At 41.5% G+C, this 144,179-nt stretch overlaps 3 protein-coding genes and 1 non-coding gene across 19 annotated transcripts in view; 2 read left to right on the top strand and 2 right to left on the bottom strand.

Annotated features, from left to right (window-relative positions):
- Positions 1 to 13,170: 13,170 nt before the first annotated feature.
- kpna2 (karyopherin alpha 2 (RAG cohort 1, importin alpha 1)) lies at positions 13,171 to 28,604 on the bottom strand. Of its 3 annotated transcripts, XM_073026367.1 has the most exons (11): positions 28,491 to 28,604; positions 28,016 to 28,116; positions 27,683 to 27,820; positions 27,512 to 27,594; positions 22,606 to 22,874; positions 21,675 to 21,769; positions 20,264 to 20,527; positions 17,735 to 17,968; positions 15,591 to 15,773; positions 13,953 to 14,102; positions 13,171 to 13,502 (listed from the first exon to the last, which is right to left on the bottom strand). In XM_073026367.1, exons 2-11 carry the CDS (start codon positions 28,085 to 28,087, stop codon positions 13,413 to 13,415), a joined length of 1,578 nt encoding a protein of 525 aa, XP_072882468.1. In that variant the 5' UTR covers positions 28,088 to 28,116; positions 28,491 to 28,604; the 3' UTR covers positions 13,171 to 13,412. The 3 variants fall into 3 exon arrangements, with proteins under 3 accessions (XP_072882468.1, XP_072882469.1, XP_072882470.1); XM_073026368.1 differs by lacking the exon at positions 15,591 to 15,773; XM_073026369.1 differs by lacking the exon at positions 13,171 to 13,502 and having other exon boundaries at positions 13,953 to 14,133.
- An 11,368-nt stretch (positions 28,605 to 39,972) lies between these two features.
- On the top strand, positions 39,973 to 40,045 carry trnar-ccg (transfer RNA arginine (anticodon CCG)). The gene has a single exon. It is a non-coding gene; the product is annotated as a tRNA-Arg (tRNA).
- Positions 40,046 to 40,872: 827 nt separating this feature from the next.
- On the top strand, positions 40,873 to 57,715 carry LOC140714898 (UPF0450 protein C17orf58 homolog). 2 transcript variants are annotated; one of them, XM_073026568.1, is made up of 5 exons: positions 40,873 to 40,944; positions 43,251 to 43,910; positions 52,406 to 52,483; positions 55,192 to 55,383; positions 57,375 to 57,715. In XM_073026568.1, the coding sequence occupies exons 2-5, from the start codon at positions 43,277 to 43,279 to the stop codon at positions 57,587 to 57,589; spliced, it is 1,119 nt and encodes a 372-aa protein (XP_072882669.1). In that variant the 5' UTR covers positions 40,873 to 40,944; positions 43,251 to 43,276; the 3' UTR covers positions 57,590 to 57,715. The 2 variants fall into 2 exon arrangements, with proteins under 2 accessions (XP_072882669.1, XP_072882668.1); XM_073026567.1 differs by lacking the exon at positions 40,873 to 40,944 and adding an exon at positions 41,309 to 41,395.
- Positions 57,716 to 72,699: 14,984 nt separating this feature from the next.
- bptf (bromodomain PHD finger transcription factor) overlaps positions 72,700 to 144,179 on the bottom strand; it is a 174,142-nt gene continuing 102,662 nt past the window's right edge. For 3 of the 13 annotated variants that reach the window (XM_073026381.1, XM_073026379.1, XM_073026370.1), the window contains 20 exons: positions 141,660 to 143,943; positions 132,793 to 132,917; positions 129,504 to 129,632; positions 127,040 to 127,190; positions 123,959 to 124,082; positions 120,570 to 120,822; positions 115,366 to 115,530; positions 107,842 to 107,993; positions 106,665 to 106,800; positions 104,692 to 104,927; positions 102,309 to 102,534; positions 101,351 to 101,931; positions 99,588 to 99,673; positions 97,161 to 97,386; positions 93,202 to 93,449; positions 90,527 to 90,700; positions 87,374 to 87,566; positions 83,962 to 84,046; positions 76,419 to 76,605; positions 72,700 to 74,208 (listed from right to left, as the gene is read on the bottom strand). In XM_073026381.1, the coding sequence (XP_072882482.1) occupies positions 74,196 to 74,208; positions 76,419 to 76,605; positions 83,962 to 84,046; positions 87,374 to 87,566; positions 90,527 to 90,700; positions 93,202 to 93,449; positions 97,161 to 97,386; positions 99,588 to 99,673; positions 101,351 to 101,931; positions 102,309 to 102,534; positions 104,692 to 104,927; positions 106,665 to 106,800; positions 107,842 to 107,993; positions 115,366 to 115,530; positions 120,570 to 120,822; positions 123,959 to 124,082; positions 127,040 to 127,190; positions 129,504 to 129,632; positions 132,793 to 132,917; positions 141,660 to 143,943 (5,774 nt within the window). In that variant the 3' untranslated portion in view covers positions 72,700 to 74,195. The remainder of the gene's footprint in view (positions 74,209 to 76,418; positions 76,606 to 83,961; positions 84,047 to 87,373; positions 87,567 to 90,526; positions 90,701 to 93,201; positions 93,450 to 97,160; positions 97,387 to 99,587; positions 99,674 to 101,350; positions 101,932 to 102,308; positions 102,535 to 104,691; positions 104,928 to 106,664; positions 106,801 to 107,841; positions 107,994 to 115,365; positions 115,531 to 120,569; positions 120,823 to 123,958; positions 124,083 to 127,039; positions 127,191 to 129,503; positions 129,633 to 132,792; positions 132,918 to 141,659; positions 143,944 to 144,179) is intronic. The other 10 variants (XM_073026382.1, XM_073026376.1, XM_073026375.1 and 7 more) reach the window with 10 other exon arrangements.

The following is a 144,179-nucleotide window of genomic DNA, read 5'->3' on the forward strand; positions in this document are numbered from 1 at the left end:
TCTTTGCAACAAATTAGCATCAACACCTGTCTAATTTGGCATATTTCCCCATCAGTCAGTGTTTTTTGGGTGATGTATTTCTGCAATGCAAATCCCTCAACACTACCAATATCAGAAAAAAACTCTGTTGCTACATTACTAATGCACTAAAATATTTTAATGTTCCTCTTATGTAATAAAAATTGCATGCTTTGTGGAATGTTGATAGACCAGGAATTGGATGAGCTGTCTCACTTCGCAATTTTATCCTCCTTTATTATATGTCCTCGTTCCAAACCACTGGTTCAAGAGAGCAGACAAGGCCTTAGTTCAATGTCTCATCCAAAAGACAGCACTCTTGCTGATGAAGCCCTCCCACAGAATTGGACTAGTGTCAGCCTCAGTTTTTATGCTCACATCTGGAGAACCTACAGTAATTCAACTCAGAGGCAAGAATGTGGCCAACTAAACCACAGCTGACTATCTAAGGAGGAGTATATTGGAAGACGTAATTTAAAGCCTTACTGAAAAGCATAATTAGTTGCACATAATATACGATGCCAATTATGTCAAAAGGAATCATAATGATTTCTTTGCTTTTGTAAAGAAAATATTCTTTATGATGAGGGACTTCTTTTCTCTTCTCACATTCGGGGAAGTTTCATTAGTTCTGAGATTCTACAGTTACATTATATACTTAAACTACTGATATATTTTCTCCTTCAAATATTGCATCAGTTGAGAATCTTCTCTCCTTACTTAGGTGTTTTCCCTTAAGTCTTATTTATCACATTTACATCGAAGCATATAGTGATATGCGTTGTTTGAGTCAAATCAAATTAAAGCAGTGAGAATTGTGCTGGGAGAAGCGCACAAGTGTTGCCAAGCTTCCAGTGACAAAATAGAATGGCCACACAACTCATTACGCTAATTGTACATCTGTGGAATGTGGGAGGAAAGTAGAGCACCCAGAGGAAACCCACACTGTCACAGGGAGAACGTACAAACTCTTTACAGACAGTGGCAGGAATTGGATGCTGATTGGTTATTGCTGGCGCAGTAAAGGAATTTAACTAATTGTTACACTATCATGCTACCCCCAAACAGTAGATAAAACTGAATAGAAAAATAATTCTGATTTCTGTTAATGCTGTTATCAAAGGCAGCAGTTAACTAAGTACAAGGGTGGCACGTGGCCAAATGGTTAAGGCGTTGGACTAGTGATCTGAAGGTCGTGAGTTTGAGCCCCATCTGAGGCAGCGTGTTATGTCTTTGAGCAAGACACTTAACCACACATTGCTCCAGTCCACCCAGCTGAAAATGGATACCAGCAAAATGCCGGGGGTTAACCTCGCGATAGACTGGCATCCTATCCGGGGGGAGTCTCGTACTCTCAGTCGCCTCACGCCATGGAAACCGGCATAAGCACCGACCGGCCTGATGAGCCTTGGGACAGACTCTAACTAAATGCAAAGAAGGTCTGAACTTCAGTCCATGGTCATAGTTGAGCCTTCTTCAGTAGTAGATTGGGTATTAGAATTGATGTAGCTTGAGCCTTCTTCAGTAGTAGATTGGGTATTAGAATTGATGTAGCCTCAAAACTGTTGCAATCATTAAAAAAAGATGAAATGGGGATGGTTTTGCGATCCAAAGTCAAGAATGAGTTATAAAATTTGTTACTTACAGCCATTTTATTAAGTGTTACAAGAGCAAATGAGAAGTGTTGAGAGAAACAAAGAGTAAACCAATAGGTGGTTGTGGTATTCTCATTCCAGACTAAAGATAACAGAAATTCCATTGATAACAGTTAACCAATAAAATAGCCAGATTCAAGTAATGTGAAGAACTTCTAGAAAAATATAGAGACAACTGTATTGTACTTCCTGGAAAATTCGCTAAACAATTATACATATATACTGTAGGTGATTATATAAACATACAAGCAATCATGAGGAAGTTGGCTGGTTGGCATCCATCTGTCTCAAAGGAGAATGGGTGATCATCATCATCATAACAAGCCTGGGCAGAAGATATGGAGATCCTGAGATGCCCAGTCAAGATACACCTATCGGCATCACCATGTAGTCCAAAAGCTTATGAAGCAATATATTTGGTACCAACTTGGCTATAGGAGCTGCCAGAAGGATGTTCAATGACATCCAGCCACCTTAGGGGCTCCACTCCAAATTTGCTCCGTCTCTCCTGAGGCTGCCCACAAGGCAGTGTGACTATTTACCCTCAGCTGAGGATCTGGTTCATGAGCATCAGGGCATGTCCACACACCGGTGGGCCTGCGTGCTGTGTGTGCAGGGGCCAGACCTCCTCCCCCGTCCTCTGTAGTTCAGCCTGAGTCTGAAAGGAGTTTAGTTTCTGTGTGTTACCAGCAAGGCGGATCTATGTGAAGCTTGCTGTCAGATAGGCTATGTACTGGCAAGGCGAGACTTAAATATTCAGCTGTCCTTTTCGCGAGACTGCTAGCCAGTGGTGGAAGCTGAAAGTGAGAGCGACAAGCACTACCCACAACAATACCACACTAGATGCATCACAAAAACTATTTTGACACCATAGTTAAGCTACAAGAAAAATAACAATTCTGCAACCTAATCCAACACCTCCACTCCCTGCATTATCACTTTAACCCTCAATTCCCTTAATATTCAGAGATGTATCAACCTCTATATTGAATGAACTGAATAGAGGAGCCACCATTGCTCTCTAGGGTGAAGAATTCACCGACTGAAGAAATCTCTCTTGATTTCTTGAAACCTCAGTTACCTCAGGTTCCAGACTCCTGATTCAGAATGACGCTATTACAGCATCAGAGACGCAGTTTCAATTCCGCCGCTGTCTGTAAAAACCCTATATGTTCTCCCCATGACTTCATGGGTCCCCTCCGGATGCTCTGGTTTCCTCCCACATTCCTAAGATGCACAAGTTTACTAAGTTAATTGGTTCCATAGGTTAATTGGGCAGCAAAGGCACGTTAGACTGGAAGGGCCAATTACCGTACTGATTCTCCAAATAATAAAAATATAACCACACTGTCAAGCCTCATAATATTTTTTAAAAATTTCAATGTGATCTCCTCTCATTCTTCTAAACCCTCGAGAGTACAGGTTGAGTCTACTAAATATCTCTTCATATTGGCAAAAAAAAGGAACATAATCCCAGAGAAATAAATTAGGAATCTAGGTCCTAATCACTTAATTCTTAGTGGAATGTGCACATGTATGGACAACTAGAAAAGAATCGACTGGTTTAACTGTTAAGCCGTCACATTTACAATTGTCTGCCTTTAATCATATCCAGTAAAACACATTAAGTACATTCATATAGGACAACTGACAAAGGTGTTTCCAACGACATAATTAGGCAGAATACTCCTTCAGGAAAGGAGAAGTTCAAAAATGAAAAAAAAATCTTATTTCCTGTTCAAAACATCTGAAATATTAATTGCTCCTTTTTCAGATTTATTTGTAGGAGGTACATGTGTGCCCTCTGCTGGTCGTTAGAAATAACAATTTGGAAACTCATTCCTTCTGTAAGATTCCAATATATTGCAGAGGGGTGATCTGGGAATACAGATCCATAATTCCTTGGAAGTGATGTTACAGGTAGATAGGGTTTTAAAGAGAACTTTTCGCACAATGGCCCTCATAAATTAGAGTACTGAGTACAGGAGTTGGAATTTTAGAGGTTGGTGATGCCGAATTTGGAGTATTGTGTGCAGTTTTGGTCACCTACTTATAGGAAAAACATGAATAAGATTGGAAGGCCACAGAGAAAATTTGCAATGATGTTGTCAGGACTTGACCTGGGTTACAGGGAAAGGTTGACTAGGTTAGGATTTTATTCCCTGGACCGTGGGAGAATGAGGGGAGATTTGACAGATCTATACAATATTGAGAAGTATAGGTAGGGTTAATGCGTGTAGGCTTTTGCACAGAGTTCATAGGTTAATAGACAATAGACAATAGGTGCAGAAGTAGACCATTTGGCCCTTTGAGCCTGCACCACCATTTTGAGATCATGGCTGATCAACTACTATCAATACCCAGTTCCTGCCTTGTCCCTATATCCCTTGATTCCCCTATCCATAAGATACCTATCTAGCTCCTTCTTGAAAGCATCCAGAGAATTGGCCTCCACTACCTTCCGAGGCAGTGCATTCCAGACCCCCACAACTCTCTGGGAGAAGAAGTTTTTCCTTAACTCTGTCCTAAATGACCTACCCCTTATTCTCAAACCATGCCCTCTGGTACTGGACTCTCCCAGCATCTGGAACATATTTCCTGCCTCTATCTTGTCCAATCCCTTAATAATCTTATATGTTTCAATCAGATCCCCTCTCAATCTCCTTAATTCCAGCGTGTACAAGCCCAGTCTCTCTAACCTCTCTGCGTAAGACAGTCCAGACATCCCAGGAATTAACCTCGTGAATCTACGCTGCACTTCCTCTACAGCCAGGATGTCCTTCCTTAACCCTGGAGACCAAAACTGTACACAATACTCCAGGTGTGGTGAAATATTTCAGCAGAACCGGAGGGGGAACTTTTTCATTCAGAAGGTGGTGTGAGTATGGAACGTGCTGCCAGTGGAAGTGGTGTATGTGGGTTCGGATTTGGATAAATATATGGATGGGAGTGATATGGAAGGATATGTTCCAGGTGCAGGTCAATGTGATTAGGCAGAATAGCAGTTTGGCACAGACTAGATGGGCTGAATGGCCTTCTGTTAATAGTTCAGTTTTAGGGATATGCAGGTCGCTATTGTAGTGAGTAGTTATTGTCTATCTCTAAGAATGCCAGTTGTGTAGGCAGTGGTGAAAGGCTGTCTTGAACTGCTGCAATGTTTTAGTGGTACTTTTGTACTTGTTAAGGAAGCTCCAGAGTCTAGACCCAGTAATGATAAAGGAGCCACAGCATATTCCAGAGTTCGAATAGTGTGTCTTTGAGACAAACTTGCAAGTAGCAGTGCTTCCTTGTTCAAGTCAAAGTAAATTTATTATCAAAGTACCTACATATATGTCACTATCTTAAGATTAATTTTCTTGCGGGTATTTACAGGAAAATTGAGAAATTTAGAATTTATGAAAAACTATACATAGACAAAGACTGATAAACAACAAATAAGAAGAAATAATACTGAGTTCATGAGTTGTTGAGTCCTTGAAACTGAGACTGTAGGTTGTCAAATCAGTTCAGAGTTGAGTGAAGTTATCCATGCCGGTTCAGGAGCCTGATGGTTATTGGCTGGGACCTAAGGCATCTGTACCTGCTTGCCAATTGTAGCAGTGAGAAGAGAGCATGGCTTGGATGATGAGGGTCCTTGATGGTGGATGCTGCATTCTTGTGGCAGCACTCCTTGTGCTGTAAATTGTGCTCAATGAAGGGGAAGACTTTGCCTGTGATGGACTAGACGGTATCCACCACTTTTTTTTAGCCTCTTCTGTTCCTGGGCATTACCAGGCCAGACCAGTTAGGATATGGTCCACTCAGCATCTATAGAAGTTTGTCAAAGTTTTAAGTGACATGCCAAATCTATGCAAACTTCTAAGAAAATGGAAGAGCTGCTGTGCCTTCTTTGTGATGGCATTTCTGTGTTAGTCCCAGGACAGATTGTCTGATATGGGAATTTAAAGTTACCTACCCTCTTCACCTCCAAAGAAGACTGGCTCATGGATGTCCAGCTTCTTCCTGTGGCTCTCTAGCTTTGCTGACATTGAGTGTTGTTCCTGCTCCCCTTGTCTTTCTCGGCAGTAAGGGCCACATGTTTTGGGAGGTGCTGGCAGATCTCTGAACTGTATTTTATCAGTATTCCATAGTACAGTTACTGGGTAGTGTAGGTGGAGGCAGTGAACCGAGTTCCAGTCAAGCAACTGCCTTGCCCTGAATAATGAGTAATGCGTGCAGCTATACTAATCCAGGCAAGTGAAGAGTATTCCATGACACTCTTGGCTAGACCATTAGAGATGATGGAGAGGCTGTACAGAGCTACACAGAGCGCTGGTATTTGAAAAGCAAAAAAAAAACCTGGAAAAGTGAATTAAAAACAGAAAATGCAGCCAGCAACTGCAGAGGAAAATGAGAGACAGCCTTTCTACCTGATGACTTTTCTTCAAAGTTAAGGGGAAGTAGAATTTGCTATCATTTGCTATCATTAATTTGCAGAGAACTTCTGGGGGATGGGCAGTGTAGATGCAGGTGTGGTGAACTACATATACCTGTCTGGACACCCCCCCCCCCCCCCCGCTGACTGCTCCTGTGGCTCCTCCCACAGACACCTGTATAAAGGCGATTGGAGGCACTGCTCCTCCCTCAGTCTCCAGGATGCAGTGTGGTGGTCTTGTTCTTTCTTCCAGCCAATAAAAGCCTATATCTCGCCTCACGTCTCCAAGAGTTATTGATGATGCATCAGCAGGGTAGGTTCTATTGGTGGAAAAAATGGTAAGAAAGTCTCTGATAAGGTAGAGACTAATTCAGATGGAAAGGTGGTGGTACCACCTGAGAAAAGTTGGCGAGAGTTGTTAATCATGAATGATCATGCTGGAGGAGATAAATAAGAGGGTGTAAAAAAGAGGTGTATCAGCAATGTTGGAACCTCCTGATACACCGAGGAAAGAAAAACACCACAGATGCTGGAAATCTAAATAAAACACCGAATGGCATAAACACTGAGATGGCCAAGCAGCAGCTAAGGAATTAATGTTTTATTAATGTTAATAAGCTATGAAACAGATTACACTGCTGGCATTTAGGGCAGCAATGAAAGTCCTCCATCTACTGTGGTATTCAGGGCTTCCTTCATCATGTCAGTAGCTTCCTCTCAATTCTTACTGCTGGCTGGTACACAAGTACCGAGCTGAAACCCAGAAATACCATTGCACTAAGAAATAAAAGGTATATTGCTGTTTCTGTAGCAATTTTGTTTTACCAGTCAGGGTTGTTAGTCCTGAGCTAAATTTCCAAACCTGGAGGACTGGTGGACCACTCTTAGTCTAGCCTCTACCCTTTGACCTGTTTGGCTCGGGTGACCCTACCAAGAGCCAGAGCATAAAGTCCGGACTCCTCTCAGCATAGTTCTCCAGGTCATTGAGACACGCAATCCTCCAAACCATGACAAGGTTGTGCTCCTCTTGGAGGAAACAGAATTACATCAACTCAGAACTTACAATTTAGAAAGGCTGGTTATTGGATATTTTTGGACTCAGTGTTCTGTCAGGAGGTGGCATATGCTGAGAAGGAAGATGCGATTCAAGCTCACTCTGTTGACAGTCTTGGCAGTGTAAAATGAGAATGGCAGAGTGTATTAAGATGACAGTCAACTGGAAATACAGGGTCACATTTGCAAAGTGAATTCAAAATGTATCATCCAACATCATGTCTAGCTGGGACCTGGCCAGTTGTGAGATGCTTCGTGTGAAAAGATCTCACTACTCTTGGGTTATAACAAACTCATTTTGTAGTAAAGATAATCATTATGTATCTTTTTATGATGGGTGGGGTTTAATTAATTGAAGGCTGGCACTGCATGTCATGTGCCTAACCAAATTTTTTGTTTGTGTCATAGTTTCACCATCCCTGCCCGACACTAGTGCATTAAGACTACTTTACGATGGTATCATCACAGGGGAGGGGCCATCCAAATCACCTTGTACATGTGGATCTTCAGTGGTTTGTGTACTTGCAGACTCTGGCACATTTAAACATCAGCACCCCATACACTAAGCATTAATACAGTATATACAAGTAGTGTGATCACTCAAGTCACGTATGATGTAAGGGGTTGTCTACTGGTGAGGCCGCCTTCATTGCCACGGGACTTAATCGAAGATGTTAGAGTAGATTCCTTTAAAGGAAAGTTCAAGGTTCAATGTAAATTTATTACCTTGTGATTAATCAACTTACAGGCAGCCACAAAACAAAGAAACAACTGAACCCACAAAATCCTCCACGCAACCAAGACAGACATATATCCAATGTGCAAATAAAAAAAGTAAACAAATAATACACAGAATACGAACCACAGACCTCTAAGAGGACCACAACCTCGTCATGATTTGCAGGCTTGCGTGCCTCAATGACCCAGAGAGCTGTGCAGGCTGGAATCAGGGTTTATGCTTTGGCTCTTGGTGGGGTCACCCATGCTCATCAGGTCAAAGGGTAAAGGTCAGACTAAAAATCATTCACTAGTACTCCAGGTTCAGGGGTTTAGCTCAGGGCTAACAACCCGGACTGGTAAAACAAAACTGCTATGGTAACAGCAATGAGGGATCTATTGGAGTCTATTATTAAGGATGAAGTTTCAGGGTACTTGGAGACCAATGATAAATTAAGTCGAAGTCATCATGGTTTCTGTAAAGAGAAATCTCGCCTGACAAATCTATTAGAGTTCTTCGAAGTAGCAGCAAGCGGAGTGGAGAAAGGAGAGGCAGTGGATGTCATTTACTTGGATTTTCAGAAGGCGTTTGATGAGGTGCCACACGAGGTTGCTTAAGATAAAATCCAATGGGCAATACAAGAAAGATGCTGGCATGGGTAGAGGAATGGCTGACAGGCAGGAGGCAGCTAGTGGGAATAAAGGGGGCCTTTTCTGGTTGGTTGCTAGTGACTACTGGTGTTCCTCAGGGGTCAGTGTTGGAACCACTACTTTTCACATTGTTTGGCATTGATTTAGATAATGGAATTGATGGCTTTGTGGCAAAGTTTGTGGATGATACGAAGATAGATGGAGGGGTAGGTGGTGCTGAGGAAGCAATGCGATTGCAGCAGGACTTGGACAAAATGGAAGCATGGGCAAGTGTCAGATGGAATAGTGTTGGGAAATGTATGATAATACATTTAGGTTAAAAGGAACAATAGTGCAGACTATTATCTGAATGGGGAGAAGGTTCAAACATCAGAGGTGCAGAGGGAATTAAGAGTCCTCATGCAAGACTCCCAGAAGGTTAACTTACAAGTCGAGTCTGTAGTAAAGAAGTCGAATGCAATATAGACATTTAGTTCAAGGGAAATAGAATATGAAAGCAAGGAGATAATGCTGAGCCTTTATAAGACACTAGTCAGACTGCACTTGAGTATTGTCAACAGTTTTAGGCCCCATATCTCAGAAAGGATGTGTTGTCATTGGAGAGAGTCCAGAGGAGGTTCACAAGGATGATTCCAGGAATAAAGGGGTTAACATGAGGAGCATTTGGTAGCTTTGGGCCTGTACTCACTGGAATTTAGAAGAATGCAGGAGGTCCCATTGAAACCTACCGAATGTTAAAAAGACTAGATAGGGTGGATGTGGAGAGGATGTTTCCTATGGTGGGTGTATCCAGAACTAAAGGACACAGCCTCAAAACTGAGGGGTGACCCTTTAGAACAGAAGGAAGGAGGAATTTTTTTTGGCCAGAAAGTAACAAATCTGTGGAATGCTTTGCCACAGACTGCAATGGAGGCCAAGTCTGTGGGTATATTTAAGGTGGAAGTTGATCGTTTCCTGATCGGTCAGGGCATCAAAGGATGTGGCGAGAAGGCAGGTGTATGGGGTTGAGTTGGATCCAGGATCAGCCATGATGGAATGGCGGAGCAGACTTGATGGGTTGAATGGCCTAATTCTGCTCCTATGTCTTATGGAATCCTTCTACATCCCAGTGTCCAAGGACAAATTGAGACATTGGACCTCTATTGCTGCCCTAAATGCCAGTGGCGTAACAGGCAGTAAGGGAACCGCAGAGTCCCTGAAAGCAAGTCCACGGTCACAGAGCCAAATGAAGCCAGTCCAGGAGTCCAATGGCTGTAGGCACATCAACTTACGTTCTCAATATTATTTATTATTATTTTGTTTTTCTTTTTTTATTTGCAGAATTTGTCATCTATTTCACCTTGGCTATTTGTCTGTCTTTGTACGTAGCTTTTCATTGATTCTGTTGTATTTCTCTGTTCCACCGTGAGCACCCACAAGAAAATGAATCTTCAGGGTAGCATAAGGTGACATATATGTACTTAAATAAATTTATTTGGAGCTATACTATGTTCCAGACACTGGACTCACATTTTTCAACATTACATCTCCCATGTTCTCTCCCACTCAACTTGCCATATTCATGAGGCCCCTTTACATGCTCCACCCATTGGTTGCCCTTGTCCATCCTTCTAGTTTAGAGGAGTTGTCCATCTGAAGAAAAGTCAAACATTGAGTACCCATCTTTGCTTCCATTGCCTTTTGAGGAAAAGTTGCAAAAGACTAAATTTAGTCTAAATTACACTAGCCATTTACACTAAAGGAGGTGGCCCTGGAAATTGCAGATACATTGGTAATCATTTTCCAGTGTTCCTTAGATTCAGGATCAGTTCCTGAGGATTGGAGAATGGCTAATGTTATCCCACTTTTTAAGAAAGGAGGGAGGGAGAAAACAGAGAACTATTGACCTGTCAGCCTGACATCGGTGGTGGGAAAGATGCTAGAGTCCATTATTAAGGATGAAATAGTGGCATATCTAGATAGCAGTGATAGGATTGGGCCGAGCCAGCATAGATTTACCAAGGGTAAATCATGCTTGACTAATCTGTTGGAGTTTTTCGAGGATGTAACCAGGAAGTTAGACGGGGGGAGATCCAGTGGATGTAGTGTACCTCAATTTTTCAGAAGGCATTTGATAAGGTCCCACATAGAAGATTGGTGGGTAAAATCAAAGCTCAGGGCATCAGGGGAAGGCATTGACATGGATAGAAAACTGGTTGGCGGATAGAAAGCAAAGGGTAGCGGTGAATGGGTGTTTCTCGGAATGGCAGGTGGTGACTTGTGGGGTGCCACAGGGCTCGGTATTGGGACCACAGCTGTTTACCATTTACATTAACGATTTGGATGAAGGCATAGAAAATAACATCAGCAAATTTGCTGATGATACTAAGCTGGGTGGCAGTGTGACATGTGATGAGGATGTTAGGAGAATTCAGGGTGACTTGGATAGGCTGGGTGAGTGGGCAGATACTTGGCAGATGGCGTTTAATGTGATTAAGTGTGAGGTTATCCACTTTGGGAGTAAGAACAGGAAGGCAGATTATCTGAACGGTGTAGAGTTGGGTAAGGAAGAAATACAAAGAGATCTCAGAGTCCTTGTTCATCAGTCACTGAAGGTGAATGAGCAAGTGCAGCAGGCAGCGAAGAAGGCTAATGGAATGTTGGCCTTTATTACAAAGGGAATTGAGTACAAGAGCAAGGAAATCCTCTTGCATTTGTACAGAGCCCTGGTGAGACCACACCTGGAGTATTGTGTACAGTTTTGGTCTCCAGGGTTAAGGAAGGACATCCTGGCTGTAGAGGAAGTGCAGCGTAGATTCACGAGGTTAATTCCTGGGATGTCTGGACTGTCTTACGTAGAGAGGTTAGAGAGACTGGGCTTGTACACGCTGGAATTAAGGAGATTGAGAGGGGATCTGATTGAAACATATAAGATTATTAAGGGATTGGACAAGATAGAGGCAGGAAATATGTTCCAGATGCTGGGAGAGTCCAGTATCAGAGGGCATGGTTTGAGAATAAGGGGTAGGTCATTTAGGACAGAGTTAAGGAAAAACCTCGTCTCCCAGAGAGTTGTGGGGGTCTGGAATGCACTGCCTCGGAAGGTAGTGGAGGCCAATTCTCTGGATGCTTTCAAGAAGGAGCTAGATAGGTATCTTATGGATAGGGGAATCAAGGGATATGGGGACAAGGCAGGAACTGGGTATTGATAGTAGTTGATCAGCCATGATCTCAAAATGGCGGTGCAGGCTCGAAGGGCCAAATGGTCTACTTCTGCACCTATTGTCTATAAATGAGTAAAATATGCAATATCAAGTGGATGAATCAATTATGCTAATAATTGACTTAAGGAGCAGAGGGGCACTTCTCAACTCAAATAACCAACATCAAATCTAAACCTCACTGACAAATAGGCTACCAGGGTGAATGAAAATTACTCAGTAAACTCAGGTTAAATCACAGAATGGTTTGTCCATTGATCAAGTCATAGCATAGTATCAAAATATTCAGATTCATAAAATTTGATATTAGCACAAAGATCATCCAAGTGCTGTTAAAATTACAAACATTAGCAAAAGTCTAGACTAAAAACATTCTCTGTGGTTGTTCCTTCATCACTTCTTGAGCTGAGTGTTACAATCAGCTCAAAACTTATCCCAATTCAATTTTTCCCAGAAAGTGTATAGTTATTGAAAATATGATCACTCTGCAAACACTTTGCTTCCCAGAGGTGGTGCATGTCATTTGCTGATCCAGTTAACCACATCATCCAAATAGATGATAAACAGACCCAGCATCAATCCCTGTTACACTCCACTGGTCACAGAGGCAACTCCCTCACTCTCTAGCTTCTCCCACAAAGCCAATGTCTAATCCAAGTTATCTCGCGAGTGCCAAGCAACTGAACTTTCTTGACCAACCTCCCATGTGGGATCTTGTCAAATGCCCAAGGTCCACTGCCTTGCCTTTATCAACTTTCCTGATAACTTCCTCAAAAAAAACTCTATATAGTTGGTTAGACACAACCTTCCTACAACAAAGCTATGCTGACTATTCCTAATCAGTCCCTGTGTGGTACCTTGGAATATCTTCAATAACTTTCCCATTCTTGATGCCTCAATCAGAATCTCTGGTCAAAGATTTTGATTGAACATACCGTGGGTTTGCATCCTTCAAAAACTAAATGAATGTTTTCTATTCCTCCACCCACAAGGAAAAAGCAACTGGATTGAACACAAGAAAATGGTCAAATAACAAGTAAACAAATTAGAAATGCAAGCAGTGCAGGCTAGTGCTACCAAGCTGCAGGGAACACAGGACTTGGGTGGAGTTTACTTATTTCTCCCATGTCCTGAAGGTAGCAATTTGTTATAAGTTTGGCAGCAAACCATCAACGAACAGCAAGAATACAGTGGAAGGATTGGGACCTAATGGGAATGCTCTTGCCAAGCCCCAAGAAAGTAATTTAATGCAGAGGGAAATCTCTCCTATTGCATATACTGTTACTGTAAGGTATCCATTCAAACCAAACAAGGCTTTTTAAACAGTAGAGGAACCAAGACTGATCAGAATGGACAGCTTTGATAAACATAGCAAGGCTGTAATGTTGTAATTTTAAACAAAGTTTAATCTACATGCACTTGGAATAAATAAATCAATTTAAGAACACTGGTTACTCTTGAAGTAAACAAAACACAAATTGAGAATTTCCCAAATACTTTATTTCAAGTTACAGAATCTCAATGCACTCATGCCACCTGAAATGGCAAAATAAAATAGTGACAGTTCAGAGAAATATTTACATTCTAATTACAAGTTCAGAACAGGTAAACATTTACACAAATGTACATGAAAGTACTCAAGTATAGGTTCTAGATAGTGAGGCAGTCAGAAGAACAAACAATGTAGAGGTAGAAACCTAGAATTTAAAAGTCAAATTTGATGCTCGGGTTCTCAGTCTGAAAGGTAAAAGCCTCTTGAGTGGCTTCTGGTACAACACTCTGGTCTTCCTCTACCTATAAAGACAAAATGAAAGATTTCTAGTTCAGCAGAGTCCAGAAAAGGCATATGGAAGATGTCAATAAAACACATTTTGTATCTAACATTTACCCTGCTGAAACAAAGTGAACAGTTAATGTAACACAAACAGCCTCAAAAGTAGTATTTGATCATTATATACACAAGCTCTTAATTTCAGTACCAACAAAATGCTGGAGGACCTCAGTAAGTCAGACAGCATTTATGGAAATGAATAAACAGGATCTTGATGAAGAGTCATCAACACTGACTGTTCATTCATCTTCACAGATAGTGCCTGACCTGCTAAGTTCCTTCAGCATTTTGAGTTGCTTTATCATTGTTACTGTGAAATGAGAGCTCATTTAATGGCGAGTTTAATGCTTCAACTTCAGTCATTTGAAAATGTATCAATATTGGATTGAAACGACCATTTCTGAAATGCTTACCTCTTCTGAGAAGTATTTCTCTATCAGATTCAGTGATGCTTTGTATACTGCTTCATTCTCATGAGACTGAAGAGCTTCAATTTTATCCAGACCTCCACATTCTTCAACAATTAGACAAAGCTTATCCGTTTCACCAACTTTTTCTGCAGTCTGGAATAATTAAAAATATCTGAAAACCAAGCTCAAAGTACAGTTAAGATTCTTTATGTCTTGGGGATCCATTTCCAACCACAGTTCATCCCAGCCCTCAGTAATTGAGCTTCACTACTCATTTCTAGCCACACAAGTGAACAGCACAAACAGGCCATCTAGTTTGTGCCAAACTGTTTTTCTGCCTAGTCCCAATCTGCACATGGACCATGGCTCTCCATACTCCTACCCATGTACTTACCCAAACTTCTCAAAGTGTTGCAATTGAACCCACTTCCACCAGCATCTCTCACCAACCCTGAGTGAAGTTCCCCCTCAGGCTCCCCTTACTTATTTCACTCTTAACCCAATGTCTTTAGTTCTAATCTCATCCAACTTCAATGGAACAAGGCTGCTTGCATTTACCCCAATCTGTACTTCCGTTGTACACCTTTATCAAATCTCCCTCATTCTATGCTCTGGGGTGGGGGTGGGGAGTCCTTGGGATGCAGAAGGAAAATGGAGCATTCAGAGAAAAATTACAGGCAGCATTGAGGTCAGGAGCAATCAGGCAGCAGCTTCATCTTCTGCATTGCTGCAGATGATGTTTCAAGATCCTGGCTGATCTGATTGCAACTCTACATTCCTTTTACCCAGTAATTTCTCCCTACAAATCAGAAAGAAATTACAATGGTAAAGCTTCATTGCAACCACTTCCAAAAACAAAGCAAAATCATTTCTTTTAGTTCGTGCTCAACCCAATTTTGCAATTCAACTAGATGAGCAGCACTTGTGCAAGGGGGCTCAAGTTTTAGAAACATCACTAGCCTGTTATCCAAAACTTGCTATTTTTTGACAATGTTTCATGCAGTCTCAAGATCCAGCTTACTCAGGCGGGAAAGGATCCCAGATGCTGGAATCTGGAGCACAAAGCAAACTGCAGGAGGAACTCTGCCACAACTGAGCAGGCGGAGGGAGGAATGGTCAACATTTCAGGCTGAGCCACTACAATTAGGACTTAATGCACAGTCTTAATCTAAAAAGAAATGTTGACCTTCCCTTTGCCTCTGCAGATGCTGCTTGACACATAAGATGTCTCTTGTAAGTTTCACGTTTTGCACTGGGTCATTAGAGATGTTAATAGCAGGTAGTTTTGAACTAGGAAACAACCATTTAGCATGGTTTTAACAAATGAGAGTTCAGTTAAGTATAGTGTTCAGGGTAGTCTTCAAGACTTTTACACTGTATAGTGAAAGCACCAAATATTAAAGCAGTATTTATTGTAGCTACAGAATTTTCACCAGTAGAAGAGGCATTTGTACAAGTACATGGACAAGGCTTAGAAGGGATATGGACCAAATGGGATGAATTTAGCTGGATGTCTTGGTTGGCACAAACTGATTGGACTGTTTGTGTTATATGACTAATAACTAGGTGAAAATCGAATAAATAATAAATAGAACATTTAGTACAAGATGGCAGCCAATTACTAACATGCCATGCACTTACCAGGAAGACATTAGTAATGGCATCTAAAATGACTTGGATGGTCTTGCAATCCTTGACCGATAGCAAGGCCATTAATGGATCAATAACTCCAGCTTGAACGAGGTAGATGATTTGCTCAACTGTACCACCACTGGTGTAATTAGTGACAGCCCAGACAGCTTCTTTCTGAGTTTTAAAGTCACCCTGAAAAATAAGTGAACGTTAATGTAAGCGGCACAAAGCAAAGGCAACATTCCTTCAGTATATCTGATTACATGCAGCAAGGCTCACATAGAATGTTACAGCACAGTACAGGCCCTTCAGCCCACAATGTTGTGCTGAACTTTTAACCTGCGCCAAGATGCAGCCAACCCTTCCCTCCCACATAGCCCTCCATTTGTCTATCATCCAAGTGCCCCCGATACATCTGCCTCTTTTCCCAGCCCTGGCAGGGCATTCTGTGCACCCACTGAGTGAAGAACTTACCTCTGACATCCTCCTTTACTTTCCTCCAATTCCCTTAATTATGCCCTCTCCCCCCAATCCTTGTATTTGCCCTGGGAAAAAGTCTCTGGCTAGCCAAATCTATGCCTTTATCATCTTTTACACCTCTCAAATCTCCTCAGCGCAATGCTGGTGGAGAAGTTACTGCTATACTTCTACCAGTGGGCACGAAACTGATTTTTCTGTTCAAGTCAATACCAGTGAATCTGCTTTGACTAAATGCATTGCATGTGTGCCCGGGGGGCACCCATAAAGGAAAGGCTTTTACCTGTTATTTAAATAAATCAGGCCGACCAGTTATAATTACACAAAACTAAACAGTCCTTTTGCATCAACCTTTACAATCTGGTATTGTGGGTCTGGTTACAAAAGTTTACTGTTCCTCAGTAACCAAATATTCAAACAAGCTTACATTAAATATATAAGCAGATTCCACTTAATATGCACAAATCTTTGCCAGGAACGAGCATGTTTGTGTACAATCTATACCCACAGGTCAACCCTGATACTTTTGCAGTAGCACACACAAAATGCTGACTGACAAAGGGTCTCGGCCCAAAACGTTGACAGTCCTATAGATGCTGCCTGGCCTGCTGTGTTCCACCAGCATTTTGTGTGTGTTGTTGTTTGAATTTCCAGCATCTGCAGATTTCCTCATGTTTACTTTTGCAGTAGGTTGGTTTTGGGAAGTCAGGAATGAGCAGCTCATGGCTGCTTTAAAGAAAAGAACAAAGGAAAAAGCTGGCATGTTTGTCTCATTCAGGCTAGAGAACAAAAATTCCAGTGATAAGCAATTAATCTATAAAACAGCTAGGTTCAAGTAGCAAGGCACACCTACGACTCCAACCTTTTCAGAAGCTTGGAGACTGTGGAACTTTGTTTTCAATTGTTCCAAGATTATCAAACTACAATTGTGGCAATCACTGAAGGAAAGTTCCATCCTATACACATTGGTGGATCCTGTGAAACGAGTTTCACTTAAAAGGAAACCAATGATTTTATGGCTTCCGTTTGCCACAAAACAACTTGCAGCCGATGGGTTGAACGTGGGAGACATTCTGCAGAGAAACTTCCTAAAAGATCTCTTGGTCAACCCCAAGTGGTTATCAATGATTAAAGATCAACTTCATGTCATACTTGCATCAAAACAGTGAAGTATGTCATTTGTGTCCACGCCTGCAAGTGCCACCACCCTTCCAGCGCCACTAGAGCATGACCACAACATGTAGATCTTTAGAATGTGGGAGGAAACTGGAGCACCTATGGGAAACCCACAAGGTCAAGGGGAGAACATAAACTCTTTAGACAGCAGCGAGGGATGATTCTAGGTCACTGCCACTACTCTACAGACTAGAAGTGCAAGTTAGCCATTGATCCTTCTGCCATTCAGTAGACTTCTGATCTCCCAACCTCAGATCCTTGTAGTTGAAAACTTTAACCATTGACTCAATATAATCTCTCTGGTTTAGAAAACTAAAGACCAAGAAATTCTTCAACCTCAAGTGTACTGTAGGAGTGAGAACTCCCAAACTGGTTTAAAAGTACAGACATAGGATCAGGTCCACTCAAGTGCAAGCAGATGGTCAGTGCTTAATGCAATGTAGTTGGAGAATTCTCTATCTGTAATGGCCATTCCAAAACACAAGGTTTTTATTACTCACCTTTCTGAGTAACTGGATGAGCAAAGGAACGAGCCCATTGTCAATAACTGACTGGATTTGTTCCGGTTTCCCTGCAGTGATGTTTGAGATGGTCCATGCAGCCTCTTTCTGGATGTTGCTCTTTGGGTGAGTAAGCAGAGCAGTGAACAAACTCAGTGCACCCGAGTCGATCACTATCTGCGTCTGATCGTCCGTCCCAGTCACTATATTGCCCACTGCCCTGAGACCAGGAGTCTGGGAAGAAAAGGAGGGCATCAATTTAGAGAGCTGCAGAAACCATACAGAACTCAATTAGCCTCCTTAAACCTACACGGCCAAAGTTGGCTGAAATTCATTCAATTATATTTAAACCAAATCCTTGTCGTAAATACAAGACTAGCTTTACTTGTTACATTCATACTGAAACAGTTGCTTGTGTCAAATAAGAGGATTGTGCTGGGAGCAGCCCACAAATGTCACCAAGATCCAATGTCCACAACTTTCTAACCTTGACCCACACATCTCTGGAATGTAGGAGGAAACTAGAGCACCTGGAGGAAATCCATTGTCACAGGGATACACTTTACCAGGATTCAAACCCCAAATTGTGATTGCTGGCACTGTAAAATCTGATTGCACTAACCATTATGCTACTGAGATGCCATCAACACTGGCGTATTAACGTGCACAGCAGGGAGATGCCAGCTGAACATGTGGTATGTTGCAACTAAAATTGAAATGGCTGTGGGGGTGGTTTGTAATGTCTTTGTGATCAAACTAGGAGTTCACCTGATTCCACCACCCTGAGGCAGTGCCCCAAATTTCATCAACCCTGTGGAAATTACTCAAATTGTCTCTAATCTCTTTGCCCTTTAAAAGAGATGCCCTCTAATTATAAACACCAATTGGGAAAGCTTTTCCAAGCAGAGGGAAGTCCAAAAAGGCAGCAGAGAAGAGAATTTGAAAAGGGATCTGAAGGGCAACTTTTTCTAGAGGATGGTGAATCTATGGACCAAGCTGCTAGAGGAAACAGTACATTTACAACAGTTAGAAACGGTTAAAGACTGCGGGCTAGGCTAAATGCAGGGTGTGGGATTAGTTCACTCAGGCAACATGATTGGCCAGCAGTTTTCAATGTTGTATTACTTCATGATTGCAAACCCCCCCCCCCCCCCAACCGCTGTGTCCCTTAAGCAACTTCTTAGCCCTGTATACTCTAGGAAAACAACTCCCACTCTCCTCAACTGAGTGAGGAGCCCCAGAAATATCCTGCGAATCTCCTCTGTACTTTCACTACAACTGCATCCTTTGACATGGCAGCCAGAATAGCCAACTCCAAGCTATGAATGGTCTCAGCCCAAAACACCCTCCATAGATGCTGCCTGACCTGCTGAGTTCCTCCAGATGTCCAACTGTTCATCCAAGCTACGAATGACTATGGTCTCTTCTGTGCTCCAGAAAATGAAGTGTGCCTTCTTAACCACTATTTGTGGGGCTGCCAACTTCAGAAATCTTTGGGCATGTACACTCCTGGTTCTCAGTTTTGAAAGAGTCCTACCAATCAATGCCTACCCGAGCCCTCTAAAAAGGTAGTACATTTGGAATAAAGCCCATATGCACTTTCTCCCTTCTGATACCCGATGGGCTTAAACAAATTCACTATGGTGATACAGCTCAGTACCTCACTATGGCTGACTAAGATGCTAAAATGTCACGTAACAGGATCATCACCATCAATTGTATGAAAACTGGTGGTATTTACTGCGTTTGTGACATCCATTTTCTGGGAATTAAAGTGGGTTAATTTCATTTAGGTGACTGGCAAGTTGGTGGGGGAGGGGTTCCTAATTAAATGCTGCACTTTGCTAATATTTAGTTCCAACTTTCAATCCTTCTACACAAGACTTCCCATAATCTAAGGTAGCTAGTGTTACTCAACCTGTAGAATCACATTAACAGGGTAGAACAGAACAGTAAAGCCCCTTCAACCCACAATGGTGGGCCAATCCCTCCAACACATTTTAGATAGGCACTCCATGTACCTATCCAAGGTATTTTAAATGTCCCTAATGTATCTGCATCTACCAAACAGATTAAAATTAAGCCCTTTTGAACCAAGTCTGGGTAAAGGCTGTGGCTATCCACTCAACCCACTGCTATTAATCTCAAACCCATCAAGTCACATCTCATCCTCCTTCATTCCAAAATGCCCTACCTAGCTCACTCATTCTTTCCTCAGACATGCTCTAATCCAGGCAGTATCCTGATAAATTTCCTCTGCTCCCTCTGAAGCTTCCACATCCTTCCTATAATGAGACAAGAACTGAACACCATATCCCCAGTGTGAAATAACCAAAGATTTATAGAGCTGCAACATTACCTCAGCTCCAACTATTCCCCTGACTAATAAAGGCCAACACACCACATGCCTCCTTAACCACCATCAACTTTGACTCAACTCACTCTAGCCTTGCTACATTTTAAAATTTGATCCAAGTTTCAACATTAATAATTAAGCAGTTGACATTTTCATTTAAAAAGTGAACTTACTACAATTGCTAGTTCACACGACGAAAGCAGTTGCACCAGACGTGGTACAACCCCAGTAGACACAACCACATCTATGCGATCATTGGAACCATCTGTGAGATACGAAATAGCCCAGCAGGCATCAGCGAGGACTTCCTTGTCATCGTGTTGTAGGAGGCGCACAAGTGCTGGCAGGATTTGTTTCACTGCTTCAACTGGTGGAGATGGGTTCTTGTTCCGGCAGAGATTGGACAGGGTCCACGTTACATTTCTTAGATAACTAGACTGGAAGAAAATTATAAATTTATTCATTTTGAGCAATGATTTGTTTTATTTTATTTAAGTGCCAATGTGCTGCACAAAATGACAAGCTCAAACAAACACCTATTGTTTTGTAAACCAATGAAATCTTTGACACACAAATTCCGGATATCATATCTGGTATGAGACAAGTGCCTTAGTTCCCAAACCATTAGGTTCAGGAACTGTTGTTGGACTGGACTTTTCCTTGTAGTTTAACTTTCATATGCTTGTATTTTTCTACCATTACACATGTATAATTATGCAGAATTTTTTTTAGTGTTGCAGTAGACTTGTATCACTCAAAGGCATTGGTTTTCCCCATACCAGGCTGCAATACAGCCGGTCAGTAAAGGTTTTGACCAGATCCTGTTGGTCATTTGTCCTTTCCCCTTCGCGCTTCATTTTCCTTCCCCCACTTAATGGTATGACATCATGAAACAAGCAAAGATCTATCCGCTGCAGAAAAGTGAAGGCAATTGAGAAGATTCAACAGGCCTGTTTTATGGTGATATGGCTGTGGTCAACTACATATACCTGTCTGGACACCCCCCCCCCCCCCCCCCCCGCTGACTGCTCCTGTGGCTGCTCCCACAGACCCCCTGTATAAAGGCGATTGGAGGCACTGCTCCTCCCTCAGTCTCCAGGATGTTGTGTGGTGGGCTCTTGCTGCTGATAGTGCTCTCTTCCAGCTAATAAAAGCCTATCTCTCGCCTCACGTCTCCGTGAGTTATTGATGGCGCATCAATGGCATTTGCTGGTCACAAAGTAGTAGAGAAATTAACTGATCTTGGCAAATGTTCTCACTGATGAAAATGTAACACTGAACAGCTGCACTAGTACATGTGTGATGAATAGAGGCTGCTTACCAGTGGCACAAATTCAATCAGAAATGATGGCCATCCTAAGCCATCTGATCAAAAAAAAAATCAGCAAACCAAAGCACTTCCGGCCCCAAGCATTTTGGATAAGGGATACCCAACATGCATTTACTTCACTTTATTACATCAAATCCCCATATTGAATGACTATTAATATCACTAATTTAGCAGCAATTTACCCACAGAGCAGGGTGTTCAATTGTAGACGTCAGCCATTTAGCAGGCTTCATAAAATGAAAACAGGAGCTCACCGATAATATAGATAAATCAGGAACAGCCATCAATGCCATCAATGGGTCAAGAGCACCACACTTGATAACCAAGTCTCTGTAGTGTGATCCATCACCTGAAATGAACAGCCATTTCATTACCTGGACAACTTAAAGCTGATCGAAGGCAATTTAAAAAGGATGATAATATAATCTAACTATTAAGAATCAAGAAATGTCATCTTAATTTCTTCCTCCTTCCACCCACCCCCATCTCATTTACAGTTGCAATTTAAATTATTAATGACCAAAGAGCTAATTCGATCAAAAGTAACTTTGATTTTGATCAGGGGCAAATTATTGGATACCAAATTCGTATTTCACAACTAACAACTCTACTGAAAAGCAGGCATGCATCCAAACCTGACACCATTATTTGGTGAAAAGCTGTCTAACTTGCTCCTTCTGGTCCACATCCTAGAATATTCAATTGCCTGGCTTATCGCAAGCTACACTCAGTGGCCACTTTATTAGGTAACGCAAACATCTAACCATGTGGCAGCAACTCAATACTCAAAAGCATGCGGACATGGTCAAGAGCAGGAGTTCCCAACCTGGGGCCCAATGGACCTTTGCTTAAAAGGTATTGGCCCATGGCATTAAAAAATGTTAGTTGGGAATCCCTGGTCAAGAGGTTCTGTCGTTCAGATCAAACATCAGAATGGGGAAGAAACATGATCCAAGTGATTTTAATAGAACGATTGTTGGTGCATCTAAAATTGCTCATCTCTGGGGATTTTCATGCAGTTAATAAAAAGTATCTTGAGCATTTTTATGGACAAAAATATCTTGTTAATGAGGGAGACCATAGGTACCTGATGAAGTAGCTAGAGTGAATTTAGAGCACATATTCATCACATTAATAGATTTGGACAGTTATTTCTTCTGAAACAATTTACAGCCTGACCATTACCTGCAATGTTTCCCAGCGCCCACACTGCCTGTTCGCTGATGTGGGGATGTGGTGAAGCCAGGAGACTTATGAAAGCAGGAATAGCACCACCATCAACAACTGCCTTGGTCTGATCTGATGTTCCAGAGGCTATGTTGGTGAGAGCCCAGGCAGCTTCAAACTGAATTGGGCTACAGTCAAAGTTACCAAGGAAAGTGACAAACTTGGGGATGAGGCCAGACTGAATGATTTTGTCAATGGGAGGATGCTTTTCTCTAGAAAGCAGCTTCCTGTGGGGAAAGATAGATGAAGTTGTTAATAAAACTAAATAGTGAAGGAATCATTGATCTAAAAAAAACCTTCAAATAAGGTAACAAATCAATTACAGATATGATAGAAATTTTTATATGAAGACCCACAAAAAGGGTGACCATAGCCCATTCTTCACAGGAAAAACCCTCCCCACCACTGCCACAAGAAAGCAGCACCCATCGTAACGGACCCCCACCATTGAGGCCATACTCCTCTCACTACTATCATCAGGAAGGAACCTTGGGTCCCATAGCACTAAGTTCTGAGTAGTTATTAACCTTCAATCATCAGGCTCCTGAACCAAAGTGGACAACTTCACTCACCAACCAGTGGGACTCGCTTTCAAGGACTCTACAACTCATGTTCTCAGTATTTACTTATTTGCGCAGTTTGTCCTTTGCACAATGCTCTTTGTGTGTCTGACATTTTTAATTGATTCCATTGCATTTCTATTCTGTAAATGCTTGCAAGAAAATGAATCTGAAGGTAGTATGTTGCCAATGTGCTTTAATAAATTTACTTGGAACTTTGAGAATTGAAGCTATACTAAAGGGGATTGAGAAGCTTTTAAAAATCAACAGAAGGCAACTGAAAAAGGTAATTTTCCAGTTGGTAAAAAGGCAAAAAGATCTCTTTGAAGAGGATACAAAGTATTTCTTCAAATGCAAGTGTAAAGAGATAAGGGCAGATATTGGACTGCCAGAGAGGTAGCAAAAAGGGACAAGGAAATGGCAGATGAACTGACGTATTTTGCATCAGTCTTCACTGTGGAAGACACTAGCAGTGTGCCAGAAGTTAGAAAGTGCCAGGGGCATAAGTGCCATCATAAGGGGAATGGTGCTTGGGAAACTAAGGCCTGAAGGAAAGGAGGTCACTTGGAGCAAATGGTATACACCCCAGGGTTCTGGGAGAGGTGGCCAAAGAGATTGTGGAGACATTAGTAAGAATCTTTCAATAAAGAATAGATTCTACCATGGTTCTTTCTGGAGGACTGGAAAATTGTGTGTGTCACTCCACTCTTCAAGAAATAGAGGCAGAAGGAAATTCTAGGCCAATTAATCTGCCCTCAGTGAATGGGAAGATGTTAATTGTTAAGGGTGGGGTTTCTGGGTACTTGGAGGCACATGACATAATAGGCCAAAGTTTTGCCTGACAAAATCTGCTGGAATTTTTTTTTTTTTTTTAAAAGAAATAACAAGCAGGATAGACAAAGGAGAACGGTGGATGTTGTGGACTTGGATTTTCAGAAGGCCTTTGACAGAGTAGCTGGCCAGCGGTGTAGTGGCATCAACACTGGACTTTGAGGGGAGTGGTCCTAGGTTTGAATCCGGCCAGCTCCTTACATGCTTTCCATTCCCAAAAAACAAAATGCTAAAGAACTGGCAAGGTTGGCACCTGATGCACCACCAGATGTTACTCTCCACATTTGACAAAGTGCCATGCATGAGGCTGCTTAACAAGAGCCCATGGTCTTACAGGAAAGATTCTAGCAGAGATAAAGCACTGGCTGATGGGCAGGAGGCAAAGAGTGGGAACAAAGGGAGCCTTTTCTGCAGATGACTCAGGGTGTACTGGGACACTTTGTTATGCCAAAAGATTTGGATGACTGCATTGGTGGCTTTGTGGCCAAGTTTGCAGTTGATACAAATAGACAATAGGTGCAGAAGTAGACCATTCGGCCCTTCGAGCCTGCACCGCCATTCTGAGATCATGGCTGATCAATTACTATCAATACCCGGTTCCTGCCTTGTCCCCATATCCCTTGATTCCCCTATCCATAAGATACCTATCTAGCTCCTTCTTGAAAGCTTCCAGAGAATTGGCCTCCACTACCTTCCGAGGCAGTGCATTTCAGACCCCTACAACTCTCTGGGAGAAGAAGTTTTTCCTTAACTCTGTCCTAAATGACCTACCCCTTATTCTCAAACTATGCCCTCTGGTACTGGACTCTCCCAGCATCTGGAACATATTTCCTGCCTCTATCTTGTCCAATCCCTTAATAATCTTATATGTTTCAATCAGATCCCCTCTCAATCTCCTTAATTCCAGTGTGTACAAGCCCAGTCTCTCTAACCTCTCTACGCAAGACAGTCCAGACATCCCAGGAATTAACCTCGTGAATCTACGCTGCACTTCCTCTACAGCCAGGATGTCCTTCCTTAACCCTGGAGACCAAAACTGTACACAATACTCCAGGTGTGGTCTCACCAGGGCCCTGTACAAATGCAAAAGGATTTCCTTGCTCTTGTACTCAATTCCCTTTGTAATAAAGGCCAACATTCCATTAGCCTTCTTCACTGCCTGCTGCACTTGTTCATTCACCTTCAGTGGCTGATGAACAAGGACTCCGAGATCTTTGTATTTCTCCCTTACCTAACTCTACACCGTTCAGATAATAATCTGCCTCCCTGTTCTTACTCCCAAAGTGGATAACCTCACACTTATTCACATTAAACGCCATCTGCCAAGTATCTGCCCACTCACCCAGCCTATCCAAGTCACCCTGAATTCTCCTAACATCCTCATCACATGTCACACTGCCACCCAGCTTTGTATCATCAGCAAATTTGCTGATGTTATTTTCTATGCCTTCATCCAAATCGTTAATGCAAATGGTAAACAGCTGTGGTCCCAATACCGAGCCCTGTGGCACCCCACTAGTCACCACCTGCCATTCCGAGAAACACCCATTCACCGCTACCCTTTGCTTTCTATCTGCCAACCAGTTTTCTATCCATGTCAATGCCTTCCCCCTGATGCCCTGAGCTTTGATTTTACCCACCAATCTCCTATGTGGGACCTTATCAAATGTAGGTGGAGGGGCAGCTAGTTTTGTAGTAGTAAGAGGCTACAGAAGGACTTGAATTGGGGCAATGGGCAAAGAAGTGGCAGATGGAATTCAGCATTGGGAAGTGTATGGTCACGCACTTTGGTAGAGGAAATAAAAGCATAGACTTTTCTAAATTGAGAGAAAACTCAAATCTGAGGTGCAGGGAGACTCGGGAGTCCTCATGCAGGATTCCCTACAGGTTAATTTGCAGGTCAGAAAGGCAAATGCCATGTTAGCTTTCATTTAGAGGACTAGAATATGAAGGCGAGATGCAATGTTGAGGCTTACACATAGCCCTGGCGAGGCCTCAGCTGGGAGTATCGTGAGCAGTTTTGGGCCCCTTATCTAAGAGGATATGCTGACATTGGAGAGGGTTCAAACAAGGTTCATGAAAGTGATGACAGAATTGGAAGACTTATCACATGATCATTTGATGCTTTGGGCCTCTACTCACTAGAATTCAGAAGAATGAGGGGGACCTCATTAAAACCTATCGAAGTTTGAAAGACCTCAATAGAGCGGATGTGGAGAGGATGTTTCCTATGGTGGGGGGCAGTCGAAGACCAGAGGGCACAGCCTCAGAATACAGAGGCATCCATTTAGAACAGATGAGGAATTTCTTTAGCTGGAGCAGCAAATCTGCAGAATTTATTGCCACAGGTGTTTTGGATGCCAAGTCCTTGGGTATATTAAGACAGTCTGATAGATTTTGATTAGTCATGGCATGGAAGGATAAGGAGAGAAGGCAGGAGATTGAAGCCAAGGAGGAAAAAAATCAGCCACAGTCAAATGTCAGAGCAGACACATTGGGGTCAAATTCTGCTCTTACATCTCACTGTCTCCAGTTTACTTTTCGTTCTGTATTTTCAGTCTGTCATCTTTTGCACATTTGTTTGCCCATCTTATTATGTGCATGTTTTCATTGGTAAATACAATAGTCATCCATTTGTATTTACTGTGAATGCCCACAAGAAAATAAATCTTAGGGTGACAAATATATTTTGATAATCCAGAGTAATACAGAATCCTGGAGGAACTCAGCAGTTCATGCTGCAGCAATGGAGGGGAATAAATAGTCGATGTTTCAGCCCAAAAACACCTCATCAGAACTGGCCAGAGTCCTGATTAAGGGTCTCAAGCTGAAACATCGTCTGCTTATTCATCTCCATAGATACTATCTGATCCGATGAGTTCCTCCAGTATTGTGTGTTACTCAACATGAAATACAGTCAGCATGACTTTTGAGGGGTGGTCTTGTCTTAAATATGAGACAGTATTGAGATGACAATGATTGATTGGGGGAGGGTGGGGTAGTGGATGTTGTCTATACATTTGACAAGATCCCTTATTGTGTATCATTCCATGGCAATTTGGATCCAAAACTGGCTTGGTCATTCCAGACATATGGAGGCACATTTTCTTCAAATGAGGTCTATAACCAGCAGTCCAACAGGATTTAGACCAGTTGGAAACTGGGCAGAGAGCTGGCAGATGGGGTTTAATGCAGGCAACTATGTGCACTGATTTTCAGGATACAAAAGTATAAAATAGCCATCTTTAAAGATTTAAATTGGACTAGAGAAAATAGAACAGCATATTCTTTAAATACTGCTCCCTCCCATTCTCCAAATAGTCCTATTGATTCTAATTCTAAAGAGTCAGCTGACCCAAGGTCCATGCTTGTGTCTTTCTTTAAAGAAATTTGATATAATTAATTTCTAGCCCCAGGTTTCAAACTCAAATTCAGAAGATCTCCAGGCTGATACAAACCAGTAGTAGACTTACCTAGCAGCTTGTGTAGCCTGAAGCCGTGTTTCCAAATAATTAGACTGAACACCTTGGATAATTTCTTCCAAATTCATATGCATCTAATAAGACGTTCAAAATGTTAATTGACAATAACCACAAAAAAAAACCAAAGATGAAGAAATAAGCTGCCAATTAAGTGTGTAATACCTGGACAGAGTTCTTCTCCTGAAGGGGCGATAACGCCTCATCGGGAAAGCTGTTCACGTTCCTCCTTTTGAACAACTGATCGTCTTTTTTGGCTTTTCGCAGTTCAACGTTGGTTTCAATTCTCCTGCGTCTCAATTCCTTCAGCAGACAAAAAAAAGGCCATTTACAGACATACGCTCCCTATAAGACTACATCCACGCCCCCCCCCCCCCACGCCTTCCATTTTGTTTCCATTCTTTTTCTACAGCTTTTTAAAACTTAAAAATGCAACTTCGGTTCGCACGGGCACCTCGGATTTCCACAGCACGGTTAGGCTGGTTCTGCAGAACTTACATTGGCATCCTTCCCCTTGTTCTTAAACTTGGTCAAACGGGGCGAGGCGTTCTCGTTCGCTGCAGTCGACATCCTTAAACTAGGAACTCGTTCAAATCAAACTGCAATGCAACAGAACAGAACAAAGAATTTGACACAATGGTCAGCGTCAGCTAAGTATTCCGCGAATTCAATTTTAAAGTACATGGTTAGCAACTAAAGAGTTAAATCTGTAACACGTGAAGGAAACGTGCCCGTCATTTTGAGTTCTAGAATTTAAAAATGGATACTACAGTTGATAAATCGGTAAAGACAATTGCAGAGTTAAAGAACACCAATTGGGATACAATTGCGATATTTTGTTTGTCCGTACAAGTTACGAAAAGGCAAAAAAGTTTTATGGAGACGCCACACTTCAATGGTAACCGGCTTAGGCCCCTTTTAGGATTACAACTATTACTTAACTATGAATACCGTTCGAGATAACTTTACGCACCAGTTCTGTAGAGAAGTTAAATGTACTCGCACAACCGGCACCAAAGTTGACACTACACCGACCGATTCCACACTCCAACAGAACTACCGAGACTGTGGCGCCCCGGCTATTTAAATTCCTCAAGCTGTGCCGCTCCGATTGGCTCGTTCGATTCAAAGCAATTTCTCGATTGGTTGGTTTGAAAGAAGCCGAGGATGCGAAGGGAGATTGATTTCCTTGGCAACCGCGCAGCCAATCAGGTGGAGATTGTTAAAATTCTACTCCTTGGAGAGCGCCTAACATGGTATCTGCCCTTGTTCTGGTGTTGGCTGAATACTTGCTGTTGTAATACTTGCTTTCCGCATTTCCTTCCCTTTGCAACTAATCACCTTGCTTTAACTTTTAACCACGTTATCTCAAATACTGTTGAGTTATTCACGGTCTCTCCGAGTCCAATGGAAGTCAACGTTGGAAGAATTAGAATAGTGCCTGAGAGAAAATATTTTGCTGGTCGTAAAAATTAGATGGACGAGTTGCTCTTTATGATCTCCTTCTGTGCCAGAACGGTCTGTAGTTATTGGGAATGAAACGTGAATTTGCTGGAAAATCTCAACCAGGGTTTATGACCATTCCTGATAACCCTCGAGAAGGTGGTGTAATGTAACGACTGTAATCTTTATTGTGAAGATGACCCCACAACGCTGTTGGTAGCAATGGCAATGTCTGGGACATAATGATGGTAATAACATTGGATCTTTGCTTGTTGGTTGAGCTAATCAATACTGGCTACCTCAGTAACATCATCCACAAACAGGTTGGCTCCCATATGTACACCGCTGTTCAAGAGTTTAAAGTTCAATTCCGGCCACGTTCTGTAAGGAGTCTATACATCCTCCCCGTGGAATGTGTGAACTTCCCCCAGGTTCTTTGGTTACCTCCCTCAGTCCAAAGATGATCCGTGTTGGTTAATTGGTCATTGTAAGTCGACCCATGATGAGGTGAGGGTTAAGGGGCAACTCCGCACTATCGCTAAATAAGTTTGGTGGTGTACACTCCTCTCCACACAGCACCCTGTGGACAGAAATTGGGTGCAACGAAATACTGGGTTGACAAAAACCATTATGATGGTGTAGATTCAGTTATGCACCATGTGTTGATCATAGAACACGTACAATACATGATGTAGGTACCTTTTAACCTACTCTGAGATCAATCTTACCCTCCCCTCCCACATAGCCCTCCATTTTTCTTTTATCCATGTACCTATGTCTCTTAAATATCCCTAATGTATCTGCCTCAACCACCACCCCAACTGCTCATTCCACAAACTCTTTGTGTTTTAAAGAAAGTCCCCCTTACACTTTCCTACAATAGACAATAGGTGCAGGAGTAGGCCATTCGGCCCTTCAAGCCAGCACCGCCATTCAATGTGATCATGGCTGATCATCCACAATCAGTAACCTGTTCCTGCCTTCTCCCCATATCCCTTGACTCCGCTATCTTTATGAGCTCTATCTAACTCTTTTTTGAAAGTATCCGGAGAATTGACCTCCACTGCCTTCTGAGGCAGAGCATTCCCTAGATCCACAACTCTCTGGGTGAAAAAGTTTTTCCACAACTCTGTTCTAAATGGCCTACCCCTTATTCTTAAACTGTGGCTAAACACCATAAAATTACGTCCCCTCATATTAGCCATTTCCACACTGGGAAAAGTCTATCTATGCCTCTTATGATCGTATACACCTCTATCAAGTCATCTCTCATCCTCCTTCACTTTCAAGGGAAAATCCCTATCTCACTCAACCCATCCTCCTAAGACATCCTCTTTAATCCAAGAAACATCCTGTCAAATCCCTCTGCACTCTCTCCACAACTTCCACATCCTTCCTATGATGAGGGGACCAGAACTGAGTCAGAATCAAAATCAGGTTTAATATCACTGGCATGTGTTGTGAAATTTGTTGTTCTGTTGCAACAGTACAATGCAATACATAATGATAAATTCTACAAATTACAGTAAGTATACATTAAAATATTAAATTACATAAATGGTGCAAAAAGAGAGGAAAATAACTGAAGTAGTGTTCATGGGTTCAGCGTCCATTTAGAAATCTGATGGCAGAGGGGAAGAAGCTGTTCCTGAAACATCGTGTGTTTTCAGCCTCCTGGACCTTCTCTTTGATGGTAGCAATCAGAAGAGAGCAGATCATCACTCCACCAACCATTCCGGTAGGTTACTCCTATAAAGCATGCAACCTTCAGGTGAACCAGTGTTGGTTGTCACCGAAGAGGAGATATATTTTCTAATCCATACAGACTGTGGACTCCCGTTAAGGAAGTCAAGGATTCAGTTGCAGAGGGAGGTACAGAGGCCCAGGATTTGGAGCTTGTTGATTAGAACTGAGGGTATGATTGTGTCAATAAACAGCACCCTGACGTAGGTATTGGTATTGTCCAGGTGATCCAAGGCTGAGTGCAGAGCCAGTGAGGTGGCATCTGCTGTAGAACTTTTGTGGTGATAGGCAAATTGCAGCCAGTCCAGGTCCTTGCTTAGGCATGAGTTGGTTCTAGCCATGACAAATCTCTCAAAGCACTTCATCACAGTAGATGTGAGTGCTGTTCCTTGACGTGAGTTCCACTAGGTAATAGTCATTGAGACAGCTCACCCAGCTCTTCTTGGACACTGGTATGATTATCACCCCTCTGAACACAGGAGAGAGAGATTGAACATCAGAATCAAGTTTATTATCACCGGCATGTGACATGAAATTTGTTAACTTAGCATCACCAGTTCAATGCAATACATAATATAGAAGACCAAAATAAATAAATATTCCCCTCTGCCATCCGATTCCTAAATGGACATTGAAGCTTTGGACACTACCTCACTTTTTTTTAATATACAGTATTTCTGTTTTTTGCACACTTTTAAAATCTATTCAATACACATAATTGATTTACTTGTTTATTTATTATTGTTTTATTTAATTTATTATTTTTCTCTCTCTGCTAGATTATGTATTGCATTGAACTGCTGCTGCTAAGTTAACAAATTTCACATCACATGCCAGTGATAATAAACCTGATTCTGATAAATAAGTTATAGTATACATATATTGACTAGATTAAAAATCATGCAAAACACAGAAATACTATATATTAAATAAGTAAGGTATGTCCAAGGGATAAATGTCCATTTAGGAATCGGATGGCAGAGGGGAAGAAATTGTTCCTGAATCACTGAGTGTGTGCCTTCAGGCTTCTGTACCTCCTACCTGATGGTAACAGTGAGAAAAGGGCATGCCCTGGGTGCTGGAGGTCCTTAATAATAGACACTGCCTTTCTGAGACACTGCTCCATGAAGGTGTCCTGGGTATTTTGTAGGCTAGTACCCAAGATGGAGCCAACTAAATTTATAACCCCCTGCAGCTTCTTTCAGTCCTGTGCAGTGCCCCCCTCCATACCAGACAGTGATGCAGCCTGTCAGAATGCTCTCCACAGTACAACTATAGAAGTTTTTGAGTGTATTTGTTGACATACCAAATCTCTCAAACAACTAATGAAGTATAGCCATTGTCTTGCCTTCTTTATAACTGCATCAGTATGTTGGGACCAGGTTAGATCCTCAGAGATCTTGACACCCAGCAACATGAAACTGCTCACTCTCTCCACTTCTGATCCCTCTATGAGGATTGGTATGTGTTCCTTTGTCTTACCCTTCCTGAAGTCCACAATCAGCTCTTTCATCTTACTGTCATTGAACAGTCCTGCCAGGTTTTCAGAGCCCCTCCAGGTACACCATCTGGGCATGACAAGGGTTCACCCTCTTGAAAGATGTTCTGACATTGGCCTCTGAGACAGAGATCACAAGGGCATTAGAGGCTGCCGGGATTTGCACAGGTGTAGGTTTATTCTCCCTTTCAAAGCAAGTATAAAAAGTGTTGAGCTCATCTGGGAGTGAAGCATCACAGCCTTTCATGATGTTAGTTTTGCTTTGTAGGAAGTAATGGCCCTGCCAGAACTGATGTGCATCCAATTCCATCTCTAATCTCAATTGGAATTGTTCTTTTAACCCTTAAAATAGCTTTCTGTAGGTCCTACCTGGACTTCTCGTGTAGATCTAGATCACCGGTCTTGAATGCCATAGATCCAGCCCTTAGCAGACTATGACTCTTCTGGTTCATCCATGGCTTTTGGTTGGGTATGTCTGGTATGTTCTTGAAGGCACACATTCATCCACACAGCTCCTGATAAAGTCGATGACAACTGTGGCATATTCATTCAGATTTGAAGATGAATCCCTGAATATTGTCCAGTCTACTGACTCAAAGCTGTCCTGTAAGTGCTCTTCCGCCTTCCCCGACAATTCCTTCTTGGTCTTCACCACTGATGCTGCATTCTTTAGTTTCTGCCGATAGGCTGGGAACAGAAGTACAGCCAGATGATCAGACACTCCAGTGAGGGTGTGCGATGGCACTGTAAACGCTCTTGATTTTGGGATAACGTGGTCAAGGTGTGTTGTCTCCTTTGGTTCCACATATGATATGTTGGTGGTAGTTGTTCAGAGACGACTTCAAGTTGGCCTGGTTGAAATCTCCCACAGTGTTGAGGAAGGCATCAGGGTGCCCAGCTCTGTAGCTGCTGATTACATTGTTCAGTTCCTCCAGCGCCTGCCTGACATTGGCCTGAACATAATACTCCAAGTGTGGTCTAACCAGAGTTTTATAGAGCTACAACATTACCTCAGGGCTCTTAAAGTCAATCCCCTATCTTTATCAATAACATGAAAATTGGTGATTGCATTGGTAGTGTAGAGGGTAAACACTGGCTACTAAACAATACTAACCAGTTATTGCAGGGCAATAACAGATAAAATTTAATCATGATAAATGTGAGGTGATGTATTTGATGGTCAAATAGGGGTCGGACATAGATAAGAATAGTATGGCCCAAGGAAGTATTGAAGAACAAAGGGTCCTTGGTACACAAGGTTAGCGGCACAGGTAGACAGGGTAGTGAAGAAGATATACTAGGACTGTCTTCATTAGCCAATGCATGGTTGGTGTTGGTACAACTCTGTAAAACTTTGGTGAGGCCACAGATGGAATATCATGTGGAATTCTGCTCATTATGCAGTGGGAAGGATGTGATCGCACTGGCCTGCAGTACAGAGAGCCACTAGGATTTTGCTTGGGTTGGAATATTTCAGTTGAGGGAGACTGGATAGGTTGGATATTTTTTCCTTGGAGAAAAGAGGATGGTGGGTGGTAGGAGGGAGGAGGGTGGTTGGAGACCAGATAGGGCAGGTAATAAAGAATGTTTCTCCTTAACAAGGGTGTTCAAGATCAAACAGCTTGTGTTTAAAAGTGATTTATTTAGAGGGAATCAGGCAGAGGCTGGTTGCAGTCTGAAGTGCCACTGCCTGAGAACATGTGACATTCTGTAGGAATAGAATTAGGCCATTCAGCCCATCATCTGCTCTGTCATTCCATCATTGCTGATTTAATATCCCTCTCAACCCCACTTTTCTGACTTCTCACCGTAACTTTTGACACCCAAAATAATCAAGAACCTGTCAACCTCCACTTTAAATATACACAGTGTTTTGGCCTCCACACCTGTTTGTGCCAATGAATTCCACAGATTCACCACCCTCTGACTAAAGAAATTCTTCCTCATCTCTGTTCTAAAAAGTGTTCCTTCTATTCCGAGATGATGCTTTCTGGCCCTAGACTCTCCCACTATTGGAAACATCCTCTCCACATCAACTCTGTCTTGGCCTTTCAATATTCAATAGGTTTCAGTTAGATTCCACACCCCTCCCCGCACAATTTTAATAAACTCCAGCAAATAAAGGCCTAGAACAAATAAAATGTTGTACGTTAATGGTTTAATTCCTGGGATCATTCTTATAGACTCCTGCTGGACCGTCTCCAATGCCAGCATAATCCTTTCTTACATATAAGGCCCAAGACTGCTCACAATACCCCAAGTGTGGTCTGACAGAATTCCCAGATTTCCACAATTCATGCTGTGAAGCTGACTCTCTAAGCACATAAACCTTCCAACTATTAACAGATCAGCTACTTGATGTGGTAAGTGATAGTATCAATCTGGTCTGCAAGATCCCTTGAACTAAATAACTTACCCACACTATGTAGTTAAATAACCCAATCATCTTGCACTGCAGCTCTTGAGAGATCAGTCCAGGCACTGTGGGCCAGCACTCTGTGCTCTATCGACAAAGCTGTCCGTTTTAACTTCAGACTGATTATTGCTTGCCATTCGCATTAAGAACTGAAGACTGGCTCCTGTTTACAACAAGAAGCTGAACAAAGAATATTGGTTGGAAGTTTACCTTACTCAAAAACAACCCTTTGATCTCTATGTTAGAAAGCTGAATTTGGCAAAAAAAAAGGCCCAACGTCCCTGGACAGTTACTATCCATCACCCCTACCCCCCCCCACCCCCCGCACTTGCTAAACAAAGATTTCTAACCCACTTTCTCCTTACAGTAATCAGTTTTGAGATCAGGCACAGCCACGTCTCCTCTTGGGAGCAAACTATTACTCTAACAACCATTCTAGTTGGTTACCAGTGCTAGAAAAGCTCTCCTTGATCCAATGCTTAAAGAACTCATTGAGTACTGATTTTCTTGTTAGAGTATTCACTTCCTTAATCTCAACTGCACACATTTCTCAAATCTCAAAGGATTACTGCCATTATAATTGTTCCATAAATGTGTGACAACCATGTGTTGTAAGAATTACCTCTTATAACAAGAGGCACAGAGAGATCTGTATTTACTGACAAGTACACTTATTGTTTAAACTAACAAGTACGTGAATTCATACACTAAGTACCTTGTGTGCACACCCATTAAGTATCCCTGGCTCTCCTGAACAGTCAAAGAATAGCAAAGATATGCCCGGGCAAAGGAGTTTACACTAGCCAGGCGTTCCTTGTTGTCCCGATTCACTCGCCACGTGTTTCACGCAGGGTTGCTCACGCTTGTATCTGCGATGGTTATTCTTTGGAGTTACCACTACCAGCACGCACGAAGCATCCACTTTTATATCCATTCCTTATCAATTCAAATATCGCATTCCAGTGTCATTGGCCACAGGTCATGTGTCTGATCTTTAACATCTTGTTATTGGCTCTGCTCCAAGCCAGCATCGATTTATTGCCCTCCTCCCATCAAGTGACAGTCGATAATTTATGGCTCTTTGTTCTCAATCAGCAACCAGCTCAAATCACACCAGCAAAGCACCAGCTCCAACATGCACAAACCTGCATATTATAGCCAACCAAAGAACATCTCACAAATAACTTCTTATTTGGAAATGATCTCCAGTCCAGCAGATTACCTGAAGTATCATTGTGTCTTCTGTAAAACACTGATCAAGCCCAGCATGACAAGCTCACAAAGTGGAGAATAGAGTGCCTTTACAAAATGGCAGCCTCCATCCCCAAGCACACGGCATGAACAAAGAGAATTAGTCTGTCTGCTTCCACTGTCCTTGGTTCATTCGAATTCACTGATATATAGAATGTAGTTCTTTCTGACCAACACATGGATCAATGTCCATATTATAAGTCCATATTAATCCATCTTTAAGATTTTCTTTTTCACAAACAGTTCTTGCCTTTTGTTTCATCCAAGTTTGGATCACAGTCTTTGTTGCTATCAGTTCATCAGATCAGCTAGTAATGTCTTTCATTGAGCTGAAGGTAGTTCATATCTTTTGCAGGGTGTTGCCTTGCGTTCGATGTCGTGCCTGATATTATTCGGGTATTCTGAAAATGAGTCTTGTAAACAAGTTACTGATCATGTGCTGCTGTCTACTTTTGCCTAAGGATTAATAATCTCATATTTTAGATCAGAAAAATGTAATCATCAGTTACATGATTTCAAAGTAAAATAGAAGGGGGAACATTTATATGGTAAGGAAGGGTACAGTTTTCCTATTGAGGATTCTGTCTGTACTTGTAATTCAGGGCTCCTAGAAAAAGATGTCACAATGTAGGGTTGGTTATGTCCCTCCCATGGGAATGAACACTCACTGGTGTGCTGTAGCTTGGCATTCTGATGTCAACCATAACATATGCATATTTTCCTTCCCATTTTCGTGATCTGGACTCCGGGTATAATTGTCCAGGTCTTCCTCCTTTACATTGTTAACATTAGACCTGACTGAGAATTGACACATCTTCCCAACTTTTGAAGTTTTCCCAGAGAACCTAACTGAGCAAGGACCACCAAGTCTGTTCTGTCAGAACATGGGATTTTGTTCTTGTAACATTAACTATAACACAAATGACAATGTTGGTAGGTCCAGTGATCCTACTCATTGCTTTGTAGGAATACCACAAAGTTCAAAGAGCATTTATTGTCAAAGTCTGTACACCACATACAACCTTGAGATTCATCTCCTCTCAGGCAGCAAATCTCAGGGTCGTATATGATATACACATTTTGATAAAATGCGTTTGATAACTTCACATACCTGCACAGAAATAGTAGGTAAAACAAATTCAAATATTTCTACCTTGTGATAGTATAGCGCTTTGAAGGCCTCGGAACCCCGTCACTGTTTCCGAAGAAATCACAACAAAATAGGTAAAAATGTGATCAGGAGTATAGCATTCTATATATATATATATATATATATATATATATATATATTCTATATATAGTATAGCATTCCACGGGGTAGCCATCTTTCTCCTTCTGTTAAGTCTTTACTACTGTATAATATAAAACACAAGATATAGTAAGGCAGACGTTTTGAATATAAAAGTCAAAGAATATAAGTTTGAATATAAAAGTCATAATGGTGTGATGTCATCATTAATAGCGAACAACGTAGTTGTAAAGTTTTAAGAACCATATTAGAAACATAGAAACACAGAAAACCTACAGCGCAATACAGGCCCTTCGGCCCACAAAGCTGTGCCAAACATGTCCCTACCTTAGAAATTACTAGGGTTACCCATAGCCCTCTAATTTTCTAAGCTCCATGTACCTATCCAAAGTTCTCTTAAAAGACTCTATCATATCCGCCTCCACCATTGTTGCCAGCAGCCCATTCCAGGCACTCACCCCTCTCTGCATAAAAAAACTTACCTCTGACATCTCCTCTGTACCTACTCCCCAGTACCTTAAACCTGTGTCCTCTTGTGGCAACCCTGGGAAAAAGCCTCTGACTAGCCACAGAATCAATGCCTCTCATTATAACACACAAGATATAGTAAGGCAGATGTTTTTAATATAAACGTCGAAGAATATAGAATATATTTGAATATAAAAGTCATAATGGTGTGATGTCATCATTAATAGTGAACAATATAGTTGCAAAATTTTAAGAACCATATTATATAAAAGAAGAGGTAAAAATGTTAGCCTGTGTTAGAAAGTGATGCTGAGATACACCTAGGATGCACTGGAAGATGTAACCCTGGGGTCATCAACATCGGGCATTCTCACCCAGGCGACCCAGCCAGGGTTGATCGGGCCCCACGGCTCAACCTCTTGATCCATAGCCATCCCTCTGTGACGTTCCTGGTGGCTCTTCTCTTTGCAGCTCCCCTAATTAAAAGGAGAGAGTTGGTTTTGCAACAGGGAGCAAGACCTCTACACCCCACCCCTATAGGTTCCCTCCGCCCCTGTCTCTGGCACTGATCCGCCAGCTTTCTTAACACTCTCAAACGCCTCCCCAGTCTGGTCTTCCCAAGGCACTGTCACCTGCTTTGAGGTTTCTGACAGAATGACCATGTCAGGCCTCAGGGATGATGATGTGATGAAATCAGAGCACTTTTAATTCCTCACCAAGATCGACTTTCAGTTGCCAGTCAGACGCTGTGGCAAGCAAGCCTGCTGGTGATCTGGGCTGGGGCTGAGGTTGGTCTCCAGCTTTGACAGCGGTAAATAAGTAACATCCAAATAAGTGAGTGAAAGATGTTTATCAGCTCATCTTTCCACGGGATATACTATCAGATCAGTTTTTGCAACAGACACATCCCAACCCCCCTTCAAGATGAGGCCGGAAACACGCATATCCCTATGGAATGTAAGTGATCAGGCAGGGCCAGGAGAAAGACGGGAGCGAGGATAACATGATTAGGGATGTCCCTGCTCTTCACTCTTCTAGGGTCAAGGACGAACCAGAGGAATGGGTAAAAGTTGAGTACAAGACAGGGTATAGCAAAACAGGTATACAACAGATGATAGTGCAGGTCGAGTATTGGAGTTAGCGGAGTGGAGTCACAAGGCCAAAGTCACCAAACTTCGGTCCTTGCAGGCCTCAACGTACAACAGAAGGAACACTAAAAAAATAATTCCAATGGCTAGGGGAATTGTCCATTGAAAAACTGCAAAAGAAGAATCTGTAACCCAACCTATAGTGCCAACCCACCCGGAAAAACTATTCGCTGCTGTGGAAGGTAAATTGCAACAGCCAGTAAGGTCTTGACTATTGTTACAGCACGTATCCCTGAGGTACGGTGGCGCTGATTGTCAATGAAGATGAGATAATACTGATCCGCGTAGACTGTGGTCTCCTGATGAAGAAGTTAAGCTTTCAGTTGCAGAGGGAGGTGCAAAGACCTGGGTTTTGAAGCCTGTTCATTTATACTGAAGGAATGATTCTGTTAAACGGTGAGCTGTAATTGATAAACGGCAGACTACCACATATTTTGCTGTTGTCCGAGTGCTCCAAAGCAGAGTGGAGTATTTGATGGTTCTGGGCCTGTACTGGAGTTTAGAAGAATGAGGTGGGATCTCATGGAAACCTATTGAAAGGTCTAGACAGAGTGATGTGGAGAGGATGTTTCCTATAGAGGGACGTCCATTTAGAACTGAGAAGAGGGAGAATTTCTTTAGCCAAGGGATGGTGAATCTGTGGAATTCTTCGCCACAAATTTAAGCCGGAGGTTGATGGATGGTCTCGATTATTCAGGGCGTCAAAGGTTACTGGGAGAAGGCAGGAGAATGGGGTTGAAAGGGATAATAAATCAGCCAGATAGAGCAGACTCAATGGGCCAGATCCTGTTCTTACATCTTATGGTCTTACAAGCTAATAAAGAACAAATGTGCAAAAGAAGACAAACTGTGTAAACAAAAAAATACTGAGAACATGAGCTATCCTGTCCTTGACAGTGTGTCGATGGCAGTTCTTCATGTAAATGTGCTGAATGGTGCATTATTTGTTTAGTTTTCATACGAATCTGTGGTATTTTTATGACTTTGCTTTGTTTTATTGCCACAAAACGATAAATTTCACATCACAAGACAGTGATGATAAACCTGACTTCGACGCTTTTCTTTTATAAATACAAATAAGTCTACATGCAGTATGCACACCATCTGTTAAATATTATTTGCTCAGGGCGATACATTTCCTTAGAATATGATTTATCGTTCAATTCCTTTAACTTTGAAGAGTAATGCTTTCGCACTTCCAGTCTAAGTAAGTCGCTGGCGATACCGAGAACTCGTGGTGACCCAGTGGCCTAATGGATAAGGCATCAGCCTCCGGAGCTGGGGATTGTGGGTTCGAGTCCCATCTGGGTCGCTCGCCGGCACCTTTTTGCGCCGCCTGCCCCGGAATCTGCCGCAATCTGGGGCTCCGCGGTAACTCGGCAAGCGGCCGTGCCGCCACCCCCGTCCACCGCCGGGTGACCGTGGATGAGCGCCCTCGTCAACACGGGAGACCGGCGTTCGGACGCGTGTCCCAGCGGTGCTTCCAGCCGACCAGCAGAAGAGGGCGGTAGTGAGACCCGATCTTCGCTGCTGCTGGGTCCTTTGTTTTAACAATAGCCATCCTTGCTAGCACTCACAACAGAGGTGCAATGATTTAAAATGCTGAATACTGTACTTTTTAAACTACAACAACATAAAAATGAGATAGAAAAACACTCAAAATGTTTATAGTTTAAAATTCTGTTCTGATCGACTATGGGCGTCGCATCCCTGCTGTCTGTGTGATGCACACACCAGGGTTGGACGATATGGAGAGCAAGCTATTGCCCAAAAAGCAGACCTGATGGAACGGCAGAGACCGACGCAGTTTGGTACCAGCGGCATCACAGGAGGTGCCAGTCGGCGCTTAGGGACTCCAGCTCCGGACTTTTCCTCGGGGTTTACTCCCAAAGCTTTTCTCATGAGTGGGTACAGCCGCAAAGCAGCTGAGGTTTGAGATCAGAGTTTTCCTTCTCCTTGGTGACCTGTCAACCCCGGCTGACGAGCCTCATCTGCTGATGTTTGCCTTTGGGAATATATCCCCATTACTACCCCGGCTACAACCACCTTAAGGAAGCATAGTTTAGCATTAAAACAACACATTATTATTGGCATTCATCGTGCAGGTATTTTGTTATTCATCATTGCGATGAGGTGTGTAGGAAAGGGAATCCTGTTTACTCCCGATGCAAAATAAACAGGGTTAAGACGTGGAGTAAGCAAAATTGTGTGGTATGTAACATTCTAAACTAGCGTTGCATTGAGAAAAACAGAGAAATTAAACGTGTAATGGTCTAGAGAAGTTGTATTGTGATGACATTCCATGTGCCGTCTGCCGAATGTCACGATCAATAAGACTGTTCAAATCATCTTTGCATTCGTCTTCCTGAAAACTTTTAATTCTGCTTTGTTGCTCGCTTTTGGACCAATTCAGAGTAATCATTGAAATATTACCTCAGTAGATTACTAGTGGATTGAAGTGGAAGGTAATGACATTTGATCTTGGTCCGGGCTGCAGCGCTGTCCCTTATTAGCATAGCACTGGATGGGTATAAAACTGTAAGGCTCGCCTCTCCACTCCAGTCGCTGTGTTCCCGCCTCAGCTTCAACATGAACGGGTTGTTACTAATTCAGGTCTTCTCGCTCGTGGTATTTTTAAAAATTATCAATGCCAAAAATAAAGGTGAGCGGTTTTGTTTCATATCCAACTCCAATCAAAACGTTCAATGTCTTTTGGAGTCAGGTGGGAAAGGTAAAGGCCGCGTTGTATTTGAAAAATAAAAACCCACGCACAATCTCTGATAGAATTTTAACAAAATCCGAAAATGTTTTGGATTTCTTTACATTGGGAGAAGACAGCTGCATGTTTTCGTACCAATCTGTAAGAGTGTTGCATGTTAAAGTGAGAGAGGGAGAGTATAAGACTGGTAAACCAAAAAAAGGTTGGAACGTATAATGGGCGTGATAGTCCAAAGTTTTTTAGATACGTTCTCGCAAAATGTGATCCGGCACTTTGACAAAGACACGTTATGTGGATTTTTAATGATTACCGTATTATAAACACATAAATCTTAGGAACAGAATCCGGCCGTTCGGCCCATCGGGTCTGCTCCGCTATTCCAATATGACTGATTTATTATCCGCTCAGCCCCACTCTCCTGCCTTCCCCCTCGTGCCGTGGTTAGGATGGAGATGAATTTGATCATTGGACACATTTTAACGAGATGCTGGAATCTTTTCAAAGGTGTGAATTTGGCTCGTACGGCGCTTAGTCAAAAGCAGATGTGAAAGTGTCTTGGGGTCCTCGAATGGCCGGCATCGCTGATTATCTCAATTATTACAGTTAAACTTAAAAGGGCGAGAGGGTCGGGGAGAAACAACTGGGGTTGCTGGTGCGGTTTGTTACCGCTGATCGGCAGGAGGTCTGTTTGTGAGGAACATCAAATCAGCCGGTTACTCTCACCGTAAGGAATGGTGCTTTGATCGAAGAGAAAACCTCAGTCCTGCTGACCCATCTGTTTGAAGAACTGGGAATCATCACTTGGTTCGTTGTAGCTTTTGACTGTCAGAATCAGAATCAGAATTTAAAAGTTAAAACTAACCCGGCCAGCTAGAGAGCAAACCTCGAGAAGGGGGGATTGGATTCAAATATGAAAGAAAAAAAAATATCTCTTGAAACTTTGGGGCTGTTGTGAAAAGTCACCAGTTACAGTAAAGATCAGCTTTATTTGACACGTACATCGAAACAGTGAAATGCTTCCGTCTTCACTAGTGAAAATGTGATTGCAGTCGGCGGCGGAGAGTTGGTGATGTTCACAATTCCCAGAGTTAAAGTTGCTTCCTGTGGCCAGATGTTTTATAAAGAATACTGAGGACACAGGCAACTTTAAACACTAAATCCGATGAGTTACGACCAGAGCAGCGGCCGTAGAAGTAACTTCCAAACATGAATCGATTAATTACCCGGAAACGAAAATAATGGCAGAAAAACAACAGAGCGAGTAGTCTACTCACAAATAAGAGAAAATCTGCAGATGCTGGAAATCCAAGCAACCCACACAAAATGCTGGAGGAACTCAGCGGGCCAGGTAGCGTCTGTGGAAAAGAATTCGCCGACTGTATTCTTTCCATAGATGCTGCCTGACCCGCTGAGTTCCTCCAGCATTTTGTGTGGTTTGCAGAGATCGTGAAATTCCCCAAAGATTAACTTGCAGGTTGAGTCGGTGGCATGGAAGGAGAATGCATTATTATTTCAAAAGGTCTAAAATGTAAAAGCATCTGGGGTGTTGTTAACAGTTTTGGGCTCCATATCTGAGCAAGGATGTGCTGGCATTGGAGAAGGTGAAGCTGAGATTCGCAAGATGTTCGGGGAAACTGACGGAGTTAACGATTAGAAATTCTGGGCCTGTGTTCACTGGAGTTTAGAAAAACGAGGGGAGGGTGCCTCATTGAAAACTACCACAAAAGGTGTGTTATGAATGTTCTAATGGCGCCGAAGACAGAAGTATCTCAGACCTTGGTGTTTCCTCTTTCCGTAGATCTCCCACCTCACGTTGGAAGGCCGATGGAGAGTGGAGCTCCCTCCAAGGGGATCTCCAGGACGGTCCACCCTTCCGTGAACCTGACACATCCGTTGCACAGGAACCGTGGCAACCCCGACTCCAATCGGCCGGCCAGCGCAGCCTCGATGGGAAGAGTCGTGGACATTTCCCCACCGGCCAAGGCGCCGGCTGGAAGCTCTCACGGGCGGCTTCAGCTCACGGTTCCGCGAGTCGGGAACGGGAACTCGGAGAGGCGGACAAGCCGGGTAACGGTGGGAGGATATCCCGAGAAGCGAGAAGGGTGGTCCCCTAGCGACTTCCAAGGCCTCCTATCTTCGTTCTATCACGATAAATCCAAGCTGATCAGGTCGCCCGCCTACCACAGCCTCTTGTCCAAGAGTCAGCGGCCGAATTCCTCAGTGTACCGGTTTCACAGCTACGGAGGTCCCCAACTCTATCGTCAACTCACGGACACACGCGGTGGAACGACAGAGGGGGAGGCAGCTCCAAGCTCCGGACAGGATGCCGAGGAGAACCGGCCCAGGAAATCTACACGCCACCGAACCAGGAGCACGTTAATGAACAGCATTAACTCCCCCTCGGAAAGTAGCCGCCGTACTTTGAGTTTGCTCTACCATTTTAACCTGCTCCGAGAAGGTGAGTACCGGCTGGCAGAGTCTCCTCTCTGTAAGTCTCTCCTTGCCGCGGTCCAGGACCGCCGCTAACTCTGCTTCGAGCCTCACCGACGTCCAGGTCTTCCCGGTCTAGACATAAAAGTCTCCAGATGCTCTTTCAAGGAAAAACCAACCCAGGTATCCTGTTCAGTACCTCGCACAGACAGAACTTAGAAGAGTAGAGCACAGTACAGCCCCTTCGGCCCACGATGTTGTGTCGAGCTTTTTAACCTACTCTAATATCAATCTAACCCTCCCCTCCTGCTAGACCCTCCGTTGTGCAGGGGGTGCGGAGAAGTTTCTTCACACAGAGGGTGATGGTTTATGGAACGAGCTGTCAGAGGAGGGTAAAGGTGGGTGCAAACACATCGTTGAAAGGTATTTGGATGGACACGGGGATGTGAAAGGTTTAGAGGGAGGTGGGGCAAAAGTGGAGTTAGCTGAGGTGGGCATGGATGGGTTGGGCCGAAGGGTCTGCGTCGGGCTGTACGACTCGAACTCCGTCCCAGCAGACACCCTGACTCTGAGACTTAGACACTTTAATTTGTCACCAAACAATTGATACCAGAGCGTACAATCATCACAGTGATATTTGATTCTGCGCTTCGCGCTCCCTGAAGTACAAATCAAAGTAAATATAATAAAAATTTAAATTATAAATCATAATTAGAAAATAGAAGAGGGAAAGTAAGGTAGTGCAAGTCAGGTCCGGATATTTGGAAGGTACGGCCCAGATCCGGATCAGGATCTGTTCAGCAGTCTCATCACAGTTGGAAAGAAGCTGTTCCCAGATCTGGCCGTATGAATCTTCAAGCTCCTGAACCTTCTCCCGGAGGGAAGAGGGACAAAAAGTGTGTTGGCTGGGTGGGTCGTGTCCTTGATTATCCTGGCAGCACTGCTCCGACAGCGTGCGGTGTAAAGTGAGTCCAAAGATGGAAGATTGGTTTGTGTGATGTGCTGGGCTATGTTCACGATCTTCTGCAGCTTCTTCCGGTCTTGGACAGGACAACTTCCACACCAGGTTGTGATGCACCCTAGAAGAATGCTTTCTACGGTGCATCTATAAAATTAGTGAGGGTTTTAGGGGACAGGTCAAATTTCTTCAGCTTTCTCAGGAAGTAAAGGTGCTGGTGGGCCTTCTTGGCAGTGGACTCTGCTTGGTGACACCAAGTCAGGTCATTTGTGATATTCACCCCGAGGAACTTAAAGCTTTTGACCTGTTCCACCTGCGCACCACAGATATAGATGTGGTTGTGCAGTCCGCTACTCCTTCTGAAGTCAACAACCAATTCCTTCGTCTTGCTGATGTTGAGGGATAGGTTATTGTCTTCGCACCATGCCACCAGGTTCTTAATTCGGGTTCTCAGGTTAACAGTGAGAAGTCGGCACAAACCTGCTGCTGCAGAAGGGCAGAATTGAGCAAGTTTCTTTACCCACTTGCCTCCGTCACCCCTGCATCAATATTTCACCGCGTCCGAGCTTCATACCAGAAATCTCCGTCTCCATCTTCCCTCTCCCTTCCGACGTAATTAAACCTGTTGATCAGCATTGAACCCAAATCCCAATGGCACCTGATTCCAGCCGCCCAGCATCCGGTTCCATCTATCACCCACCCCATCCCCTTGCACTGCTGCGCACGCACCGCCCATCTATCACCCACCCCATCCCCTTGCACTGCTGCGTATGCACCGCCCATCTATCACCCACCCCATCCCCTTGCACTGCTACACACACACCACCCATCTATCACCCACCCCATCCCCTTGCACTGCTACACACGCACCGCCCATCTATCACCCACCCCATCCCCTTGCACTGCTGCGCACGCACCACCCATCTATCACCCACCCCATCCCCTTGCACTGCTACGTACGCACCACCCATCTATCACCCACCCCATCCCCTTGCACTGCTGCGTATGCACCGCCCATCTATCACCCTCCCCATCCCCTTGCCCTGCTACACACACACCACCCATCTATCACCCACCCCATCCCCTTGCACTGCTGCGCACGCACCGTCCATCTATCACCCTCCCCATCCCCTTGCACTGCTACACACACACCGCCCATCTATCACCCACCCCATCCCCTTGCCCTGCTACACACGCACCGCCCATCTATCACCCACCCCATCCCCTTGCCCTGCTACACACGCACCGCCCATCTATCACACACACCACCCATCTATCACCCACCCCATCCCCTTGCCCTGCTACACACGCACCGCCCATCTATCACACACACCACCCATCTATCACCCACCCCATCCCCTTGCCCTGCTACACACGCACCGCCCATCTATCACACACACCACCCATCTATCACCCACCCCATCCCCTTGCCCTGCTACACACGCACCGCCCATCTATCACACACACCACCCATCTATCACCCACCCCATCCCCTTGCACTGCTACACACGCACCGCCCATCTATCACCCACCCCATCCCCTTGCACTGCTACGCACGCACCGCCCATCTATCACCCACCCCATCCCCTTGCACTGCTGCGCACGCACCGCCCATCTATCACCCACCCCATCCCCTTGCACTGCTGTGCATGCACCGCCCATCTATCACCCACCCCATCCCCTTGCCCTACTGCGCCCGCACCGCCCATCTATCACCCACCCCATCCCCTTGCCCTGCTACACACACACCGCCCATCTATCACCCACCCCATCCCCTTGCCCTACTGCGCCCGCACCGCCCATCTATCACCCACCCCATCCCCTTGCCCTACTGCGCCCGCACCGCCCATCTATCACCCACCCCATCCCCTTGCCCTACTGCGCCCGCACCGCCCATCTATCACCCACCCCATCCCCTTGCACTGCTACCCACACACCGCCCATCTATCACCCACCCCATCCCCTTGCACTGCTACACACACACCGTCCATCTATCACCCACCCCATCCCCTTGCACTGCTGCGCCCGCACCGCCCATCTATCACCCACCCCATCCCCTTGCACTGCTGCGCACGCACCACCCATCTATCACCCACCCCATCCCCTTGCCCTGCTACACACACACCGCCCATCTATCACCCACCCCATCCCCTTGCACTGCTACACACACACCGCCCATCTATCACCCACCCCATCCCCTTGCACTGCTACAACACACCGCCCATCTATCACCCACCCCATCCCCTTGCCCTGCTACACACACACCGTCCATCTATCACCCACCCCATCCCCTTGCACTGCTGCGCACGCACCGCCCATCTATCACCCACCCCATCCCCTTGCACTGCTGCACACGCACCACCCATCTATCACCCACCCCATCCCCTTGCACTGCTGCGCACGCACCGCCCATCTATCACCCACCCCATCCCCTTGCACTGCTGTGCATGCACCGCCCATCTATCACCCACCCCATCCCCTTGCACTGCTGTGCATGCACCGCCCATCTATCACCCACCCCATCCCCTTGCCCTACTGCGCCCGCACCGCCCATCTATCACCCACCCCATCCCCTTGCACTGCTACACACACACCGCCCATCTATCACCCACCCCATCCCCTTGCACTGCTGCGCACGCACCACCCATCTATCACCCACCCCATCCCCTTGCACTGCTACACACACACCGCCCATCTATCACCCACCCCATCCCCTTGCACTGCTGTGCATGCACCGCCCATCTATCACCCACCCCATCCCCTTGCACTGCTGTGCATGCACCGCCCATCTATCACCCACCCCATCCCCTTGCACTGCTGTGCATGCACCGCCCATCTATCACCCACCCCATCCCCTTGCCCTACTGCGCCCGCACCGCCCATCTATCACCCACCCCATCCCCTTGCACTGCTACACACACACCGCCCATCTATCACCCACCCCATCCCCTTGCACTGCTGCGCACGCACCACCCATCTATCACCCACCCCATCCCCTTGCACTGCTACACACACACCGCCCATCTATCACCCACCCCATCCCCTTGCACTGCTGCGCACGCACCACCCATCTATCACCCACCCCATCCCCTTGCACTGCTGCGCACGCACCACCCATCTATCACCCACCCCATCCCCTTGCACTGCTGCGCATGCACCGCCCATCTATCACCCACCCCATCCCCTTGCACTGCTGCGCACGCACCGCCCATCTATCACCCACCCCATCCCCTTGCACTGCTACACACACACCACCCATCTATCACCCACCCCATCCCCTTGCACTGCTACACACACACCGCCCATCTATCACCCACCCCATCCCCTTGCACTGCTGCGCATGCACCGCCCATCTATCACCCACCCCATCCCCTTGCACTGCTACACACACACCACCCATCTATCACCCACCCCATCCCCTTGCACTGCTACACACACACCACCCATCTATCACCCACCCCATCCCCTTGCACTGCTACACACACACCGCCCATCTATCACCCACCCCATCCCCTTGCACTGCTGCGCATGCACCGCCCATCTATCACCCACCCCATCCCCTTGCACTGCTGCGCATGCACCGCCCATCTATCACCCACCCCATCCCCTTGCACTGCTACACACACACCACCCATCTATCACCCACCCCATCCCCTTGCACTGCTACACACACACCGCCCATCTATCACCCACCCCATCCCCTTGCACTGCTGCGCATGCACCGCCCATCTATCACCCACCCCATCCCCTTGCACTGCTACACACACACCACCCATCTATCACCCACCCCATCCCCTTGCACTGCTGCGCCCGCACCGCCCATCTATCACCCACCCCATCCCCTTGCCCTGCTACACACACACCACCCATCTATCACCCACCCCATCCCCTTGCACTGCTACACACACACCACCCATCTATCACCCACCCCATCCCCTTGCCCTGCTACACACACACCACCCATCTATCACCCACCCCATCCCCTTGCACTGCTACACACACACCACCCATCTATCACCCACCCCATCCCCTTGCCCTGCTACACACACACCACCCATCTATCACCCACCCCATCCCCTTGCACTGCTACACACACACCACCCATCTATCACCCACCCCATCCCCTTGCCCTGCTACACACACACCACCCATCTATCACCCACCCCATCCCCTTGCACTGCTGCGCACGCACCACCCATCTATCACCCACCCCATCCCCTTGCCCTGCTACACACACACCACCCATCTATCACCCACCCCATCCCCTTGCACTGCTACACACACACCACCCATCTATCACCCACCCCATCCCCTTGCCCTGCTACACACACACCACCCATCTATCACCCACCCCATCCCCTTGCACTGCTGCGCACGCACCACCCATCTATCACCCACCCCATCCCCTTGCACTGCTACACACACACCACCCATCTATCACCCACCCCATCCCCTTGCACTGCTGCGCACGCACCGCCCATCTATCACCCACCCCATCCCCTTGCCCTGCTACACACACACCACCCATCTATCACCCACCCCATCCCCTTGCCCTGCTACACACACACCACCCATCTATCACCCACCCCATCCCCTTGCACTGCTGCGCACGCACCGCCCATCTATCACCCACCCCATCCCCTTGCCCTGCTACACACACACCACCCATCTATCACCCACCCCATCCCCTTGCACTGCTGCGCACGCACCGCCCATCTATCACCCACCCCATCCCCTTGCACTGCTACACACACACCACCCATCTATCACCCACCCCATCCCCTTGCCCTGCTACGTACGCACCACCCATCTATCACCCACCCCATCCCCTTGCACTGCTGCGCCCGCACCGCCCATCTTTGCTCTTCCTTCTAAGATGATACAGGGTCTCCAAATATGGTCACTCCTTCTGCCTCCACAGATGCTGCTCGACCCGTTGAATTATCCCAGCATTCAGATTTTGTTCTACATTCCAGAATCTGTAGCCTCTTTTGTTTCTAAAGGAAAGGTACTGGTCTTTCATGAAAGCTTTCCTACTCGTCACCACCATTGATGAAGCCCAGCACCCAAATGTTTTATCAACTAGTCTTGCCATTTTTTTAAACCTTCAAAAATTACAAGTCATTCTCTTCCCATCATCCCAACCTCCATCACCCAGGACATGTACTCTTCTCATTGCCACCATCAAGGAGGAGGTACTGGAGTCTGAAGACACAAACTCAACGTTGCAAGAACAGCTTCTTCCCCTCCATCAGATTTGAAATGGGCAATGAACCCATGTACACTCGTTTTTGTTCTCTTTTTGCACGATTTACTTAATTAAACACAGTACCCACACACAGTAAATATGCTTCGCATGCACGTTTATTTATTTCTTATTGAAATTTGTAGTCTTATTATTTTCTATTGCATTGTACTGCTGCAGTAGATAACAAACCTGATTCCGATTCTCTGGCAGAGTACATCACTTCACCCTTTCCCTGTGCTAATTTTTTTTATTACCATTTGCAACGATGTCGTCTTGTAGACCCAGTTCCGTTGTGATGTTAGGTGAACATCAAGGCAAAGAGAGGGACTATACTGAATTCCCCTTCTGGCAGCCTGGGGCTTGAAGTGGCTTCTGTGGTAAGTGGGAGGAGGTGGTGGCAAGCATTTTTTTCTGCTCCAGAGATTCCCCCCACCACCTCCAATTTAAAGATCAACAGGGATGAGAAGGGAGAACATTTGTTTGTAAGGACAGAGTCAAGGGCCCAACATGTGTACGATCAGTGGACATTTTTAACGCAGTGGCCACTTTCTTAGGTACACCTGCTTAGTAATACAAATATCTAATCAGCCAATCATGGGGCAGCAACTCAATGCATAAAAGCATGCTGACGTGGCCAAGAGGTTCAGTTGTTGTTCAGGCCAAACATCAGATCACATTTCATCCCCTTTCTAAATGATTGACATGAAATGATTGTTGGTGCCAGACAGGATGGCTTGAGTATTTCAGAAACTGTTAAACTCCTGGGATTTTCACCCACAACAGTGTCCAGCATATACAGAGAATGGTGCAAAAACACTAAATCATCCAGTGAGTGGCAGTTCTGTGGGCGAAAATATCCTAACGAGAGAGGACGAGGAGAAAGGCCAGTCTGGTTCAAGCTGATAGGAAGGTGACAATAATTCAAACAAGCACACGCTACACAGTGGCGTGCAGAAGCGCATCTCTGAACCCACAGCACACCGAACCGTGAAGTGGATGGGCCACAGCAGAAGACCACGGGGTTGCTCTCCCGTACCTAATAAAGTGGCCACTGAGAGTACGTATTTGCAAATTGCTGGAGGAATGGCAAAGACTCGTGCGACACAGATACAGGCCCATCACCCCAGCTGGTCCACGGCAACCAAGCTGGTAGGTCCATTTGGCAGCATGGGGCCCGATAGGTTCACACCTAATTGATCGAGCCCGGGCTTTTCTCCTTGGAGTGAAGGAGGATGAGGTGTGATTTGATAGATCGGATGATCGAGTGGTGAACCACAAACTGGAGAAAGCTTTAGCTAGGCACATGAATGACGGTAAAGAGCTATGTAGCAGGGAAGTGTTAAATTGATCTTAGCGTAGGTTAAAAGGTCGTGGGCCGATGGGCCTGTAGTGTACTGTGCTATAACGTTCCCATTCCTTCAATTCATTTCTATCCGTGTACAGTATCTGCCCGTGTCATAATTGTAGTCGCTTACCCCAGATTGTCGGGGGTTTATATCCCCACAGCATTCTGTGCGGGGGAAACCTGAACCTTTAAACGTCCTCAGGAGGCATGTTCCTGTCGATCCCCACTGATGTTTATCGCCGCACCACAGCAAGCATCCTATCCGGACCCATCATGGCTGGGTACGGTCACGACTCTGCCTGCCCGTGACCGCAAGAAACTACAAACCTCGGTAAAGCAGTCAGCATCATCCAAGACCCCACCCACCCTGGTCATTCTATCTTCTCTCCTGCCCCATCGGGCAGGAAATACAAACGCCTGAAAGCCCATACCACCGGCTTCAAGGACAGCTTCTATCCCGCTGATACTTTGCTGGTGCTTCCAGAGATGCCTATTGTAACCTCCCCCTCCCTTGCTTTCACCAGACCCCCGCACCCCCAGGAGCACCTTGCTCGATGTTTCACTGTCTGTCTAATCCTCTACTGCCAATGCAGTGACTTATACCTCCTCCCCGGCTGGAAGGGGTCAGAGAGAACCAAAGTACTGCAGTAATTACAGAGTCTGTAAATTCATGCCTGACGTCAAGCGCCCTCACCTGGCCACAGGTGGGAGTTAAATTCAGGCCTCACCTGGCCACAGGGGAGTTAAATTCAGGCCTCACCTGGCCACACGGGAACCCGTGTTGGAGTTAAACTCAGGTACTGTACTGTATCAATGTGTGGTCACTGCTGTACGTTTTCCGCACGCTGTCTAGGGCTAACTTTTATCTTCACTCTCGGAAAGGACGGAACTGTTTGTTTTAAATAATCTTAAATCATTTCGTTAAAAAATCTCACCGGTGCCGGCCGTGAACTAACTGGTTGTTTTCCACAGATTACGACAAACCGATGTGCTCTGTTGAATGCAGAAAAGAAAAGAACGAGAGAGAGTTCTACTGTAGCAGTGACTTTGGTACGGAAAGATGGAGAACTCCATTCTATTTTCACCCCTGATGTCATAAACATCTATTTCTCTGACTCGGGGTAATTGCACCCCTCCCCTTCTCTCTTTTCTCCATTCCCCGTTTTTGCTCCTTTCTACCCCTTTTCATCTCATCTGCCTATCATCTCCCTCCCGTTCCTCTCCCTTCCATGGTCCACTGTCCGCTTCTGTGAGGTCCCTTCTTCAACCCTTGGCTTTTCCACTCATCTCCTTAGCTTCTCACTTTATCCTCTCTCTTTCACCCACCGACCTGCCCTCTCACCTGGTCTCACCTTTCACCTGTCGCTTGTACTCCTTCCTCTTTCCCACCTTCCCATTCTAGCTTCTTACCCCCCTCCTTTCCAGTCCCTGCTGAAGGGTCTCAGCCTTAAACCTCGACTGTTTATTCCCCTCCATAGATGCTGCTTGACCTGCTGAGTTCCTTCAGCATTTGTGTGTGTGTGTGTGTGTGTTGCTCAGGATTTCTAGCATCTGCAGAATCTCTCGTGCTTGCATTAGTTTTTGATTTAAGCCCTCTTTTTGTCCTGAGTCATGAGGATAAGTTGTTGCTCAGTTTCCCCAGTAATCTGGTACTTATCTCTGAACAGGTGTACTCCAGATTTTTGTTCGATAAAGGGAAATGCACTTACAGTAATCAGTACCACTTTGAGAGTCCCAATATGGCAGACGGCAAGCAACTATAATGTAACAGTGAGTTAACTGAGAAATCCAGCACCAGCGGAAGCTCCTGTGTTCGGAGTGATAGTGGCTCCACATTCTGGAATTAACCTGTCTTTCCAATTTCCCATATTTTTGTCTTAACTTTGCAGCTTCTCTGGTTGCACGCTCCTGGAGTGGGAAATGGTTTACTTTAGATTTAATTTGAGAGAAACAGTGGGAACAGTCTGTTTCAGCCCAATGAGCCACACCGCCCAGCAACCCAACTATTTAACTAGCCAAATCACAGCACAATTTACAATAACCAGTTCAGCTACAGGAAATCTTTGGACTGCGGGAGGCAAATGGAGCACCTGGAATTTTCTCTTCCAGATAAGAACTTTTACAGGTTGCAGTTCAGGGTTTTACATCCCTGCGGTACGCAAGGTGGCAACTTTATGAGGTACACCTGCTTGTTCATGCAAATATCTAATCAGCCAATCGTGTGGCAGCAACTCAATACATGAAGACATGCTGACATGGTCAAAAGGTTCAGTTGTTGTCCAGATGAAATATTATAGTGGGGAAGAAATGTGTTCTTTTAAAAAAAAATTTTTTTATTAGTTTTTCAAAACATTTTACAAATTAAAAACCCCAAATCCCAATGAGGAGCATTAATACAGTGCAAAATTAAGCATACAGTAACAATATGCTACAAAGGAAGAGAATTTAACAAAAAAGCACCTAAATTAAAGACAAGTAAGCTTAGTGTCCTCCCCAAGCCCCACAACACAAGGAAAAAAAACAACAACTCCAGACCGACCACAACACAATATAAAGAGTATAGGTCAGGACAGTCAAACTCCCAGACTGTGAATACACTTAGCAACAGAGGATAATAATGCCTACTACCAGGAAAAAAAAGGGGAGCTGAAAGCAAGGGACCGAAAAGAAGAAGAAAAAAAGAAAAAAAAAACCCTAGTCAAGAGGAAGGTTATGAAAGTACTCGATAAAAGGTCCCCAGACCTTATGGAACTTTAGATCCGAATTAAGAACTGAATAATGAATTTTTTCGAGGTCCAAGCAGGCCATAATGTCGTTAAGCCATTGCGCATGAGTGGGCGGGGCAACATCTCTCCATCTGAGGAGGATCAAGCGTCTCGCCAGGAGAGAGGCAAAGGATAGTATTCGGCATTTGGTCGGACCCAGACATAAATCTGTCTCACCCCAAAAACCGAACAGAGCAATTAAGGGGTTTGGTTCTAGGTGCTGATTCAGAATAATTCAGATTCAGAATGTAGTGAAGACATCTTTCCAGAATTTCTCCAAGCTAGGACAGAGCCAGTACATATGGATGAGAGAGGCCAAGCCCCTCTTGCATTTATCACAGAGCTGACTAATGCCAGGGTAGAATCGAGATAGTTTAGATTTAGACATATGGGCTCTATGAACAATCTTAAACTGTAAAAGGCAATGGCGAGCACAAAGAGAGGTTGAGTTAACCGATTTGAGAACTGAGTCCCAGCTCTCCTCGGATAAGAAATGTGTTCTAAGTGACTTTGACCATGGAATAATTGAATGGGCAGTTTGGGTATCTCAGAAACTGCTGATTTCCTAGGACTTCCATGCACGAGTCTCAAAAGTTTATGGAAAATGGTTCGAAAAACAAAAAGCATCCAGTGAGCGGCAGTTCTGTGGGTGAAAATACCTTGTTAATGAGAGAGGCCAGAGTTGTTTAAAGGTGACAGTAACTCAAATATCCATGCATTAAAACAGTGGTGTGCAGAAGAGCATCTCTGAATGCACACACAATACGTCAAGCCTTGAAGTGGATGGGTTACAGCAGCAGAAGACCATGAACACACACTCAGTGGCCACTTTATTAGATACAGGAGGTACCCAGTAAAGTGGCCACTGAGTGTGTTTTTTAAGGAAACACTGGAGTGATTTCCAATTAGAAGTTATCAGACCTGGAAATGGACTGGTACAATACTCACAATTGCTGCTATTTTAATGTGGTAACAGCTTCTGTCTTCCAACAGCAATCAACGGTATAGTCCACGATATAGTAATCCTTGATAAAGGACTGCAAATGGTGACATTACTGGTGGATAGTGATGGATTCTACCGCATGGGTCGGCTTTACATTACTCCAGACGGATTCTTCTTCAAAGTGCACATTCTCGTGGTCGATACATTCAACTGTAAAAGGCTTTGTCCAGACTTAAAGTTTGGTGAGTTAAGTACCAATGATTTCTGATGAAAAACAGGGTCCTGGGATGATGTAATGTGTTCCATTACCCAGCTCTTGCCCTAGGCTTAAAGGCATATGAACAAGAGTCTTTGTAATGGAAATGAAATCACTATAGACCTAAAATGAATTTCGGTCATGTCCCTTTATTTCATCAATAACTAGAGTTAGAATTACCCTACTTCAAGATTCAAATGTATTTATCACGCTTGCATCACATGAGACAGTGAAATGTGTCATTTGCCTTAACAAACAACACACCCGAGCCTGTGCTGGGGGCAGCCTGCAAGTGTTGCTGCATGTTGGCGCCAGCACAGACTGCTCACAGTTCAACACAGAACACAACAAACAACAAAACAACAACAGCACAAGAATCCCTGTTCCTCCCTCCCACCTACACAAGCACATACACAGTCCTCCAACCCCAGCACAGGCAGTGTTATGAACTGGCAGCATCACTTAGACCAGGGAAAAAATGGAAGAACAAGACACATTTGAGATACTGAGATATGGTGATAGAAGAACACTGAAGGAGCTTTATTTTGAATACACCTGTTTTATACCTGACTTGAAAATATCCAAAGTCCTAAGCTACCTGAAATGGAAAGATTTCCATTCTTTAGTATCAGCTTTAAACATTCAGACCCACAGTCAGAATTGTAGACACAAGATATTTTTCAGAAGCTGGAGATCCAGAGCAACACTCATAAAATGTGGGAGGAACTCAGCAGATCAGGCAGCGTCTAGGGAATTGAATAAAGAGTCAACATTTCGGGTCAACTCCTGATGAACTTCTCAGCCCAAAACGTTAACTGTTATACAGTATTTCATTTCTTTGATGCTGCCTGACTTGCTGAGTTGTTGCGACAGTTGGAGCACATTGTATTGTCAGAGTTTGCTTTTCTGAGGCACTATTTCAGAACAGGCACTTGGCAACTGTCACTCAAAAGCAAATCTGCAGAAGAAGACATGGAAAGGCATTGCAGTTTTGGTCACCTACTAACTCAAAATATATTAATAAGACTGAAAGAGTACAGAGAAAATTTACAAGGACGTGGCTGGGATTTGAGGACTCGTTACAGGGAAAGGTTGAATAGGAGTGTAGGAGGAGGAGAGGAGATTTGATGGAGGCATACAAAATTATGAAGGATATAGATGGGGTAAATGCAAGCAGGCTTTATCATTGAGGTTGGATGAGACTAGAACTAGAGGTCATAAGTTAAGGGTAAAATATTTAAGGTCAACCTGAGGGGAAGCTTCTTCAATCAGAGAGGGATGAGCGTGTGGAACAATTTGCCAGAAGTGTTGGATGTGGTAATGATTGCAGCATTTAAGAAACGTTTGGGTAAGTTTGGATGGGAGGGGTATAGAGGGCTGTGGTCCAGGTGCATGTTGATGGGACTAGCAGAATAACAGAATGACAGACTAGATGGGCTGAAGGACCTGTTTCTATGGTAGTGCTCTATGACTCAAACACCCAGAAAATGTTGTACATGTGCAGCCATTTTACACAACATCTTTAGAGAGAACGAGAGATGTAGGTAATGTTTCAGGGTAATGACCCTTCATCAGGGCTGATATCAAACGTGTTTAGAGTCAGAGTCACACAGCAGAGGAACAGAGAGTGATCAACTGACCATCTCCACATTTCCAAACACCTACTCACATCAAACTTAATTTATTCTTCCCCCCCCCCCCCCCCGCCATTCCCATTAGCTTCACCCAGATTCAACACCAGGGGCAATTTGCAGTGACCAATGAACCTGGCAATATTTTGGGATTTGGGAAGAAACCAGAGCATCTAGGGAAATCCATAAACACAAACAAATCCAACAGTATTTTTAAGAGTGAAACTGACCAAACTGTTCCATTTCTGAAATTTGTGTCTTTCTGCTGAAGGGAGAGTGAGATGGAGTGGGGGAATTTGGGTGAAGGCTCCAGTGTTTCATGAATGTTCTCTGTGCACAATTCCAGGTGGTAGGTACATCATCATGGGTCTGATATATCACAGAAGATACCCGCTACCCACATGGGTACAAGAAAGGGTTGTTGGGAGACTAAAACCTGGTGACGGGCTGGTGAAGAGCAGCAGCTACGTGAGAAGATTTAACAAAAAGAGGGACCAGAAAGTCCAGCTGTTAAGTGACGGGATCTGTGAAACCCCTTTCCAAGGATCACAGCAGAAATGAAATCGGAGGGAATTTATAACATTTGTAATAATATTTCAGTTTTATTTAGAGCTGTAATTTGTAATTTTTTAAGTATGCAGCTTGATTTTTTTAAAGAGAGATGCATTATATATTTATAGTTTTGGATTCTCTGTCCCTGCTCATTTTTTTTCATAGTTGACCTCAGTAGCCAAGATGGAGGTGGGAGATATTTGATTCATAGAACATAGAAATCTACATCACATTACAGGCCCTTCGGCCCACGATGTTGTGCCGACCATGTAACCTACTCTAGAAACTGCCTAGAATTTCCCTACCACATATCCCTCTATTTTTCTAAGCTCCATGTACCAATCTAAGAGTCTTTTAAAAGACTCTGTTGTATCCACCTCTACCACCGCCGCCGGCAGTGCATTCCATGCACCCACCTCTCTCTGTCTGAAAAACTTAGCCGACATTCCTCCTGGACTTATTTCCACGCATCTTAAAGCTATGTCCCCTCATGTTAGCCATTTCAGCCCTGGGGGGAAAAAAATCTCTGCCTACACTTCACTCCCGTTGCTGTCCGGTGCTTGTGTGGGGTGTTGGGCGAATTTTTTATTTTTTCCCCTTCTCGTGTGACGCCTGCGTTTGGTGGCTCAGTAACACCCACCACATGAGTTCACACACGGAAAAGAAGCCCGGTGGGAACACCGACCTCTCGCTGGGGCTCCGAGATTTCTGAGGGGGCGGGGAAGGGGTGACTAGCCCTGAGGTAACTTGGAGCTTTGTGTTCAGTTCTGGTTACCGCATAAGGAAGGATGTGGAAGATTTAGAGAGTGCACAGAATGTATTGATTTTATTCGGCGATACAACTTGGAGTTGGCCCTTAGAACCGCACTGTCCCAGCAAACTCGATGTAACCCTAATCTAATCTAATACAATGAGCAACTAAGTCTTTGGGCTGTGGGAGGAAACCGGGGGGACCCATGCATTCCATGGGGAGGACATACAGAGACTCCTTACAGAAAGCTCTGGAATTGAACTTGTCCCGAGCAGTAATAGCGTCACGCCCCGCGACTGTGATGCCCAGGGTGTTGACTGGGTTCGAGCTGAGCGAGTTTTCCCCTTTGGAGTGAAGGAGGGTGGGAGGCGACTTGACAGAGGCGTACAAGATGATATAAGGCATAGATCCAGTGCACAGCCAGATACTTTTATGCAATGCAGAAATGGCTAATACGGGGGGGGGGGGGGGGGGGGGTAGTAGGTCAAATAGTCGGAATAACATCATGGGCTCAAGGGTCTGGCCTAATCTACGTGCTGTGGTACCTTGAGTAACTGTAAATCCATGTGAAGGGTCTGGTCCCGAAGCTGCGACTGTGCATTTCCGTGTACTGTTTGGTTATTGCCTGAGCCGATGGGCGCCCTTTTTTAAATTGTGTATTGCTCCAGATTCCAGCATCTGAGCCTCTTGCGACTCGGGCCTCCTTTGTGTTTTTGTGCGTTGGCGTTAATTTTCATTGCCCGGGGAACAGACCAGCACCAATCTGACACTAGTACAACACTCCCGCTCTTTGACAGCAGCGTTGAGAAAAAGAAAGAGAGGAGAGAGAAAGAGGAAAGAGGGGAGATCTTTCCCAGTGGAAGGAAGACACATGGAGAACACTAGGACCGTTCCCCCTCCTCTGGGAAATGCTGTTTTTAGGAGATCAAAGCAGCCGGCATGGGTACAGGACCATCGGCTTTTACACTGATATTTATCTAAAAGCTGAGGTTTCAAAGTCCTCGGCCAGGTCCATTTCCCCAGCGTCCCCCGGAGACTTTAGTGCAAACTTTCCCCATATGGAATGGACACAGACGGTCGGAGGAAGAACTATAATTCAGGCACCCAGGCAGCTGAGGGCTTTCTCAAAGCTTTTACAAGTCATCGTGAAAACAAGACGGGGTAATTTGTCTGAAATCAGATCGCTTTCTGCTGGAGATTTATTTTCATTTTAATGCACTCCAAGAAGGAAAGGGGAAGTTTACAATGTTCCTCGCTCCTGTAGAACTCCCGTTGTTACTTCCCATCACAATGTTTCCGCTGCGGATTCGGGACTGTTCCTCACAGCTGCAGCCGGCCACCGGGAGATCCCACTCCACGGGAGGGATGGGAGCACTCCACGCCCGCAAAGTTCCTGTCTCACCAGCAGTTGTCCCATATAAAATCCTTAGTTTGGATGACTCAACAAAAGGCGGGAAGAGTTCCTGCGTTCTACCCGCTGCCCCTGTGGTTCACATGAGCGAATACAGTCAGAAATAACGATGGTGCAACTGGGTTCATCCAAAAAGGCCTAAATAGAGCAGCCCTGGAGAGAGATGGGAGGTTAATAGATTATTTATAAGTAAGGACGTCAAAGGTTACAGAGAAAAGACAGGATGATGGGGTTGAGAGGGTTAACAAATTAGCTGTGATGGAATGGTGGTGCAGATGTGGTGGGCTGATTGATGCCCAATTCTGCTTCTATGCATTCGCAGTGTAAAATTGAGCTGTTTCCATTCAACATTTAGTGAGGGTAAATGCATAAATTTTCAAGTTTTCGGGAGGAGAGATGTGTTTAAATTTAACACTATCCTAAAAATAGTAATGGGAATTGTGACATAACTATTACTCAGCCTACTTGTCGATAGGAGTTTGTGGCCGACTTCTCTCCCACTTTAAGTGGCTATCATTCTGCCAACGTTTACTCCTTCTGTTATGAAATACCTTTAAACACGATCGCCAACGGATGTATAGTTATTTTTCTTTTAAGCAAATTTGATGCCTACACCAATGTGAACCGGAAGCAACGTTTCCCTTTTTTAAAAGAAAGAGCTGAGTAGACTAAGTATTGCTCTGAGTAGGAATTTTTTAACCACGGCCTGAAAACTGCATAGTCCTTTAAATGTTTTTTGTAATATGCACAACAAACACAAACCACAACACACAGGAAAGTCAGGCAGGCAAAACATGTGACAGGCACAATGCAAAACCAAAATGCTTTGACTAGATGGCGTCGGCGTTCAGTGGCGCGCAATGAGCTAGAAACTTCCATTCTGTGTTTATTGTTACAATTTGTAACACTGTTGTAACTTGAAACACTGACAATGTAAATACGTTGAAGCTCAAATGTTCTAAGGTTGTGGTACATTTATTATTATTTAGAAAAATTATGGATATATTCACTAGTATAATTTCAAAATGCCATTATTATATAAAAGAAAATTCCAGCTACACAGCAGCAAGTTCCCAATGCACATGCACAACTGAGAGTGAACAACGACTGGAAGATTTACTTTGATGCATTTCAATTCATTTTCCTGGAATTGGGAGATGTAATTTCTGCTTCCTCCATTATTTAAGTAGAATGTTTACTGAGTGAATTAACTTTTTCCAGAAATAGCAGGTGTAGACTACTCCTTCCAAGGCTGTCCACTGGTACTATGATGCATAATTATTTTAAAGGAGAAAGATGATACTAATGAAGAAAGGGGTACAACACCCCATATTCTGTCTGGGTAACCTCCAACCTGGTGTGTGTGAACATGATTTCTCCAAGTCCTGGTAATTGCTGACTCATCCCCTTTTCTCTTTTTTTTCCATTCCTCATTCTAGTTTACCCAGTCTCTTCTCCTATCACCTCCCTCTGGTGCCCCTCTTCTTTCCCTTCTCCCATGGTCCACTCTCCTCTCTTATCAGATTCCTTCTTCAGCCCTTTATATGCTTGCTTCATACCCCCTTTCCGGACCCATCCACCTCCTTCCCCCTCACCTATCACCTTCCAGGTTTGTACTTCTTCCCGCCCCCCTTATTCTGGCTTCCTCCTCTTTCCTCTCCAGTCCCAATGAAGGCTATCGGCCCAAAATGTCAACCCTTCCATAAATACTGCCTGACCTGCTGAGTTCCTTCAGCATTTTGTGCATTGCTGTGGATTTCCAACATCTGCAGAACCTAGTGTTTTTTCTTAATCTATGTTTTCTTTTTACTTGAAAATGGCACAGTTCATCTACCCTTTTATTTCTTATTCCTTGAGCTCTTCAACAAGACCTATTGATTTTTGACATTCTAACCTTTAATCCAATGGACCACCATTTGGTTCTTCACATTTTGTTCTCCTGTTATGACCTTAAAGTTATGGACTCCTGGTCCAATGCGGAAATTATTTCCCAGTTTTAACAATACTACTCAAACTCTTGAAGCATGAGAGATCTATGAGGTAGCTTTTCCACAGGAAGAAACTGGGCAACAAAGGAAAATGTAAAGGATGCATTACATCCAAAGTTCTTTAAAAACTGCAACCATCTGCCTGCATTAGAAGTTTGTCATTCCTAATATGACCTTATAGAAGCAGATTTATTATCCCTGATATTCAGTAGATCATGCTTTTTTTTCTGTTTTGCAGAAGTGCAATACAAAAATATTATAAATTATAGCAATCTAATAAACTAGTGCAAAAAGAGAGCAAAATAGTGAAATAGTGTTCATGGGCCCAAGAATTGTTCAGGAATCTGATGGAAAAGGGGAAGAAGCTGTTCCTGAAGAGTGCAAGACTCCTGGGTCTTCTTGATGGTAGTAACGAGAAGAGGCCATGTCCTGGAACTTCAGAACTAAAAGAACAAGACTAGATACTAGTCACCCTTGATGCTTAGGGTTGGTTCAGAGTAAGCAATAACTGCTCTAATTTGTCCAAGATCCAGCTCCCAAAGTGATTCTTTAGATATAATCTGGGGCAAAAGCTGAATCTAACAGTGTGGCACCAGCAGAAGCACCAGATGGTGAAGAGTCACACAAACTGCTCCTGGCCCAGGGATGCTAAAAGCTAACTGCTGCTCTGTTGGCTGAGAATTGAACCTGGAACTTTTGTAGCTCAATTCCACATCAGCCTGCAAATTTACCCAGTGATAGGCACCTGGAAAACTGCTGAATGATTTACATTCAAAACAATCATAGGAGTCCATGAAGGACCTCAGGAACATATTAACTACTGGCTGTGAATTTTACCCAACTTTCTTCAGCCATTATGTGATAGATTTGGGCAATGCTAACAATATGAGAGAGTAATCCTGGGAACAGCGTAGTTATATCCATGAAGTAGCTGTGCCAAAGGTTATTAAAATATTTGGATAAGAGTGGAGAACGAAAGGGCAAGGGAAAGAACAAATGTATACAGTGGAATGGGGAATGCTGAAGCTCTTATGCGCTGCATATAAGGAGCTGTGTTTGAACAAAACAAGTACAAACTGAACTAATATTTTGACAAAACTACAGCGAACAGTCAAATTGCACAAGTAAAAGCAGCGCTATGACTTTGTAATCTAAAAAAATGGTTAAGTAAATTAACTTTTCCCTTTTTGGGTTTGGTCTGGCTATGACAATAGTAAGTATTAATACTTAATGAACCATTTCAATTAAATCATCTGCTTGTGTATTTTTGACAGCTATACTTCCCAAGCCAAGTATTTTTCATTGAGATGGATCATTGATTTTACTTTGTATTAGTAACCCAATTTACTTTCATAATTTATTAACAATATGTTAATTAACTAGAAGCTAGGCTTCACTTTGAATACCTTTTGCTGAATGGCACCAATCCCACAAAAGGAAGATTTAGTTAAGATTCTTAATTATTAGTGGGGAGAATCTGGTGTCATATTCCTCTGAATGCGCAGTTAATGACCCCTCTACTGTCACATTTAACCTCTGGATGGATAAAAAGCTTGACCCCCATTTCCTCCATGAGTACTAAAGTGACTCAAAACATCTGAACAATTACAATCCCTGAAACGAGTGCACCTTGTGGGATTCCATTTTTCAAACCCATCAGGATCAAAGAAAGTGATACCCGATATCTGTCTGGGAACAGCAACACACACCGAGTGAAAACTGATTCACACGATTCATTATGGTTCTTGTACATAATCTGTTAATAAGAACCTATTTAAAGAATTTTAAGGTTGCCTCAGTCAAAACACATTTAGTCTGTTGTCAATCAGTTCAACTTGAATAACACTTCTTTCCTCACAGCCCTGAGGATCTGAGAAGTGGTTACTTTCCTTGGTAAGGGAGACAACACAATTAAGACAAATGTTATTTGCACAGCTAATACGTTATATCCAAGACCCTTGCATCTACCTGCCTCATCTGAACACTTTCCCCTTTCTCTGGAGTATATAATCCTACTTTCTTCAGAGTTCCAGTTATTTTACAGGATTACGTTCAGAATTAGAACAGTACAAGCACAGTACAACCCCTTCAGCCCACAATGTTGTGCTAACCCTTAATGTACTCCAAGATCAATCTAACCCTTTCCTCCCACAATGCTTTCATCCATATGCCTATCTAGGACTCTCTTAAATGTTCATAATGCATTTGCCACTTGGGTGGCGGGGTGGAGATAAGTCTGTATCAAAGGAGATGCAGAGTGCTCCTCCCCTCCACCAGCAGGTCACCCTTGGGCGTATGAGCAGCTGGTACATATCACGGGTCCAGATTATGCGATCACTGACACCAAGCAGACAATCTCTTAGGAGTCACCAATCCTGTAAAGACACTATCCAGAAGGCAGCAATAGTAAACCACTTCTGTAGAATTTGCCAAGTACAATCATGGTCAAAGACCACAATTGCCCACATCATACGATACGGTACATAATGATGATGGTAATTGCCTCTACCACCACCTCTGGCAGCGTATTCCATGCACTCACCACCTTCTGTGTTAAAAACACCTACGTCTGACATTACCTGGTACTTCCCTCAAAACACCTTAAAAAGTTACACCTTCTCATATTAGCCATTTCTGCCCTGGTAAAAAAAGCCCCTAGCCATCCACTCTATCGATGCCTCTTATCATCTTATAACCTCTATCGGAACTAATCAATAAGCTTCAAGACCAGGGCCTCAACACCACCTTGTGCAATTGGATCCTTGATTTCCTCACTTGCAGACCCTAGTCTGGTTAGACTGGCAACACATGTCCTCCACAATCTCCATCAGCACAGGTGTACCACAAGGCTGTGTGCTTAGCCTCTGGATCTATTTGCTTTGTGCTTATGACTCTGTGACTATAGACAGCTCCAATGCCATATTTAAATTTGTTGACAACACCACTGTTGCTGGCCGAATCAAATCAGCATAAAGTAGAGAGACTGAAAATATGGCTAAGTGGTGCCAAAACAACAGCCTTTCACTCAATGCCAGTAATATGAAGAAGCCAATTATAGATTTCAAGAGGATGGAACCAGAAATCTGTGAGCCAGTTCTCATTGAGGGATCAGAGGTGGAGAGGGTCAGCAACCTTAAATTCCTTGAAGTTATTATTTCAGAGGACGTGTCCTGGGCCCAGCACATAAATACAATTAGAAAGAACCTCTACTTCCTTAGAAGTTCACTAAGATTCAGGTAACATCTAAAATTTTGAAAAACTTTTGTATGTTTGCAGTGGAGGGTATTCCGACAGGCTGCATCACAGCTTGGTATGAAAATACCAATGCCCTTGAAAGTAAAAAAAATGTAGTGGTTACAGCCCAGTCCATCATGGGCAAAGACTTCCCCACCAATGAGCATATATACATGGAGTTAAAGGAAAGGAATTGCAGTGAAGCAGCATCCTTCATCAAGGACCTCCACCACTAAGGTCATGCTCTCATCTTACTGCTGCCATCAGGAAGGTGGTACAGGAGCCTCAGGACTTTTCCGTTCGCTCCCCTCACCTCTTCGCAACCATGATTTCCCCTCTCCCTGCCCCCTTTCCACTCTCAGTCCACAATACAGATTCATAACCGAATCAAGTTTATCATCATGGGCAAAGAGATAGCAGGTGGAATACAGTGTCGGGAAGTATATGGTCACATGCTTTGGTAGAAGAAATTGAAGTGTTGACTATTTGCTAAATGGAGAGAAAATATAAAAACACTAAGGCGGAAAAGGACTTGGGAGTCCTTGTGCAGGATTCCCTAAAAATTAATTTGCAGGTTGAGGCTGTGGTAGAGTGTTTGATGGCACTGGAATTCAGAAGAATGAGGGGTGACCTCATTGAAACCTTGTGAATGGTGAGAGGCCTTGATCGAGTGGACATGGAGAGGATGCTTCCTATGGTGGGAGAGTCCAGGACCAGAGGACACAGCCTCAGAAAAGAGGAGTATCCTTTTAGAACAGAGATGAGGAAAATTTTCTTTAGAGAGTGTCGAATCTGTATCATTCTTTGCCAAAAGCAGTAGTGTAGTCCAAGACTTTATGTATAGTTAAGACAGAGATTAATAGATTATTGACTGGTCAGGGCAGGAAGGGATACAGAGAGAAGGCAGGAGATTGGGGCTGAGAGGAAAATTGGATTAGCAATGATGAAATACTGTAGTGGAGAAGACTTGATGGGCCAAATGACCTAATTCTGCTCCTGTATCATATCAGAATCAGGTTTATTATCACCAGCATGTGTTGTGAAATTTGTTAACTTAGCAGCAGCAGTTCAATGCAATACATAATATAGAAGACAAAAATAAATGATCTTATGATCACTCATACATATCATGAAATTTTTTTTGTGTCAGCAGTACAGTGCAATATATAAAATTACTACAGTATTGTGGAAAAGTCTTAGGCTCCCTAGGTATATGTACCTGAGACCTTTGCACAATACTCTAAGTACTTGGATAGTAAGTTTACTTTGAAGTCACCAAAGAGAAAAGCCCTAGCTTGCTCTATCTATTCTCATAAGACATGTTCTGTAATCCAGGCAGGATCGTGGTAAATATCCTCTGCACTCTTTCTAAATATTCCTATAATGAGGTGACACAAATACTCCAAGTGAGGTTGAATCAGAATTTTATGAAGTTGTAATATTACTTTGTGACTCTTAACTTAATCCTCTGACTAATGAAGACCCACACACCATACGCCTTCTTAACCAACCTATCAATTTGCATCGCAACTTTAAGGGATCTATTCACACGTTCAAATGGAGACGATGTTGAACTCAATTTAGCTGTTTGAAGCGTCCATTAATCGCTGATTAAAGCATTAAGGAAGATTGAGACATCAAGGTGAACACGGAAGGCGAGTGGGATTCCAGTGCCGACTGCCTTCCTTTTGATTGCTGCCGGAGGAGTCTGTGAGCGGCCTAGGGCTGTGTGGTAGGCAGGTAGACCTCTCTGTAGTCGTGCGGTGTCTCTCCCTTTCGATGATGAAGGAGGATGTTACCGTGGTTCTGTGTTCTGGACTGGACTATTGCATTAATGGACTGTGGACTTTTCCAAGCTAGGTTTTTATATTCTGTTCCTTTCCGTTTCGTTGTGCGAGGGGAGGGGGTTGGGGGTTGATGCTCTTGCTGCGTTCTGTTAGATTTTTGTGTGGGGATTGGGTGTCGATATTCTTGTGATTTGTGCGGGGGGGGGCTTTTGGGGTTGATGTTCTTGTTCTGCTTTGTGCAAAGGCGGGGGTTTTGGGGGTTGATGATCATGATGCTGTTCTTTTTTGTATGGGGAGGGGGTTGATATTTCCATGTTGTTTCCTGGCTGCCTGGAGAAGACGAATCTCAGAGTAGTATATGGATACATACTTTGATTTAAAAAAACCTTTGAACACAAGCCCCGAGATTTCCTCTCCACACAGCTAAGAGATTCTGCAGATGCTGGAAGTCCAGAGCAACACACAAAATGCTGGAGAAACTTAGGTGGTCAGGTAGCATATATGATAAACGAATTGACAGTCAATGTTTCACCTCAAGACCCTTCTTCAGGATGGAGGAAATGTCAAAATAAGGAGGAGGGGTAGGGGAAGGAGAACAAGCCAGAGGTAATGGGTGAAGCCAGGTAGTTGGGAAAGTTAAAGGGCTGGAGAAGAAGGAATCTGATAGGAGAGGAGAGTGGACCATGGGTGAAAAGGAAGGAGGAGGTGATAGGCAGGAAGGAAAAATCAATATTCATACAATCAGTTTGGAGCTACCTGGATGGAATATGAGGTGTTGCTCCTCCAGATTGAAAGTGGCCTCATCATGGCAAAAAGAGGAAACTCTGGACTGGCATGTCGGAACAGGAATGGGGATAGATGTTTAAATGGTTGGCCAACAGGAAATTCCACTTCTGGTGGATGGAGTGGAGGTAGGTGCTTGACAAAGTGGTCCCCCAATTTACAATGGGTCTCACCAATGTAGAGGAAGCCGCATCGGGAGCACTGGATACAATAAACAACCCCAGAAGATCCGCAGTGCTGAAATGCTGCCTTACCTGGAAGGACCGACTGTTTGGGGCCCTGAATGGAGGTGAGGGAGGATGTGAATGGGCAAGTGTATTACTTAGGCCACTTGCTGGGGTAAGTGTCGGGAAAGGGGATTAGTGGGGTAGAATACAGGGAATCATGGAGGGAGTGATCCCAGCAGAATGCAGAGCGTGGGGGGAGGGGGGAGAAGGGAGGTAAAGATGTGTTTGGTGGTAGGATCCCATTGAAGATGGTGGAAGTTGCAGAGAAAGTGGAGGCTCATGAGGTGGTAAGTGAGGACAAAAGGAACTCTATCCCTGTTAAGGCAGGGAAAGGTGCCATTAACCCTGTACTCTGCCTTCAAGTTTGACTTTCCAAAGTGAATCACTTCACACTTTTAATGCATTTGTTACTGCTAAGCATTTCTACTTTACTTTCCTAAAACAAAGTGACTGGAAATGAAACCACGCTTCTCCAGAGATATTAAAAGTTACTGAAATCTGCTTCCATATGTACACCATAAATTGGCCAAATCTCCTCACGATGCATTACTGTTTCAGGATACTCGCTCTCTAATCTCGCACTAGAGTTGCGTTTTAGAGTAATCTAAAGTACCTTTCCATTAATTATTTTCCCGTTCCTGAAGTGATTTCAGATTAAAATTAAAATCCAGATTTATTCATCAATTGTAGATTGAAACATAGTGACATTCATGATTTGCAATAACAGCTGACACACTCAAGGACTTGCTGGGGGAAGCCTGCAAGTGTTGCTGCACATGACAGCAGCAACTACTGTAGCACGTCCACATTGGGTACAAGGAACAGACTCATCAGGGATGATGAGTGAGTATGGGAGATGAAGGAGAAATTTAATTCAATCAGATAGATATTTGGAGATCAGTGAGGGAAAACATGATCAAAACAGAATTTATTCATTTTGAGAATGTTTTATTAACTAGTGAAATAGCTTACTAATTAAAGGGGAAAGAATCTTCCACACAAAACAAGTCATTGTTTGCAAACTCCTGTGAAGCAAGGAGGATTAGAGAATCTGGATTCTCATTCAACCTCTACCCATTTGGATTTCTCAGTGGATCAAAGCCAGGAACTAGAGCCAAATCACTCCCTTATTTAGCACTATCAACTCCTGCCAGCACAGAAAAGGAATTTAAAAAACTCTGCATTAGTGAATCACACATAATTATTCATACTATTGCTTGAGTATAAAATATATATACACATTAATAATTAACAGTCCCAATGACGGGCCTCAGCCTGAAATATTGGCTCTTTCTCCCTCTCCACAGATGCTGCCTGACATACCAAGTTCCTTGAATATTTTGTGTCTGTTACTATTATACATTGATATTTTACTTTGGCCATGTAGAGTGGTGATAAAATCCTAAACAGAAATGGCTAAGGAACACCAAATTGACATCAGGAGATAATGTTAAAACTTAATCATGTCAAGTTTTAAAGCTCAAAAAAATTGAACAATCTGTGGGAATTGCATTAGATGATGAAAAGTTCAAGACTGAGGCGCAAGTTGTTCCACACAAAGGATAAGTAATGGGGTCCAGTGGTAGAGGCAGATTAAATGTTTAAAAGGAATTCGGGCAAGAAAGGGATAGTGAGATATGGGCCACTTTTCAGCCCTTGTTCCATTACTATGTTGGCCACAGAAACCAAAAGACCACATGCAGATACAACTAAAATCCAGTGAGGATCACTAACTTCAGGCATTGAGATGCAGCCCCACAATCTTCAACTGAACTTTCACAATTAAGTTTCAAAACTCAACTCTCACTTCAACAAAGGTCTAAAGAAAACAAAACCAGTCAATCTAACCTCTCATTTGTAAGGTTAGTCTTCTCTTTTAGTCTCTTTCCAACTTGTCAGAATTTCTGTGGCTCTCCAGGTATGGCTGAACTGGAGTTTCATCCATTTCTGGCATCACCCCCATGCTGTTAAATTCTGTCTCCCTCACTTTATTAATTGGGCATGGGTGTCGAGGGTGAGATTGACATTTATTGTTCGTCACCAATTGCGCTTGATATCTCTCAACCACTGCAGCCATTGTGAATATTTCTTTCTACCTCAGTAAAGCAGGCAGCATAATCAAAGACCCCACACCCACCCGAGGAATTCTCTTCTCCCTTCTTCCATTGGGCAGAAGATACAAAAACTTGAAAGCACATACTACCAGGTTCAAAGACAGCTTCTGGAGTCAGAGCACTGCACAGACGCCGGGTCTTTGGCCCATCTCGTCAATGCCAAACAGTTATTTGTTCTAGCCCCATCAACCTGCACTTGTTCTACAATCCTCCAGACCCCTGCCATTCTCGCACAGTACTTACCCAAAACGTCTCTTGCTCCACACTCACACCACCCCCGATTCCCCTTAAATATTTCATTCTTAACCTGACCTGTAGTTCAATTCTTACAGTGGGAAAAGCTTGTTGGCCTTTACCACATCTGTAGCCCTCATAATTCTGTATAGGTCTATCCCCTCATTCTTTTATGCTCTAGGAAATAAAGTCCTAAGCTACTCAACCTTTTCCAATAACTGAAGTCCTCAAGTTCTGGCAATATACTTGTAAATTTTCTCTGTACACTTTCAATCTTACTGTTATCTTTCCTGTACGTAGAAGTAGGTAGGTGACCAGAACTGCATACAATCCTCCAAATTAGGCCTCACTGATATCTTGTACAACTTCAACATAACATCCAATGCCAGCACTCAACACTCTGATTCTACTCTGTTGTTACTACTTTTAGATAATACCCAATTATGATGTTACCCCACAATCTACCTCATATGATCTTGCACCTTAGTTATTTTATTTTTTTAATTTGGAGATACAGCACAGTATCTTACTCTTCTGGCCCAACGAGCCCACACCACTGAATTACACTCGGGCATCAAATTAACTTTCTAACCGAACTCCTCTGGACTGTGGGAGGAAACCGAAGCCCCCACAGGGAACCCATGAGGTCACATGGAGAACATACAAACTCCTTACAGACAGTAAGGAAACTGAACCCGGGATGCCGGCGTTACACTAACTGCTATGCTACTGTGCCAGTCACCCTACACTGCACTCTCTGTAGCTGTTGCACTTTATTCTGCATTGTCATTGTTTTACTCTGTTGTACCTCGATGCAGTGTTATGGGTTGATGATCCTTCAGCTTACTGTCTCCAATGGGACAAACTGGTTATGCGGAACTGTTGAATTCAGTGTTGACAGCTGTTACCTGCCAGTTGAAAGATGAGGTGCTACTCCCTCTACTTCGATTGAGTTGCATTAGAACAGATGGGCAACTGGAAGCTCAAGGTCACCTGAACAGATTGAACACTGCTTCCAAGCAACACACACAAACAGTCAGCATCTATGGAAAAGAGTAAACAGTTGCCATTTTGGGCCACAACCCTTCATCAGGACTTAGTGGTTCCAATTTACATTTTATTCCACTCATGTAGAGGAATTCTTTGAATGAACATTTTGGTCTTTGAATGAACATTTTCAAAGCAGATTATATTGGGGCTATAATGTAGAGAAATTGAAATAAAATTTATTTGAGATTGTCATATTCTGCACTCAGTGACCACTAAGTACAGGAAGGAACATGGTCTTCTGCTGCTGTGTGCCCTTGAAATATGGAATCTTACAGTGATCAAAGCCTTCTTTCGGAAAACCAAAACAAAATCCTTGTGAGTCTTTAAAATACTAAATTATGTTCCTGGCTCAAAAGGGTAATTATAAGTGGGCCAGGTGAAGGAGAGCATCAAACATTTCAATACTATTTGACTTGACATGCCCAGGCATCATCCTTGATGAAGACTGCTGAGTTTTTCATTGAAACGTCGATTAAAATCAATACCTGTATCTGGCTGGACGTCAATTTCTATTTGTGTATAAACTTAAAACTTACCATACTGGATCTTCACGTCAGTAAGTAGCAATGCAAAGGGCACTAACATGCATTGCCTCCTATGGGAAGCCTGGGCATGGTCACCAGAATAGGTTTATGTCTGCAAAAAAGTAACTTCAAAGGTTAAAACTTTTTTGAACATAGCCCCATTTACTAGTTAAAACAAAATATTACTACATACAAGTTAATAAAACGTATGTGCTGTGTGTGATATATGTTTTGTGGGTGCACTGAGATCCGGAGGAACACTGTTTCATTTGGTTGTATAAATATATAATCAGATGACAATAAACTTAAAACTAAATACTTACATTGTGGTGGAATGAAGCATGCATTTTGAGTGCTTTGCTATCTAACTATGAATGAGCTGCTGAGGGAACTGGGTTTCCTGGGTCACTTTATTGAATAGTGTATCCATGAAGCACATCAAAGCCAAGCCTGAGACCATTCACAACCACCATGAGAAGCAAACATCATGGTGTATTTTGCTTTCAGGTCCTTTACTCCATATCATCAAGTCCATTTGTAAAACTGTTCACATTCAGTTCAGCTGGGTTCAATTTGCATAGGAATTTGGAGAAATATTTTAATGGCAATTTCAATTCCCATCTTTTCCTTAAAAGAACTCCAAAAACAAGCAAGCAGAAGGAAAGCAACCTGGAGGGTTTCTACTGTCCACTTCAGCATCACCGCTTGTTGACTATGACATCAGATGTGTCACAGCAATTTCTTCTTACAAGTTTAAAAAATTGAAATATAAATAACTTGATGCTCAAAGAAACACACAGAGGTAGCAAGAAAATCATTCTAAAACTGAGCAATTTACCATGTTACTCAGGAGAACTGACCTCAAAATTTTTAACAATCTCTTCGAAGGCCACAGTCCAGCCAAGCAACCAAAAAGTAATTTTTTTCACCAAACCGCCTTGTATAAAAATGAATTAATGGCAAAAAAAAACTCCAGAGATGTTTTCTTCTAACTTGATAAAAAGATGACACCAAGGTTGATGTCAAAAACATTACTTTATTGTCTAGGATGAAATGTCCTATCAAGTACAAAAGAATTACTCTTCATAGTCGCCACAATCTGTTAAAAACATAGATAGCAATCTATTGCCTACAGGTAGGAAAGATTTTTTTTTGCAACATTACTCAAACGAATAAGTTCGTGGATATGAATAAATAGTACAGAAATACTGTGATGTGGTGATGAGATATGCAGTATTTCACAACTCTAGAGAGTTAGTCCATAGCTCCCCCTTATTTTAAAACTCAATACAAATGCATACAATATGCAGCATTTCAAACTTAAAGTGTCCTTACACCTTTTCCAAATATTGTTTCTTTTGTTAGAATTCTTGGGAGACCTGAAGTCTCACAAATGGGTCATTTTAAGCACATACAGAAACACTTGTGGATTTTCTCTGTGGGAGATAATGGTTTCCTCCATTTATTGTTTTCATATACATCAATATTTCTGAACCTTAATACAAAAAAAGAAACAAAAAAATCAGCATCTGACAAAATGTTTACATACAAGATATCTTCAGTACACACTGTTTCAGTCTAACAAATTTCTGTCGAGTGATTGCCAGTTTTCTGGTGCTTTCCCTTCACCAACACGGGCAGTCGAATCTGGAAGGTGTCAATGCCGTTGCCCACTCAGCCACACGGAGCTCCACCATGGTCAGATCGGTTAGCAAAAGAAAACATCTGGTTGGATCCCATTTCGCTGTGCTCACGTGTGTCAGTGTGTACATACTCTGTGTGTGTGTGTGTGTGTGCGTGCATGTGTACATGAAATGACTCCTTTCAATGAAAGAAAGGAACAAGGGGTTTATCACTCACCGTTACCTACAGCAATTACATAAAAAAAGACCGGCTTATCTGCAAGTGAGGTCTTTTTATATCAATAGGAAAAAAAAGCACATAATTAGTTGACAAACAAGGGCAGCAGATTCTAAAAAAGAAAGCTTCATCTTTTCTCAGTAATAAATAAATACAGCTGTCAAACTTAAACATGTTTGTTTCATTAAAGACAGCTTGCAGCCAGCTTCTTCACTGAAGAACTGTGGTGATGAATTTCGCTGGGAAAACTGAAGCCAGCCCCTTGTAATGACAAGAATGGGCAGGATGCATCGTGCCTCCCACCTCGTGCCATATGAGGAGGTTGCAAAGTCGATAGGGCTGGTAAAAGGTGGCTTGCTTATTTCTAATTTCCTTCCTTCTCCTCTTCTTTTAATTTCTCCCTTTGAGCTTCTAACAAACAAAATGGGGCTTCATCCAATTCAGGTAACTGATTGGTGCTTGAACAACAGTGCTGGTTAAGGTCAGTCAGTCAGTCAGTCAGGGAGACCCGAATAAGTATATCTGCCTCTGGTGGCATCAACTTCTCGCTGCGTTCTGGACACGGATCCTGTCATTCATGCTTTGTACGATATTGTTCCTTGTTGTTTGAAGTCTAGAGAGTGCTGCAGTCTACGCAGTAGAGTGTAGTTTGTTAGGAATGAGACCTATGGAGCGGAGAAGGGAATATTTCAGTGTTCTTATAACCACAGAACAGCAGCCAATAACTCAAGAGCAAAGGTTTCTAATCTATAGAAAGTACAAGCAGACAAATAATTACATTAAAAGAATCTATATACAAGAGCTTCTGCAGATGCTGGAAATCTTGAACTACACACAAAATGCTGGAGGAACTCAGCAAGACTGGCAGCGTTTATAATGAATTTTGGAAAAAAAAATTTATGTATAGTTCTTCATAAATTCTATTGCTCCCCCCCAATAAATGCCTTCAAGAAAACAAATCTCAAAGTAGTCTATGGTGACATATACATACTTTGATAATAAACTTACTTTGAACTTTGGAAGGGAGTAAACAATCTACTACATTTAAAAGAAATTAAAAGAAAAATATTTCCTTACATGAAAAATAATTCATACTTTAATTGTTATTTTCCCCCCTCCTCATATTCAAGTAACATGCAAGCATCTGGTTCTGCTCTAGCAATAAATTCAGACAAGCAAGTGGAGGGGGGGAATTGCACACAAGGATGAAAACATAATTACATGTAATTTTCATGTAGTTACAGTTGAAATCCAAGAAATAATGTTATTTTATATCAGCATATTTACTTAGCACCTTTATTATAGAAAATTGACAAAGTTAGCCCACAGCATAATCGCAATCAAACACGCAAGCTTAAACAAAGAGGCTTATTCAAGGGTTTTAAAGGGGAAGTAAAAGATGAAGACTGGAGGGAATTTCAGAGGCCATAAGAGCAGAATTAGGCCAATCGGTTAATTGAGTCTGCTCCACCACTCCATTATGGCCGATTTATTATCCAGTTCAACCGCATTCTCCCAACTTCTCCCCTTAATCTTTGATTGTCTTATTAATCAAGAACCTATCATCCTCTGCTTTAAATATACTCAATGACTTGGTTCCACAGCCATCCAAGGCAATGAAATCCACAGATCCCCAATTGAAGAAATTCCTCATCTCTATTCTGAAGGGACATCCTTGTATTCTGAAGTTGTGCCCTCAGACTCCCCCACTATAGGGAACATCCTCTTCACATCCAAACTACCTAGAGCTTAAGATTGTACAACATAATCCTGGGACAAATGCAGTTGGGGATAGACAACACAATGTTGTGTTTTGCAGATAGATGGAGGCTCTCAGAGAGGTGTTGTGGAGGGATCTGAAAACTTTTAAAAGTGAAATATTATTGCATGTGAATTACTGAGGTGATGATGTGGGACTTGATTGGCAAGATATGAGTGAGGTAGCTTTGGAAAAACAGAAGCATTTGGTAGGTGCAAGATAGGTGGCTGATTTAGAAAGTATTGTTAAATCTGAATCCAGATATAATAAACACGTGCAATTATAGATTCAGCAGCAGATGGCTAATGTAGTGCGGCAAGGCAGCCTCTGTGAAAGAAAAGTTATTGGGTTGGGGAACTCAGGTTTGACAAAAAGGATGTGAAGTGGCCACAAAAGAAACCAAAATCAAAACCTGTTTCAAATAAGAGAAAATCTGCAGATGCTGGAAATCCAAGCAACACACACAAACTGCTGGAGGAACTCAGCAGGCCAGGCAGCATCTATGGAAGAGTACGGTCAATATTTTGGGCTCAGACCCTTCGGCAGGACTGGAGCAAAAAAAGATGAGGAGTAGATTTAAAAGATGGGACAACGGGAGAGAGAAACACAAGGTGATAGGTGAAACCGGGAGAGGGAGAGATGAAGTAAAGAGCCAGAAGTTGATTGGTGAAAGAGATACAGGGCTGGAGAATGTGGAGTCTGATAGGAGAGGACAGAAAGCCATGGAAGAAAGAAAAGGGAGGAGATCACCAGAGGGAGATGATGGGCAAGCAAGGAGATAAAGTGAGAGAATGGGGTGGGGAGGGCGGGGGACAGGGGGCAGAATTACCAGAAGTTCAAGAAATCAATGTTCATGCTATCAGGTTGGAGGCTACCCAGACAGAATACAAGGTGTTGTTCCTCTACCTGAATATGGCCTCATTGCAATAGTGAATTGACATATCGTAACGGGAATGGGAAGTGGAATTAAATCCCCCTTCTTCTGGCGGACAAAGCGATCTCCCAACCTACGTTGGGTCTCACTGATATACAGGAAAAACCTGTTTCATTCTTTTTCCTTTTGCCAAAACTCAAGAGCAGCCACTGTGGCATACTGACCACAGGTACAGGTCTTACCTATTTGCTTTGAACGTCTTCAGTTTCTGTACAAAAAACGATTCTAGAACCTCTGCACATTGATAAAACGGTGAATCACTTGGATTATAATAACGACAGTTGTCAAATATTTTGGTCATGTCACCAACAAAGTCTGTCAGTTTCTTGTAGAATCTATGATGCACTCTTTCTTCCATGGTGGCCAAATCTGTAATTAAAATAAGTTATTTTTCATTAAATAATTAAAAATCTGGAAGCAGTCTGAAATATCTCTTCACAATGACCCACAACGAAGTTTCATCTCCTTGCCTATCAGGAATCTCTACCATCGAGGTGGTGATACAGAAGTCTGAAGACCAACACTCAAATGTTTTAGGAACGGCTTCTTCCCCTTTGCCAACATATTTCTGAACCATCCATGAACACCACCTCATTATTCCTCTTTTGCACCATTTATTTTTGCAACTTATTGTAATTCTTATCTATTGTACTGTACTGCTTCTGCAAAACAACAAATTTCATGAGATCTCTGATTCCACTGCTGCCCTAAAATTATACAAATTATCTGCTAGCATCCTCTAACGAACAGAATTCCAAGACTCTCAACACTCAGAATGGACATACCAATGCCCTCCCTTATTAAGCATTCAATTCTCCTTGCTATAAACATTAACAGTGTTAGCTTTCCTAATTATTTGCTTTGTTTGCAGATTAAGCACTTGGCCACCCAGGTCCATTTGCACTTTTGAGTTCCCTTTCTCTGTCTCCATATCCATTTATATAATTTTTTTTCTCTCTGTCAAAATGGACAATTTCACATCTTTGCACATTATACCCCATTTTCCAGATCATTATTTGTTCAGATAACTTATCTATATCCTCTGTAGCCTCTTTATCCTCTTCACAACATTCCTCCTTACCTTTTAGCTTCAATAAAGCTTTTATCAAAGTCAGTGAACAAACTGAGATCCAAGCATCAATCCCTGTGCCCTGACTTTTATTACATCTTGAACCTAGTAAAAATACATTTTGTCTGTTGTTTTCTCCCATTATCCAGGAAATCTTCAATCCATACTTACTCATTACCTCCTGCACATAAGCTTCTATTCTCTGCAATGTTTGATGTAGCAACTTGTCAAATATCTCCCAGAAATCAAAGCACAATACATCCACCCATTCCTTTTGATCCACTGTTAGATACTACTTCAAATTCATCGAATAAATGACTGGGTCAAACATGATTTCCTTTTCACAAAACCACGTTGATCAGTTTGAATTATTCCTAGGTGTATAACATCCATCATAATAATATCTAACACTTTCCCTACTAAAATATCAGCTTGAGAAATAAGAGATTGAGATGTTGCATTTATTTAAAACACACATGTGAATCATGTGTACTGGTCAGCTCTGAGCAGATTTTCATTAAAAATTAGTTCTTTCATAATGGGGAAAAGATCTGTACTTAAACACCCAATTCACTCAAACATGGAAGTTTTGAAACTATGGGTGGTACAAACAAATCTTGTACAACCAAACCACATAAACAATACACAGAGTAATACAATTTTAAAATTCAGGTTTAAACCAGTGTCCTAAATCTGCCACTATCTTACTCCAAAATTATTAATCATCAGACTAGCCAGCTCCTTCACCAACTAACCGGCCTAACTTGTACCCAGAATGAGAAACAGTAGTTATGCACTGCAGCATTACTGGGGAAACACAAACATCTTGGGAGAAAGTCAGCTGGTTGGGCAGCTTCTATGGAGGGAAATGAACAGTCGACATCTTGGATCAAGTCTCAACATCTGATTGAGACAAAAGGCCAGTATGAAGAGGTGGAGGGAAGGAAGCATTTATAATTTAGAAATTGGAGTATGGGAGGAAACTGAAGCACCTGAAGGAAACCCATATGGTCACAACAGGGAGAATATACAAACACTTCACTGAGTGGTGGGAATTGAGCCCTGATCTTACTATAGATAGATAGATAGATAGACATCCTCTACATAGCACCATCCAGAGACAGAGAAGCAGTTTCAGCGACAGGTTACTGTCGATGCAATGCTCCTCAGACAGGATGAAGAGGTCAATACTCCCCAATGCCATTAGGCTTTACAATTCAACTGCCAGGACTTAAAAACTTTTTTAAAGCTAGTATTAATGCTTTTTGAGTTAGTGATTTAGATGCATATCATATTATTACTGAGTTAAGTATTGTATGTAATGAGTTTTTGCTACAACAAGTGTATGGGACATTGGAAAAAATGTTGAATTTCTCCATGGGGATGAATAAAGTATCTATCTATCTATATGCTAATTGCATGCTACTGTGCCATATTCATATGGCATGAATTTCCCAAATTTTGGAAGATCTTACTGTAAGGCATTATGCTAATTGCATGCTACTGTGCCATATTCATATGGAAAATTATGCTAATTGCACGCTACTGTGCCATATTCATATGGCATGAACTTCCCAAATTTTAGAAGACGCCACAAATTTGAAGAATAATTTGGTACTCTGCATTGCCACCTACTGTCTTCTTTGAATCTTTAACAATAGCAGTGGCAATGAATAGCAAGAACTTAACTAAAATATTTTCAACAGTTTCAGCAATATGTTTTGTGCATTTATGCATTTTACAAGAAAGGAAAACACAAAGTAGACGTTTGCGATTTCAGTTCCCAGATCTCGAATAAGATGGGACAAACCTTGCTTCGTTGCGGCTGACAGTTCTGTACTCATCCAACCTCCACTATTTGGTGTTTCTCTGTACACTCCAAATGTGGAAGTTGGAAATGTGATAGATAGATAGATAGATAGATACTTTATTCATCCCCATGGGGAAATTCAACATTTTTTCCAATGTCCCATACACTTGTTGTAGCAAAAACTCATTACATACAATACTTAACTCAGTAATAATATGATATGCATCTAAATCACTAACTCAAAAAGCATTAATAATAGCTTTAAAAAAAAAAGTTCTTAGGTCCTGGCAGTTGAATTGTAAAGCCTAATGGCACTGGGGAGTATTGACCTCTTCATCCTGTCTGAGGAGCATTGCATCGACAGTAACCTGTCGCTGAAACTGCTTCTCTGTCTCTGGATGGTGCTATGTAGAGGATGTTCAGGGTTTTCCATAATTGACCGTAGCCTACTCAGCGCCCTTCGCTCAGCTACCGATGTTAAACTCTCCAGTACTTTGCCCACGACAGAGCCCGCCTTCCTTATCAGCTTATTAAGACGTGAGGCGTCCTTCTTCTTAATGCTTCCTCCCCAACACGCCACCACAAAGAAGAGGGCGCTCTCAACAACTGACCTATAGAACATCTTCAGCATCTCACTGCAGACATTGAATGACGCCAACCTTCTAAGGAAGTACAGTCGACTCTGTGCCTTCCTGCACAAGGCATCTGTGTTGGCAGTCCAGTCTAGCTTCTCGTCCAACTGTACTCCCAGATACTTGTAGGTCTTAACCTGCTCCACACATTCTCCATTAATGATCACTGGCTCCATATGAGGCCTAGATCTCCTAAAGTCCACCACCATCTCCTTGGTCTTGGTGGAGGTTGAAGTATCAGACATATTTAAAATAGTGAAAGTTGCCTTTTCATGGCAGTGATGTTGGGGACAGGTCCTCATTCAGTACCTAATGGCCACTCAAAGCCCACTCCCCTCAGAAAAGGGCAAGCAGCATTTATCCCATAGCACTAAAGAATGAGAATCAAGTTACAGTAAGATACAGAATGGAAAAAGATCCCTCAGCCACTTAATATGTGCCATTTATAGTAATCTTCCATTTTGTGGGCTGTCAGATTGAGCCTAATCTGGGCTAATATAAAAGGGGCTGAGGAACAATTGTACATATCTTTAACTACTGAACAAATTAAAGAACATTTACCTAAACCTGATGCATTTTGAACAAACCTCAATGATAATGAAGACAGAGTATTAGTCTATATTTACATGTATTTATCATATCATGGTGGCTTAGAAAAATGCCATTGGAATACACCTGATGATGCAACCAGTAGTTCCAAGAGAAGTAACTATAAATGGTCAAATAAGTTTATTTAGAACAGGAGTTCCCAACATTTTTTATGTTACGGACTCCTACCATTAACTGAGGGGTCTGTGGGCCCCAGGTTTGGGAACGCCTAATTTAGAAGGGGAAAATGCCAAATCTATTCTTCACCTGGGCAGCTGAATCTGCTCACATGCCAACCAGAGTTTTCTTGCTTCTTTGGGCAGTTCGACAAATTGATGAACTTCCTCAGATAAAAATGAAAGTGAAGTTCATGACTGGACTAGGTATTTTGTTTAAATCTGGGAAATGGAAAATAACTGGACTGGTGGGCTGGGAATAGTAAATCATCACTTAAGTTCATTGGAGCACTCAGTATCTCATCAAAGCCTGACAACACAATGAACAGTTTTACAGATAAATCACTACCTGGGTAAACTGAAACTACTGAATGGCAACCCAGCTAAGGAAAGTGGAGACACAGCAGCCCCATTCTCAACTGTGAAAGACACATTGGAAAGTTTATTTCTTGCAAGAAAATTAACATAAGAAAATAAATTTGGTCAATGTTGCTAGCACATCATTTGTAATAAGCAAAACCTGTTAGGCTATTTATGTTGAAATGGCAAGTGTCTGAAGTTATTTAGAGCTTTAAAAAGTCCACCAGTCTGATTCAACCAACTGGTCCATAGCAAATGTTTTCCCACATGCTTGTGTACTAAGTGAGAAACATTAAAATTTTGTCTTGGTTAATGTCCTGTGGAGGCAGATTGTTATCATTGCATGCCCTGACTGCTACCTTCAAACAGTCCTCACTCCTGGGACGAAAGCTACTAAAGTGTGAAAGACCAAGAGACAGGGCCGCTTTCATCTGGGTATTTATACCCCTTATTTGTCATCAACACAAAAACAAGCAGCTTTCCAAGTCTGTAATTTACGGCCTGCTTTGTTTTGATTGCTCTTAAACAAATTAAGTTTTAGAAAGTAAATGGAGACAGAGGGCGGGCATGCATAACTTTAAGCCAAAGTGCTGATCACGAAAGATACAGCGTAAATTTACAACTATTACTGTATAAACTGCAAATCTGATAAGCTATTAAACTATTAGAATAAACCATGTTCTTGTCAAACATTCAAATCAGCTTCGTGACTGGACACATACTCAATGTTCTTCCTAGATTTCTTCCTTGCTCTGGATTAAATCCTTTCAAACTGCCGTTGCAATGGCAACTTTAATCCAAGGATGAAAGGGATGTGGGAAAATAATTGCCAAAGGAGACATAAAATTAATTTAATCATGCCTGCTTAGCAGCCATTCATCATGTACCTGCTCTGGCAATTAAAATCTACTCCACAGCAGGCAAGTATTTTGCTAACTAGTTCTCTGCTCTCGTGTCTGTAAAATAACCCAGGACAGAATCAGAGTCATACACCACTACAGCACAGAAACAGGCTCTTCAGCCCATCTAGTCTATACCCAAACTATTATTCTACTCTAGCCCCATTGACCTGTACCTGCCCTCCATAATCCTTCCATTTTTCACTTACCCAAACTTCTCTTAAGTGTTAAATTGAACCTGTGTCCACCATTTCCATTGGGAGCTCCTTCCACACTCTCACCATCCCCCCAGTGAAGTAGTTCATCCTCAGGTTCCCCTTAAACATTTCATCTTTCACCCTTAACCTATGACCTCTAGTTCTAGTATCAAAATCACAGTGGAGAAAGTGCTCAAGCGTATGTGAGCATTAAATGAGTGTGACTGGTGTCACAGAAATGGCTTACAACTTACAGAGCACTGGTACAAGTACTGCACTAGCTGAGAGATGTTCCACCGGGACGTGAGGGGAAACATCTTCACAGTGAGGATGGTGCAAACATGGATTGAGCTGTCAGAGAAAGTGGCTGAAGTGGGTACAATAGCAACATTTAAAAGACATTTGGATAAGTAATGGATAGGAGGGATTTAGAGGGATACAAGCCAAACCTGGGCAAATGGGATTAGCAACACTGTCGGCATTTATGAGTTGGGCTTGTATTTTTCAATGCTTACTACAGGATTCACTCGATTTGAATTTAGACTGGTGTCTGAATAAATCAAATAATCTTACCTAATCTGTCCATCAAGTACTTTAAACCTCTGCCACTTGTTTTGATCTTTTGGGTAAGGGAGGAATGTCCTTTTTATTTTGTCTAGGTACCTGATAATTCAAACTACCTCAGGAACATGGCTCCAGAAACTACCTTGCCTTACTGTATATATAATTTTTTTCTTGGCTTCAATTTTCAGGCTCTATTCAAAAAACAAAAACAGAGTTCATCAATGTCCATCTATGAGGGAAATCAATCTTTTAGAACCAAATTCACATCAGAATTGAGGAAAACTGTGGCACAAAGGATGTGGTTCAGCAACATATATATTTATTTACTTAAAGAGACAGCAGGCCCTTAACTTAAACAGGCCCTATCTGTACATTGGGGTTGGGCCACCCAATTACACCCATGTGACCAATTAACCTACTAACCCATACATCTTTGGCATGTGGGAGGAAACGAGCACCCAAAGGAAATCCAAGCACCAATGGGAGAACGTACAAACTCCTTACAGAGAGTGGTAGAATTGAAACTGGGTTGCAGGGGCAGTAATAGCATTATGCTAACCACTACACTGCTTACTCTGCTATATTCTCAAAGACTACAACGGCACAGATACCAAGAGAATTTTATCCCCTCACAGAGGAATCTCGAACTCAGAAGCTAAAAAAAAAGTCCACTTGGAAGGTGGTAAGGAAGAATTTTATCACTCAGAAGATCTGGTATTCTCTAGTTCAGCCAGTCATGGAAGATGAGTCACCGAATCTTTTTAAGGTTGAAACAGACCGATTCTTGAATTATTAGGAAGTAAGAGTTATTGGGAAGAGGCAGGAGAGTGGATTTGATACTCTGATCAAATTAGCCATATTGACAGACTGAGTTTAAAGAGATTAATGGCCTACTTCTCCTATTTCAAAGGTAAGGATATTTGTCATATGTACATCAAAGCATACAGTGAAATATGTTGTGTGTGTCAAATCAAATCAGTGAGGATTCTGTTGGACAGTCTGGAAGTGTCACCACATTTCCAGCACCAACAAAGCATGCCACATCTCACTAACCTTAACCACACATCTTTGGAATGTGGAAGGAAACTGGAGCACCTGGAGGAAATCAATGCAGTCACAGGAAGAACGTACAAACTTCGTACAGACAGCAGCAGGAATGGAAGCCGGAATAGTTATCACTGGCGCTGTAAAGCGTTGTGCTAACCATTATACTACAGTGCTAATTAACTAACTTCCCTGTCACTACTGCTTTATATCCAGGCTCAGTGACTTGTGTATAACAACTTCAATTCTCCATAAAATGAAGCACTCTGCCATCTTAAGTGGCAAGGCTGTGACTGGACAACTGTGCAAAGGAAATCATGCATAATTGTTACCATTACTTTCTTTTTAAAATATTGTCAAACTGAAAAAAAATATATAGTACTTACCCATTGGCTCTTTGATGATACCATAGTAATCTGGTGCATCATTGGGATCTACTGGTTCCAAGAAGGGCCAAGCCATTTTATGAGCCTATTGAAAAATTAAACAGTATATTAAACTTAAAAAATGTTTCATCAAAATCACCAGAGAATGGCGCTCCTGGTTGTTTTCAGTAAAAGGAAAATGTAAAATGAGAGCAGGTTAAGATACCTTCATTTTCAATTCAGAGATTTCCTGGGAATGCTACGATGATCGTTATGTTAAGTGATTCTTCAATCCCAAGCCACTTGAAAGTAGGATTGGGGAGCTGCCAGTACCTGTGGAATTATATCCCAGCACATTTCTACTTTGAGGTGAGCAGAAGGAGAATTTGTGGAATGAGAATAGAGGAAGGGGGAAGGGAATTTGAAACTTGCACTCAAATGGCCATTTTACTAACTAGTAAATTTGGAAGATGTTGTGGAAGCAGCTTTGGTGGTGTTTGTCTAGTACTGCAAGATGCCTGCTGAAGGCAGTCCTGAGCTCAGAAGGACATAGCACAGCAACCACTGCTGCCTAGCAGACCTCAGGTTTTGTAGATCCAGGGTCTTGATCTTCATATACTATCATACTCAGCCAACTGAAGGTTGTGCTGGCACATCGAAAGTTGCAGTAATTTCCATCATCAATGTTTACCTTCACTGAGATGTGGCTTTGGAGATTTGAGCAGTGATCCATGTTTTCCAAGATCTCACTGGAGGGCAATGTGGCACAGTACTGAACCCATCCTCTTCTACACTTTAGTGAAAGACTCAGTAACAATTTGGAGCTCGGCCCCTGAACAATTATCCGCTAACTACTGCAGCTGGATTCCTGAGACTTGGGAGACCTTGTAGATAAAATAAGCCGAACAATTTCCCACTAATTCTAAAGATTAGCTCTGCGTTCACAGGATATTAATTAGAGATAAGGGTACCAACATGACAGATTGAGAATAATATTGGAACTTCGACACAGCCTTTATTTGACACTGGTCTTCACTGAGATTGGTCTTTTGTAGACCCATTGACTTGTACCACAGCTTGCTTACTTATTGTAGTGCTAACATAAAATAAAACTCATTTCTATAGGCAGCCAAAGTTGAGAAGGAGGTTCTGTGGTTTGCCTGTTTGGAGTCGCAGGCTTGAATGACAATACCAAATATCTTGCACCGTTTTTAAAGGGGCTGAGCACAATCCTCAAACACATATTTGATACTCAGCTTTTAGAAATGTGTCTAGCTAAATAGGATTGCAAATTGTGATTGATTAGGCATTCCTTTTGACTCTAAACTCAAGCCTCAGATCTCCCACTGCAAGATTAAATAGCATAAATTAATATGCATCTCTTGCAAAAAAAGTTTACTGAACTAATGATGCTCAACTGATGCTGGATAATAATTCCTTTATTGTTTTGGTTCACAGCTGAGAGAGGGAGACATTCTTAGACTATAGACCCAAAATTAGAAACCAACAGAAAAAAGAATGGATTGACAATAGCATCTTTACAAGATAAAAACTTAAAACAGTACTTGTAATTCACAATTTAACTGCTTCATTAAAAAAATGGTGACAGAATAATATCACTGAATTTTAAATTTTCACAGTTCATTTTTAAAAACTGTCACTGATAAAATGTTTTGCTTTGGACTTGTATTAAATTGCAGAGAGCTAGTTTAAACCTTTCAATGGTTAATACTGTCAATTAGCATGTAGGAGGGCAGAGCAAAGTCCAAATGGCGCTAAATGGCGACTCTTTTGCTTACATCTTTGGAAGACCCTGACCTGAAGTCACACTCTGACTTTGGTTCTTTGAGGGAATGGGACCTGCTCTGGGCCTCACGACCGGCCGCTTTTTGATATCCCAAGAATGTGGCCTGGAAGACTAGCGTGCCTTTAGGGTGCCAAATTTTCATGGCTCTGGAAACGGGATGACTCAAGTCTGGTGCCCCTGACTGAGCTGTCACAGGAGAACACAGAGACTTGAGACTTTCCAGAGCCAATTCTCTGGGTGCAGAGCTTGAAAAAAGCAACGCAACAGACTTTTAACATCATAATCAGCGAGTTGTTTGTTATGTCCCTCCTCTCACTGTGAAACGGGGACATCTCTTTTTCCCTTATTAGGGAGAGAGAGCGCCTGTGGTATGTTGAATTACTGGGTGAACAAGTAGTCTTTGGGATACTAAAAGTCTGTGCCTTCATTGATGCTTTGCTGCACACTTGAGTGCTCGGTGGAGGGCATCGATTTTTTTTTGTTTGGGGGGGTGGAGTTATTGCCTTGCCGCTACTTGTGTGTGGGAGGGGGAAGCTGGGAGGGTGGCTTTGTGGTTCTAACGTCTAACTGTCATTCATTCTTTGGGGCATTCCTCTATTTAGCCGGATATTTGTGAAGAAATAAAATTGCAGGATGTATATTGTATACATTTCTTTGACATTAAATATACTTATTGATCCTTATTGATTTGCTTGAAATGCACAATCCTGTCAGTTATATATTTTACTTGGAATGATTGGGAAGGAGGAGAGAAGATTCAGCATCACTCTCTATTGCAAAGGACTGCAAAGACTTCTGCAGAATATTACAGACCAAAGTGTGGAAAACTGCTTAACTGACACCCCACAGATACCAGAGATACTGCAGATGCTGGAAATTCAGAGTAACACACACACAGTGCTGGAGGAACTCAGCAGGTCAGGTAGGATCTGTATAAAGGAACAAATTGTCAAACTTACGGCAACAACACAAAATATGCAGGAGGAACTAAGCAGACCAGGCAGTATCTATGGAAAAAAGTACAGCTGACGTTTCAGGCTGAGACTATTTGGCAGGACTGGAGAAAAAAAAGGTTTTTCTTTCTTCCATGGCCTTCTGTTCTCACCTATTGGACTCCCCCTTTTCCAGCCCTGTATATCTTCCACCGATCAACCTCCCAGCTCTTTACTTCATCCCTCTCCCTCTCGGTTTCACCTATCAGCTTGTGCTTCTCTCTTCACCCCCCAACCCTTTAAAGCTACTCATCTTTGTTTCTCCAGTCCTGCTGAAGAGTCTTGGCCCGAAATGTCAACTGTAATTTTTCCCCCATAGGTGCTGCCTGGCCTGCTGAGTTCCTCCAGCATATTTTGTGTGTTACTTGGATTTCCAGCATCTGCAGACTTTCTTGTTTGTCAAAATTACAGGCCAAAAAGGGTTGTAATGGGTGGGTTTGGCCCAAAATATCAACTGTCTATTTCTCTCCATAGATGCTGCGTAACCTGCTGAGTTCCTCCAGCATTTTGTGTGTTTTACTTAAACTACTCCCCAATCTTGTATTGCTTTTGAGTGATATAGTAAGCAGAAAAGTTAACGACTGACTGTATTTGCAGTTATAACAGCAAGTTTCTTTTTAAGAAAGTCTCCTACCTGTAATGAGCGCAGCACCCGTCTAAGACCCTCGTAGTCTTTTTCGGAAAGAGGGCTGAGCACAGTCATAGCATCCTCCGTGGACTGGCACTGTGGACAGACATACTCATCAATGAGATCGGCCTCACTCTGAAGTATGCCAACACAGCGCCCATGATACCAGTTCTGGCAACGGTCACAGCCGATGTAAAACCTATGGGTTTAAACAAAAAAAAAACCCACAATTATATTAACTGTAAAGTTCAGCAACACCAAACCGTACCATTGCTTATGTATTTAGTTTCTTTCAGCATACTCTCTTTGTGACACCAACTATTTATAGTAAAATGTAGTTCAGCCATGCAGATCAAAAGACTCACAGTTTAATCACTAGACTATGCTGAATTAGCTTAAATTATACAGCACTGCAAAAGGCAGTGCAAAATCTGGAGAGAATCAGTCCAATTCCCATCCCTAATCATTATCCACTTCTTCAATAGTTTGTGCTTCCCATTAAAAATTCCTGTTCCCAAATCACCACTGTGACAGACTAAGTAGTGAAAAATTAATCTTTTTTGCTTCACAAATCTAGAGAAGCTTTTCCAACCTGTTCTTAACCTTCACTGCAGTTACACTCACACACTCTACTTTTTCCTTTTCAACCAGTTTGTCACCATCGGCTGGAATTTAAAACTATTCCCAGATCTCAGGTTTGCTGTCTTTTCTGTCCATTTGATATTTCTCTTCTTGTATCTAACACTGACTCTGAGTTAGTTTTCTAAGCCTTGGCTGAGTCTCCTTTCATGTTTTATTTTTATGATAGACAGTAATGAATAATCTCTGTAATTCATCCATAAACTTCTTATATGTTTGCCATTACCTTTACGCTCTCAACTCTCAAGTGACTTTGCAACTCACCCCTTGTATCTATACTGGTTCCTTTATATAGTTTCAGAAATCACACGTCAATATCAACTCTCTCATTTCTCAAATTTAATTCTGTCATACACTGATTGCTCTTCCTCGAGGGATACTGTACAACAAAGATTTCTCATTACATAACAGCCAGTCTAGAATGACCTGTTCTCTATTCCTATCCAAATGCATTGGTTAAAAAGAACATGATGAACATATAAGAATTCAGCTGATATCCATCTTCAATACCTTCTTTTATTAAGGACGCAACTCCATGTCCTTCTTGCTCACCCTTCCCAAATACTTTCTTGTTCTGTTTTCATCCCTGCCATCCTAAAGCCATCTCTGCAATCACCACTATATCATATTCATTTATAACTGTAATCACAGTTAATTCATCTACCTTACCGTGAATACACTGCACACTGACCAACTGTCAATGTACAGAGCGTGACCATCTTACACGGCCTGACCAAATTCCTAACACATATAAATGTATGTGGTGAATAAAGTTGATCCTTGAGATACTACGTCTTCAAGTTTGTCTTTTTAACATTACTAGTCATCTTAGCATTGTTTTACGGTGTGACCCTATTTGTTCCTAGCACTCAATTTCTTTATTTTCCACTTTTGTTTTGTTGTTTCCAGTCTTTCATTTCTATCATCATATCTTTCTTTCTGTTCATCCTGCTGTGGTTACTATTCAACCTTTTTCAAAAGCATCAGCACTCTTCCCCCATCTCCTCAAGCAGGGACATTGGTTCCGGTCTGACCCAGATGTAATCCCTCCTGCTTTACAGGCCCAGTTCCAAGCAAGTCAGTGAAGAAAGCAATTATTTCAAATATAAATTATTCCCAATAACTTTAAAATTGCAAAGCACAATTTTGAGCGAGCCTTGGGATCAGAAAAATCTCTAAACTGGCCACAGGGAGTGAATGATTTAAGCCATTAAAATATTTGGCCCATTATATTTTCATATTTCAAAAGAGGAAACACCATCACAGGTAGCACAAAGACAATACTGCAAAGCTATGAATAGCAACATTCAATGCAGTCCAGAACAAACGTTATGAGACACTACAGGCAATTTTCTGCTTTGTTAAACAGTAACGTCCAAGTCAAACTGTTAATATTTCAAGCATAATAAAGTTTTCACTATTAACAAAACAGAAAACTGCTTCTTGAAACCTGCAAAATTGTATTGTTTAATGTTAGACATAAGGCTTCCAAAAAGCTTAATAGTAAGAAAAAAATCAGATTTTATGGAGAGATAATTATAGCATTTCAGAAATGAATAGAATTAACTGAATATTGATGCTACTTGACCTGCTGAGCATTTCCAGTATCTTCTGATCATGATCTGCAGAATTTTCTCTGGGTTTCAAGGTGCCAAATTTTAATCCCCTATTATACAATTCACATCCATCATCTGATTTTTTTCATTTTACTCATAGAAGTAAAACAATTTTTCAGGAACCCCAAGCAGATTTAAGATTAAATGCAATTCCAAGAGTGACTCAGCGAGATGTGGAATGAAAGAGCCATACAGATCACAAAGCTTCCTAGCTTCATTTTCAGTCTGTGGAGTTAGCCATTTGCAACCAAGCTAGTGACAAGTAGGTTCCTGAGCTGAGAGCTGGAGGGATAAAATTGTCAAGGCTTAGTTTGGCCTCAGTCCAGATGAAGGATTTCAACCTGAAACGTCAGCTGTCCATTTCCCCTTACAGATATTTATTGCCTGAGTTCCTCCAGCTGTTTGTTTCAAGGCTTTAACCCGTTACAGATACTGAAGGCTATGATGTTGGAAAAGGACAGAATTAGCTTTGCCATGATAACTCAACATGGACATAAGCTTGTAATTCTGGAGTATTTGTTATTCAGTTTGTGAGAATGCTTAGAACCAATGGGAGCATATCTCAGCAGTGAGTCAAATGTCTTCAGATAAAGGAGAAGGGAAGAAATGGATTAAATGTGGTTGTCCTAACCAGAACAGATGGGACTGCAGGATATTAACTTGCACACATTCAAATTTAATGGAGAAGACACCAGCAAAGCAGACAGTGAATGGATTACCACTGGAAGATATCAAAAAATGGAGTAGTAACATATAGTACAGGCAAGTTTAATAATGATTTCATGCAGTTTGCATCACAAACAGCAGGTAAAAGGCATCTACAAAGGACAATAGTGCATGCCTGTCCCTCAATAGGAAAGCATTCAAAGGGCGATATAAAGTCTCTGTTGGTGTTTCAGCTTACTGTGATTCGTCGTATGGTGTTCTACAGATACAGTAGAGCTCCTCGCTGCTGCCCTCCTGTGCTCGTTTACACTCATTGCAAATGTACTCATCCATTTTTTTAGCCTCTTTTTCTGTGATACCAACACATTCTCCATGATACCAATTCGTACAGAGATCACAGCCAATGTAGAACCTGAAAAACGAACACACACATTGGAGTGTGTTTAGGCTTCTCTCTCCCTTCCATTAACTTAAAAAAATCATGCAGAGGCAACATGATGGTGAGGCATACTAACGTACTGATATATTAGGTCAGAGCAGGCAGGTAAGGATCCTAATCTACAGTATCAACAAATCAGTCTCAACCATGGTGAGACAGGGTGACCTTATAAACCTCCCCAGAGAAAAAGATACAAAAATGAGAGAGAGTCAAAAAGGACCTCACTTGTATACTGCTAATGATAAATGATCTACAGAACCGTTGGGTATTTTTGCTTGGGAATTCAGCAAGGAACACGAGAAATCATGATGCTTGACATGATATTAATTAGGAAAACCAAAACAGAAGGAACAATTCATGGATTCACAGGTAATGGAGCTTCAGAAATGTGTTCCAATTCATACTTTCAAAACGTTTACCCTATTTCCTACATAATCACTGGAGTAAGTTGGATTGTTCAATGCTACAATCCAAGATAGCATACTGGCCAACGGCAATGTTTCCAGTTAGCCTACCAGGAAGTTCAAAAGGCTGACTGAGCCTTTTTCTCATTTGTGATAGAGAAGAAAAATAGAACTCCCTTTAATGTAAACTAAATTTTAGTGAAAGTACATGGTATTTCATTATGGCAAAGTTCCCAGATAGCAGACCACCTGATCACACTGGATTAGTCAGAATACGAGATATGGTACTCCTTTGATTTTGTATTTGAAGTTGTGTGTTTTGCTGATGGACATATTCCCTGAGGAATGAATATTCCTCTTCCTGCAGGCCAGGAGTGTTGTGTAATGACAAAGAAAATTTCTCCTTCCTTCTGCCTTCATAATGATGCAACAGAGATCACTAGCATTTACTTTAGGTCAGATCTACTGATCACAACCAAAATATGGAGGTGACATTGCATCATGTTTTTCAGAATCAAAACCAAAGCAGATTTTAAAAAAAAATTCTGAAGAAAGCCAGAAGGCAGGAGAATGGAGTTAAGAAGGATAATAAATCAGCCAGGATGGAATAGTGGGGCAGATGCAATGGGCCAAATGGCCTAACTCTGCTCCAATATCTTCTGCTCTGTGGTCTTATGAAATATTGAATCTGGCAGTCTGTACTAGCAACTGTGGCACAGGACCATGTCATGCAATAACAACATGGTTATTTTGCAAATTCCTACAATTTTGACCTTTCTAGTCAAAGGTCTGATTTTTCTTCAGAGTAAGAATGGCTACTAAGCTGTTCTTGCAGAACTGATGAAATAACTTGGAAAATAGAACAGTTAAGAGTAGTTTTCCCTGTAATTGTAGGAAAATACCACACTTTATTCCTGGGAATAAAGGGCGACTTATTACATTTTGACACTGTGGTAGGATAGAGAAGAGGAACAATCATATATCAATGAATAATTGTACAGGATTGCAGATAATATTAATTTTAGTACAGTCCAACACCCATTCTATTAACATGATTATTAAATGTTCATTATCCTTTACAACAGGGGTTGAAAAAAATGTTTAAGTTAGAACCAACACAAAAACGACTTATTTTTGTACAAAAATTGAGTTTCAAAATGAACAACAGGATATTGGTTTATCTACAAGAAATAAGGATTGTACACAATCTCAAAAATGATCTGGACAATAACACTGGTTAAAATGGGAACAAGCATTTCATTCCTACCCAAAGGCTACCCCGAATCATCACTGTGGCAGACTAAGTAGTGAAAAATTAGTTTGATCATAAAATGCAGAAAGTGTGGTGACAATGTGTTATGGATCTGCAGCCTTGATTGACAATGCTACATTCCTGCCATGTGCCACACTGTTGGAGAGAGAGAGCAAACTACAATCTATAGTACTGGAAGCAACTACTTGGACTATTCTGTCTTTAAAACAATTTTTCATTGCTTTGCTCTCTCAGGATAAGACAATACCTTCCTCTATGAATATGAACACTCCTCACTTACAGACACTGCAGCAGTCTCTATCCGCTATAATAAATCATTCCTTAATTCCAAGAACTCAGCTCATGCAACTTGAAATTTCCAGATTATAGTGCCACAGTAGAGAATTTTCTATGTGCCATACTGCTTTCCTGCACAAATTTGTTAGAAAATGTGAACAGCAAACATCCCTGAGAATCACCCTGATGAGGACACAATTAAACAACAAAATAGGAGCAGTAGACCACATGGACCCTAAAGCCAGTCCTAACATTCAAACTAATCCATGCTGGTCTCAAGTCCTCAGCAGTACCAGCTGACCAAAAAATCTAGATCTCTCAATCTTTCAAATATTTATCTCTCTTAATATGGAGATTGAGACCTTGCATGTTAATTCTATGCATCTGTTGAAACAAAGGGACCTTTTGCAAATCCTTTTGGAATCCTGCATGAACTTTGTGGTATAAGGCCATCACATAACCAAGAGTAATTGGTTCAAATTTTGAAATATATGCAGAAGAAACATTTGGCTATTACATACTTTGATTCATCATAAGGTGTCTTGCAGATGCAGTAAAGCTTTGTGTCCTTCTTGGATTCTTTTGAGGTAGTAGAAATCATCTTCTTCTTCTTCACCTTTGCAGGTTCCTTCTCCTCCTCCCTTTTTCGTTTCTGCGTCACCACAGTTTGTATTGCATTTGTATTTGCAAGGGCTGCGGTGTGCAGAGCAGCTGCCTGTGCCTTCTCCTTCTCTTTCCTTAACTTATTCCTATCTTTTCTCAGTTCCTCCTATCAAATGGAATAGAATTTCAGTCAATGAGATTAAATTCACAAAAAAGTCAAGAGGTGAGGAACATGTGTGTATGAACCAGAACACTACTGCACCATCAGCTTTGGATTTCACTTCCAGGCCTCTCAGACACCGGAGGAGGACTGCCTGGTGTCAGCACTCTCAAATTCAGTGTTTTTAGAACATAGAACTCTATTGTACAGCACAGGCCCTTTGGTTCACAATGCTGTGCTGACCATTTAATTTACTCTAAGATCAATCTTATCCTTCCTTCCTACATAGTCATCCATTTTTTCCAACATCTATGTACCTAAATGCCCCTAATGTATCTGCCACCATCCATGGCAGTGCATTCTACATACGTACCACTCTGTGTAAAATACCTACCTCTAACATCCCTCTACACTTTCCTCCAATCACTTGAAAATTATGACCCCTGGTATTAGCCATTTCCACCCTGGTAAAATGTCTCAGGCTATCCACTCGATCTATGCCTCCTATCGTCTTGTACACCTCTATCAAGTTGCCTCTCATCTTTCTCTCCAAGGAGAAAAGCCTAAGCTCACTCAAACTATCCTCATAAGACATGCTCTTTAACCCAGTCAGCATCCTGACGAAACTCCTCTGCACCATATCTAAAGCTTCTATATCCTTCCTATAATGAGGAACCAGAACTGAATAGAGTATTCCAAGTGTGGTCTAACTAGGGTTTTGTAGAGCTAACCAGGGAAATTTAAAATTCAGTAATCTAGGATTCACTTCCAAACAATCCTAAACCACACCTCACATTGCTGACTGAGTTTCATTTCACCACATGTTAATAGAAATAAGTTTTTGGCAGAAGTGACAGCACCCTCTGATACATGAACTTAAATGCGGTTTTGATCACATTGCCAAAATGTTCCTTGGAGTTCATGCATTCGAAGGAAAGGAGGAACAATTATTCAAAGCATAACCTGGTTTGAACTTCATCACTGTCTTTATAATCAGAACAAGAACTCCATAGCTGTATCACCATCTGGTGTGGTAATTGCCAGCCATCTGACAGTATGGCCCTGCAACCAATTGTGAGGACTAATGTTACTCTAGTTGGCAATTAGTGGTGAGCGGTGTGCTGCTGGGGTCAGTGTTGGGCCCACAACTATTTACAATATATATTAATGATCTGGAAGAGGGGACTGGGTGTAGTGTATCTAAGTTTGTTGATAATACTAAATTGAGTAGAAAAGCAAATTGTGCAGAAGGAGAGTCTACAGAGAGATAGATAGGTTAAGTGAGTGGGCAAGGGTCTGGCAGATGGAGTACAATGTTGGTAAATGCAAAGTCATCCACTTTGGAAGGAAAAATGAAAGTAGATTATTACTTAAGTGGTAAAAAAATGCAGCATGCTGCTAAGCAGAGGGATTTGGGAGTGCTTGTGCATGAATCACAAAAGGTTGGTTTGCAGATGCAGCAAGCTATCAAGAAGGCAAATGGAATGCTGCCCTTCACTGCTAGAGGGATTGAATTTAAGATCAGGGAGGTTACGCTGCAACTGTATAGGGTACCACCTGCAGTACTGTGCGCAGTTCTGGTCTCCCTATTTGAAAGAGGATATACTGGCTTTGGAGATGGTGCAGAAGAGGTTCACCAGGTTGATTCCAGAGATGAGAGGGTTAGACAATGAGGAAAGATCGAGTCACCTGGAACTGTACTCACTGGAATTCAGAAGAATGAGAGCTGATCTTATAGAAACTTATAGAATTATGAAGGAGATAGATAAGATAGAGGCAGGAAAGTTGTTTCCACTGGTAGGTGAGACTAGAACCAGAGGACATAGCCTCAAGATTTGGGGGAGTAGATTTAGGATGGAGATGAGGAGGAATTGCTTTTCCCAGTAAGTGGTGAACCTGTGGAATTCTCTGTCAAATGAAGCAGTGGAAGCTACCTCAGTAAATATATTTAAGACAAGGGTTGAATAGATTTTTGCATAGTAGGGGAATTAAAGATTATGGGGAAGAGGCAGGTAGGTGGAGATAAGTCCATGGTCAGATCAGCCATGAAGGGCGGACGAGCCAGATGGCCTATTCCTGCTACTATTTCTTATGTTCTTAGGACTGCTGAGAGAATCATCAGGGTGCCTCTTCCTCCCACCATCCAGGACATACACCAGAAGCACTGTGTTCCAAGCCCTGAGCATTGTCAAGGACCCCTCCCATCCATCCCACAACCTCTTGACCACCTACAATTGGGCAGAAGGTACCACAGTACAAGGACTGTTAGGCTGGCTAACAGCTTCTTCCCCCAGACTGTGAGACTTCTGAACACCCTGCTATCACCCAGTACACATTATTTATGACAGCGCAAGTAGCATTATACTGCTGTACATTTAACTGTATGTCACATATGCACTAGTACATCTACTGAATTTTTTAAATACCTGCTAATATTATAGTATTAATATTATTTTATATGCTGTATGGAATATATGTACAATGTTTTGCACCTTGGTCCCAGAGGAATTTTTTTTTTGTTTCACTCTATATATGTGTATGGTTGAATGACAATAAACTTGAACTCAAAAACTGACCAAGAAAGCAGTGTTTCCTTAACCTAGAAAGAAATGCACACTTATTCTGCAAGATATGGTACCAAAACCTCTGATCTTTTAAATAAATATTAATGGCATTAGTTGGATATAGAAAGTGTGATTCTATAAAGTTCAAATAGTAAGGATGATAGTGGCAAACGTCAGGGAGGACTGAGAAAAATTGGGTGAAACAGGCAAAATAGTGTGAAGTAATATATTCTGTAAAGACTGCGAAGAGGCAATACGAACTAAAATTATGCTACTTTAAAGGTTTGTAGCTGGTGGAATAGTTGATAAACTATTCAAAGAGTAAAATAAAAGACATGGTCTTATAGATAGAAGCTTCTAAAGGTGAAAGGCAAGAAAATTATACCAATCCTTCAAATTTCAGTAATTAGGCCTCATCCAAAGAAATGACCCTTGTTTTGAGTACCAAATTTTAGGAAGCATGTCACAGAGCTGGGGCTCAAGGACTATGGATTTAATTTTGTTAAAGAAGATTAAAGGGAGATTAATAATACCTGTAGTTCTGATCAAGTAAATAAGGAGAATTGTTACACCTGCTAATAACCAGTTTAACATTACTGGCAGAAAGAGATAAACACAGGATGAATTGAAAAGCTCTCTCAAAAGGAACTGGGAAGGACAGTGGGCTAAATTGTCTATGCTGTTACATGTTAAAATTTCTTACCATATAATTCTTGAGAATTTTTGAGCAGTGGAAACCACAACATCTTTTCAAAAAACAGAAAACACCAGCATAATCAAACTTCTTCCTCATTACCCTACATGGAGATAAGGAGGAATTTCTTAGGCCAGAGGGTGGCGAATCTGTGGAATTCATTGCCACTGATGGCTGTGGAGGGCAAAGCTTTAGGTATTTATAAGCTCTTGGTTAGTAAGGAGTTTACAGGAAGACAGGAGAATGGGGTTGAGAGGAAATAAATCAGCGATGATGAAATGATAGAGCAGACTCAATGAGTTCAATGGTCTAATTATGCCCCTATGTCTTGTGGGGTGAAAGATGAACCTTTATCATAAACATTTCACTGTTGTGTACAGGATTTTATTTTATGTAAAATGTTATGTGCAAAAGAGATGGAAATCTGTTTCTAAGACAAAGAAGTTAATGGTCACATACCTGGACCTCAATTTGAAGTTCTTTGTCTAATAATGCCCTTTTCTTAAGGATCTCAGCTTTCAATTGCTCTTTGTGTTTGAACAACAGTGCTGATAGCTTGGTGGCGTTCTGTTTACTGCGCTTTTGCTCCACATTTTCATCCCGTTTTCTCTTCTTTGCTGCTTGCTTTTCTTCTTTATCAATTTTATCCAGAATATACTTCATGACCTGATTACACACAATCATTCTGGACCCAACAAGAAGAAAATAAATCACTAATGCACTTATCAATGATCTGTTAAATCTCCATCAAACATTTTATAGGGAATTGTAAAGCACAGAAATAATTTCCATTAATAAATCTCTTCCTTCAACACAAACCGTTAAAAGATGAAGTTTATTGGAAACAATACTTGCATCAATATTTATTGCCAAAATCATAGGTTGGTTGGCTCCCTCTTCAGACATACCACTGTAGTGAAAGCATGTAATATTGTTTTCTGCAATCTCCCCCACCACCCCCCCAATCAACTTCCAACTTTTCTCCAAGAAGCCAAGAACATTAGATGACTATTGTGTGTAGGACTTACATCAACAATTATCATCCGGGTGGGAATAAATCACTACCAATCTTCAGTTTGTTAGTGTAATTCACATGAATCCAAGCAACTCCAATTTCTTACCTTCATAAGAACTAGAATAAGTTACTTAAATATTAATTGGTCAATTTAAGATCTTGAAGGTAATTAGGAGCACAACATGTCATTTATACCCGTGATTTCTCAAGCTGCTTTTGACAATCTTTGTGTTATTTGAGGATTCAGCAAGCAGGGATAAGATGTTTCTTAAGATGGGAGAATGAATAGTCCTTGTATAGCAACTGGAAATATTTATTACTACATCATACAAGGTGACCTCTTGATCAGCAAGATATGAAAGAACGTGTATACTGAATCTAAAGGAAAACTGTATTGCCTATGGAGAAGTTAGACACCACTCATTTTAGAAAAAAATCTCGATTTCAATGTATATTTTTTAAAAATCTCAGCAGTTTTTAGAACAGATCATCGTAAAAGAAACTGGTTGGAACTGATACTGTTTCAAAGGGAGTGAATTGTATATTCACAAATTACCTCTCATTATTATTTTAGGTATGAAAAGCACTGGATAATCAGTCTCAAAAGAGATTTGTTTCATGAAGTACCCTTCAATCTCTTCACATTTCTACCCAAAAGGATAATAGATTGCTTGAAAACCTATGACCATTCATGATGTCAAGTTATTGTTCACAGGTCATGACTGAATGTATGGATATTTTCTAGTTTCACATTTCCTTTACCAGTACTTAGCTTACATGGATATTGGTATAATCTTGCTAAAGTCAAGAAGATTGTTGACTCAAGTCCCACTCTACATAAATTAACACTCCATTTTAATACTGAGCTATAATGTTGAAGATGCCATGGTTAAATCAGATGTTAGACCAAAACAATACCTCCCTTCTCAAGTAGATGCAAAGGAAATCTCATGATACCACAGTGGAGTCGATTTTTGCATTAATTGCCAAAAAAAAACCAAAAAAAAATCTTTGTGGTAATTTACATTATTGCTTGTGGGTGCATGCCGTACCCAATTTGGGCTAGAGAGTGATGGGACATTCTGAATAATGAATGATGGTACAAAAGCTTCAGGAAGTGATTTTTCAAGCAAATACCAAAGTTAGTCCTTAAAAGTTAACCATTCTAATTTGGAACAGAGAAAACTACACACTCAAGACCGAAATTACATTTTATGGACTCACAGATTTAATTCATTCTTGGTAAACTGAAAAATACAAGATATTTTTGTGTTTTAAATAAAACTAAGCTAACAAAACCAAGATCTCGCAATAGGAACCATGCCTTCTTAGAAACGGTAGACAAAGGTGGCTAACAAGTTATAAATCGTAGCAAGCAATTACAAAGGATTATGTCGAAAAATCCATTGGTGCATTTTGTTAAATTGAGAAGCCGGTCAATTAAAACACGAAGTTAGAGCCAATTTCATAAATCACCACTTCTCTCCATTTCTCTTTCAAACCTTTAGCATCATTGCAGTCCAACTTATGTACAGGATAAGCCATTTTATTTTCGGTAAACTACTTTATCCTGTTTTATTTCACTGCTTTCTCACGGCAATTAAAAATTTTGTACTTATGTACAAGAGAACGCCAAACTACTTGCATAAATCAAGAACCAGTTAAGTGGCTTTTGTCAAATTCAACTGCATGGAAGGTCAGAGTGGAGAGAAAATAAGTGGTTCATTTTAAGGAAATGAAAACTAAAGAATATTGTTATTTTTGTTAAGATAACTTTCTTGCTGATAGAGAGATCATTAACCTTACTGAGTGACAAACTCTATTGATGTATTCTTTCATAATTCTACTAAATAGTATTTAGATAAATATACCTCTGGTTTTCTTCCCGCTCTGCAGGTGACATCATCCTACTTTTTGCCTTCAAGTGCTCTATGACAGCATTTTGTTTCATTACCACCTACACAGAAACAAAACAGTTAATACATGAAAGATAACATTATTGAATGAAATACTAAATAGTTCAAGGTCTTACATCAGCAAACACCGGGGAGGTAAGGCAGCAACAAATACATTGATAAAACGTTTGATTAATGATGGTCATAGATGCATCACATCATAGTTGGAGAGGGATGGATGTTGGTGGGGGAAATGATGGTGACAGTAGGGAAGGATGAAAAAATGGAGTGAGAAGGTTTGGTAAACAGGAATAGAGGTTGGAAATGGAGTATGGGGAAATGAGGAAAGTAGCCAGGATTAAGCTGACACACAATGACTGAATAGGATGACAAAAACTACTTGGGGGAAATGTGCGTCTTGCTTACTCTGGAGCAACTGTTTTTTTAAAATAACTGTCTTAAATACTAAATGCAGCATATTAAAGTTCACAGATCAGAACATTTCAACAGGCATGTTATTCCAGAGAAGCTTAATAGCAGAACTGCCTTCAGGTAATGACTTGATGCAGTTAGTTCAAATTTATGGCCTCAGCAAGTGAGGCTCTGGCAAGGTAGCTTATCGACTTTCAAATGAAGGAGTCTGGTCACTTGGCTATCAAGTTAAAACAGCACAAGCAATAAAGACTTCCTTAGAAAACCTACAAACAGTAAGATTAGGAGGATGGTCATAAACACAAGAATCTGCAGATGTTGGAAATCTTGAGTATCTTGAATATTCACAGAATGCTGGAGGAACTCAGCAAGTCAGGCAGCATCTATGGAAGGGAGTAAACAGTTGATGTTTCAGGCTGAGACCCTTTAACAGGCCCTGAGAGATCTCAGGCAGAAACACCAACTTTTTACTCCCCTCCATAGATGTGGTTTGACATCCTTAGGAGGGTGATCACTGTTGACTTCAGTAACCATCAATGCCAGCAGGTTACCTGAGGTAGTTATTTTGAATCAGATTACTGCAGGAGGTGCATGGAGTACAAAATTTATATACTGCAATGATTCAGTTTAAGAACTACATAAAAATCATTTGCACTTCAAGTGCTCCTAAAAAGCAGTGTCATTTGACTAATACTATTTTTAACTGATCAATATACAATCCAGTTCCCCAGAAGAACCTAAACTCAGGCCCACTTTATTAGGAGTCTGTACCTAATACTCAGTGGTTACCTTCTGAAATACTCAAACCATCCCGTCTGACACCAACAATCATTCCACAGACACTTGGATCACATTTCATCCCCATTCTGATGTTTGGTCTGAACAACAACTGAACCTCTTGACTAGGTCTGCATGTTTTTATGCACTGAGTTGCTGCCACATGATACAGCGGATTCTGGTTAATTGGTACACATCAGGACCAATACCTTTTGGCCCAATTAAGTAGCTGCCCTGGTTAGCTGAAATTTCATGGAAACAGTTAAAAAGGTAGTTTAAAAAAAAAGACAAACCTCTGTTTAACTGAGTGACAGATTATGTGATTATATAAAATATAGAACAAATTAGAACACTACCAATACTATGACAGTACTATAAAAGTGTGTATTAGTTCCTAATAGTTATTGACTATTCCATATTTAAATTAGGACATACTGGTTCAAATTAATGAAGGAAATGGCAGAATGCAAAAGTTAGAAGAAAAGCATATCATGCAGAAAATAAACTTAATTCCTCATGGCAATTATTACCTGTTTCTGAATAATTTCATTTTGATTTGTTGTCTGCAGCAAATGTTCTCTTTTAGCGTCTATCTGCAGTTGTTTCTTTTGCTGTTGCTGTTCGCGGATCTGCTGGATTCGCTGCAGCTGTTCCTGAACGCTGGCTGCTTGCACGCTGACAACATTTTGGATTTGCTGGGCTGGGGTCAGACCTGGCTGCTGAATCTGAACGGGGACCTGAAGTTTCACTTGCTGCTGAACCACACCCTGAGAAACCTGAGGCAGAGTCTGTGTCTCAGCTGCTGCCTGAGTCGTAAGCTGAGTTTGAAGTGGAAGTGGAGGAGCCATTGTCTGAGCCTGGAGCTGAGGTTGCTGGGGCGGAGGCGGGGACTGTACAGTCTGTGCTGAAGGAACCTGGGTTTGCGGCTGAGCTTGGATCTTTTCAGTTGGCTGGCCTTGTGCTGGCTGCGTTTGGACAGGTTGTACAGAGGACGGTGGTTGGGAGGCAGCTGGCGTCTGAACTGGAGAAGGTGGCGGAGGCTGAGGAGGAGACTGAACTGGAGACTGTGTTTGTTGTACAGTTGTCTGCACAGGTTTTGGTTCCACTGAAGCTATAGAACAAGATCAAATATATGCAGCATCTCATAAATGTATAGGTACAATACAGAACATAATTAATAGGTAATCGATGCAAAGTAGAAAATGTGCCTATTATGATAAATTCCAATATCATCGGTACAATGACTTAGAGGTTAATTGCTTAGCGAATGAAATATTCAACAATATACACACTTCTTGTGCACAAGGCAATGATAGGGTAATTTTACAGCAATATTCTGGTGATGACATTCACCAATTGCATTGTAAGCATATAAAAAAATCTGTACTTCCAGAAAGGCAGTCAGGAAATGACTTTTCCAGAACTAATTCCATAAGAGTTCATTAGGTGAAAAAGTTAAAATACTTGATATCGTCATAAAGATCTTACCTGGTGCTATTGTTGTCGTAGTGGCCGCTGTAGTTGCAGCAGCTGATGCTGTCACTGTTGTTAATGGCGTGAAGAGGAATCTCTGAATTGTTCCACTTGGCATAGCAGCCTGCATTAACTGCTGTCCTGGCCCAGGTATAACTGATACACCTTGTGGGATAAGTTGAAGCTGTCCAGTTGTTTGCCCCTGCCCTTGAATAACCACAGTCAGTCCCTGACCTCCACTCTGCAACATCAGCAGCATAATTACCAATTAGAAGAGCTTTGTAATGTATCTATATTTTAACAGATTATCCTGCTAATGCTCCTCCCAGAAGTGATGTAGGAAGAGCTAGTAACCAACAATACAAAAGTAATTTCAATGTAAGAATAAATTAGAATAGTAATACAACACAAAGGGCTGTGGAGGCCAAGTCACTGGATATATTTAAAGTATAGATTGATGGCTTCTTGATTCAAAAGTTTGGACTTTTGGGCATCAAAAGTTATGGGGAGAAGGCAGGATAATGACGTTGAAAGGGCTAATAAATCAACCATGATGGAAAGGTGGAACAGACTCAAAGGGCTGAATGGCCTAATTCTACTTCTATGTCTTATGGACACATGCTACTTAATACTGACATTTGTATTGTCCTTTTCATATCCCTTTCAGGACACCAATATTCTTGAAGCACATCATTACCGTAATAATGAAAATAAGGTATTCAATTTGTGCACAGCAAACTCCCATAATCAATGTAACAATGTTTGGGTTGCCTACTTTGGTATTGTTGGTTGAAAGATCTGCTGTTCAAATACTCAAAACTGAGTGGACCATATAGTAAGTAGTTAACTTCATAGCTTGGATTATAACTGTTGGGTAAAACTCTCCAAATCCAGTCAATAAAACCACACCATTACCAAATGGGTGAACATAAGCTCATTAAATAGAAGCAAGAGTAGGCTGCTCGACCCTGCTAGCCTGCCCTACCATTCAACACAATTTGACCCAGGTTGCTCCCCGGCACCAGTTCTCCAAAACCCTTGATCCCCCTTATCTTCCATGAATGTATCCATGTCCTCTTCAAATACTCTCCATCATCAAGCCCCCATAACCTTCTGGGGTAGAGAATTCCAGAGATTCAGCACTCCCTATGAGAAGATATCTCCTCCTGCCTCAGTATCCTGATCACAAAACCAAATCATCTTAAGGTTTCCAACATTGACACTGTCATTCTCCAACGGAGTTCAGATGTTTCACCGAGATTCCTCAACTTCAAATAACATAGATTTTATTTCTTTATCTGATAGAACAATCTTCTAATCCAGACATTAGACTAGTGAATCTATTTTGGACTGTCCCCACTAAGCTAGTACAGTGGATTCCAGTTAATTGGGCCACTGGGTAACCAGGGCAGCTGTTTATTTGGGACAACTCTAAAAGAATAAAATCAAATTGAGAAAATAGCTGGGATTCCTTTCTTTCATTCATTTGGAACACCATACTGCTAAACTGGGGCAGGAGACTGTTGCCGAACAGTTTGCAATTAGCATCAGTCATACGCATGCCCAAGTGGCTATTAAGACACTACACCGTGTTTAGAGCAAACAGTTTTTAAATAACGTTATTTGTGTGCTTGTGTGTTCAAATAACAAAGATTTTCGTCACTGACTGTTGGCGAGTAATAAGCAGCAAGACAATTCAGAAATGACTTGCTCACTGCTATTTCAAGCATTTAGGCTTGCAGATGCCAAGAATGGCCAGGAGTGAACATTAAACAATTTCACTACTTCAACAAGTTAGGAAGTATGAATTTTTAAGTTATCAGCTATCATCTTGAATGTTACAATGAAAATGAAGATTTGGAGGATGTAATCATTGAAAGCAGTCCACTATATGCACTGGGTATCTGTGCTGATTTTGTTCAAAAGAACACTCAGATACACTGGATGACTTCCTCTGTTGATACCTCTTCTGAACTAATACATAATTTTAGAGCACAGCAGAAGTATTGGTAGTGTTCCAATTTGTTCTGTATTTCATTCAAATACATGATTTGATACTTAGTTTAACCTACTCTAAGATCAATCTAACCATTCTCTCCTACATGATCCTTCATTTTCGATCACCTTTATGCCTAAGAATTTCTCTAATGCGCCTAATGTACTGCATCTGAAAATGTCCAAATATCCTCATTACTAATGCCCACCTGTTTTTGAGCAAATGAGATAGATTGGCTACTACTGGGTGGAGCAGCTTCAAATTAATTTCCAAATTTCTCTTTCACACAGAAAATTTAGATCAGTTACTTTACCTACTTGATTTAAGGATTGATAGTTTAGAACTGAAACACATTTCTAACTGTTCTAAGTCATTTTCCTAGCAATTTACCTCAATTCTTACCTGCCCTTGTGTGAGCTGAGTGAGCTGTGCCATTGTTAACCGGACCTGTCCCTGCTGTGGCCTTTGGGTTGGCTGTTGGCCTTGTGGTGTGGCAGGCCGACTTTGGACAGGCTGCATAGGCGTGCTTGGAGCAGTAACCATCTTCTGGGTGGAACTTTGAACCAAGTTGCTTGTACTTGGCACTGTTGTTACAGCCTGTCCACGAATAATCTGGGTGACTACTTGTTGGTTTTGAGCTGGAATAGAAGTAGAAGGATATTGTAAGGTATATTATTAAGGCTAGACCTTATCAAATCCAATTCATCTTTGAATTTAAGTGCAATATCTAACCTTGATATGCCCAGTAAACCAATGTATCACATCTTATTATGGAAGAAGAGGAGATCAATCACATAAAAAGATTAGAAGGTTAGCTGTATTTGTCACATGTACATTGAAACATATAGTGAAGTGCTTTGTTTGTGTCAATGACTAACACAGTCTAAGGAATCTGCTGGGGATAGCTTGCAAATGGTGCTGCACTTTTGTCACCAACAAAGATATGCGAACAACTCACAAACTCTTAAAGTACATTTTTGGAATGTGGGAGGAAACCAAAGCACCTGGAGGAAACCCACGTGGTCATGTGGAGAACTACAAACTCCTTACAGACAGTAGTGGGAATTGAATGATGAATGTTCACTAGCGCTGTAAAGTGTTGTGCTAACTTGGAGGAATCTCATGCTTGTGTTAAGCTCATGACAGCATAATTGTCTTTGAAGTGTATTGGCCACTTTTTGCAAAGAGAAATTGAGGTTCATTTTGCTTCAGATTTATTTCATATGTTGGATATACAATATATATTTGTGCACTCATTGCACTGTTTATGAACTTTAATTCCTTGTTTTATTTTGCTCAAGACTAATGTTTATGTTTAAAAATATTTATTTTCATTTATTCTCATCCTGACTCCAACACAAGAGTTATTGAATTATGCAACTTAAGCTCTAAGACATTTCAAGCAGCAGATTTATCCATCTTCAGGGGGACAGGATAGCAACAATGCTGCAAGTCTGGATGCATAACGGTTGCTATGACAACTACTCTATAGGTGACTGTGGACACAGTTGAGCACATTAGAGACACCAGCCTCCACTCTATGGACTCCGTCTATACTTCTTGCTGTCTCAGTAAAGCAGCCAACATAACGAAAGATTGCAACTACCCCTGACATTGCCTCTTATCCCCCTTCCCTTCAAACATACAATAAAGCAGCTAAAAGCCTGTACCAACAGGCTCAGGGACAACTTCTATCCCACTTAACTGATTCTGAACGGGCCTCACGTACAGTAAGATTGTCTCTTGGTCTCACAATCTACCTCGTTATGATCTACCTTGCACTTTATCATTACCTGCACTGCACTCTTTAGATAGCTTTTTGGCATTGTTATTGTTTTACCTTATTCTAGCTCAACAGTGTAATGATTTGATCTGTATAAATAGTATGCAAGAAAAACTTTTCACTATATATTGGTACATGTGACAATAATAAACCAATATCAAATAACTGCATAAAATCAAAGATGCCAATGATGTAGAAATGTCCACAAGCAAATGTTACTAAATGACATATTCCAGGGTGCAGTAGTACATAAGATGTACTAAGCTCAGCACAGCAATCACTTGACAATATGGGGCAAGGATCACAATTCAGGTCCCTGCTGTCACAAAACAGGGAGGGAACTAGCCTTCACTAACAGCCTCTCACATGCTGCATGGGTTCATTGTTTAGGGAAGAAACACAAGTGGCATTTGACACACAGTAAGAGAATGTATTGAAATGCTAGCACAATGAATGGAGAGAAAGATGTGTACTGATTTACTGTACATTTTTATTGTGAAATGAAAAGAAATGTGACCTGGCCTGCATAACAGATGGAGTGGTTGATGCATCAGATGACTATCTTTATGGGAAATATAAAAGGGGAACCTACTGGCTGGAAGTATACCTTGTTGTACCATCAAAGGTGTTCGTATTATAGTTTTCCCAATTGCTGCTGTCTGCTGAAAAGGTGCCCTTATAACTGTAACGCCAGGGCGTATCTGTGTTGTTCCTCCTGTTGTGAGAACCTGGCATTAAACATTAAACAATATTAATTATGAAACAGCAATCCACATTCTGCACAATAGAGATAACAAAATGCCTTCTGAATATATGGAGCTGTATCTCAACATTATCAAATTCATTAAAACCAGACAGCTCTGATCCAATGTGTAAGAAATGAATTAATTTAGTATTTTTATTGTATTATTTGGAGATACATCACGGTAACAGGCCATTCTGGCCCAATGAGCCCAGGCCATCCAATTACACCCACACGACCAATTAACCTACTAAACCGCACGTCTTTAGAATATGAGAGGAAACCGGAGCACTTGGTGGAAATCCATACCATCACAAGGAAGGAGAACGTACAAACTCCTTGCCGATGATGGCAGAACTAACCTGGGTCACAGGCATTGCAATTGCATTACGCTAACCAATACTCTACATTAAAACCCCTTGGAGTTTGAAAAATTGGTTTTACTAACCAACCCCAAAGTTTGATATCAAAAAATATCAAATAATTATTTGATGAACAGACTGTATTGACCTGTGAAACTGAGCAAAACTGAAATTGTCCAAGGACCTCCAAACAGACCATGTAATAGGACACGAGAAAAATCTTTAATTATTTGGGTATCCATGTTAACTTTGTTGCCAGTTGCTAAAATGTGCTTAGCCAAAGAACAATTCTACAGCCATTTGGTCCAACATGCCTGACTGCTTTTCATTTACAAGATACAGATATCATGGGCAAAGACAGTATTTATTTCTCCCCTCATTGAACTGCAGTATGTCTGGTTAAAAGATTTTTTTTGTCAAAATTCCAGGATATCATGAAAGTGACACGTGAATATAACAAAGGTGGAGGGACATGGACATTGTGTAGGTAGGAGGGTTTCATTTTTGTTTTTGTTTTTTTATTGAGTGCCTTCCAATTCCCTTCACTCACTGTGAATTCAGCTTGTACATACTTTGCAGGTGAAACGTCGGTGCAGCTATGCCTAAAGAGCATCCACCAGAGCTACAAAGATTTATACGGTTATTAGTAATAGAATAGTAAGTACCTGTACCTGCTGAGTTGATGTCGTTGTACCTGGTGCATTCTGTCGTAGAGTTACTGTGGCTGTTCTTGGTTGGAATGAAGTAAAGGTTTGCTGGCTTGTAGTAGTGCCTGATGGAATGATTCCCAAAACTTTCTGCTGCACCTGAACGACTCCTGTAAAAGTAAAAGGAGGGAAAACTCATTGTTCGTCCACTTCAATTCACTGCCTAATCATTGGACTACAGTAAATCATTAAAACACTTCCAATCTGTTAGAGCAAAGAAATAACATGAAAAATGATGCTGATAGATCTTGTGTCCAATGAATGTTGTGATGTAGTTATTAGAAACTATTATGGACAGAGTGAGTGCTTGAACAAATACAATCAAGGATCAACTTCATTCACCATATACATTACATGTAATAGGAAATCAACAATTATGTACAAAGAATTCTATAACAAATAAAGTTAGAGATTAAAGTATGGATATGGAATAAAATGTGTATAAAAATATAACAGCATTAGAGCAAGGCAGAGACAAGGGTAAAGTATCACCTGATCAGAGGGAGACAAGGAGGATTATAAAATCCTTTTGATGAAAGATCAATGATCTGAAATATTAACTGTTTTTCTCATCATGAATTGCCTGAGTATTTCCAACATTTTGAATTTTATGGATTTATGCAAAGTCAGCTGTAGCAAATAGCTGAATTTTACAAGGATGTCATCAGGTTGAATAAGAAAGCAGTTGTAGATTTTATTTATGGAGAGAAGTCATTTACTTGTGTTGCACAAAAGAAAGACTGGTAAAAATCAACACTGCATGGAATTGGAGCCAACATTTACTGCAATTTATGTACTGGATAAATGAATAAAAAGCTGAAGTTTCTGATGACACTAAGTTTGTCAGCATAATAATCAGTGATGATAGGACATTTGTATTGAGGTGCTAGCTGGACATTCCATGACTAAATTCCATTTCCTATTCACAACTTGTGTTGGTTTGAGTGCAGAATCTGAAAGAAAATTATTTTTTTCTACTTTGCTGTATCCACACGGAACAGAGTAGGTTTTGCATTTTTAAAAATAATAACAACTTGGAATAACAAATGTCACCACTGACAGCTGGAAAACATTTGATCACACAAAGTTTTGCTGTCACCTTCAAAGTTACAGACAAAACAGCTCTTCAAATGCAAAACAACATGTTCCAAGAGTTAGCACATCTCTGAGCTGGGGAGAAAAGGAACCTTCTTGCAAAGCCCTTTTTTAAAAGTTGAAATGTGTCCTTTATTATAAGACTATGAGGCCATATGATATAGAACAAATTAGGCTATTTGACCCATTGAGCAATGCTCTGCCTCTTCATCATGGCGCATCCATTTCCCACCAGCCCCAATCTCCTGGCTTCTTCCTTCATGCCATGACTAGTCAAGAACCTATCAACCTCCCAATGACTTGACCTCCACATTTCCTATGGCAAAGACAGATATACCACTCTCTGGTAAAGAAATTCCTCCTCATTTCCGTTCTAAATAGACATCCCTCTATTCTGAGATAGTGTGCTCTGGCCCAACATTCCCCCACCATAAGAAACATCCTCTCCATATCCACTCTATCAAGGCCTTTCAACATTCAATAGGTTCAAACAGAATCCTCTCATTCTTCTTAATACCAGTGAGTACAGGCCCATAGCTATCTATCAGCCCTCATATGGAAACCTTTTCATTCCTGGAAACCTTCATTCCCTCTCCAATGTCAGCACATCCTTTCTTAGATAAGAGGCCCAAAACTGCTCGCGATACTCCAAGTGCCTTATAAAGCCTCAAAATTACATTGTTGCTTTTATATTCTGGTCCTCTCAATATAAATGTTAACATTGCATTTGCATTCCTCACCACTGACTCAACCTGCAGCAAATTAACCTTTGGTGAATACTGGACAAGGATTCCCAAGACCCTCATGTCTCAGGTTTTTGAATTTTCTCTTCATTGAGAAAACAGTCTATCTTTTTATTTCTTCTACCAAAGTGCATATCCTGACACTTCCTGACACTGTATTCCATCTGGCATTTCTTTGCCTGTTCTTCTAATCTAAGTCAGGGGTTCCTAACCCCAAGGTCCATGGTCCAAGGCATAAAAAAGGTTAGGAATTCCTGGTCTAAGTTCTTCTGCAGCCACTCCGCTTTCTCAACAGTACCTGCCCTTTCATCTGTCTTCATATCATCCACAAACTTTGCCATTAAGCCATCAATTCTGTCATCCAAATCATTAATATGTAACACAAAAAGAAGCAATCCCATCTCCGATTACTGTGGAACACCACTAGTCACCTGCAGCCAACCAGAAAAGGATCCCCTTATTATCACTCTTTGCTTCTTGCCAATTAGCCAATGCTTTATCCATGTTAGTATCTTTCTTGAAATACCATGAGCTCCAGGCTTGTTAAGCAACCTTATATGTGGCACGTTATCAAAGGTCTTTGGAAAATCTAGCATCCACCGATTCTCCTTTATCTATTATTTCTTCAAAGAATTTCAACAGGTTTGTCAGGCAAGAAAGCCATGCTAATTTTAGCCTATTTTATCATGTACCTTCAAGTACCCCAAAACCACATCCCTAGCCATTGACGCCAACATCTTCCCAACCACTGAGGTCAGACTAAATGGCCTACAAATTCCTTTCTTCTGTTTCTCTCCCCTCTTGAACAGTGGCATTTGCAATTTTCCAGTCTTCCAGTACCATGCCAGAACGTATTGATTCTTGAAAGATCGTTCAGTGTTTCCACAATCTCTTTCAGAACCTTGTGGTACAGACCATCTGGTGCTGGTGATTTATCCACCTTCAGACCTTACAGTTTCCCAAGCACATTCTCTCTAGTAATGGCAACTTCACTCAGTTCCTCCGACTCCACGCTAGAGTCTTCCACAGTGAAGACTGATGCATAATACTTCAGCTCGTCCGCTATTTCCTTGCCCCATTTCTACCTCTCCAACATCATTTTCCAGCCGTCCAATACCTACTCTCACCTCCCTTTTACTCCTTCTATATCTGAAGAAATATTTTGTATCCTCTAGTATTATTGGATAGTTTAACTTTGTATTCCATCCTTTCCTTCTTTGACTTTTTTAAAGAAACCAACAGAGGGCAATTATAAAAGCATCCCAATCCTCTAACTTCCCATTAATTTTTGCTCCATTACTTAGGCTTCTATATTAGCTTTGACACTTGCATCACTGTGCCTTTAGAATACTAATACTTTGGAATGTATCTATACTGCGCCTAACAAATTGCTCCCAGAAATTCCAACCATAAGATAAAGGAGCAGAAGTAGGCCATTCGGCCCATCGAGGGTTGATCAAATTCTTCCAGTCATCCCCACTGCCCTGCCTTCTCCCCATACCCTTTGATGCCCTGGCTAATCAAGAACCTATCTATCTCTGCCTTAAACGCACCCGATGACTTGGCCTCCACAGCCACTTAAGGCAACAAATTCCACAGATTTGCCACCCTCTGACTAAAGTAATTTCTTTGCACCTCTGTTCCTAATGGACGTCCTTCAATCCTGAAGTCGTGCCCTCTTGTTCTGGACTCTACCATGGGAAATAACTTTGACATATCTAATCTGTTCAAGGCCTTTTAACATTCAGAATGCTTCTATGAGATTCCCTCTCATTCTCCTGAACTCCAGGGAATACAGTCCAAGAGTTGCTAGACGTTCCTCTTATGGTAACCCTTTCATTTCTGGAATAATTCTTGTGAATCTTCTCTGAACCCTTTCTAATGTCAGTATATCCTTTCTAAAATAAGAAGCCCAAAACTGCACACTATACTCCAAGTGTGGTCTCATAAGCGCCTTATAGAGCCTCAACATCACATCCCTGCTCTTATATTCTGTACCTATACAAATGAATGCCAACATTGCATTTGCCTTCTTCACAACCAACTCAACCTAGAGGCTAACCTTTAGGGTATCCTGCATCCTTTTTCATCTCTGCATTCTGAATTCTCTCCCCAGCTAAATAACAATCTGCCCATTTATTTCTTCCACCAAAGTGCATGACCATACAATTTCCAACATTCTATTTCATTTGCCACTTCTTTGCCCATTCCCCTAAACTATCTGAGTCTTTCTGCAGGCTCTCTGTTTCCTCAACACTACCCGCTCCTCCACCGATCTATGTATCATCGGCAAACTTAACCACAAATCCATTAACCCCATAGTCCAAATCATTAACATGCATCATAAAAAGCAGCGATCCCAAAACACCGACCCCTGTGGAGCTCCACTGGTAACCGGCAGCCAGCAAGAATAGGATCACTTTATTCCCACTCTGTTTTCTGCCGATCAGCCAATGTTCCACCCATGCTGGTAACAATCAGTCAATGCTCCACACATGCTATCACTCAGGTTCCTGTCTCCCTGCCAAATTACTTTAAACACCCCATGCTCTGAATCAAGTTCAAAGTAAATTTATTATAAAAGTACACATACGTCAGCATATACAACCTGAAATTCATTTTCCTGCAGCCATACTCAATAAATCCATAATAGAATCAATGAAAGACCACACAACAGGTGACAAAAAAAACTGTGCAAACACAAAAAGAAAGAAATAATAACAATCAAACAAACAGAAAAATTATTGAGAACACAAGATGAAGAGTCTTTGAAAGTGAGTCCAGAGGTTGTGGAAACTTTTCAGTGATGGGGCAAGTGAAATTGAATGGTTATCCCCTTTGGTTCAAGAGCCTGGTGGTTGAGGGGTAATAACTGCTCCTGGATCTGGTAGTGTGAGTTCTGAGGCTCCTGTGCCTTCTACCTGATTACAGTAACAAGCGGAGAGTTCCCAGATGGATACTGTTTTCCGATGATGAAGCTCCACGGAAATGTGCTCAATAGTGGGGATGGCTTTACCCATGATGGACTAGGCCACAATCACTACTTTTTGTAGGATTTGAATGGAGCACTGATGCTGAAGCACTGATGCTTCCATACCAGGCTGTGATGCAGCCAGTCAATATCCTCTCTACCACATATCTAATGAAGTTCGTCACATTTTAGATGTCATGACAAATCTTCACAAATCCCTTAGGAAGTGGAGCCAGTGCTGCGCTTTCTTCATAATTGCAATTATGTGCTGGGCCCAGAAAAGGTCCTCTGAAATTGTAACACTAAGAATTTAAACTTTCTGACCCTCTCTACTTCAGATCCTCCAATGAGGACTGGCTCATGGACTTCTGATTTCCTCTTCCTGTGGTCAATAATCAGCTCCTTGGTCTTCCTGATATTGAGCAAGGGGTTGTTGTTGTCACACCACTCAGCCAGTATTCAATGCCGAACTGTAGTCAATAAGGAGCATCGTGATGTATGCATCGTAATGGCATTAAGTATTGGTGCACTGCACAGTCCTGCAATTAATTACATTTACTGTGCTTTTTTTAAAAAAACCCAGAATCATGGCTCTTTAGAAAGTAGCTTGTGTGCATCAATGTTTTACACCAGTGATTTTTGAGAGTTATGCGGTCCGAAAGTCACAAACACAAGAGATTCTGCAGATGCTGGAACTCTTGAGCAACATACACAAAAATGCTAGAGGAACTCAGCAAGTCAGGCAACATCTACGTGAGGGGAATAAACATTCCAGGCCGAGAACCTTCATCAAGATTGGAAAGGAAAGAGAAGCCCTTATTTTGGCTTCTGCTCCCTTCCTTTTCCACTGGATAAGCAATTGTGTTCTTGCCTTTTCACTTACTTTTGCTCAGTATGGAGAAATACTGACCCATTTGCTGAGGCAGGGTGGTAGGTGACGATTAGCAGAGTTTATTTGCCTGTGCTTAACCTGAAACCACAACACTAAAAGGAATCCAGAGTGAATGTTAAAAACTAGCAGGACTCACTCTTATCTGAGCAAATACCATTGAAATGCTGGCTCTCTGCAGCTTTGTGGGACAGTGCTCATGGCAGACAAGTCTGGGAAGATGGGTTTAATTCTGTGAATACAATAGTGCCAGGTTGAAACTATAGTGGCTGTGGGACATCTCTTCTAACTTCAACCTCTCCAAAATGATGAGCATTTGATCACTGTGTCTATACTCACTGGTGTTTAGAAGAATCAGGAGGGATCTCACTGAAACCTACTGAGTATTGAAAGGCTTGCTGAGAGGGGATGCAGAGAGGATGTTTCTTATAGTGGAGTCTAGGAATAGAGGGCATCACCTAAGAATAGAGGGACATCACTTCAGAACAGAGATGAGGAAGAAATTCTTTAGCCAGAAGGTGGTAAATCTGTCGAATTCAATGCCTCAGATGAATGTGGAGGCAGGAGAATGGGGTTGAGAGGGATAATATATCAGACATGATGGAATGGTAGAGCTGACTCAATGGGCCAAATAATCTAATTCTGCTCCTGTGATGTATGGTCTAATGGACTTCAATATTTATAAAAGACTGGTGTGGGTGAGGCCAGATCCATTTTTGGTATGAAAGGAAGATAACTGCAACCAGAGTGACACACTACTATGTCCCACTGTGCTGTCAGAGTGAAGAGATCTCAGCAGTTTTTTCCTCTGATGCTTTCAGTTTACGGTTAAAAATAAAGAGAGTAAAATGAAGATCACACAACAAACATAGTTTAACAAGACTTAAATGCAAGAAATTCTACAGATGCTGGGAATCCAGAGCAACATACACAAAAGCTGGAAGAACTCAGCAGGTCACACAGCAGCTATGGAGAGGAATAAACAGTTGACATTTCAGGCTGAAACCTTTCACCAGGACAAGAAAGGAAGTTAGAAGCCAGAATAAGGTGATGAGGACAAAGAAAGAAAGTGGGAGGTGATAGGTGAAGGCCTGGAGAAGGAATCTGATAGGAGAGGCAAGTGGAGGATGGGGAGGAGATAGACAAGTGAAGAGAAGAGGTAAGAGGGGAAGTCAGATTGGAGAACTGAAAAGAAGAGAAGGGAAATGGGAGAAAATTACCAGAAGTTAGGTGAATCGATGCGCATGCCATCATGTTGGAGATGAACCAGGCAGATTATGTTGAGGTGGTGAACCATTTCAATGCCATTCTCCATTCCTATTCCGACATGTCGGTCCATGCTTCCTCTACAGGAGTATCATCTCGTTTTCCATCTGGATCGCCTCCAACATGATAGCATGATCATCTCTTTCTCTAACTTCCTAAGAGAGGCAATTTTCCTCTTCCCTCTTCTTCAATTCCAATTAGCACCTCCCAGCTTCTTTACTTCATCCCTCCCTCCCCCACTCACCTAGCTTCACCTATCATCTTCCAGTTTATACTTCTTTCCATTCCCCAACTCCCCACTTTTTTATTCTGGCTTCTTCCACCTTCTTTTTCCAGTCTGAATGATGGGTCCCAGCCCAAAACATCAACCATTTATTTACTTCCATAGACGCTGCCTGACATGCCGAGTTCCTCCAGCATTTTGTGCATATTTAACAAGGGATCGGGTAGGCATTTATTATATCCTGACAGATACTGGTGCATTCACACAAATTAAACATTCATTGACTCCACCCTACCTCCTTGAGTGGTTGGCACATTGACGGTGAGGATTTTGCTGTTTGCAGGAATTGGAAGCTTGGCAGTGATCACCTTACCCGTCATGGTTACTGGACTCCCTGTGATCTGGAACGTCTGACCTGTGGTGGCAATTGTTGTACCTGTGTTGGCAACTGTGCTGGTGACTAGTGGGGGAATAAAATGGACAGCCAGAGAAATAAAAAAGACACTTAGACTTGTATCCACAATCACACAGAGATTAAGAAGAGCAGCTTTTGATGACAGTATCTGCTATTAAAAAATAAAACTAAATAAAATAATCCTGAGTATGCAAACTTGAATAAAAGATACATTTTTTCCTTTTGATTTAAAAAATAACCCTATGTACAATTGAGTCATATAATGATGTGAAGTTATTAATCCCACTTGTGAATGATTAGCATCACTGCCTACATAATTAAAATGTTAAATATATTAAAACTATTTAAATATACAGTATCCACTGATCTTTCACAAAAAAAAACTTTTTTTAAATTCAGGATTTTCATTTAATTTTTTCCAAGTTGTTTCATTCCCCAACTGATGCCAATGTATATGTCACAGTTCAGCAACCCTTGATGAACACAAAGCTGGCTTTATGCTCTTCCCAGTAGAAAACACTGATTTGAAACACTGCTCAATTCCACCCCCCCCCCACCCACAAGTCCTGTAATAGATGTATAATGATGTGCAGCAATAAGGACAAAGCAATAATGAACATCTAATCATCCAATGCCCTATTCACATTTTGAGACATCTGGGCCTGATTCCAAATACTGTAACCTATTTGCCAAGTCATAGATAAAAATAGGCAATTTGTTTTTTTTTGTTCAACTATGCGTACTAAGTACATTTCACAAATTGGTTGGTGAAGCTGCCTGATCCAGCAATATGAAGGTATAAAACCAATGAGCCAACATTTGTTCATAGAGAGGCTGTAATATTAAAGGAACTGCCTACAAAAAGGTCTGGCAATCTGTGGTAAGAACTTCTTCTTTCTGTTCTCAGCCTCTGTCAGGCATCAATTCAATTATTGTACATCCCCAGATCTCTGCTGCCTGACATGTCAGTCAACTTTATAGTCAATCTATAAAGAATCTACAGACCAGCATACTATCCTGAAGCAAAACAGCCAATACTTTTCAAGGCATCTTGCAAGTAAGGTTGGGGAAAACACCTTTAAGGTAGAAGTTGATAGAAATATTTTTTTAAATAATTCCTTAAATTTTAAAACATTCAGATGAAGCAAGAGCCAAGATATACAAATAAAATTGGTCTACGATAGGGCCACATACCCTGCTGAGCAATGATTAAGACTCAATGCACCCTTAAAATTTACTCTGTTCCCATGTAAGATATAATTTTTGGATATTTTTAATCCAGTACTATTTTACAAATAAATAGTTTTTTTATGAACTAGCCCTTGTCAGTTCAAGATTTCATTTAATTCAATTGAAGAAAGTTACAAAGACGGTGACTATAAGGGCCTGCCGTTTTTTGACAGCAACTCTCCTTTTACCGGCAGCAACTTTAAAAAGGGCATTACCCTGGACCATCAGAAAATTTTTTCTAACAACATCACTAATCTCGTCAACTCTGGAGAACTCACTTCCACTGCCACCAAACTCACAGCTCTCTTAACCCACACTGCTCATTTCCACTGTACCTCCCACCCAAGATCCACAAACCTGACTCTCTGTGTAGGCCCGCTATCTCTGCCTGTTCCTGCCTCACTGAACTCATGTCTGCATACCTAGATTCCATTCTATCCTCCTTGGTTCAGCCTCTTGTCACCTACATCCGCGAGACTCTCAATCTCCTCATTAACTTTCAGTTCGACCACCTTATTTTCACCATGGTTATCCAGTCCCAAGATACTTGCATCCACCATCAAGAAGGCCTTAAAGCACTGTTTCTTTCTCATTAAAAGACCCAGCCAGTTCCCCTCCACCTCCACCCTCCACGGTTTGGCTGACCTGGTCTTCTTTCTCACCAATTTTTCCTTCAGCTCCTCCCACTTTCTCCAAACTCAAGAGGTAGCCATGGGCACCTGCAAGGATCCCACTGGCTATGTAGAACAGTCCACGTTCCAAGCCTTCCCTGGTAATGCTCGCTTATCCCCACAACTATCTTCACATTTTACGGTGTCATTTTCTAAACTTAAAAATATATTGAAATGGGATTTTGGAGCTAATCTACAAAAGAATGTGCATCATGTTAAATCGAAAGAAAAATGCAAAACCTGTCGACAATTTACTAAATATTAAAAACCAAAACTGAGATTGAAAAGTAACCATCCCCTTTGTAATTTCTACGCTTTCTAGCATCTGCAGATTTTCTTGTCTTTATGCATCATTGCTGCCCAGATTTTCCAGGGTTGAGTGAAGTCATCTTGTCAAATCACCCAATTTGTTGATGTAGAAAATTGGAAGATCACTTGTTTTCAATAAATTCATAAGAATACTCCCTCTGTCTAGAAGGTCCAACAGTATGGCAGATTTTCAACAAACCAAATCAAAATGAAGACAAAAGAGCATTCAAGACAAGTCAAGGAAATAATAAAAGCACAAATTTGGGAAAGGGTACAAGATCATCTCAAAGGCACTGAACATACCTCGGAGCTCAGCGCAGTCCATCATGAAAATGTGAAAAAAAATTTAAACCACAATCACACTGTTGAGTCAAGCCGCCCCTCTAAACTTAGTCGCCAGAGAAGTACGGCGCTTGTAAGACAGGCTACTGTGATGCCAAGTCACTGAGTGATCTGCTAAAGTCCATGGCTGCAAATGGTATATGAAGGAATTTAAGGTGGGGGGTTATATGGGAGGCAGGATTTGAGGGTTGGCACAACATTGTTGGCCGAAGGGCCTGTAATGTGCTGTACTGTTCTATGTTTTAAATGGAGATAAAGTTCATGGCTCCACAATACTGAAGGCCTTGCACAAACAAAAAGAGTATTTATGGAAGAGGCAAGGTAGAAGTTCTGGCTTAAAAAAACCATAAACTTGCGCGTAAAGCATTACTAAGAAGATACTGTAAAGATACGGAAGAAGTCTTTGGTCAGATGAGACTAAAGTGGAACTTTCTGGCCTCAACACTAAGCGGTATGTGTGGCGTGAATCTAATACTGTGCATCAGCCAGGTAACATCATCCTTACTGTAAAGTACTGTGAGGTAGTATCATGCTGTATGGATGCTCTTCAGCAGCAAGGACTGGAAATGTGGTCAGGATTGATGAGAAGATCAATGCTGATAAATACAGAGATCTTGGCTAGCAGGTTTTTATCCAAGGAAGCTTACACGGGGAGCAAGTTTGCCTTTTAGCAAGACAACAGTCCTTAGCACATTGCCAGAGCAACCATGGAGTGCCTTCAAATAAAGGAAATTGATCTTCTTGAGTGGCCCAGTCAGTCTTGACCTTTGGTTGGGGGCTGAATACTTTCACAAGGCACTGCACGTTGATGACTGCACTGGGGTTGCTTCGTACATCCATGCTGAGTTCGTCAATTTCATAAACTGCCTCCAACTTCCACCTGCCCTTAAATTCACTTGGTCCATTTCTGAGACCGCTTTCCCCTTTCTTGATCTGTCTCCATCTCTGGAGACAAACTGTCCACTGATATCATTATAAACCTACAGATTCTACTTCTTCCCACCGGGTCTCCTATAAAAATGCTATTCTCTTTCCTCAGTTTCTTTACCTCCATTGAATATGATCTCAGGGCTGTCTTCCTTCCCAGGACATCAGTGATGTCCTTATTTTTCCAAAGATTTGGGGTTCCCTTCCTCCACCACTGATGCTGCCCTCACCCACATCTCTATTTCCTGGACCCCATCTTCCAGCTGCCTTAATTGGGATAGAGTTCCTCTTGTCTGCCCGATCATTCCATGATTCACTGCATTCAACACATCATTCTCTGCAACTTTGGCCACCTTCAACTGGATCCCTACCACCAAAAACATCTTTACCTATGCACCTTAACTCTTTGCTTTCTAGAGGGATTGCTCCCTCATGATTCTCTTGTCCATTTGTTCCTCTCCACTAATTTCCCTCCTGGCACATATCCCTGAAAGCAACAAAAACCCTACACCTGCCTATTCACCTCCTTCCTTATCAAGGTCCCAAACAGTCCTTCCAGGTGAGGTAACACTTCACCTGCAAACCTGTTGGGGTCGTCTATTGTATCCAATGCTCTTGATGTGGTCTCCTCAACACTGGCAAGACCCGACGTAAATTGGGGACCACTTTGATGAGAACCTTTGCTCCATCCTCCAAAAGCAGAATTTCCTGGTGGCCAACTATTTTAATTCCTATCTCTGTTCCCATTTTGACATGTCAATCCATGGCCTCCTCTTTTGTCACGATGAGGCCATTCTCAAGACAGAAGAGCAACACCTCATTATCTGTCTCCGTAGCCTCCAGCCTGATAGCATGCACATTGGTTTCTCCTTCTAGTAATTTTTCCCCATCATCCTTCCCTCTTCTTCTATTCACCATTCTGGCATCTTATCTCTTCTCCTCACCTGGTGCCTCTCCTTCTTCCCTTTCTCCCATGGTCCACTCTCTTCTATCAGAATCCTTCCTCTCCAGCCCTTTACTTTTCCCACCCACCTGGCTTCAACTATCACCTTCTAGCTATCCTCCTTCCCCTCTCAACTTTTTATTCTGGCACATTCCTTCTTCTGTTCCAGTCCTAAAGAGGTATCTCGGCCCAAAACGTCAACTGTTTACCTATTTTCATGGATGCTGCATAACCTGCTGAGTTCCTCCAGCATTCTGTGAATGTTGTTTTGGATTTCTATGCTAATATGTTAACTTGCAGAAAAACAGTTGTTAACTTTATAATGTTGCTTTGACAAACTCCTAGATTTCACCATTACTTTATACAAAACAATTGGACTAACATCTAAAATACAAAGTTAAAATCATTCAAATGAATTGAATCTGAACTGGTATCAATTTAGCTCTCAATTCAGATATTTGTTTGACTCATTATTTTGATAAAGTTATTAACAACAAAAACGTTAACTGATCTTGCTCTCCATTTTTCTGGATAAGAACATGTATCTGTGATATGTGCTTGCTTGACGACACTGAAAATGAAACCTAGCTGTGCATTAAATCACATTCCATTGTCACTCACTCTCACAAATACTAAGAAGCTGTATCCATCAAGTCACGAACCTGATCCAGTCTGGCCTTGCTTGATCCAGGTAGCAAAACTCTGCTGAAAATTCTTGTTTGGCTGAAATGTTACAGTAGTTGGTGAACCCACTTTAGTGGTAAATACCACTTTTGTTCCTGGGGAGACCTGCCCTGCCAAGGAGCCTACCACTAACTTTTGAGGAGTGGCAATAGTGGTAGCAGTACTGTTGGTTGTAGAGGCAGAAGCAGCAGAATTAGGCGTGGCAGATAGCTTTTGCTGCTCAAGTCGTTTCTGTTGAGGTATAACAAAAATATTAAAAGTTTTCCATTGAGAAGCAAAAATATCTTCACAACATAAAAATAAAACACTTGATTGCTAATATTCCAGTCTTCAGATCTACAAGGATACAATTCCTTGCTGTTATTCTCTTCCTCTACCCCCTGCACAAAAATTAATCTTATTTACAGATATAAAGTGTACAATATTCAAATTCATTATCAATACACCACATCAATTAGAGCAGGCATTAAGAAAATAATCAAACAAACTTAATGGGTAAATGAAACTTAAATAAACAAGTTAAATGTACTTTGCCAGATCAGAGACAATAATAATTTCCATATCATAAACTTTGAAATTTTGGCTTCAATTAATCTGAAGCCTTCACAGTTCCTTAAAATATATCTGTTTAATTGATTTCACATTTTAATATGTAGTATGATTTTTCTTTAAAAAGTACGATCACTGAAAAAAGTTACTCAAAAGATAAAAGTATTCTTTAATTTTAAAAGACGTTAAAATTCAAAGCCATAGGTAGAGAAGCCACATCAACATTTGATAACTGGCCAGGAGCATGCAATGAAATACTGGAACTGATTTTCCCCTTCCAAAAAAGGATTCAGCTATATTGCAGCTAAAATAATGAAGTATTTCAGTGGACAGCGTAACTGGGGTGATAATAGGTTATCAGTGCCAGGGATATGTAAATAGGTATGAAAATCAGCCACTTTTATTCTGATTAAATTCAATCAAACTTAGCAGTAAGTATTCACCCTTACATAATATTCACAAAGTACAATTAATTCTCTTTAAAATTCAGCAAGATTAAAAACCAATTGTCACTTCATTACAAAAGATGCTTAACTACAAACTGACAGATGAAAAATATACAGATTAAAATATAATAAATTTACTTCAGGAGTACCAAATCTATAAGTTACAATGAACAGGCTGTGTGCAAAATGTCACTGATAAACAGTTAAAAAGCTCAAGTAAATGCATATCACCTAAATTATTCAACACATTAAATATATTAAATGCAATCCATTTACAGTCAAGTCTTTTCATGGAATTGATGTTTTGAACAAATCAACGCTTTAGAAATATTACAAAATTGATCAAGCTTCCTTTTAATTGGATCTTTTCAGAAAAGTCACTCAGGAAAAATCAACTAATACAGACAGAAGGATTGTCATGTGAGGCACTTGTGCAGAAATGCATTATCAAAGAATGAATTATCTCATCAGTTTCCCATTTCACCCAACGGACTGGAGAATGAGCTGTAACTAGGCATTGAGGAAATGCTCCCTTTCTATCTGCTGGCATTTTAACTCATGGTTAAGAGGACAGAAATACAGACCATTACTTTGTCCATTCCATTAGCCCTAACTATGTACAAGTTGGGGGTCTAAAACAAACATTTCTGAATCCCTTACTAGGATTCGAACTTCATTCACTGAAGCTCTTGCCTGGTACCAAATTCATTCCACAGAAATAATAAAATTCAATCCTGCACCAAACCCAAGTTCACCAACTGTCAGAAGTTACTTTCATATACTGCTTTTAATTGGGGGGGGGGGGGGGAAGTAGATATCATAAGCTATTATAAAAATTATCCTCTGGGTCTCGGCCTGTAACTTATCCAGTAATGTTACCTGAAGTATGCTTCCAAGTAATTTGTTTAATACATCCGCCAGCTCTATTACCATCTCTAAGTGGAGGGGTGAAGAATTTTCATCTGTTTCTTCCTTCCTATTATATTCTTTCTACCAAAATAGATCCTGATCAAGAAAAAGATACCCTTTTTTCCCATCGTGGCCTCATGCAAGTCCTTTAAAAGATTTGGTTTAACCTCATTCATTCCAAAGAAAACAATCACAAGCAATTCAATCATGGTGAAAAATTTCCAGCTCCAGAAACATATTTAAACTCCAAGTACTCTCTATTTTGCAAGAACAGCTTTCCTAAATAAACATTCTTTAAAATCAACATTCTGAAATAATACATTTAAATTATCATAGTATTAAGAGGCTATCACCCTTATTTAGTAAATGGTTTTGAGACCAATGATGCAATGCACAAAGAAATGTAAACGTTACTGCTGGAGAACAAGCAAGACTCTTCTACCTTTCCTGTGAAAAAGTTTATATTTCATTTCAAAAAACACACTAGAATTTGACATAATAAGTTCATTTATAACTAACAATGCTAAATAAGCTACTGCAAAAATCTTCTTTATGCCTTAGAAGGAAATGTTTGTTTTTAAACGACAGATTAAAAAATGGTTCCAACATGAGTAAAGCTAATAAATAATTTAAGTACTTTAACACTTTTCTACATAACTACAGAACTCCACATGAAAAACTTTGAAATAGTTGCCTTAGAGAATGTGTTGGGCAATGACTAACCGACCGGACATTTTTTTAAATCATTACTTTGTGCAAGGTATCTTGAACAATGGTGACAAAAGCATGCAACTGCGTGTCAATATCTTCATAGCAATGTCCTTTCTTATCACATATCCATGCTTCTTCAGTCACCTACAATTTGATTAAGACACACAGCAGCCACTTTATTAGGTACACGTGTACACTTGCTCTTTAATACAAATATCTAATTGACCAATTATGTGAAGCAACTCAATGCATAAAAGCATACAGGCCTGGTCAAGAGGTTCAGTTCTTCAGATCAAACATCAGAATGGGGAAGAACTGTGATATATGTGACTTTGACCAATGATTGTTGGTGCCAGACAGGGTGGTTTGAGTATCAAAGAAACTGCTGATCCCATGGGATTTTCACATAAAACAATCTCGAGAGTTTACAGAGACTGGTGCAAAAACAAAAAAAAAATAATTCCAGTGAATGGAAACTCTGTGGGAGTTCAGAGAGGAATGGCCAGATTGGTTCAAGCTGATAGGAAGGCGACAGCGACTGAAATAACTACGCTTCACAACTGTGGTGTGCAGGAGAGCATCTCTGAATGTACAACATGTCAAAACTTGAAGTGGATGGGCTAAAGCAGTAGAAGACGCCACTGGGTTCTTCTCATGTACCTAATGAAATAGCCACTGAGTGCATATTCCTTAAGTTGATAAATAATGCAACTTATTGACAGGTGGGATAAGGAAATTTTATGCCTTCCCACCTGCTGAGCAGCCAAGCGCTGCTGTTTAAGCTGGGCCTCCAGTTGGGCCTTGAACTCTTCGGACTTCTTCTGCTCACTAACCTTTGCTTGCTGTTCAGCAGCCTGTGCCTTCTCCTTTTCCACCCTAAAACAGACAGGTATATGATCAAACACGTTCATTAAGAAATTGTTATCATACAAGGAACTTGGCCAAATGCTATTTTACTACAATATACTCAATAGAATTTTCATTGTTCACGTTTCACATAAAAAATAAACATTCATGAGTGAGAGACGGGCAAGTTCCAAATTTGGATTATTATCCTCTGATCTCTAGAGGTTGAATCCAATCAGATTGTTGGTGCTGGAGAGTGGAACCCTTTGGTTGTGGTTCTCTGGTGACAGTACAAGCATTGAGCATTTCCAAACTGCATGAGCAAAACAAATTCTTCATCTTTCTGATAGCTGCCATGCTGTGGTGAGTAACACTGCAGTTGGTGCAGTTTTGTGATTACCAGAAAATGGATCAAGACCTCAATTCCTTTCATGGGTGGGGGTGGGGGGGCTTTAGAAAATAGCAAACAGAGGGCAATAGAATTCCACATCATCTGGGCTGGGTTTGCACTGAGTACTGAAGTGAAAGGCCTGAGAGCAATGTACTTGTGTACTCAGTTCCATTAATCCATTGTTGGTTTCAAGCCCACAGCCCAGCACAAACATTTAAGTGCATATTCCAAAAATGACTACAAGAAATGAGGGAACTGAAGAAATTCCACCAATATCTTTTATTAGCAAGAATTAGAGGAAGCTCTCTTCTACATTCAAAGCCATACGACATAGGAGCAGAATTAGGTCATTCAGTTTATCGAGTCTGCTTTGCCAATCCAACGTGGCTGTTTATTATCCCTCTCAACCCATTCTCCTGCTTTCTCCCCATAAACTTTGACACCCTGACTAATCAAGAACCTATCAACCTCTACTTTAAATATACCTAATGACTTGACTGTCTGTGGCAATGAATTCCACAGATTCACCATCCTCTGGCTTAATACATTCCTCATCTGTTCTAAAGGGAGATCCTTTAATTCTAAGCCTGTACTCTCTGGGCCTGGACTTCCCCACTCTTGGAAACATCCTCACCACATCCACTCTATCTAGCCTTTCCAATATTCGATTGTTTTAATGAGAGTCTCCCCACCCCACCCCCACCAATTCTTCAGAACTCCAGCAAGTAAAGGCCCAGAGCCATCAAATGCTCCTCATATTTTAATCCCTTCATTCCTGGAATCATTCTTGTGAATCTCCTCTGGATCCTCTCCAATGCCAGTTCACCTTTTCTTCGATAAGAGGACCAAAACTGCTTACAATACTCCCAAGTGTGGTCTGACCAATGCCTTATAAAGCCTTAGCATTATATCCTTGCTTTTATGTTCTCGTCCTTTCGAAATGAATGGCAATACTGCATTTGTTTTCTTACAACTGACTTGACCTGCAAGCTAACCCTTAGGGAACCCTGCACAAGGACTCTCATGTCCTTTTGCATCTCTTTAATTTTTCACTTCCCTAGACTATATTCTATCAGCCACTTCTTTGCATATTCTCCTAATGCCCAATTCCTTCTGCAGACTCCCTGCTTCCTTAACACTACCTGTCCCTCCACTTATCTTGGTATTATTCTGCAAACTTGGCCACAAAGTCATCAAACCTGTCATCAAAATTCATTGACATATAACATGAAAAGCAACAAACCCAAAACTGACCCCTGCAGAACACCACTATACTCTGGCAGCCAACCAGAAAAGGCTCCCTTTATTCCCAGTTTTTGCCTCCTGCGAGTAAACCAATCTTCTATCTATGTTATTATCTTTCCTGCAATACAATGAGCTCTTTTCTTGTTAAGCAGCCTCGTGCAGCACTTATCAAGTTTTCGAAAATTCAAATTCACTGACTCTTCTTGAACTACCTGCTTGTTATTTCCTCAAAGGATTCCAACAGATTTTCAGGCAAAATTTACCCTTTGGAAAATCATACTAACTTTGGCTTATTTTTTCAGGTGCCTTCAAGTACCCCAAAACCTTATCCTTAATACGGATTGCAACATCTTCCCAGCCACTGAAGTCAGGCAAACTGGCATATAATTTCCTTTTTTTCTGCCTCCCTTAAAGAGTGGAGTGATATTTGCAATTTTCTAGTTGTCCCCAACTGTTCCAGAATCTAGTGATTTTTGAAAGATCACTACCAATGCCTCCTCCACAATCTCTTCAGCCTGTTCTTTCAAAACTCTGGGGTGTGGTTGAGCTGATCCAGGTGACTTGTTTACCTTCAGACCTTTCAGCTCCAAAGCTCCTTCTCCTTAGTAATAGCAACAACATTAGTTTCTGCTCCCTGATAGTCTCGAATTTCTGACATATCATTTGCCTATGATAACTCGATAATGCAAAATTAATAATTACTTCATCCCACCTCAGGCATCCATAAGTGGAAGAAATAAAACCCCAACAGAAAAAACATTGTTTGTAGATTACAACTTGCAGAGTAAGTTTACATCCCTATGGATTTTTATTTATTACTTTTCCAGTTTACCTACATACATCCTTTGGCTGAATGTGGCCATTTTCTTTAAAAGAAAATCACAACTTTTTCACATACTTTTTAATGGGAACATAATAAAAAGCAAGACTTAAGTCATCACATACTACCCTGAGATTTATTTTATTGGTTACATTCAGCAAAATCCAAAGTAATGTGATATCTTATAAGCCTCCCAACAAGTGGTTCTCCCCAGGTTAGGGCAGCGTTCCATGCCTGTCAACAGTTCAAAACCCGGACAGTTTACAAGTTGGAAGTACTGCTGGGAACTATGTTCTCACATGACAGAAGATTCCTGCAGTCCTGCAGCAGCCAGCAAGTCCATCCTAATGACCCAAACGTGCAATCACATGCACAGGCTATTCATAAGTCAATTGTTAGTAAATTGAAGAGGACCTGAATGAAGATTAGTAAATTTGAGGCAAAATGAAGATAGGTTCTGATTTACTGGAGATCTTTGTGGTACTAACATTGAACAATACTTTTCATCAAATAAAACCAAATCTGTTCTACCTCTCTGCAAAACTGCGGATTTCCCACAAATCCAGTTCTTCCTCTGGGACCCAGGTCTCAATTATAACTGGACCAGTCTGTTTTGGGGCCTCAAATTTCTTTGGTCGTAAAGCACTAGACCGAAGACCTTTCCTCTGTGGTGTTGGAGTTTCTTTAAAATGAGCAAGGAATGGAGAAAGAAATAAAAATAATTAACACATTAACCCATAAGTTTTGATAATACCTTTTACAACTTCCTACTCTTTAATATCACGTTTCCTTATTTCTTGGCTGTATTTTGCATCTTAAAACAAGGCAATAATACTTGTCCATGAACATGTCTTGTCTTTAAATTAGATAAACATTTATCTTCATTCCCATATCCAAAACTTTGACAGAGTAAGGAATTTCATCTACGGACCTCAGTAAGAGCAACCAAAATGCAGCAAATAAAGACTGCAAAGGTTTTTGTATCAAACTTGTGATTCAAAATTTGGCCCTAATAAGCATGCTACTCCTGCAGCATACTGTTGACCAGACTATGTTAGTCTATGGTGTAGGTGCACTTGTTATTTTGCAGTGCTCCAGAAATTAATTAGTATCATTACAAAAAGCCTGGAAACTGCAGGTTGGTAAGCCTTGTATCAGTGCTAGGGAACCTGAAGAAGATTCTGAGGTGTACGATTTATGGACAAGGACATATTAGAAGGCTTCAGTATGGTTTGATCATATCCCACAGACCTGACTGAATGCTTGAGGCAGAGGATAGTGGTGGATAGGTATATTTCTGGCTGGCTGTTTTTTATAAGTGTATTTCAAGGATGTTATGTATTAGTAAGGGTTAGTAAGTTGTGAACATGCTACTTTGGTGCCAAGAGCATAGCAACACTTGGGGGCTGCCCCCAGCAAATATTCAGACTGTGTTGGTCATTGATGCAAACTGCATATTTCACTATGCTTTGAATTACATGTGACAAACAAAATTAAGCTTTAAATATCTTTAATCTTCAGTGGTGTACCACAGGGATCAGTGCAAGCAGTAGGGTACTGGAAATGGGATGTCATGCTGCAGTAATACAAAACAATGACTAGACAACACTTGGAGTAATGTATTCTGTTTTGGTTGCTATGTTACAGGTTGGACATATGGTCTCTGTAATTTTAAGGAGACTGAATAGGCTGAGTTTATTCACTATGGAGGAGTGAATTCATACAGATCTATACAATTATGAGTTTCATATATAGGAGAAATAGAATAAATTTCCCAGGGCAGAGGAATCTACAAATAGGGGTCACAGGTTTAAGGTGAAACCATGGTCCAAGTTTATTCACATAGAGGGTAGCAAATATCTGGAACAGCTCTCAGGGGAGATTTTGGAGGCAGGTACAGAGATCTGGGTCTAAGGCTGGCCAATTAAAATTAACATGGACAAGGTGGTCCAAAAAGCCTCTTTTCCGAGCTGTATGAAAAGGATACAAATGACTGAGATAATTTTTTTGAAATAATAAGCATAGAAGGAAATCCAAATCTTCATGCCAGACTCACAAGTCATGATAGCAACAGTCACTGGACTAAGTCTTTGTACAGAACTACAAAAACATTTAATGAAAAGGCAATTGTATTAAGTTTGAAAGGTATGGTGTAGTAACCATCACAGAAAACAGGATAGAATCAGCATATAAAGGTTTGTAATTTTAAATAACTACTGGACAAGGTATACAGGAAAGTGCACAGATTGGTTGAGGAAAGGGAAAACAACTCTGATGAAATACAACCTACAATAAAAAACAGGAATGTTAAACTGGGCAAAAATAAAGTGAGTTCAACTAAAGGAGAGACAAGTCTCCAGCAACTTGTATGGTAATACAGAGTAAAGGCAGAGGACAGCAGGTGATGTCTGGGTGAAGTGGGAGATTCTAATTATTTTTCTTTACACTAATTAGGAGACATCAATGTATATAAGCTATCTTATGTATTTATATTCATTGTATTTTTACTATTATAATTGTATCCTTTTATCTGATTGTGTTTTTCATGTGCTGCATTGGATCAGGAGTAACAATCATTTTGTTCTCCTTTACTCTTGTGTACTGGAAATGACATTAAACATTTTGAATCTTGAGAAACAGAATAGCTCCAGTAGCAGAACTAAAGTAAGAAAAAAAAACAATATTGTCGCAGCTTTTTTTTAAGAAAACTCACACTGTAGAACTGAAAAAAAAAAAACTGCTTCTAATAAAGATTCTGGACTAAACAAATAACCAGTCTGGTACTGAAGAAGCACCATCAATTTCACGTTTATAACATGACGACGCTAACATTAGGTTTGAGGAAGTAGTAAAATACGTGTTAGTCAAAGTTTTATATTTAAATAAAGCTAATAATCAAAAGAATTAGAAATTATATATTGTACTAAAATTTTTAAAAAGTAAGAGGCTGAAAATGCTATATTCAATTTGAAAACATTCACAAGATGAGCTATACCTTTAGGGGTTTCAGGTACACCAATGGGACATATAATTTTCCGAATACAGTATTCAGAACGGATTCCGTATGGTCCAACATCTCTGCGTTTGATAATCTCAGTAGTGGTAATATCAGTTTCTGTAGTCTCTGTAAGATGTGTGAATTCATTATTGTATTTTTAATGTTGGATGGTCATCTTAAGTAAATATCAAGAGTCACCACTTAAAATTCTACCAAGTAAAATTATACAATAAAAATATTTTCTATACTGCATTTATTCTTCTGTGGAAGTTAGCCTAAAAGTCAAAAGTTACTCAAGTAACACGGATATTAATTTCAGTGACCTTTCTGCTTTTAACTTTGCACTTGGGGTTCAGCTTAATGGGCAAAGCCTCAGATTTAAACCCTTTATTATTTCAACCTAGACAATAAACATTGCTATGTCCTGGATCATGAACTTTTAGACATTCGTATGTACACGCATATTGGCAAGCTCATATGCACATTCTTATTGCCAAGTGCAATATCTCAATCTCCAGGAGTTTCATCTTCTCCATCTACAAGCCAGGAATGCCAGGGATACATATAGCAGATTATTTACTGTCCTATTTTTGATACATTAATGTAATGCAGTTGTCAGACTGACTAATAGTTTCAACTTGAACATTTTGCCTTGTGGTGTATTTAATCACCAAGGCACCCTATGAAAAATGCCATATTCCCTTACAACACCGGAGAAGGTTATTCATTTCACCTTTGAATTTATTTAAATTTTACATCTGTCCCGCAATGTGAGGGAGTAAAAACCTTTGAGTTATGACTCCACTGCAATGTACACATATATGAATTTATAAGTCTAATGGCTCATAGAATGAAGCTGTCCTGTTGCCTGTTGGTCCTGGCTTTAATGCTGTGGTACTGTCTGCCAGTCGGAAGCAGCTGAAACAATTTATGGTTCGGATGACTGGTGTCCCCATTGACCTTCCAGGCCTGCTGTAAACATCCCTCAATGGAGGGGACTCAGGACACAATGCTGCGGGCGCCTGTGTTGAATCAGAAGGGCAGAGGTGAGGGAGCTCATCCTTACCACCTCTCAGCCATCTGATATGAAGTCTAGGATCCAGCTGCACAAAGCAAGGTGTAGGCCGAGGCCTCTGAGCTTCCTGTCAAGTCTGGAGGGAATTATGGTGTTGAATGCTGAACTGTAGTCCAGGAACAGCATTCTAACATATGCATCCCTCGACTCCAGGTGAGTGAGGACAGTGTGTAGTGCTGTGGTTATGACATCATCGGTAGACTGGTACTGTCAGTAGGCAATTGTAGGTGGACCAGTGTGGGTGGTAGCATGCTGCAGATATAGTCTTTAACCAGCCTCTCAAAGCATTTGCTTATTATTGAGGTGAGTGCAACAGGGCACTAATCATTCAGGCATGTTACCTTGGTTTTCTTATGTACAGGGACAATGATGGACGATTTGAAACAAGAGGGCACTATGCATTGGGAGAGGGAGAGATTAAAAATGTCTGCAAACATACCAGCCAATATTGGCTCTCAGAGAAATCCCACTTCCTAACCTATTTCTCTGCAATCGATTCTCTCTCATTTGCTCAATCAACTTTCTCAGTTCACCTATCATCCATCCACACTTGGGATAAATTACTAATTAATCTTCCGACCAGTGCCTCTTTGGGATGTGGGAGGAAACTGAAGAACCTGAGAGTAGTTCACGTGGTCACAGGAAAAATATGCAAGCTCCCCAAAGATGGCAGCCGGTAACGAGGATTGAACCCAAATTACTGGAGATGTAGAGCACCAGCACTACCCACTGCACCAGACTGCCTGAAATGAACACCATGCAGCGTGTACCATGCAACATTTTTTAAGGTTTTGAGTACATGGATTCTAGTTAACTGGGACCAAAATTGGGCCTAAAGGACCAGTACATTTTGGCCCAATTAAGCGGCTGTCACAATTAGCGGAAGTTTTATGGAAATAGTTAAAAAAGACAAACTACTATTTAACTGAGTAAGAAGTTATGTATTTAAATGAAATACAGAACAAATTAGAACATTACCAATATTACTACAGTGCTATAAAACTGTATTAGTTCCTAATAGTAATTGACAAAACTACACTGCCTTGTTCTTTTGATTGTCTGTAAATGAATAAAATCAGTGCATATATTTTGTACAGATAATGGATGCCTTCATACAATTTTCGACAATTGCATCCTCCAAATCTTTATTTTGTTTGGAACACTCAAGATGATTGTCGATACCTTCAAATTTTTCACCAACTGCCAGTGAAATAAATTACTGCTTTTTGAATACAAGCACATGCAACTGACACTATTTATAAACTGTTGGCTCTAAGTATGGTGTAAAGTCTCATGGCCACACAAGTACATGCATCTGACTCTAGTTAGAAACTGTTCGGCAATAGTCTCCAGCCCCAATTAAGTGGCATGGCGTCGCAAATAAGCAAAGGGAATCCTGGCTATTTTCTCTATTAGTTTTTATTCTTTCTAAGTTGTCCCAAATAAGTGGCTGTCCTGATTAACCGATGGTCTAATTAAATGGGAATCCACTGTATTTCAGTTTTCAAAGTTTACACTACATACCTTCCAATGTGCAGAATTGAAACAAAAGTGATTATATGTTTTTACCACAATCAACAAAGGAATCACTTTGTCATAATGCTGACACCTACTCCGTCAAGTGTGCATGTAAATCATAGTATTCCAAGACTCAAAGCTCTTCCCTGGTCATAAAAGTCACCTTCCTTTCACAATAGCAACAAGCAATAATTAAAAAACCCTAAATTCTAAAACTTTAAATGACAACAAAGACATAGCTTATAAAATGCAATGTTGATAATTCTGATCAATTCAAGGGATGTAATTTTGAAAGGAAATAGATACCCAAGTTGGTAAATATTATTGCAAAGGGGTGCAAAATTTCCCTCTAATATCCTCATAGAAGTTATTCTGTGTACACAGAATTCCAAATTGTTTTACCCTCTAAAAACTTTCTTGATGACATAGTATTCCATTGTTTAAATGAGTAATTTTTCTTCACATATGCCTGTGTACTAAAAAGCTGTTATGTAAATACAAGTGTTCTCTGAGGATTTTGAAACTAAACCAGTCAACATGTACATAATGGAAATATATGATGCACTGCAAACCATAAACCTCACACAACCTTTTATTTTGTGGTATCTATAACCTGAACAATTGCAAACACTCAACATCGTACTTCATACCACATTTAAGTTGTGGCCACAGATGGTTTAGTGCTACCCTTACCTGTGCGTGCAGTGCTGACACCTGCTGGTGGTTTAACTGCCATGTCATCCCATCGTAAGCATGCCCACAATAACCGCAGCATAAGACTGACACCTGCTAAGGATTTCACAGTTTGCAGTCGATACCTGGGCAAAAATATAAGACACCACTAATTCAAAGCAATGACAACATTTATGGAGAATCTAAAGATTAAGTTACAAAATATTTAATTTAGACCTTAAATATCATACCACCGAAGTAACTATCACTGTCAAGTGTGCTATTTGGATGTTCATTTCAACAGGCATTATATCAGAATCAGATTTAATATCATTGTCGTATGTCGTGAAACTTCACAGCAGCAGTACAAAGAAATACATCATAAATAAGTATAGAGAAAAAATTGAGTTATATTAAGTTTATATTATATATGTTTGTTTAATAGTTAAGTTAAAAATAATTAGCGCAAAATAACAGAATTTTAATAAGTAGTGAAGTAGTGTTAATGGGTTCAATGTCCATTTAGAAATTGAATGGCAACGGGGAAGATGTTGCTTCTGAATCGCTGAGTGCAATGAAATTTGGCAGGAAGATAAAAGATAATCAAAAAGAAAACAGAAGTAAACAATACTCTTGCCATGGCCTTTCAACATTCAAAGATTAGCTGAAGATTAGCTTCATTTTTCACATGTTCATCAAAATATACTGTGAAATTTGTCGTTTGCGTTAACGACCAACACAGTTCAAGGATGTATAGGGAGCAGCCCCCAAGTGTCACCATGCTTTCGGGTACCAACATAGCATACTTACCAACCTGAACTTGTACGTCTTTGGACCGTGGGAGGAAACCAAAGCGCCTGTAGGAAACTCACGCAGTCACGGGAAGAATGTACAAACTTTTTACAATCAGTAGTGGGAATTGAATCCAGATCTTCCAACAGCAGATGCTTTAAAGCATTACAATAACCACTATGCTAGAAGGTCAGCCTCCCAAACAGGAGAAAGATTCCACCCCACATATTCAAATATCTAAATACAAGCCTCAGAGGGAAAAACTTAATCTGGACAATTTATAACCTTAATTTTCTGCAGCAAGGTTTAAAAAAGTGATTAAAAAGCTCAACAAGTTAGGAAAAAGTTGTGAAAAAAAATCACACAGGTTGAATAAAGCCATTTCAAGTCTGAGAGCATGCAGATTGAAGGGAAGTGGATTTTAGAAAGTAGCGAGTCCACTTCAAATTAACTGTACGAGACAATAAGATAGTTGATAAAGCTCTGATTAAGTACAAGGTTTTCTTTCATTTCACACACCTCAATCTCATTGTAAATTGTGTGCAGTTTTCCTGGTATTGAAACACAAAGCTCTCATCGCTGTATTTTGAACATTGAATCTATCATTCCAGTTTATAAGTGACCTGGATGAGGAAGTGGAGGGATGGATTAGTAAATTTGCTGATGACGCAAAGGTTGGGGGCTGTTGTGGATAGTGCAGTGGGCTGTCAGAGGTTACAAAGGGTCATTGATAGGATGCAAAACTGGGCTGAGAAGTGGCAGATGGAGTTCAACCCAGATAAGTGTGACGTGGTTCATTTTGGTAGGTCAAATATTATGGCAGAATATAGTATTAATAATAAGACTGTTGGCAGCGTGGTGAATCAGAGGTCCGAGTCCATAGGACACTCAAAGCTGCTGCGCAGGCTTTTTCCCAGGGCTGAAATGGTTGCCACAAGAGGACACAGGTTTAAGGTGCTGGGGAGTAGGTACAGAGGAGATGTCAGGGGTAAGTGTGTTTTTTTTTAAAAAAAACACAGAGGGGTGAGTGCGTGGAATGGGCTGCTGGCAACGGTGGTTGAGTTGGATATGATAGGGTCTTTTAAGAGACTTTTGGATAGGTACATGGAGCTTAGAAAAATAGAGGGCTATGGATAACCCTAGTAATTTCTACGGTAGGGACAAGTTCGGCACAACTTCGTGGGCCAAATGGCCTGTATTGTGCTGTAGGTTTTCTATGTTTCATTTTGACTAGGAATGGTGAAAGATTAACATTTAGTGAAAAATTAACCAGCAACAAAGAACATAGAAAGGGACAGACAGTTAAAACTGCCATGGAGTGCACAATTTGACGCACACAGAGCAGATGAATGGTCAGCTGATCTAGGGAGGAAATTGTTTACCCGAGAGCGTAATGGGATTTTATTGCTCAACAAACATACAGGCATTTTATCATATTTGAAATTAACTGAAATTATACTTCTAAAATGAAGTTTTGTTATTTACAAATGGCCCACTGTGGAAAAAGTTTTGATATGAACCACCATGTATCTTTATACCCATATATCTTGAACTGAAGCACTAAGATGTGATCATTTACTCTGTCAACATTTGTCCTCATTGATCTAGCATGCAAAGTGGAACTTAATACTCTTAGACTTTACAAAAGTATGATTGAAAACATTATTTTATTAAATCAAGTTAAATAGTAGCTCAAAGTTATAATTTTACAAAATAAAGTTAAGTAGCTGTTCACTGGGGAATTTGAAGCTGAATGTTTGTAAATTTGAGTCTGCCAGGGCCTGTACTGAAGTTAGGGGACTGTGTGTGTGCGTGGGTGGGAAGGGGATTGTTTTGCTGCTTGTTGTGCTCTGTAATGTTCTACCAAGCATTGTGGGCATGCTATGTTAGCACTGGAATGCCTGGAAACACTTGTGGGCTACCCTCAGCACACCCCAGGTGTGTTGGCTGTTAATATAAATGATGCATTTCTTTGCATGCTTTGATGTACACATGCTCAACGCAATAATGAATCTGAATCCAAAATAATGCATGAAGTTTGAAAAGTACCTTTAATATTAGAGAAATACACCCTGAAATTCTTTTTCTTTGCAACCATCCACGAAAACAGGAGTGCCCCCAAAGAATGAATGACATTTAAATGTTAGAACCCCAAAGCCGCCCCCAGCTCCCTCCTCCCACGGGTAAGCAGCAAAGCAACAATCCCCCCTTGCCCACCAGCTAAAAAAGCAATGGAACCCACCATCGAGCACTCAAGCGTGCAGCAAAGCATCAGCAAAGACACAGACTTGTAATACCCTAAAGACTACTCGTTCACCCGATATTCGACATACCACAGGCTCTCTCTCTCTCCTTAATAAGGGAGAAAGAGATGTCTTCATTTCATAGTGAGAGGGGGGACATAACAAACAACTCGCAGATTTATGGTGTTAAAAGTATCCATTTTGTTAATTAATGTTGACCTTGCCTTCTGTGAAAGTAGAGTAATAAAATGGGCAACACCTTACAAACTTAAGGTTCATGCCTGGACCAAAGTACAAATGACACCTGAGATTTCATCTAGTCCTTCCTTTCTTCATAAATTGATAAGAGAATTATACATTCTATATCAAATTTATACTTTGTAGATCAACACTATGCGTGATTCTGATATTGCTTATTTTACCTTCTGTATGTACTGCTATTGACATATATACCGGAGATATTCTTCTCTTGTTTGTATACATACTTTTTTAAAAAATCAACAAAAAGATTGGAAAAAAAGAAAAGAAAGAGATTTCATCTATTATACTTGCCATACCCATGGATTGGGGAAAAGGGCACCAATGGATTGCTGCCTGTGATACATCACAAGGCCAAAAACAGGGTTTTCCAACCTTGGGGTCCATGGACTCATTAATTAATGGTAGGGGTGGGCCTATGGCATAAAAAAGACTGAGAAACCAAGGCCTAAGATGGCATAGCTGCAAATTTCAGATTTGTATAATGCTTATAATATACCTGAAACATCTTAAAGCACTTAACAGAAACTGTCAGGCAATTTGACACTAAACAACTCAAGGGATAGACCAAAATTTGGTCAAACAGGTAGATTTTAACAAACAACTTCAAGGAAGAGAGTCAGAGATTAGAGATGAAAAGATGCAATTATAGAGCCTGGGAGGTGAAGGGAAGAGAATGACATTAACTGTGCAGCAACAAAAATCAGGATTTTGCAAGAGCCTAAAACTGCAGAAGCTAAACTACTTGCAAGTTGTTGAACTGGAATAGATTACAGAGAGCATAAATGAAAATAGAGGCATTTGATCACTCAAATTAAAAGGATGAACTATAACTTTTTCTAAGATTATAGGGCATTATTTATAGCTCAAGGTTTTGCCTTAAATTCAAACAATTTCAGGACTAAGCAAATTATTATATACTAGGAAAATTGTTTAGGATTAAACCTTGTGAAAGGATAATTTTTATATTATCTCATCTTCTCAAACAGGGGCAAGAACAAAGCCACAATGTCCAAAATCAGAGACCAGCTTCACCTCAAGTAGCAACATAGTCTTTCTTTAACATTTGAATTATGACAGAACACTTAAATAATGTACAACTTCAACATCACACTCTAGGATCACTCTGATAAATCGTTGTAGATTGAACCTGGGGTAACCTAAGACAACAACGCTATCAGCTCAGTTAAGCTCTCATTGCTTTACAATGATAGTATTCCTGTTCTCTTTATTTGACAGGCAAGCAAAGCACACAAATTACTCCATGTCATGTATTAATTGCAGCTGTGTTTATATCATTAAATTCAACTTTGACATGCAGATTTCATAGTTCATTCAAAGCTACGGGAATGGTACTGCATCTACTACTCCTACCAAGCATCATCCAGCAGTTTTAAAAGAAACTATCAAGCATACTCCAAGAATCCCACTGTACAATTTTTGCTTTTGTAAGTGGAGGAAAACAGTCACACCAGAATAACACATTGGCACTGCACCATCACAACATGAATGTACTGGAACTTACTTGAATTAATATCACACAAGTCTATCTGATGGGTAAGATGAAAGCTTTATCCTGCTGCTCTGGTTAAATTTGAAATAACACTTCAATGTGCAAGCCCATTGTTGCTTTCAAGGCATAAAACTGTACACAATGGGCTACAGCAAGAGATTGCTTTGAAGATTAGGGTTAAGTGCAAAAAGCCAAATATGAACACCTGCAAAGTTAGATAGAACTGGCTACCATTATATTATCACGTCATTCCGTAGTTGAGCTGTGTGTGGACAAAGAATTTAGAGGTGTGCAAAAAATAAAATAAAAACAAGGACAAAGTTTTAGGATAAGGGATCATGCACTTAAGATGTTGGTGAGGAAAAAATTCTTCTCCCAGACAGTCACGAATTTTTAAGAGTTTTCCACTCTAGGAGTGTAGAGGCTGAGTCATTCAATGTATATAAGGTCAAGGTGAACAAATGTATCTTCATGGTAGTCTATGGAAATTTAGAGAAAGAGACAGCAAAGTAGAGCTGAAAGTAAAGTTGTTATCAACTAATGATCTGACTAAATGACTGAGCAGGCTCAAAGGGCTTATTTGTGTTCTGATCTTACAGGTTGAACTTTTGTGTTTCTGGTGCTTGTAATAGATAAAAGATTAGTGAATCTGCAATACCACCACAATTAACACAGGCACTTTGACCACAGAAAACAGTAAAAGCAGCAAGTTAACATCATGAATAGTTCAGACTGTACACTGATGACAGGAAGTCAAACTCACAGCATCACAGCCACATGCCAGAACATCCTATAATACCCCAAAGGATATTTAATAAGCATTACTGACTCACTCCTGACGGACAAGTCTAAAAGCCATATCCCAATTAAAAAAAAATCCTGGAGCTGAGAGTACTCCTGCTGAAGTTTTATAACATGACAGCGAAGAGCTTAGTCAAAACTGCATAATCTCATCCTAACATCTAAGAGAAAGACATGCCAGAAGACTTCAAAAATGCCATATTTATAAGTATCTTCAAGACAAGATCCATCAATGGGAAGTACAGTAGAGCTTCCCTGATGTCAGCCATGGAGAAAGCCATCAACAGTGTTTTCCTTCACTGCCTCATCCCAATAGCCAAAGAGTTGCTCCCAAAATTTTAGTATTGATTCATCTAGTGGACGAGCACACCAACAGAAGTGCAGAATGTTCTACTGACTACTTCTCAAGCTTTTGTTTCCAACAACCACAAAAATTTGTAGAGCCAATCACAAATAAGAGAAAATTTGCAGATGCTGGAAATCCGAGCAACACACACACAAAATGCTGGAGGAACTCAGTAGGCCAAGCAGCATCTAGGACAAGAGTGCAGTTGATATTTTGGGCTGATTTGTAGAGCACTCTTTTCAAATTCATTTCACCACAGAAATACATCTCCATCTTACACCTGATTAACGGTGGCATGCAAGCATTGATCTGAACTAAGAATACCCGAGAAGCATGGTTACCCCAATCTCCATAGGCAAGCTGCAGCAAGCAGATGACACTTGTGTTTGAGCATGACCGAGTTGGTCACTGAAGCATATGAAATTGTGTATTTATATGTAACATCTGGCGAGTGAAAGGTCTTCTGCCAATCTGCCATGCTGGCACAATGGCTGCTTAAAGGTTTCCAAATCTTGGGAGTCACCTCCCAGAAAAGGCATATACTGACGATGAAATTCACCATGCTTTCAAATACCCTTGATTGATTAAGGAAGAGTGCTGGAAGATCAAGGCATCAAACCACAAGTTTTGTGTCCTCTCTATTGGACAGCAGTGGTTTCTCTACCCCTATGTTGTTTTGAGATATGAACTACCTACAGCCACAGCATAAGGCACTGGAAATATACTATCAACAACCTCCAAGTTGAGTAGAAGGATAAGCAAACCCATCTTAATGAACTGTGTCCTTAGTCAACCTTCCTAGTATTTATACTCTAGTTACACCATGTTGGCTCCATTGGATAGTCACTTCATTCACATGACTGACAGACTCCAACAGCCACTGGAAAAGATTCAAGGATGTCCTCAAAACCTTCTTTAAAAAAAAATCAAATATCCCTACTCAGATTTAGGAATTTCTGGTTCATGATCACTCAAAGTATTTTTTAAGTGCACACAGAAATCCTGTGGCAATGGTGGGTGAAGTGCACTACCTCACAAACTACCTTCCTGCCCATCCTAAAGGAGCCTCTTGCTCTTCTATGGAAGAGTCCAGGCTCCCAAACTAGCCTCATTGATTACCACAGAGCCCATTGAACCAGAGAGGAAGCAAGTCACCTTTCATCCCGAGGGTATGCCAAAGAGAACAAAAACAGCAACTCAGAGTAAAATCTGAAGTCAATCACATGTGAGAACTCCATGCATTTCAAGCTGGGGATCTTCATACCCAGGATAAACTAACGCTGTTCATGGCTATAAAGAGAGTTTAAAAAGCTATCCCAAACCAAAAGGATGTGAAGATCAACAACTATTGTACGTTAAAAACACAAGAAAATCTGCAGATGCTGGAAATCCAAGGCAACACACACAAAATACTAAGGAACTCAGCAGGCCAGGCAGTATCTACGGAAATAAATAGTCAACAATTTGCCCTGAGACCCTTCATCAGGAGTGGAAAAACTAGATGAGAAGTCAGAGTAAGAAGGATGGGGAGGGGGTGTGGTAGGAAGTACAAGGTGGCAGGTGAAACGTGAAACTGAGAGGGGGAGGGTGAAGTAAAAAGCTGGCAAGTTGATTGGTGAAAGAGATAAAGGGCTGGAGAAGGGGGAATCTGATTGGAGAGGACAGACGATCATGGAAGAAAGGGAAAGGGGAGGAGTACCAGAGGGGGAGATGAGGTGAGAGAGGGAAACATGATTGTGAAATGGTGAAGGGTTGAAGCAATTACCAGAAGTTTGAGAAATCGATGTTCATCCCATCAGGTTGGAGTCTACCCAGACAGATTTTAAGGTGTTGCGTCTCCAACCTGAGAGTGCCTTCACCATGGCAGTGGAGGCGGCCACGGACTGACATGTTGGAATGGGAATGGGAAGTAGAATTTAAATGGGTGACTACTGGGAAATTCCGCTTTTTGTGGCAGGCAGAGCAAAGGTGCTCGATGAAGCGGTCTCCGAATCTATGTTGGGTCTCACCGATATACACACTGAGCGCGCAGGATACAGTAGATGACACCAACAGACTCGCAGGTGAAGTGTGGCCTCACCTGTAAGGACTGTCTGAGGCCCTGAATGTTAGTAATGGAGGTGGTGTACCAGGAGGGAGATCAGAGGGGAGGGATGAGTGGACAAGGTAGTCGCGTAGGGAGTGCAAGTAATGGAGTATTATGTGCTAGATGTGGAGGCTGGCGGGGTAGTAGGTGAGGACAGAGGAACACTATCCCTAGTGTGGTGGCAAGAGGATAGGGTGAGGGCAGATGTGCTCAAAATGGAAAAGGTGCGAGTGAGGGTAGCATTGATGGTGGAGGAAGGGAAGCCCCTTCCTTTGAAGAAAGAGGACATTTCATTAGTTCTGGAATGAAAAGCCTCTTCCCGAGAGCAGATACGATGGAGAAAGAGGAAGTGGGAGAAGGGGATAGCATTTTACAAGTGACAGGGTGGGAAGAGATATATTCCTGATAGCTGTGAGAGTCAGTGGGTTTGCAAGAAGTGGAAGGAGCCAAAGGAGAGATTGCTGAATTGTATATTAACTACTTGATGTTCTGAAAAAGGCCCAAGGACAGTTGTGAAAAAAGGTAAACTGAACTTTGCTGGAAATATAGAATGAGAGGTACTGCATGCAAAGGTATGATCAAGCTTTACAGTGAGGCTCCCACACAGTCATCAATTGATCATAGTGATGAATAATGGCTACTTGGATGAAAACTGTCAGGAATTTGGCAGAATTTGTTCACATCAAAAGTTTAATACACAGATGAATACAATGGGAGACAATTATCCAAATATTTAACCCATGATAACCAATCCAAAAATAACACTGGACAGAGATAAACAATCTTAAGTCAAAATAATGTACAAATACCATCAAGTTAACGGTTTTAAGAAGAGTTAATTTAAAATACCTCCACGCAATGCCAAAGGTTGGTCTTGGAGATGGATATGGCCAGATATCCAATGCAGGCTTTGCATTGTAGTTAAATCCTGGAACTTCCCGAATCCCAGATCGTCTGGCCAGTTTCTTCAAGTCATCATTTGGTAAAACAAATATGCTTTTTTTGCTACTTTTGGTGATAAATTTACGGTACGAAGGGAGAGCTGTGCCAGATCTCGTCTTTTTTGGCCGACTAAACCGCATGAGTTTCACTTTGTCCTTGGTGGAATACTCTTTACTTACAGTCATGGTAGTTGTCGACACTCCATCTTGAGTGGCCACAGAATCTGTTACTGTGGTTGTAACAACAGTTTTTTCTGTTACTGTCAAGGCATCTACTGTGCTATCTAGACTTGGTGAGGTCACTTTTGTGAGTGTTGTTGTTGTGGTGGTTGTTGAAGAAACAGCACAATTCTTAACAGAGGCGAGCACTGTTGAAGTATTGCTCCGTGGAGAAGCTTCTGCAACACTAACAACAGTCTTGGATTCTGTGGAAATGGTTGTGGTTGTGGTGGTCATTTTTGTAACAACCGTTTTAATCCTATGTTCGCCACTGGCATCACCCCCTTCGCTTTCAGACTGAATCCCATTTTGTTCACTGAAGTCTTTGTTCGAAGTTAAATCAGCTGCAGAAATCAAGGATGGTGAAGACGCTCTCTCACATAGCTGCCCATCGAGTTCTAAAGGTTTCACTTCTTTTTCAGACTCTGATAATTTATCTGGGGCTAGATTTAAAAGTCCTGACTTTTCAGAATTTAGAATTTCAGAAATATTATCTAACTTGGGATCATTTGCATGTAAAAGTGTTTCATCTAACTTGGTTGTCTTCCCCTGTAGGACTGTTTCACCTAATGTAGGTGCTTTTAGCTGAACAATTGCATCATCTAACCGGGAGGCCTTTACCTGCGGTGCTGCATCATCAAACTCTTCTTTATCTGCTGAAACACCATCATGAACCTTAGAATGTGCTGCTGTTAAATTTTTCCTATCTTTTCTGTTAGGTTTTTCTTCCAGATCATCTATGGTAATATCTCCATTCATAACTAGCTTTACACCTGGCTCTTTCATTGATGATTTTTTTTCATTTTCAGAGTTTGCTCTAGGACTGCACTTTTCCTTCCGATGTTCCACTTCAGATGCTTCAGATGAGACCAGTTCAGAATTTTTCATTACTACAGATTCTACATCTTTTCCATTAATCTGATCAACAGGGTGCCGATGTTCCAGTTTGTTCTCTGAAGCTTTCATTTCAAAGATCTTATTTTCTGTACAGCAGTCTGTGTCCATTTTTTCAAGAGAACTATTTTCAATACTATTACTTTCCATGCGGGCAGGGAATTCTTTTACACCATTTTCCTCAACAATCATTGGGCCACTGCTTTCATCAGTAATTGCTTCAATAGCACAATCTATTTTCTCTGCATTTATAGTTCCAATAATCTCTTTGTTTGGCTTAATTTCAGAGTTATCTTCACAACATTCATCTATCTCCATCAGATCAGCATCACCTTCAGCAACATTTACTCCCACAACTGCATTTAGATTGCCATTGTTACCTTCTCCCACCACTGGCTCACAGCTCTTCCCAAAGCTCTCGTTCTTTGTATCAAAATTATTACGTGCAGAATTTGTCCCCGTACCCAATTGCTGAGTTTTTCCTTCAGTACCGTTTTCCTTGCTTTTCAAATGTGGGTCCACAGTGGAATTAGCAACAGCCTCCTTTTGGATAGAAACTACATTGTTAATAACTGGTTCCTTTAACAATGGAAAGGCTGACAGTTTTTCTTGGGTCAAGACTTCATTTTTCCCAACTGTGCTTTCCTGTGTTGATGCCACTGAGCTTTCAACTGTGGCCTTTGGAGAGTTCTGACCTACGTGTCCACTCTCCTTCTCCAGTGATTCAGGCTCTCTCTGATGACAGTTTTCAGGTTTATCAGATTTCTGTGGTTCAGTTATATTTTTCTGTTCATTTTTGGGTAATTTCATTAAGGCTTCTTGTTTCAGTTTTTCTTGTCGTTGCTTCTCTTCCATTGTAAACTGTTTTACCCGCCGATCCAAGAGCCCATCTAATTTAGATGTTTTCACTCTCCTTTTATACCAAGTCCTCAGTTGAAATCCTTCGCTTACATTGACGAGATCAGTCGAGATAAATTTTTCCTGTTCTTTTGAAGTGGATTCATTCTTGATCTCATCCATATTCACTGGTTCCTCCTTGATAAACTTATCACCACTGAGACTGACAGCACCAACGTTTTCTAAAATAAAACAATGTATAGTTAATAATTGTAGTTATTGATAATGTTCTTTATCAGTATTTTCCGCACTAATTATTTTTCATAACCAAACTGCAATTAAGTACCCTCAGTGCTAATCACAAGACATTAGGTTAACTCTGAATTAAGACACGGTAGGTTTGCACCAGAGCCAAGAAAGGGCAATTAAATTGGAGATGGAACTCTTAATGCTACTGCAATTATTGCCTATTGCCTGT

The sequence above is a fragment of the Hemitrygon akajei genome, chromosome 22 (genome assembly GCF_048418815.1).
Source record: "Hemitrygon akajei chromosome 22, sHemAka1.3, whole genome shotgun sequence".
NCBI classification, from domain to species: domain Eukaryota; kingdom Metazoa; phylum Chordata; class Chondrichthyes; order Myliobatiformes; family Dasyatidae; genus Hemitrygon; species Hemitrygon akajei.

Coding starts and splice junctions, on each gene's coding strand:
- kpna2 (XM_073026367.1), bottom strand. CDS start 28,087: ATGTCGACTGCAGCGAACGAGAACGCCTCGCCCCGTTTGACCAAGTTT. Junction 27,595..27,682: donor AGGAGAAGAACTCTGTCCAG/GTATTACACACT, acceptor ACGTCTTATTAG/ATGCATATGAATTTGGAAGA. Junction 15,774..17,734: donor TCATCCAGTTACTCAGAAAG/GTGAGTAATAAA, acceptor CTTATTTTTCAG/GGTGACTTTAAAACTCAGAA.
- LOC140714898 (XM_073026567.1), top strand. CDS start 41,323: ATGAACGGGTTGTTACTAATTCAGGTCTTCTCGCTCGTGGTATTTTTA. Junction 52,484..55,191: donor CTACTGTAGCAGTGACTTTG/GTACGGAAAGAT, acceptor GTCTTCCAACAG/CAATCAACGGTATAGTCCAC. Junction 55,384..57,374: donor TTGTCCAGACTTAAAGTTTG/GTGAGTTAAGTA, acceptor GCACAATTCCAG/GTGGTAGGTACATCATCATG.